The following is a 144,179-nucleotide window of genomic DNA, read 5'->3' as shown; positions in this document are numbered from 1 at the left end:
CGGTTGGAATTGGCTCGACAGCAAAGGAGCTTAGCTTATGAGTACTCCTTCAAGATTCTATCCCAAAGCTTTTTTGGTGGGTTCTAAGCTACAGTCTTGTCTACCCAGACCCACAACTCTGTCAAAAACTCTGCTAAACTTCTTAGCTTTTGGCTTTGTTGTTGTTGTTAGGTGCTGTCGAGTCGGTTCCGACTCATAGTGACCCTATGCACAACAGAACGAAACACTGCCCGGTCCTGCACCATCCTTACAATCGTTGTCATGCTTGAGCTCATTGTTGTAGCCACTGTGTCAATCCACCTCATTGAGGGTCTTTCTCTTTTCCACTGACCCTGTACTCTGCCAAGCACGATGTCCTTCTCCAGTGACTGATCCCTCCTGACGACATGTCCAAAGTATGTAAGACGCAGACTCGCCATCCTTGCCTCTAAGGGGCATTCTGGCCGCACTTCCTCCAAGACAGATTTGTTCATTCTTTTGGCAGTCCGTGGTATACTCAATATTCTTCGCCAACGCCACAATTCAAAGGGGTCGACTCTTCTTCGGTCTTCCTCATTCAGTGTCCAGCTTCCACATGCTTATGATGTGAATGAAAATACCATGGCTTGGGTCAGGCGCACCTTAGTCTTCAGGGTGACATCTTTGCTCTTCCACACTTTGAAGAGGTCCTTTGCAGCAAATTTGCCCAATGCAATGCATCTTTTGATTTCTTGACTGCTGCTTCCATGACTGTTGATTGTGGATCCAAGTAAAATGAAATCCTTGACAACTTCAATCTTTTCTCCATTTATCATGACGTTGCTTGTTGGTCCAGTTGTGAGGATTTTTATTTTCTTTACGTTGAGATGTAATCCATACTGAAGGCTGTGGTCTTTGATCTTCATTAGTAAGTGCTTCAAGTCCTCTTCACTTTCAGCAAGCAAGGTTGTGTCATCTGCATAATGCAGGTTGTTAATGAGTCTTCCTCCAATCCTGATGCCCCATTCTTCTTCTTATAGTCCAGCTTCTCGTATTATTTGCTCAGCCTACAGATTGAATAGGTATGGTGAAAGGACACAACCCTGACGCACACCTTTCTTGACTTTAAACCAATCAGTATCCCCTTGTTCTGTCTGAACAACTGCCTCTTTTTCTATGTAAAGGTTCCTCATGAACACAAGTAAGTGTTCTGGAATTCCCATTCTTCGCAGTGTTATCGATGGTTTGTTATGATCCACACAGTCGAATGCCTTTGCATAGTCAATAAAACACAGGTAAACATCCTTCTGGTATTCTCTGCTTTCAGCCAGGATCCATCTGACATCAGCAATGATATCCCTGGTTCCACGTCCTCTTCTGAAACCGGCCTGAATTCCTGGCAGTTCCCTGTTGATATACTGCTGCAGCCATTTTTGAATGATCTTCAGCAAAATTTCGCTTGTGTGTGATATTAATGATATTGTTCTGTGATTTCCATATTCAGTTGGATCACCTTGCTTGGGAATAGGCATAAATACAGATCTTTTCCAGTCAGTTGGCCAGGAAGCTGTCTTTCATATTTCTTGGCATAGACGAGTGAGCACGTCCAGCGCTGCCTCTGTCTGTTGAAACATCTCAACTGATATTCCATCAATTTCTGGAGCCTTGTTTTTTGCCAATGCCTTCAGAGCAGCTTGGACTTCTTCCTTCAGTACCATCGGTTCCTGATCATATGTCACCTCTTAAAATGGTTGAATATCAACTAATTCTTTTTGGTATAATGACTCTGTGTATTCCTTCCATCTTCTTTTGATGCTTCCTGCATCGTTTAATATTTTCCCCATGGAATCCTTCACTATTGCAACTTGAGGCTTGAATTTTTTCTTTAGTTCTTTCAGCTTGAGAAATGTCGAGCGTGTTCTTCCCTTTTGGTTTTCCATTTCCAACTCTTTGCACATGTCATTATAATACTTTACTTTGTCTTCTCTAGAGGCCCTTTGAAGTCTTCTGTTCAGTTCTTTTACTTCATCAATTCTTCCTTTGGCTTTAGTTGCTCGATGCTCAAGAGCAAGTTTCAGAGTCTCCTCTGACATCCATCTTGTTCTTTTCGTTCTTTCCTGTCTTTTCAATGACCTCTTGCTTTCTTCATAGATGATGTCCTTGATGTCATTCCACAACTCGTCTGGTCTGCGGTCACTAGTGTTCAATGCGTCAAATCTATTCTTGAGATGGTTTCTAAATTCAGGTGGGATATACGTAACTCAAAATACACTTAATGTTTTGGCTCTTGAGGACTTGCTCTGATTTTCTTCAGTGTCAGGCATAGGAGTAATTGATGGTCTGTTCCACAGTCAGCCCCTGGCCTTGTTCTGACTGATGATGTTGAGCTTTTCCATCGTCTCTTTCCACAGATGTAGTCAATTTTATTTCTCTGTGTTCCATCTGGCGAGGTCCATGTGTATAGCCGCTGTTTATGTTGGAGACAGAAGGTATTTGCAATGAAGAAGTCATTGGTCTTGCAAAATTCTATCATTCGATCTCCGGCATTGTTTCTATCACCAAGGCCGTATTTTCCAACTACTGATCCTTCTTTGTTTCCAACTTTCGCAATCCAATCACCAGTAATTATCAATGCATCTTGATTGCATGTTCGATCAATTTCAGACTGTAGCAGCTGAGAAAAATCTTCTAATTCTTCATCTTTAGCCCTAGTGGTTGGTGTGTAAATTTGAATAATAGTCATATTTACTGGTCTTCCTTGTAGGCGTATGGATATTATCCTATCACTGACAGCGTTGTACTTCAGGATAGATCTTGAAAAGTTCTTTTTGACGATGACTGCAACACCATTCCTCTTTGAGTTGTCATTCCCAGCATAGTAGACTATATGATTGTCCGATTCAAAATGGCCAATGCCAGTACGTTTCAGCTAACTAACGCCTATGATATCGATGTTTGTGCGTTCTATTTCATTTTTGACTATTTCCAATTTTCCTAGATTCATACATTTCAGGTTCCAATTATTAATGGATGTTTGCAGCTGTTTCTTCTCATTTTGAGTCGTGCCACATCAGCAAATGAAGGTCCCAAAAGCTTTACTCCATGCACGTCATTAAGGTCAACTCTACTTTGAGGAGGCAGCTCTTCCCCAGTCATCTTTTGAGTGCCTTCCAACCTGGGGGGCTCATCTTCCAGCACTATATCAGACAATGTTCTGCTGCTATTCATAAGGTTTTCACTGGCTAATGCTTTTCAGAAGTAGACTGCAGGGTCCTTCTTCCTAGTCTGTCTTAGTCTGGAAGCTCAGCTGAAACCTGTCCTCCGTGGGTGACCCTCCTGGCATCTGAATACCGGTGGCATAGCTTCCAGCATCACAGCAACACAGAAGCCCCCACAGTACGACAAACCGACAGACACGTGGGGGAGCTTTTCGCTACTTCTTCTGAATCTGCAAATACCTCTAGGGAAAAAGTAGTGCTAAATGCTGGATAACACTTTTGAGTTTCCTTTCTTTTCCAGTTCCTAGAGTCGGAATCGACTCCGCAGCAACGGGTGGTGTGGTGCTGGCCTAGCTCTGTAATTTTCACTGAAGCTTCGAAGTTTAGTTTTTTTGCTTTTTTTTCTTAAATATTTGCCCAGCTTTTCTAGTTGTGCTCAGTGTGAAGGTTTTTCTGAACCTAGAATGCCCTTCTTGCAGGCAGAACCCCCTAACATTGTGTGGTTTTTAAAAGTAGGCACGTATATTATTTTGATTTAAATCAACAACAAACAAAATTAAGGATAAGAATCCTTGTAGATGAAGATCTACAAATATACCTCTTCAAAGCAAATACCCGGAGCCCTGGTGGCACAGTGGTTAAACAGCTTGGGTGCTAACCATACGTTCAAACCCACCACCCGCTCTGTGGAAAAAAAAATGTGGCAGTCTGCTCCCGTAAAGATTTACAGCCTTGGAAGCTCTGTAGTGTCCCTATGAGTAGGAATCAACTCGACGGCAGTGGGTTTGGTTTTTTGGTTTTAAGCAAACATCCTAAGTGATCTGTGTATACAATAAAATTTGATGAGCACTGTCTTAAACCATCACTATCTGCCAATTGCTAAACACTGCATTTGTTTATCAGATAAATAAGGTGGGAGTAGAATTCCAAAAGAAGCCCTGTGGTGTAGTGGCTAAGTGCTCAGCTGCTAACTGAAAGGTCGGCAGTTTTGAACCTACCCAGAGGCTCCGTGGGAGAAAAGACCTGGCTATCTGCTCCCATAAAATTACAGCCTAGAAAACCTCATGAAGCATTTCTGCACTGTCATAGCAGGACACTATGAGTTGGGATCAACTCAACGGCACACAACAACAGGGTTCTGAAAGTGGCTCAGGTCACAGAGACAGTTTTTTGGGGGGGACACAGATTCTCCTCAGGAAAAATGGCTGTTAGAATGAGGGGTCACAGTGAAAGATTCTAGGCAGGAGGAAAGGCCTGAGTGGCAGGTGTGTGTGTGAACGTGCACAGAGGGATGGAAAGAGCCGCATTTCTGTGGAAATGCCCCCAAAAGATTCCAGTCACAGAATCACGTTGTCGTGGAATCTTGCCTTGTCCTGGATGAAAGAAAAATGAAATTTTCTCCCTGGCACACTTTGTACACAGTTTGTAGGGAGTTAGTTTGCATAAGAGTCTACTGAAAAGACAGATTAACCTTATCCAGTTAGCTGTGGTGCCCTCCCAGTATCCCATGTGTTTATGTTTATTAAGTGACTCCAATAAAAATGCTCAACGACTGGTGAACATAAAATATGTAAGTAACTCACCCTTCAGAAGGGACACTATAACAATGATATCTGATATGGAGTAGGAATGACCAAAAACAGAACAACCTGGAAAACCTAAGTCCTAAATAAGTTTGGAGACATAACAAAAAGCATGGAGGGGATTTATGCTGACAGTCCCCAGAACGAAGCCCATGGCTGAGGAGCTGGGAATGACTCTTCATTTACGGCTACCTGGGCCATGTTTTATATCAGGAGCCATCCGTTCTCCCTGCCTTTTCTTTAAAGGAATTAAAACTGTAAACTAGAAGCCTCGCTCTCTCCTACCTGAACCCTGTGCCGTCGAGTCGATTCCGACTGCATTCTTCTAGGTGTTGGTTTTGTTCTGCCCCGGTTTGAGATTGGCAAAGGTTGGCAGGGCATCGCAGATTGTCATTCACAAGCTCATTGTTGCTATGACTGGGTTCATATCTTACTAACTTGGGGTGGGGAGTGGAAGCAAGAATTGAAGAATTGGTTTAATATTACTATGAGCAAGAATTGGGTGCAATGACATTTGGCTTTCCAGTAAATGATCTTGTTCCTATTTTCACGTTGGCTACTAGAAAGTTTAGAGCTAAATCTGAAGTTGCACAGCACAGTGGATAAAAATAGGGACTTCTGAAGCTAGTCTGCAGAGTGAGAATTGTGGCTCCACCTCATATTGTTTGTGTGATTTTGGACCAATTACCTAAACACTCTGTAATATCTCTTCATCCATAAAATGGGAGTGATAATAAAACCAACCTCATACAGTCGTTATGAAGATTAAGTGGGTTAATCTTCCTAAAGGGCTTAGAACAGTGACTGGTACCTATTAATGTTTCTTAACAAAATAAACTCTTCAATATGCATTTTTGTATTAACTTCACTCCATAGCTCCATTTTATGTCCTTACCTTTGTTTTATCCTTTTTCTTCATCACCTACTTCACCATTTCAATGGCTAATATGCCATTCCATGGACATGCACAATGATTTTTAAAAATAATCCTTCTACGGTTAGATCTTTATGTTGGTAATAATGCTTTCCTGTTACGTATTTCATTGTAAATGGCATCTTTGTGCATAATACCTCTATTTTTCTTGTAATTTCCTTGGAATAGATGCTCGAAATTGAAATTGTTGCATCAGAGAGTACGAATACATTAAGATTTTGCTAAATATTGCCAAAATAATTTCCAAAAAGGTGCTGGTTCATACCCACATAGCAGCACTGCAGTAGAAACAGACCTGGGCATCTGCTTCTGTAAACACTGTTGTTGCTGTCGTTAGGTGCCCTCAAGTCGGTTGCAACTCACAGTGACCCTGTGTAGAACAGAATGGAACACTGCCTGATCCAGTGCCATCTTCATAATCATTGCTATGTTTGAGCCCATTGTTGCAGCCACTGTGTCAATCCATCTCATTGAGGGTATTCCTCTTTTTCGCTGACCCTCTACATTAGCAAGTGTGATGTTCTTTTCCGAAGACTGGTCCCTCCTGATAACATGTCCAAAGTATGTGAGACTAAGTCTAGCCATCCTCACTTTTAAGGAACATTCCGGCTGTACTTGTCCCAAGACAGATTTGTTCATTCTTCTGGCAGTCAATGGTATATCCAATATTCTTGCCAACACCATAATTCAAAGGTGTCAAGTCTTTTTCAGCCTTCCTTATTCATTGTTCAGGTTTTGCATGTTGTTGTTGTTGTTAGGTGCCATTGACTCAGTTCCAACTGGTAGCAACCTTATGTACAACAGAATGAAACACTGCCCGGTCTTGTGCCATCCTCACAATCATTGTTATGCTTGAGCCCACTGTTGCCAATTTCACTGAGGCTCTTCCTCTTTTTCACTGACCCTCCACTTTACCAAGCATGATGTCCTTCTATAGGGACTGGTCCCTCCTGATAACATGTCCAAAATATGTGAGACATAGTCTTGTCATTCTTACTTCTAAGGAGGTTTCTTGTTGTACTTCTTCCAAGACAGATTTTTTCATTCTTCTGGCAGTCAATGGTATATTCAATATTATTTGCCAGCACTATAATTCAAAGGTATCAATTCTTCTTTAGTCTTCATTATTCATTGCCTAGCTTTCACATGCATATGAGGAAATTGAAAATACCATGACTTGGGTCAGGAGCACCTTAGTCTTCAAGGTGGCAGCTTTGCTTTTTAATACTTCAAAGAGTTTTTTGCAGCAGATTTCTCAGATTATGTGCTCAGTATACAGATTGAATAAGTATGGTGAAAAAATACAACCCTGATGCGCACCTTTCCTGACTTTAATCCACTCAGTATCCCCTTGTTCTGTTTGAATGACTGCCTCTTGAGCTATGTACAGGTTCCTCATGAGAACAATTAAGTGCTCTGGAATTCCCATTCTTTGAAATGGTATCCATAATTTGTTATGATCCACACAGTTGAATGCCTTTGCGTAGTCAATAAAATACAGGTAAACATCTTTCTGTATTCTATGCTTTCAGCCAAAATCTATCTGACATCAGCAAAGATATCCCTAGCTCCACATCCTTTTCTGAATCTGGCTTGAATTTCTGGCAGTTCCCAGTCAATGTACTGTTACAACTTTTTTGAATTATTTTCAGCAAAATTTTACTTGAGTGTGAGATTAATGATAACAAAAAAACCAAACCCACACCTCTAGCCATCCAGCCAATTCTGACTCATAATGACCCTATGAGACAGAGCAGAGCTGTCCCATTGGGTTTCCAAGGAGCAGCTCGTGGATTCGAACTGCTGACCTTTTGTTTAGCAGCTGAGCTCTTAACTACTGGACCTCCAGGGATCTGATATTAATGGCATTGTTCAATAATTTCCACATTCTATTGGATCACCTTTCTTTGGAATGGGCACAAATATGGATCTCTTCCAGTAGGTTGGCCAGGTAGCTGTCTTCCAAATTTATTGGCAGAGACATGCGAGTGCTTCTAGTGTGGCATCAGTTTGTTGAAACATCTCAGATGGTATTCCATCAATTCCTGGAGGCTTATTTTTCACCAATGCCTTCATTGTAGCTTGGACTTCTTCCTTCAATATCATCATCTCTTCATCGTATGTTACCTCCTGAAATGGTTGAATATTGATCAATTATTTTTGATACATAAACTATGTATATTCCTTTTTTTTTTGCTTCCTGTGTAGTTCAATATTTTGCCCATAGAATCCTTCAATATTGCAACTAAAGGCTTAAATTTTTTCTTCAGTTCTTTTAGCTTAAGAAATGCCAAGCATGTTCTTGTCTTTTGATTTTCCAGCTCCAGCTCTTTGCACATTTCATCAAAATGCTTTACTTTGTCTTCTCAAGCCACCCTTTGAAATCCTCTGTTCAGCTCTTTGACTTCATCGTTTCTTCCATTTGTTTTAACTACTCTACGTTCAGGAGAAAGTTTCAGAGTCTCTTCTGACAGCCATTTTGATCTTTTCTTTTTTTTTCCTGTCTTTTTAATGACCTATTGTCTTCTTCATGTATGATGTCCTTGATGTCATCCCACAATTCATCTGGCCTTCAGTCATTAGTGTTCGGTCCATCTAATTTTGAGTTGGTCTCTAAATTCAGGTGGGATATACTCAAGGTTGTAATTTGCCTCTCATGGACTTGTTTATATTTTCTTCAGCTTCAACTTGAACTTGCATATGAGCAATTGCTGGTCTGTTCACAGGCAGTCCCTAACCTTGTTCCTACTGATGATATTGACCTTCTCCATCATCTCTTTCTACAGATGTAGTCGATTTGATTCCTGTATATTCCACCTGGTGAGGTCCACATGTATAGTCACCATTTATGTCGTTGAAAAAAGTTATTTTGTGTGAATAGGTCATTGGTCTTGCAAAAGTCTATCATGCAATCTCTGGCATCGTTTCTATAATGAAGGCCATATTTTCCAAATACTGATCCTCTTCTTTGTTTCCAACTTTGGAATTCCAATCACCAGTAATTATCAATGCATCTTGATTACATGCTTGATCTATTTCATACTGCAGAAGTTGGTAAAAATCTTCAGTTTCTTCGTCTTTGGCATTAGCGGTTGGTGTGTAAATTTGGATAATAGTCATATTAACTGGTCTTCCTCGTAAAAGTATAGGTATTTTCCTATCACTGATAAGAGTTGTGCTTTAGGATAGATCTTGAAATGTCATTTTTGACAAAGAATGTGACACCATTCCTCTTTAGTTTGTCATTCCCAGCATATTAGACAGTATGATTATCCAATTCAAAATGGCCAATACCAGTCCATTTCAGCTCACTAATGCCTAGGATATCTGTCATCAAGAGTTCCATTTCATTTTTGACAACTTCCAATTTTCCTAAGGTTATACTTCATACATCCCACATTCCAATTATTGATGGATGTTTGCAGCTCTTTCTTCTCATTTTGAGTTGCGCCACATCAGCAAATGAAGGTCCCGACAGCTTAACTCCATCCACACCTTTAAAGTCAACTCTTCTTTGAGGAGTTAGCTCTTCCTCAGTCATATTTTGAGTGCTTTCCAAGCTGAGCATCTCATCATCCAGCACTGTATCAGACAATGTTCTGCTGCTGTTTGTAAGGTTTTCACTGGCCAATGTCTTTAGAAGTAGATTGCCATGTCCTCCTTCCTAGTCTGTCTTATTCTGGAAGCTCTGCCGAAATCTATCTACCCTAGGTGACCCTGCTGGTATTTGAAATACTGGTGGCATGGCTTCCAGCATCACAGCAACACACAAGCCACCACAGTAGCACAAACTGACACAGGAATAGTGACCATAAAGTTTAGAGCCAAGAAAACCCTATGTAACAGTTCTACTCTGTAACAGAGGGTCTCTTAAGTCACAAATCAACCACAGAAAGAAAAAGTTGCATCCATTTGTTCTTGTATCAGCAATATATATAAGTACTGATTTCATCACAGCACAACATTGAGAATTATCTTTAAAAAATTAAATAAAATCAGAGGCTATTTTAAAATGAGGTTTTCTTCTAGTGAAGCCAGTGTTGGTTCTCAGTTTTGGAAACCCCAAAGGTCCAAGGGGTTCCAAACTTTCTTTGGCCCATCTAAGAAGACTATGTAATGAAAGAATACTTCCAAACGCTGGAAATTAAGGGAAAATGTTATCAATTGGTTGTTTATATAATTTTTGTGTGTTTTTTTCTGATAACATTAGCATATTAGTATTTTGCCAGATTATTATAAACCTATTTTTAAATCATTGGCACTAACTGTGTAATATTCTACAAGATGAAAACATATTTTACTTATTTATTTCCATATCGTTATTCATTAAAGTTTATCCAGTTTTTGACTATCATAACTAATGCTGCAACAGACATAATTGAGCACATAATCTAGACAGTTTTCTTAGACTAGATTGCCAAAAGTAAAATTACTGGGACAAAGTAGGAATATATTCAGGCTCTTGATACAAATTACGAAATTGTGCAATGATTTTTTTTTTAATTAACTTTTATTGAGCTTCAAGTGAACGTTTACAAATCAAGTCAAACCGTCACATATAAGTTTATATACACCTTACTCCGTACTCCCACTTGCTCTCCCCCTAATGAGTCAGCCCTTCCAGTCTCTCCTTTCATGACAATTTTGCCAGCTTCCAACTCTCTCTATCCTCCCATCCCCCCACCAGACAGGAGATGCCAACACAGTCTCAAGTGTACACCTGATACAAATAGCTCACTCTTCATCAGCATCTCTCTCCTACCCACTGTCCAGTCCCTTTCTTATCTAATGAGTTGTCTTCAGGAATGGTTCCTGTCCTGGGCCAACAGAAGGTTTGGGGACCATGACTGCCAGGATTCCTCTAGTCTCAGTCAGACCATTAAGTATGGTCTTTTTGTGAGAATTTGGGGTCTGCATCCCACTGATCTCCTGCTCCCTCAGGGGTTCTCCGTTGTACTCCCTGTCAGGGCAGTCATCGGTTGTGGCCGGGCACCATCTAGTTCTTTGGTCTCAGGATGATGTAAGTCTCTGGTTCATGTGGCCCTTTCTGTCTCTTGGGCTCTTAGTTGTCGTGTGACCTTGGTGTTCTTCATTCTCCTTTGCTCCAGGTGGGTTGAGACCAATTGATGCATCTTAGATGGCCGCTTGTTAGCATTTAAGACCCCAGACGCCACATTTCAAAGTGGGATGCAGAATGTTTTCATAATAGAGTTTATTATGCCAATTGACTTAGAAGTCCCCTTAAACCATGGTCCCCAAACCCCTGCCCTTGCTCCGCTGACCTTTGAAGCATTCAGCTTATCCCGGAAACTTCTTTGCTTTTGGTCCAGTCCATTTGAGCTGACCTTCCATGTATTGAGTATTGTCCTTCCCTTCACCTAAAGCAGTTCTTATCTACTAACTAATCAGTAAAAGCCCCTCTCCCACCCTCCCTCCCTCCCCCCCTCGTAACCACAAAAGTATGTGTTCTTCTCAGTTTATACTATTTCTCAAGATCTTATAATAGTGGTCTTATACAATATTTGTCCTTTTGCCTCTGACTCATTTCGCTCAGCAAAATGCCTTCCAGGTCCCTCCATGTTATGAAATGTTTCAGAGATTCGTCACTGTTCTTTATCGATGGGTAGTATTCCATTGTATGAATATACCACAATTTATTTACCTATTCATCCGTTGACGGACATCTTGGTTGCTTCCAGCTTTTTGCTATTGTAAACAGAGCTGCAATAAACATGGGTGTGCATATATCTGTTTGTGTGAAGGCTCTTGTTTCTCTAGGGTATATTCCGAGGAGTGGGATTTCTGGGTTGTATGGTAGTTCTATTTCTAACTGTTTAAGATAACGCCAGATAGATTTCGATTTTTTTTTTTTTAATAATTTGTAGAGGCATAAAGTAATGTGATTTGAGGGGAGGGAAGGAAGTGTATTCATTTTTTTAAGACGAGAACATTTCTACAGAGGCAGATCAACTAGTGAAGCATAAACTGCAGGGCCCCTCACTTGCACAAGCTGCTTCCAAGCCCTTGGCCAGTCCCCAGTAATGTGCTCACATGGTCATATTTTTTTTAAGTTGTGAAAGTAAGGCATTTTAACCCAATTTGCAAGACTGTCACTTCTTTCCACTCCCTCTTCTTCATCACATCTCCTCTCAGGTCAGTGATTTTAGAGGTTCATTGGCATTTTGGGAATAAGAGGAAGTCAAGTACCTAATTGTGTTTTTCTAATTTTATATTATTTTTCTTAAACAGCACCTCAACAAATTGTACAGACTTCAAGCCCCGACAAAACCTGCATCTGCCCCAGCATTTCCACTTAAGGAAGGAAAGTTGGAAAATGTCAGTATCCATGTACCAAAACCCTATGGAGCTCACATTCCCAGCCAAGCAGAGTTGGATTTGAGAAAAGCCAAGAACTCTGTTCTGGGCCAGCTCTTGGAAGCAAGGGCAGGATAAAAGCTCTTAAAAGCCTGTTTGTTGAAAGCTAGCTTTCCTGGACAGATAGAAAAGAAGTCTGGCAGAGACTGGGTCTTTGAGAGGAAGGCAAAAGGCTCTGCCAGAATCCTTGCTCAGATTCCAGGAACAAGTCCCAAGTTCCTTTCATCTGGGTGGCTGTTCTCATGGCCCTTGGCACCCTTCCAACGATCAGCCTGGAACCAGGGCTCCCAAAGGCACTATACTAGGAGCACAGCATCTAGTGGCACCAAGGGTGCCCAATAGAGATCAGAGACCTGAGCTGGAAGTGGCTGGGATGCTCGAGACCCCAAGATCTGCTTTACTGGACCCCAACAAATCCTTTAGGCCTCGACTAGGGGAAGGGAGTGAAGACTAGACAAAAACTGTATTCTCACAGACAACTCTATGCCCTGACCAAAGTTTCGTTTTGTTTGTTTTAATTCTCTTTGCTCTTCAAGGAGTCCCTGGGTGGTGCAAACGGTTAGCTCTCTCTACTGCTAACCAAAGGTTGGAGGCTTGAGCCCACCCAGAGGCACCTGGGAAAGAAGTCCTAGTGATCTACTGAAAAATTAGCCATTGAAACCCTACTCAGCATAGTTCTACTCCGACACACATGAGGTCACCATGAGCCAGAGTCTACTTGACAGCAACTGGTTTAACTGGTTTTGCTGTTAAAGAAAAGTAGGCATAGAATAAAGACAGATGGAGGAAGAAAAAGAGATGATAGGAGCATCCTTAGAAGTGGAGGGCAGGAGAAGAGTACTTGAAGCTTGCTAAAGTGCAAGAACATGTCCTCAATTTTTGTTAACAGCTTTTTTTTTTTTAATTGTACTTTAAGTGAAAGTTTCCAATTCAAGTCAGTTTCTCATACAAAAACTTATACACACATTTTTATGCAACCCTAGCTGCTCTCCTTACAATGCGACAGCACTCTCCTCTCTGCCCTGCATTTCCTGTGTCCATTCATCCAGCTCCTGTCCCCCTCTGCCTTCTCATCTCACCTCCAGACAGAAGCTGCCCACATAGTCTCATGTGCCTATTTGAGCTAAGAAGCTCACTCCTCACCAGTATCATTTTATATCTTATAGTACAGTCTAATCTTTGTCTGAAGAGTTGGCTTTGAGAATGGTTTTAGTTTTCGAATAACAGAGAGTCCGGGGCCATGACCTCTAGGGTCCTTCCAATCTCAGTCAGACCATTAAGTCTGGTCTTTTTACTAGAATTTGAGGCCTGCATCCCACTTTTCTCCTGCTCCATCAGGGATTCTCCATTGTGTTCCCTGTCAAGGCAGTCATCGGTGGTAGCCAGGTACCATCTAGTTCTTCCTGTCTCAGGCTGATGGAATCCCTGGTTTATGTGGCCCTTTCTTTCTCTTGGGCTTATATTTTTCTTGTGTCTTTGGTGTTTTTCATTCTCCTTTGCTCCAGGTGGGTTGAGATCAATTGATGCATTTTAGATGGCTGCTTGCTAGCTTTTAAGACCCCAGATGCCACTCACAAAAGTGGGATGCCGAATGTTTTCTAAATACTTTGTTACACCAGTTAACCTAGATGTCCCCTGAAACCATGGTTCCCAGACCCCTGGCCCACTATTATGTCCCTCAAAGTGTTTGGTTATATTCAGGAAACTTCTTAGCTTTTGGATTAGTCCAGTTGTAGCTGCTTCAGATCTTAATTTTCCATCCAGTTGCCTTGACTTTGGATTCTGAACTGATAGGAGAAGTTTCTCTCCTTCACAGAGCCTCATCTTTGCCATTGGAAAGAAAGACCAAAGATAATGTATGTACATGTCTGCACATCTGCATTGCACATGCAGACAGGCTGTGCCTCAAACTTCCAGGCAGCCATAAGACTGCTAGGAATGAGACACATACACCCACCGGCATCAGCCAGTCCATGGGTGCTATGTTCATCTGTGATCAAACTGGACACATGAGACACTTACACAGTGTTGGCAAAGTGAAAGCCAATTTTATTATTTACATAAAGCAAACAGTAAACCATAAAAAGATTCCCAAAGGGAAAATTACTCTCATCCATTCTTATGTTGCTGGGCAGGCACGCTGTGATTCAGGTCAGATGCTGTGTTCATGTCACCGCTCCCTCTGGCTACCACCACGCTGCTTAGGGGGCTCGCACAGCTCCTAAGGTTTCTGCTCCGCTGTTGGGCCTCACTGGGCCTTGCTGCTGGCTGTGAGGCTCTTGCACGGGATCTCCAGAGCCGCTGCCGCTGGGCCCTTCTAAGTTTCTGCTGCCTGTTTCCACCATGCTACCAGGGCCTGCGGGACTTTCTTACTTTCGTGCTATTTGGGCCTCCACTACCCAGGGGGAAGACATGCAACACCTACATGGGACATATGTAGGCCTTTCTTGCCCTGCTCAGGAAAGTGTTACAGCTCTTTCAGCTCCACCAGCAAGCCTCCTGCCCAAAGGCACTCAGCTCTCAGTCTGTGGGCCAGGCAGGCCCATCACCACTACCTCTCGCTGTCTTTAACTTTCACTGTTTCTTCTGGGTCTAGGAGGTTCTCAGTGCAGGGACCCGAGTCCTTGGTCCAAAGGATGTGCTCTGCTCCAGGCTTTTCTTTTTGATGGTAGTGAAGTTCCCCTAAATCCTTGTGGGATTGGCTCTTTTAAGCCCAGCAGGATGGAAAAATGAATCCCCTTGGTAGGCCAGTCTCTTTATTTGCACAGTAAACTGTCCATAACTACAGGAGTTTTATGCACCTTATTTGCATAGTCCCAATCAATCATTTTGTGGGAGTTACAAGACCATGGCTAGAAAGATCATATAAAAGCAATTCACAGATAATATAAGATTTGAGCTTCAGAGTAAAAAGTAGTGAAGGAGTATGAGAGGAGGGTAGAGGCTTGATAAGGAGTCCCTGGGTGGTGCAAAAAGTTAAAGCATTCGGCTGCTGACTGAAAGGTTGGAGATCCAAGCCTACCCAGATTCATCTTAGAAGAAAGGCCTGGCAGTCTACTTCAGAAAAATCAGCCATTGAAAAGCGTTTGGGGCACAGGTCTACTGGGACACATATGGGGTCGCCACGAGTCGGAACTGACTCAAAGGCAGCTGTCACTGGTGGGAGTCTGGGAGAGAAAAGAGCACTACTTTTAGAGTACACTGAGAAATTCACAACTTCTAATGCTCAAATTTTGATTCATACACTGAAACAAAAATAAACCTCAAGTCTTTCAAACCAGAACTTTGCAGAAGGCACAAAAAAACAAACCATAGCTTCCTGCAGACTGATTTTAAAACCCCATCAAATAGAAGTTTTCCCTTGTCACCCTCAACCCACCCCATCTGTGCCGCCAAATGCTGCATTACTGCGCTCCGATGCCACGTCAAAGGGAGTATTCTAACTCCCGACTTGAAGGAGAGGGTAAATCTCTCCTAGTCCTTGGAATGTAATTACCATTAAGGTTGAAAAACGAGGGCGATGAACAGTAGTGGCAGGTTTTTTCAAGTTTGCGTAAACACTGGCTGCAGGGAGACAGCTGGAACATTAGAATCAAAGCACCCTTGTCACACCGGTGCTTTAAATCTCTAAGCAACTCCTTGAAGATCATCTGGCCTCTGTGAACACAAGCAGCTGATAAAAGGCCCCTCTAAGCTCACTTCTTATCTGCTCCTGTAGCACAGACTGCCCCAAAGGTGCATCCTAGGAAACAGCCACCCAACAGTGCTTGGGAAGTGCCTTCAAGTTGCAAGACCGTGGCAAGCTTCTGAGACGGCTCCTTGCGGTGTACTGAGCTCGAGAAAGACTCTAGACTGTGGGGCTACCCCTGTTGGTCCCTTCCCAGGTAACATTTGTTATATTTGGCCTGACAAACTCCCAAAGCTACCAAAAAGAAGCAAGAGGGCTGTAGGCCATCTGTGGAGAGTGAGGAGAAGGAGGGAGGATGGGTCTGTTTATTTTGTCTTAAAGATCAAAAATCAGCAACTTAAGCATAAGAAAAAGTTGGGCCCAAGAGGTCTTCCTCAGGGTCTTGCCCAGCTGGGAAGCTCTGAAGTGCTTTCCTGTTTGAACAGTAAATATTGAAGTGAGTCCAACATCCCCTGGGGGCCTTGTTTACTGGCTTAGCTCTCTGTCACTGCTCTTGAGCACAATGGTAAACTATGACGACAAACATGCAAAGGGAGGAGCAGACCCTTAGCCTCCTCAGCAAGCAACCAATAACTATTAGCCACGGATATTGTTTAACTGTGTAATTTCAGCCAATTAATCCAACTTCCCTTCAATTTGAGACCTTTTAAGACAAAAAATAACCAGTGCAAATTGCCTAACACAGTGCCAAGCACATCATGTTCCATCAAAAAATGCTGGCTCCCATTCAACACCACTGCTGCGTTTCTTGAGTGTCGGTAGTTCTTGAATCACCTGTGCTCAAAGGAAGGCATGCCCGGTAGAGAAGCTGGGTCAAGATTCAAGGTTTCACTCTACCTGTCGAGACAGGCATTGTTAGATCAGTTACTAAAATTAATCTTGGGAGAATTTCTAAAAGTAAGAAAGAGTAAAAGTCAGGAACAAGTTCTTTAAAATGGCCTGAAATGAAAAAAATGTGAGAGAAGTTGCTGATGACACCAGCAAAGCAGAACGGAGAGAGCATTAGGTTTAGCTGTGAGTCTGACATGATGACTTGGTAGATTCCATTTTTGCAAAGTAATATCCACCACAGACTTTGGGGTGTTAAAACTGGAATCATGTAAGGAACCTCACTTGGGGCTTCTTCTTACAATCTTTGAGAAGGACACCGAAACCATAACTGTTGTGTAGACTTTGAACACATTTAAGCAGAGCAACCATTCTCATTTAACCTACCAAACTAATCAAAAACCAATAATGATGAAAATGGTTTTGAACTAACTTGCTAGTCAAAACAGGCAAGCATTGATTAATTTGTTAACTCACCGACTTACTCATTTAGTATGTTCCAGGCACTGGTTTAGCTCTTGAATACAGAGATAAATAAGACCCAGTCCTAACCCGTCACCCCCCATAACCATACACAAATACACAAACACATATGTACGATCTTATAGTCAATGGATAGAAGTTCATATAAATGAAGAATCATGATATTAATCTGGTAAATAGCTTGGCAAAGATCTGCCAAAGTGATCTGAGATCACAGAAGAAATGATTGTCAACACACACAATCGAAGAAGGCTTTACAGAAAAGCTGACCTTTCAGCTGGCCCTTAAAGCAGTCAATCTAGTGTGCATGCCAAAACACCCACCCAGGCAGCCAATCAAGCAGGCAAAGGCCTACACATCCAAAGGGACACTTACATTCTCCTTCATGAGAATGTGATAACAAAAGGAGAGGGGAAAAATTAAGGGAAGAGAAATGAAAGATGTATCGTCATTATTAAAACTCCTTTTAAAAAGTTATCTTTTAAAGCGCACTAATGTCTGCAACTTCCTTGGAAATACATCACAAAAAGAAAGAAGAATTTATAGATGGATGTTGTTGTTGTTACGAGCTGTTGGGATGTTTCTGACTCATGGTAACCCCAAGTACAACAGAAAGAAACGTTGCCCGGTCCTGCGCCAGCTTCTAAATCACTATGTTTGAGCCCACTGTTGCAGCCACTGTGTTAAGCCATCTCCTTGAGGGTCTTCCTCTTTTTTGCTGACCCTCTATCAAGTATAATGTCCTTCTCCAGGGATTGGTCCTTATGAAAACATGTCCAAAGTAAGTGAGACGACGTCTCGCCATCCTCACTTCTAAGGAGCATTCTGGCTATACTTCTTCCAAAACTGATTCGTTCATTCTTCTGGCAGTCCATGGTATAGTCAATATTCTTCATCAACACCATAATTCAAATGCATCAATTCTTCCTCAGTCTTTGCAGTGGTTAAGAGCTCAGTTGCTAACCAAAAGGTCAGCAGTTCAAATCTACCATTTGCTCCTTGGAAACCCTATGGGGCAATCCTACTCTCTCTTAAAGGGTCACTCTGAGTTGGAATCAACTTGTCCCCAGTGGGTTATGTTTTGTTTTTTTATAGACAAATCACTTTCAATTTTCATAGGGTTAACTGATCTCTAGGGATTCATGGACTTTGGGTAAAAACTCCTGCTTTAGAGATTTAAATAGACACCAGAAGTTAAAACCTGAAATTACATACTGCTGAAAACTTCCCTATGGTTAGAACCGTAACTGAGGATCAGAAGACAATGAAAACTTACAGTTCAATATGGCAGACCAAATGTACACATTTACTTCCCCTCTCCACCAAAATCTTTTTGAAATGATATAAAATATGTAATAAAAGAATAAATTTATAACAATCTGCAAACAGGAAAGGATACCACCAGCAGACCAGATAATCTGGAGAATTTCTAAAAGTTAGAAAACTAATAAATCAAATTTACAGAGAAATCATGGTAGAACAAACCACAACCCCAAAACAGAAATTTTAAAAAGAGCTGCTGCAGGAGAAGAGAATTGCTCTCCCCAAATGAGTTCTAATATCTCCAAACTCAGATATAACAAATGCAGGGAAATGGCATGGGGCAATCCTAAGGACAATTAAAGAGAGGATTGCCTGCAGAACAGCTGGGACTGTTGTCCCCCCAACTGTACACATAGGCAAAGAGGCTGGTCACTGTGTTTGCCTTCAGGACAAAGTCTTGAGAACAAGTCCCATGGTAGAAAGTCCATCTGTAGGGGACTCTTAGCATTTTTTGATGTTGAAAAGAGAGAGCAATAGGGAAGAGTTCCAGGAAATTCTAGCCCTACATAATGGTCATTTGGGTAGAGAAGTAGGGAAGAAAGACAGCCCTCCCAGGAACAAAAACACTAAAATATTTAAGTGGCGGAGTAAAGTCTTCCTTACTTTGGCAAACTTACGGGACCCCGACTTGCCTCCCTCTTCCACCCTAAAGATAAACAATTCTGTCAGCAAGCTCAGCCTACAGCCATCCCTTCCACTCAGGGGAGAAATCTATTGTGGACATAGTTATGCACAAAAAGGAAATTCATGCCAACCTTAAACACTCATGATGCCAGTCCTTCATTTGTGAATAAATAGGCTACTAAAGATCACCAGACATTTGACAAAGACCAAGAACAACAAATTTGAAAAACATGTTTGTGTTACTTTTATAATGTAAGTAATAAATACATTTTTGATGATATTTATAAGTTTTTAAAGAATATTTACTAGAATAATAAAAAATTGGACAAAATTTTCAACTAACCTAAAGAACAAGAAAATATGATAAAGGCAGTGAACACAGGAAGGTAGGGAAATGAGGTGAGAAGCATGGTACAGAGAATATAAATAATAGCTTGAAAAAATTAAGTCCAAATACATCAGTGACCAAAATAAATATGAATAGGTCAAATTCTTTCAGAAGACTGTCATACACTATGAATAAGACACAACTAAAATTAAATCACATCAAGAGATTGAAAATAAAGTAATAAACAAAGAGATGTCACGCAAATGTTAACAGAAAGAAAGCAGAGATGGCAATCTTAATAGTAGACAAAATAGGTTTAAAGGCAAATGACTTTAAACAAAAAAAAGGGGGGGTTTACAACACCAAAGGATAAAATTCATAACACAGATAAAATGGTTGCATATCAAAAGTATTGCACTGACATATATGAAGTTAAAACTGATGGCAGCATTAGGACTAAGTCACAAAATTACGATAGCAGTGGAAAGGCTTTTTTACAAAAATCTATAGGAAAGAAATTGACAATATTTTAAATAAAAAAAATGTTTTAGGTCACAAGAAATCTCTATAAATTTCTTTAAGTAGAAATCATTCAGGCTATATCTTTGACTGCAAAGCAATAAAACCATAAACTAAATTCTTTAAAAAGTGTAGGCAAAAGAAATCTACCCACTTGCAAATTAAAAAAAAATCCCAAATCATTCTTGAATTAAAAAATAAAACAAAATTGAAATTATAATATAAACTATTAAGACTATGTTACACTGCTATCCATAACGTTTTCACTTGCCAATTTTTTCCCAAATAGATAGCCAGGCCCTTCTTCCTCGTCTGTGTTAGTCTGGAAGCTCTGCTGAAACCTACTCACCATGGGTGACCCTGCTGGTATTTGAAATAGTGGTGGCATAGCTTCCAGCATCACAGGACAACAGTGGACAGGAAACTGCCAAAAACTCAAGCCGAGTTCAGAAGACGATATGGAATGAGGGATATCATTGCTGATGTCATATGGATCTTGGCTGAAAGCAGAGAATACCAGAAAGTCGTTGACCTGTGTTTTATTGACTATGCAAAGGCATTCAATTGTGTGGCTCATAACAAATTGTAGATAACACTGCTAAGAATGGGAATTCTAGAACACTTAATTGTGCTCATGTGGAATCTGTACATAGACCAAAAGGCATTTGTTCAAACAGAACAGAGGGATACCACATGGTTTAAAATCAGGAAAAGTGTGCATCATAGTTGTATCCTTTCACTATACTTATTTAATATGTATGCTGAGCAAATAATCCGAGAAACTGGACTATAAGAAGAAGAACACAGCATCTGGATTGCAGGAAGACTCATTAACAACCTGCCTTATGCAGATGATACAACCTTGCTTGCTGAAAGTGAGAACTTGAAGCACTTAACTGACGAAGATCAAATATGTAGTACTATGTACTACAGAATGAAACACTGCCTGGTCCTGCGCCATGCTCACAATCATTATTATGCATGAGACCCTAGTTGCATCCACTGTGTTGATCCATCTCGTTGAGGGTCTTCCTCTTCTTCACTGATCCTGTACTTTACCAAGCATGATGCCCTTCTTCAGGGACTGATCCCTCCTGACGACATGTCCAAAGTATGTAAGACATAGTCTCGCCATCCTTGCTTCTAAGGAGCATTCTGGTTGTCCTTCCTCCAAGACAGATTTGTTGGTTCTTTTGGGCGTCCATGGTATATTCCATATTCTTCGCCAACACCACAATTCGAAGACGTCAATTCTTCTTCAGTCTTCCTTATTCATTGTCCAGCTTTAACATGCACATGAAGAAAGTGAAAATACCATGGCTTGGGTCAGGTGTACCTTAGTCTTCAAGGTGACAACTTTGCTTTTCAACACTTTAAGGAGGTCTTTCGCAATAGATTTGCTCAATGCAGTATGTCTTTTGATTTCTTGACTGCTGCTTCCATGGCTGTTGATTGTGGATCCAAGTAAAATGAAATCCTCGACAACTTCAGTCTTTTTCTCCATTTATCATGACGTTGCTTATTGACCCAATTGTAAGGATTTTTGTTTTATTTATGTTAATGTTTAACCCATACCGAAGGCTGTGGTCTTTTGTCTTCATCAGTAAGTGCTTCAAGTCTTCTTTGCTTTCAGCAAGCAAGGTTGTGTCATCTGCATAACACAGGTTGTTAATGAATCTTCCTCCAATCCTGATACCCTTTCTTCTTCATACTGTCCAGGTTCTCGGATTATTTGCTCAGAATACAGATTGAATAAGTATGGTGAAAGGATACAACCCTGATGCACACCTTTCCTGACTTTAAACCATGCAGTATCCCCTTGTTCTGTCCAAACAACTGCCTTTTGATCTATCTACAGGTTCTTCATGAGCACAATTAAGAGTTCTGCTATTCCCATTCTAAAATTTATATGAAAATGCAAAGAGACTAAAATAGCTAAAAAGTTTTGAAAAAGAAGAAAAAAGTGAGAGAAACTCCACTTTATAGACTTAACTATATAGCTACAATAACAAGTAGTATCTCCCTCTTAAAAAAAGTAGTATCACCCTCTTAGGGTTATTTAAAAACTTGTTGCCATCAAGTTAATTCTAACTCATAGAGACCCTATAGGACCAAGTAGAACTGCCCCATAGGGTTTCCAAGGAGCACCCGGTGGATTCGAACTGCCAACCTTTTGGTTAGCAGCTGTAGCGCTTAACAACTATGCCACCAGTGTTTCCTTAGGGTTATTTAGAGGATTATAAAAAATAATATGTTAGGAACTCAGAAAGTGGATACATTGCACATAGTAATTGCTCAGTAAATGTTACCTATTAAATATTTTACAGCCTAGAAAGTGATATCTGGGACAGATTAAGTAAAATGTCCAGGGTCATAAGCTAATCAGTGTTGGAGCCAGAATATGAGCTAACTCCTTCTGATTTCAATCCCCAGCTGTTTACTACCATACTATAAACATTACCCAAAAGAAATCACCTTTCCTAAGGCCATTCCAAGCTGCCCATTCACTGAGTTTTACTTGCCTGTACATGATAGAACCCTGAAATCTCTTCAGAACATTCCAATTTAGAAATACTGGAAATATTTTTGACCTTAATAGGTCTGGCTATTCAAGGCAGTTCTGTACTTTTATTCTTATATTAGTATTTTTCTTGCCAGGGTGTCACCCTAATGGATTCTCTCTGTATCCTTCAATAATAGATTGTATGATCAGTATACATCTGGTACATAGTTAAGGATTCACATAAAACCTAAGATGGCTCGTTGCCTTCCTATAAAAGATTCATCACAAGTATTATTAACCCAACATGCCCATGATCGATAGCAACATCTTCATTATGTGCGTAAATGACGCCCGTCTTCTTGGGTCAGTGCTTTCTTCTCACTCCTACACCTGCAGAGACGAAAAGAGATTAAATGGGTCTCCTCAAAACATTCCATGAAATATTGATTAAAGGTCTAGTTGAAATAAGTGTATTAATGTAGACTTGAAGCACTCAAGTGAGTAAGAACACCCCAAGGGGAAACATTTCTACAGAGCAAGTGAGACAAAAATTGGATACTTTGGAAATGGTGAGAATGTTCCTGGGTACACAGATCCTTTTTGCAATGTCACACAGCAAAGCAGGACTTTTATCAAATGATCCCAGTGATAAAAGCTTGGCCACTGGAGGGAGGGCTAAGATGGGGATCGGGGAGGCGGGGAGGTTTAAAAATGAAACAAACAGGAGGCAAGCAATGACATTATAAATTATTTCTCATCAAGTTCACTTAAAATCATGAAACTTTTTTCTTCTTATTTGTTCTCCTTTCCATTCCCACCGAATAAAAGTAGAAATGGGCCATTGTTTTCTAGGGAGTAAAAAGAATTCTCCCCATCCCTGGAGAACTCGCCTTTTCTGTAATTCACTACTCGTGTTTAGCTTCTTTGAGGAAAATCATCTGAGACTCAGCTTTTTCCTATGGTGCACTTAGTCTCTTTTTTAGAATTCTGGGAGGTCATTTATATTTTTTTCACTTAGAAATTGTATCCAGGAGATTTAAGAGCTGAAGAGATTTTATAGAACTTCCAATGCTTTCAGTTTACAGATAAGGACACTAAGGTCTATATAGGTAAAAAATGACTTGTGTAGAGACCCACAGTATGTTAGTAGAACACGATTCTTGAGCATCTACCAATGGCCCTTGATGAGGACAGTATTGTCCTCCTGAAGAGCATTTAGAAATGGGTGGTGCAAATGGTTTGCACTCATCTACTAACCTAAAGGTCAGTGGTTCAAACCCACCCAACAGCACCACGGAAGAAAGACCTGGCGATCTGCTTCTGTAACGATAACAGCCAACAAAACTACTTAACCACTGTACCACCAGGGCTCCTTCCTAAAGACTAAAAACCCATTGCTGTCTAGTCAATTCCAACTCACAGCGACCCTACAGGACAGAGTAGAACTGCCTCATAGACTTTCCAAGGAGTACCTGGTGGATTTGAACTGCCGATCTTTTGGTTCGCAGCTGTATCTGTTAACCGCTATGCCCCAGGGTGTCCTCTTGAGGACTAAGCATGCTAAATGTCCCACATTGTTCAGGACACTCCTCCCAGGGAAAGATTGTCCTCTCAAAGATGCCAACAGGGTTCCTGTGGAGAAACTTGGCATTAGTAATCCTCCCTCCGCTACACCATGCTGATTTCTTGTGATCGTTTTTTCCCTGCTACATCCTTGGAAACCACTATTATCAGGAACTTTATCACCCTTTACTTCCACCTGCAGCATCTTTGTAATACTATTCTAACATTTCCCCTTTCTTCATCAACCTAAGATTGAATTCTCTTCCTATAAATGCCAGAAGAGGACTAATTCTGAAATAGTACCTGTGTCTGGAATAGCCTCAGATCCATGCCAGGGAGGAAGGCCTTGAGAGCACTCCCAACTTGGTCTTCTTTTCACTTTATTAAATACATGGCTGCATTTGTCCTGCTTCCCATGCTCTACACACCGTTAGGATATATAAGGGCACTCCAGATTTATTTCTGCTTCAATCACCAGGGTGAGACGTGAACATACATTACATTAGAACACAGTTCTCATCATCTACCACACCTCATTAACTCAAAACTTAGAGTGAGCCATTTTATATACTCAACACCCAAAGCATATTTTAAATGATCACCCAAAATCTCACAATTCAGAGGACATGAGTTAGAAACAGCTGCCTGTTGACCATTCTGTTCCTAGTAGTACTTTCCCTTTGCCAAGAATCTATCTTCTTCAGGGCAGAGTCCTCAAGGATTCTCTGATTATTTTGGTTAAGGGAGCACAAGCCCCACCTTAGAATGCAAATGGTTGGAGAAGGTGTTGAATTTTTTTCACATACACAGCAATGTTAGTTAATTGTTAGATAACATGCAGTGTTACTGTAGTGACATAATCTTGCTTTAAAGCAGCTCCTATCTTAGAAGACATTTTTATCTTCTACCTGGCAGGAAGAACTAAGTCCCAGAGGTTCAGGGTCCTTGGTAACACATCCTTCTGCTGAAGCCTGAACATTTAGAGAGAGAGTTAGATTCTAATAGATACAAACCAAGCAATTGACATATTGAATACTGATCACCCCCAGCTCCTCTCAGAAGAAACAAAAACATCGAGAATTGCTGGGGAGAAGTTAATGAAAAATAAGGATTTACATTATAAACTAGAGATGCAAAGAAGCCATCACTTTGAACTTGAAGTTACAAATAATCTTTCAACATGTCTGACCTCTTGATAGCAACAGACTCCCAAAGAAAGGCTTGCAAGTAGATGTGGAAAAAAAGCTTTTCTCTCATATCACTGAGTTTGTCTAACTCTTTTACAATCATCAATAAAAATAGATACCGTACAGATTATTCATTCAAGTTTCATTTCACAGTCATTTATTGGAACGCCTACGATGTTGCTGGATATAAGCGAGATCGAAGATGAACAAGAGGAATCTTATTCTTGGTGCTCATGGCCCATGTGGAGGAGACCCACAGATTAACAGGTATACTTTGATATAAATAGTATGGTCAGAACTACACAGGGAGCTCTACCAGCCCTAAGCATCAACAGGCTGCAGAGTGAATCACTGGAATCATGCCATCAGATTTTCCGATCTGGCATGCAGGGAAAAAAAATGTCGTTCTTCAGAAGGAAGTTCTCCTTTGATAAAGTCCAAAAGTAGAAATGCTCCTCTCCCTCATCACAGCCCCAGTTGTGCACAGAAGGTTGAGAATCCACACATGGCCACTTTGCTCAAGGAAGGGACAGAACACCCCTCGGGATATTCTGGATGTGAGGGCAATCTGGCCTGGCATTGCCATACGTGAGGAAGGAGCCTGGGTGGACTGGGCTGACTGGGCTGGCCAGACCGGTCTCCCCTTCCTCCCACCACTTGTGTGTCATCAGATAATATGACTGTCTCAGAAAAAAAAAAGGAATGTCTCAGAGGACCTTGCCTGTCTTATGACTTGTTTAGGTACCATCCAGAAGCACAGAGGGACTTTCCCAGCCAGCAGCTACAAACAAGTCTTACTGCCTACAACCACAAAGCTAAGCTCCTAAATTGGGTCTGAAGGAAAATTATGAATTTAGTTATATTACTCTATTATAATACCTACTGCTCCAATTAAAAGACTAAGATTGTCAGACTGGGTTTTAAAACACATACACACACACACACATGACTACATGTGGTTTATAAGATATACACCTAAAATATAAAGAACAAGAAAAGTAAGAAGTAAATATATTTATATGATATGATATAATTATAGCTGTAACATAGTTATATAGCTATAACATATAACATAAGTAACATGTATATGATACTTATATACATTCTATGAAAACAACAACCAAGAGAAAGTTAGTGTGGCTATTTTAATATTAAACTGGTCAACTTTAGGGCAGAAAATCTTGCTAGAGATTAAAAATACTCTATATAATGGTAAAAAGTTTATTTCACCAATGTGCATACATCTAAAACTATGGTCTCAAAATCTACGAAGATAAATTTTGAGAGATCTAAAAGGAGAGATAAACAAATCTACAATCATCTTGATTGAGAGGACACTGACAGTTATTTGTAATCGTGTTATTGAAATCTTTTGTATCATTACTGAGAGACAGGATATTGGTAAGAACATAGACGACATTAACAACGTGGTTATATACTTTCACCAATTGATCTAGGTAAGACACTGCCAAATACACATGACTTTCAAGTGCACAAAGAACGTGAAAACAAAACAAAAAAGGAACATATACTAGGTCATAAAGAAAGTTTCATCAGATTTCAAATGATTGAAATCATAGGGAAAATGATCTCTGATCACAATGAAATTAACCTAAATTAATAATAAAAAAGAGGAAATATTCTTATGTCTAGAAATTTAAAAATACACTCTTAAGTAGTCTGTAGGCCAAAGAAGAATTCACGATGGAATTAAAAATTGTCTCAATGTAATGTTAACAATAAAAAAAACTTCACATTTTAAAACTTATGAGCTACAGCTAAAGAAGTTTTTGAGAGAAAATTATAGCCTGTCTAACTTCATCAGTTTTGCCAACTGATTTCTTGGTCAATTTTACTAATTTTTTCCAAAACCAAACTTTTGGTTTTGCTGATCCTCTCTATTGTATGTATGTTTTCCCTTTTTAAAATTTCTCATCTCATCTTTATATTTATTTTTTTTCCACTTCATTTGTGCTTACTTTGCTGTTTTTTTAAATAACTTCTTAAAATCGATGTTGTTTTAGGCCAAACTGCTTCCTGATCTCCCTTGAAATTTATGCTGTAATCTCTGAAGGAAGCCAATTACAACTCATCCATTTGGCAGCTGAACAGCTGAACAACATGTCAATGGTCGTGTCAACTTAAGCTTGTTCATCAAGAATTTTATTTTTCCCAGGAAAGTTTTTATTTCTTCCAAAAAGTTTTATTTTTCCAAAACGTTCTATTTTTCTAAGGAAATAGTGTAAAATAAGTGATGTGAGAAGACTAAAAGTAAATTATCCTTTGTCCCAATCAGAAAATCCTTAAAATCAAGAAATAAATACAATAGTCCACCTTAACCATGGGGGATACGTTCCAGGACCCCCAGTGAATGCCTAAAACCACAGATAGTAAGTACCAAACTCTACGTATACTATGTTTTTCCTATACATAGGTATACATACATACCTATGATAAAATTTATAAATTAGACACAGTAGGAGATTCACAACAATAACTAATAATAAAATAGAGGCACTTTATGGCTCCTCTTTGGCATCTCAGAATTGGCAGCAACACTACTCTTGAGTTTTGGGGCTGTTGTTAAGTAAAATAAGGGATACTCCAACACTAGCACTGTGGACCCCAGTTAACCAAAGGTAACTGAAACCGCAGAAAGAAAAACCGTGGATAAAGGGGGACTACTGGAGCTGGAAAAAAAAAAAAAAATCACAAGATTCAAAGAAACATCATCAGAACGGTAAATATTTACAACTAAGCAACAGAACTTACTCTCCCTGGCTCAACGGGGTGTATCAATGAGTCCACTACATTGGCTCTCCACATGAAAATGAGATGATTTTTGAGCTCACTCATGAATTTATGGAGACAGGCCTTCCACAACATGCTATGAGTTCAACCTTCAATCAGGCCAGTGAGTCAAGTGGAATATTCCCCTCGTATGGCCTTCCTGAAGGATCCCTGGTGTCACAATGATTAAGCACTCCCATAAATGTTTCAGCCTAGGAAACCAAATGGAGCAGCTCTACTCTGTCCTATAGGTTGCTGAGTCAGAATCCACTACACGGTACACAACAGCAGCACGGCCTTCGTGGAGGTTTTTCAATAAGAAAAACATACTTCAGGTTCTGGGGGCAATAAATACTTTTTGCCTAAAGAGTGGTATGCCATTGAGAGCAAGGACAGGACATTTGGAGCCCTGGTTTCAGTTTTGTCACCACCAAATTATGGGACCGTTAGTGTACTAGGGTAATTTTGCTAGCTGTTGCAACAAATAACACCCTAAAATCTTAGCAACCTGACACTATAAAGGTGTAGTTCTCATTCACGTCAGCCCAATCAGGTGTCCAGTCTCCCGTGTGATATGTCAGAGACGCCAATTCGTTTCATCTTGCAGTGCTGCCCTGTTCCAGGATTTCCTCAGATCTGTTCACAGGATCCCCTGCATTCAGCCAACTATGAGCAAGAGAGAAAGACAGTGCTAGGCCTAAAATAGGCACACATCATTTTTCCCACATCTCATGGGCAGTCACATAATGCTGATCTATGCACGAGATTAAGAAATGCATTCTTCTTGGGTGCCCAGGACAAAGAAACGAGACAGAAGAGCACTTAAGCACTCTCTCTCCCCTAGGGAGGAGGCATATCAATTAACAACTCTGGCGCCCAGCTTCACTACATAAAACGAGCTAGTGGGACAATGCTATTGTTGTTTTTAGCTGCTGTGGAATCAGCCCCGACTCATGGCACCCCCAAGCACAGTGGAACAAAATGCTGCTCCATCCTATGCCATAGGTTGCAGATCAGTTCCACCACGATACATACAGTTTTTGTTGGTTGATTTTTGGAAGTAGATGGCCAGGCCTTTCTTCCTAGTCTCTTAGTCTGGAAGCTCCATTGAAATCTGTTCAGTATCACACAAGCGTCCAGTGACAGACGAGTGGTGGCTGCACATGAGGTGTATTGGCTGAGAGTCAAACCTGGGTTTCCTGCATGAATCCTACCATTGAACCACGACTGCCTCGGAGTAGAACACTAGGACCTCTAGCTCACGTGCAGCTCTGGCATTTTGTGATTCTCAAATAGGAGACTCTCCCTAGAGTGGCCTCACAGACATGGTCTGCACATAGAAGAAGTTGGATTACTCCTCTGCTATAAAAAAAAATTTTTTTTTTTTTATTATCTGAGACTTTTCTTTGACTTCTTAACCTGGGATTTGTCTTCAGTGGTCTCACCGATATCCAAGAAAGTAAGGGAACCAGCCAAGCTATCAATAGCAGATCAGGGTTCCTTCTAGCCCTAAGGTTCTATGATCCATTGAATGCTAATCCTCATTTAGCAGAAAAGTTATCCAAGAATTCCTGGGATTTGGAAAACCGTACACAGGCTTTTCTATCACCTCCATAGCAGTGCTTTTACTCAGGCCCAACTCTGTGGTTACTGCCGTGGTTGTAAACAGAAATTAAAAGGCTAATGATGTTATTGAACTTTCCATGTGTGTTTTCCTGAAGATCCCCCAAGCCTGATTATCTCTGTGTCTGAGAAACATTGCTGAGATTAGTGTAAATTAATAATCCATCATTGATGTGTATCTGAGCATTACTACGAAGATTTAAATGAACATGTAAATCAATAATAAATGTGAAATAAGCTGGTTAACTACCAAATAAATCAGCCCAATGCAATTTCTCTTGTTATTTTGTTTTATATTATTAAGATAAGAGATATAGAATATCAGTCTTAATGACTTTTTCCACTTTGCTTTATCTTAATAATTAGTCCAGCTCTATCATTTAAGCACATCTTCTAGAAGTCAATCTGAGAAAAAGTTTCGATAAGATGCCACGTATGTTGGCTAGGATAAAATGACAAGAAACAGGCAAGTGCATCTGTCAATAGATATCAGACCTGGTATTTCCACAAACAGAACTGTAACTACGTTTCAGAAAAAGAATTTTTATACATCAATATTTTACGAGAATGGGGCTAATAGAGGAGAATTTTCAAAACCTAAGTACTAATACGCCTTTTTTAAAAAATTCCTTTCATGGTATGATTTTACAATATGACTAAAAAAAAAGATTTGTTGTTCCTACAACAATGTGTGTAAACTGAGATTTGTCTGACAGAATTATTTTTAAAGATCCTCTCTGGAGATTTCCAACTATTGTCAAATTCTACACGTGTGTTACTGACAATTCCAATAGATTAACAGTGGACTGATATCACCTGGAACCACAACTGGGCAGCTTGCATATAGAATAAGAAACTGACGCACCCTGATATAATTTGGTGAGATTCTTTTTTGAGTATTTATTGTACTTTAACTGAAAGTTTACAAATCAAGTCAGTCTCTCATATAAAAATGTATATACACCTTGTTATATACTCCTAGTTGCTCTCCTCCTAATAAGACAGCACACTCCTTCTCCCCACCCTATATGTCAGTGTCCATTCAGCCAGCTTCTGTCCCCCCTCTGCCTTCTCATCTCCCCTCCAGGCACAAATGCCAAGAAGCTCACTCCTCACCAGTATTTTCTATCTTGTAATCTAGTCCAATCACTGTCTGAAGAGTTGGCTTTGGGAATGGTTCCAGTCTTGCACTAACAGAAGGTCTGGGGACCATGACATCCGGGGTCCTTCTAGTCTCAGTCAGACCATTAAGTCTGGTCTTTTTACGAGAATTTGAGGTCTACATCCCTCTGCTCTCCTGCTCCCTCAGGGGTTCTCTGTTGTGTTCCCTGTCAGGGCACTCATCGGTTGTAGCCGGGCACCATCTAGTTCTTCTGGTCTCAAGCTGATATAGTCTTTGATTTATGTGGCCCTTTTTTTTTTCTGTCTCTCGGGCTCATAATTACCTTGTGTCTTTGGTGTTCTACACTCTCCTTTGGTCCAGGTGGGTTGAGACCAATTGATGCATCTTAGATGGCCACTTGCTAGTGTTTAAGACCCCAGACATCCCTCTCTGAACTGGTATGCAGAGTGTTTTCTTAATAGATTTTATTAGGCCAGTTGACCTAGATGTCCCCTGAAACCATGTTCCCCAAAACCCCGTTTCGGTTTAGTTCAGTTGTGCTGACCTCTCCAGCACTGGGTGATGCCTTTCCCTTCACCTAAAATAGTTCTTATCTACTACCTAATTAGTAAATACCCCTCTCCCTCCCTCCTTCCCCACTCTCCTAGCCATCAAAGAATATTTTCTTCTATGTTTACATTATTTCTTGAGTTCTTATAATAGTGGTTTCATACAATATTTGTCCTTTTGCAACTGACTTATTTCATTCAACATAATGCCTCCCAGATTCCTCCATGTTATGAAACGCTTCACAGATCCATCATTGTTTTTTATCGGTGAGTAGTATTCCATTGTGTGACTATACTGTAATTTATTTATCCACTCATCCATTGATGGGCACCTTGGTTGCTTCCATCTCTTTGCTATTGTAAACAGTGCTGCAATGAACATGGGCGTGCATGTATCTGTTTGTGTAAAGGCTCTTATTTCTCTAGGATATATTCCAAGGAGTGGGATTGCTGGGTAGTATGTCCTTTTTATGGTAGTTCTACTTCTGATTTTTTAAGGAAGCGTCAAATCAATTTCCAAAGTGGTTTGTACCATTTTACATGCCCACCAGCAGTATATAAGTGTTCCAGTCTCTTGACAACCTCTAACATTTATTGTTTTGTGTTTTTTGGATTAATGCCAGCCTTGTTGGAGTGACATGGAATTTCATTGTAGTTTTTGATTTGCATTTCTGTAACGGCTAATGATTGTGAGCATTTCCTCAAGTATCTGTCTGCTACCTGCCCATTTTTTAATTGGATTATTTGTCTTTTTGTTGTTGAGTTTTTGCAGTATCACATAGATTTTAGAGATGAGACACATCGGAAACGTCATAGCTAAAAACTTTTTCCCAGTCTGTAAGTAATCTTTTTCCTCTTTTGGCGAAGTCTATGGATGAGCATGGATGTTCGATTTTTAGGAGCTCCCAGTTATCTAGTTTCTCTTCTGGTGTTTGCGAATTGTTAGTAATGTTTGTATACTGTTTATCCCATGTATTAGGGCTCCTAGTGTTGTTCCTCTTTTTTCTTCCATGATCTTTATCATTTTAGATTTTATATTTAGGTCTTTCATCCATTTTGAATTTGTTTTTGTGCATGGTGTGAGGTATGTGTCTTGTTTCATTTTTTTGCAGATTGATATCCAGTTATGCCAGCACCATTTGTTAGACTATCTTTTCCCCATTTAACTGACTTTGGGCCTATGTCCAATGTCAGCTGCTCATATGTGGATGGATTTATGTCTGGATTCTCAATTCTGTTCCACTGATCCATGTGTCTGTTGTTATACTAGTACTAGGCTGTTTTGACTACTGTGGCAGTATAATAGGTTCTAAAATCAGGTAGAGTGAGGCCTCCCACTTTGTTCTTCTTCTTCAGTACTGCTTAACTTATCTGAGGCCCCTTTCTCTTCCATATGAAGTTGGTAATTTGTTTCTCCACCTCATTAAAAAATGTCTTTGGAATTTGGATCAGAATTACATTGTACCTATAGATCACTTTTGGTAGAATAGACATTTTTACAATATTCAGTCTTCCTATCCACGAGCAAGGTATGTTTTTCCACTTATATAGGTCTCTTTTTGTTCCTTGCGGTAGTGTCTTGTAGTTTTCTTTGCATAAGTCTTTTACATCTCTGGTAAGATTTATTCCTAAGTATTTTATCTTCTTGGGGGCTACTGTAAATGGTATTGATTTGGTGATTTCCTCTTTGATGTTCTTTTTTTTTTTTTTTGGTCTAGAGGAATCCAACTGATTTATGTATATTTATCTTGTATACTGATATGCTGCTGAACTCTTCTATTGGTTTCAGTAGTTTTTGGGGGGATTTTTTAGGGTTTTCTTTGTATAAGATCACATGATCTGCACATAGAGATACTTTTACTTCTTCCTTACCAGTCTGAATGCCCTTTATTTCTTTATCTAGCCGAATTGCTCTGGCTAGGACCTCCAGCACAATGTTGAATAAGAGTGATGATAAAAGGCATCCTTGTCTGATTCCCAATCTCAAGGGGAATGCTTTCAGACTTTCTCCATTTAGGATGCTGTTGGCTTCTGGCTTTGTATACATGCCCTTTATTATGCTGAGGATTTTTCCATCTAGTCCTATTTTGCTAAGAGTTTTTATCATGAATGGGTGTTGGACTTTGTCAAATGCCTTTTCTGCATCAATTGATAAGATCACGTGGTTCTTGTGTTTTATTTTATTTATATGATGAATTAAATGTTTTTCTGATGTTGAACCATCCCTGCATACCTGGTATGAATCCCACTTGTTCATGGTGAATTTTATTTTTTTGATATGTTGTTGAATTCTATTGGCTAGAAGTTCGTTGAGGATTTTTCATCTAAGTTCTTGAGGGATATAAGTCTGTACTTTTCTTTTTTTGTAGTGTCTTTACCTGGTTTTGGTATCAGAGATATGCTGGCTGCATAGAATGAGCTTGGGAGTATTCTGTCCTTTTCTCTGTTCTGAAATACCTTTAGTATTAGTGGTGTTAACTCCTCTCTGAAAGTTTGGTAGAACTCTCCAGTGAAGTCGTCAGAGCCAGGGCTTTTTTTTTTGGAGGGGGGAGTTTTTTAATTACTTTTTCAGTCTCTTCTTTTGTTATGGGTTTATTTACTTGTTCTACCTCTGTTTGCGTTAGTTTAAGTAGGTAGTGTGTTTCTAGAAATTTGTCCATTTCTCCTAGGTTTTCAAATTTGTTAGAGTACAAATTTTCATAGTACTCTGATATGATTCTTTTAATTTCAGTTAGGTCTGTTGTGATATTGTCCGCCTCATTTCTTATTTGGGTTATTTGCTTCTTCTCCTGTTTTTCTTTTGTCGGTTTGGCCAATGGTTTATCAATTTTGTTAATTTTTTCAAAGAACCAGCTTTTGGTCTTGTTAACTCTTTGAATTATTTTTCTGTTCTCAATTTCATTTAATTCTGCTCTAATTTTTTATTATTTGCTTTCTTCTGGTGCCCAAGGGTTTCTCTTTTGTTGTTCTCTTTCTATTTGTTCAAGTTGTAGGGATAATTCTTTGATTTTGGCCTTTTCTTCTTTTTGTATGTGTATATTTATTGATATAAATTGACCTCTGAGCACTGCTTTAGCTGTGTCCCAAAGGTTCCGATAGGAAGTGTTTTTATTCTCATTGGATTCTAAGAATTTCTTTATTCCATCCTTAATGTCTTCTATAACCCAGTCATTTTTGAGCAGGGTGTTGTTCAGTTTCCAAGTGTTTGCTTTCTTTTCCCTGCTTTTTCTGTTATTTATTTCTACTTTTATGGCCTATGGTCCAAGAAGATGCTTTATAATATTTTGATGTTTTGGATTCTGTTAAGGCTTGTTTTATGACCTAATACGTGGTCTGTTCTAGAGAATGTTCCATGTGCCCTGGCAAAGAAAGTATACTTGGCTGCTGTTGAGTGTAGTGTTCTGTATATGTCTGTGAGATCAAATTGGTTGATTGTGGCATTTAGATCTTCGGTGTCTTTACTGAGCTTCTTTCAGGATGTTCTGTCCTTCACCAAAAGAAGTGTGTTGACGTCTCCTACTATTATTGTGGAGCTTTCTATCTCACTTTTCAATGCTGTTGGAGTTTATGTATCTTGAAGCTCTGTCATTAGTTGCATAAATATTTAACATGGTTATATCCTCCTGGTATATTGTCCCTTTAATCATTATATAGTGTCCTTCCTTATCCTTTGAGATGGATTTACCTTTAAAGTCTGTTTTGTCACAAATTAATATTGCCACTCCTGCTCTTTTTTGATTGTTGTTTGCTTGATATATTTTTTTCCATCCTTTGAGTTTTAGTTTGTTTGTGTCTCTAAGTTGAAGATGTATCTCTTGTAGGCAGCATATAGATGGGTCATTTTTTTAATCCATTTTGCCACTCGATAGCACTGTTTTTTTTTTTTCTGTCTCTTTATTGATTCATTTAGTCCATTTACATTTAGAGTAATTACGGATAGGTATGACTTTAGTGCTGTCATGTAGATGTCTTTTTTTGTGTGTTGTTGACATTTTCTTTTTCCCACCTAATTTTTGTGCTTATTAGTTTATCTTTATATATTGTCTTTTCTTCTTAAGCATTGTTGTTGATTTTGTTTTTGCTGAGTTTTTGTGTGTGTGTGTGTGTGTATCTTATTTTGATGAGTAGGATTGTTAGTCTCCTTTATGGTTACCTTAATATTTACCTCTATTTTTCTAAGTTTAAACCTAACTTTTAGTTCTTTATATCGCCTTGATTTCCTCTCCATATGAAAGACCTATGACTACATTTCTTTAAAAAAAAAAAAATACATTTCTTAGTCCCTCTTTATTGTTTTAATGTTCTCTTCTTTTACGTAATGACATTGCTGCTTCCCTATTTTGAGCTTTTTTTTTTTCTTACCTTGATTTATTTTCCTGATTTCCCTATCTGGGTTGAAATCCGGTTACTCTGTCCTGTGTTCTAATATTGGGTCGATATCGGATATTATTGATTTTCTAACCAGAGAACTCCCTGTAGCGTTTCTTGTAGTTTGGTTTGGTTTTTACAAATTCCCTAAACTTCTGTTTATCTGGAAGTTCCCTAATTTTTTTTTTATAATGTTTATTGTGCTTTAAGTGAAAGTTTACAAATCAAGTCAGTCTCTCACACAAAAACCCATACATACCTTGCAAAAAAAAAAAAAAGTGCCTTGCTACCCACTCCCAATTACTTTCCCCCTAATGAGACAGCCTGCTCTCTCCCTCCACTCTGTCTTTTCATGTCCATTTTGCCAGCTTCTAACCACCCCCCCACCCTCTCATCTCCCCTCCAGGCAGGAGATGCCAACATAGTCTCAAGTGTCCGCCTGATCCAAGAAGCTCACTCCTCACCAGCATCCCTCTCCAACCCATTGTCCAGTCCAATCCATGACTGAAGAGTTGGCTTCAGGAATGGTTCCTGTCCTGGGCCAACAGAAGGTCTGGAGGCTATGACCATGGGGGTCATTCCAGTCTCAGTCAAACCATTAAGTGTGGTCACATGAGAATTTGGGGTCTGCATCTCACTGCTCTTCTGCTCCCTCGGGGGTTCTCTGTTGTGTTCCCTGTCAGGGCAGTCATCAGTTGTAGCTGGGCACCATCTAGTTCTTCTGGTCTCAGGATGATGTAGTCTCTGGTTCATGTGGCCCTTTCTGTCTCTTGGTCTCATGATTGCCTTGTGTCCTTGGTGTTCTTCATTCTCCTTTGATCCAGGTGGGTTGAGACCAATTGATGCATCTTAGATGGCTGCTTGCTAGTGTTTAAGACCCCAGATGCCACTCTACAAAGTGGGATGCAGAATGTTTTCTTAATAGATTTTATTCTGCCAATTGACTTAGGTGTCCCCTGAAACCATGGTCCCCAGACCCCTGCCCCTGCTATGCTGGCCTTTGAGGGGAAATGCCCTAATTTTGCCTTCAAATTTGAGAGACAGTTTTGCTGGATATATGATTCTTGGCTGGCAATTTTTTCCTTCAATGCTTTATATAAGTCATCCCATTGCCTTCTTACCTGCATGGTTTCTGCCAAGTAGTCCAAGCTTATTCTTATTAACTCTCCTTTGTAGGTGACTTTTCGTTTATCCCTAGTTGCTCTTAAAATTCTCTCTTTATCTTTGGTTTTGGTAAGTTTGATTAGAATATGTTTTGGTGACTTTCTCTTGAGATCTACCTCACGTGGAGTTCAATGAGCATCTTGGTTAGATATCTTCTCATATTTCATGATATCATGGAAGTTTTCTGTCAACAAATCTTCAACACTTTTCTCTGTATTTTTTGTTATCCCTCCCTGTTCTGGTACTCCAATCACTTGTAGGTTATTTCTCTTGATAGAGTCCCACATGATTCTTAGGGTTTCTTCATTTTTTTAATTATTTTATCCGATTTTTCTTCAAATATATTGGGCCAAGCGTCTTATCTTCAGTCTCACTAATTCTGCCTTTCACTTCCTCAGTTTGCTCCTATGACTTTCTGTCAAGTTGTCTAATTCTGTAACTTTATTGCTAATCTTCTGAATTTCTGATTGCCATCTCTCTATGGATTCTTCAGCTTATTAAATTTTTTATTATGTTCTTGAATAACCTTTTTAATTTCTTCAGCTGCTTTATCTGTTTGTTCCTTGGCTTGTTCTGTGTATTGTCTGATCTCATTCCTGATGACTTGAAGAGTTCTGTATATTAATCTTTCATATTCTGCATCTGGTAATTCCAGAAATATCTCTTGATCTGGAAGATTCCTTGAATTTGAATCCTTGTTTTGAGAGTTTGTTGAAGCAATCATGGTCTGCTTCTTTATGTATTTTGATATTGACTATTTACTCAGAGCCATCTATAAGTTATCGTATTGGTTTATTTTATGTCTGCTTACTGTACCCTAGCTTCTTGCTTTGTTTTGTTTTGATATGCCCAAATAGGCTGCTTGAGTGAGAGAGCTTGATTATTTTTGCCTTTGAACCTCTAACATCCTGTCACCAGATGGCTAGAGTTGTAACCAGGTATATGAGCCTAGGAGTCTATTCACTTTTCTTGCATGGATTCAGCTCAGGTGTCCGGGTAGTTGGTCATCAAGTGTGTGGTACAGGCTCTGTCCTACAGTCCTAGAGGGGCAAGCATGATTGGTGTAAGTACAGGTATCTGTTTGCAGCAAAGTGTCACACCCTGAACAAGGCAGGCTCTGACAACCATCCCCTGAGTCTCTGTGAGGAAAGCGTGTCCCTGTTCCCTAGAGCACACAGGTGGGTGGGTTCTGTAGATGGACCATGGGTACTCTATACTTTTGGTTTTAAGGGCTTGGAGGTACCACTTCTCCTTGGACCCCTGTTGCAGGTGGCTAGGTGATGTGGGCAGAGCCACCAATCCTTAGGCCCCGATGTGAGTAGGTTAAGACCCTGTTTAATAGGCAGAGTGGTGTCAAACATCAAACACTCACCTCTCCACTGCACAGGTGAAACAGTTGCAGTCTGGCAACAAGGGCCTAGTCTCCTGAAATGGGCCCATATAGGCCCATGCAGGGATGAAAGGTATTCAGAGTCTGTGGACTGTTTGTTCCTGGTCAGGAGCCACTTCTCTCCCGAGCTCCCCAGCTTAGTGGAGCTGGCAGATTATCTTTTCCCCCAGTTGTGAATTTATTCCTCCTCCAAGGCCAGGAGAATGACTCAGTATGCACAGGAGGACCTATCTCAAGCCCAGGGAAATCAACAGCCACTGAAGCTGACTTGGGAGCTGGGGGTGCAGTAAAATATATGCAAGTACTTAGCTTTTGCTGAGAGCTCCATTCTTCTCTGGTTCTGGAGGTATGAGTAGGCTGTGCAGCTTCCCAAGGAAAGTGCTTCCAGAAAGCTACCACTAGCCCCACCACAGTCGCTCCAGGGAATGGTGCCTGAGGGTTTCTGGTGATTGAAGTCCAGCAACTCCTCACCGTTTCTGAACTGTCTCTCCCTCTCAGCCACTCATCTGTTTTCTAACTTTGCCTGTGATGTTCAGGGCTCCTAGCTTGTCATATATATAATCATTTCACTTGTTTTTTTCAGATCTTTGTTGTAAGAGGAATCACCGGAAGTGTCTGAGTACTCCGCCGTCTTGGCCTCACCTCCATGAGATTCTAATTAGCACAAATCTAACTTCTTTTAGGAGTTCCTGGGTGCTGCAAATGTTAACACGCTCAGTTGGTAACTGAAAGGTCATAGGTTCAAGTCCACCCAGAGTCACCTGGGAAGAAATGCCTCATGATCTACTTCTGAAAAGTCAGCCATTGAAAACCCTATGGAGAGAACTGTTCCACTGTGACACACACAGGGTCACCGTGAGTGGCGGGGGGGGGTCCTCCATGGCAACTGGTATGTGTGTATTTTCTTTTAAGTATTTTAGTAACATATACTCCTAATTGCAGTTCAACCAAGAATCAGAAACCATACTTAGCTGAAATTCTGAAACCAATTAATGCATCATACTACATCATGACCAAGTCAGCATTATCCTAAGAATGTAAGGGTGATATTATCAGTTAATATAACTTACTACTTTAATAGCTGAAAGGAAAAGACCACATGATTATCCCATAAAAGCCAAAAAGTCTTTTGTTGAAAGTCAACAACTCTTCCTGATAAAAACTCTTAGAAAACTAAAAATAAACAAATACCTCCTTAATGCAGTAAAGAACAGCCAACTTCATATCAATTAAAAAAAAAATCAAACCCGTTGCCGTTGAGTCAATTCTGACTCATAGCGACCCTATAGGTCAGAGTAGAGCTGCGCCATAGAGTTTCCAAGGAGCACCTGGTGGATTTGAACTGCTGACCTTTTGGTTAGCAACTGTAACACTTAACCACTATGGCACCAGGGTTTCCCTCAGATTAATAGCCAACATCAAATGCAATGAAGAAACACTACAATGTTTACATGAAAGGCACAAGCAAGACAAGGATTCCCACTATCACCACTATTAGTCGACATTGAACAGTAGCTTTTTGCTAAAGAAATAGAACAAGAAAAAAGATCTAGGTTTAGATATTAGAGATATAGAGATTATTATTAAGAAGGAGAACATAAACCTGATTAAGGCTGTCTCCTTTAAACATGTTTTTGGGGTTAGAGGTATTTCTCCAGATAAGTGATTTGTTTAATTCATGGATCTAGCCCCTAGTCTCTGAAAGGTTTTATACTTGGGATAAAAAATGTTGTTTGAATCATTGAATATTAGAGTTGGAAAATAAAGAGGTGAGGCACTTGGGCCCAGGTTTTCCAATATGTGTTCTTTGGAACACTAGTGTTAATGAGTGTGCTATGGCAACTGTGTTTCATGGCCAAAGACCCTGGATGAATTCTGCATAAAACAGGACTTTCTTTCCTGCAGGACCTCTCAGAACCTATAATGTATAATTCTGTGTCATGAATACCCAAGAAAGAGCGTAGCGTACAGTGTTCCCAAATGTATTTAAACCCAGAGACGCTCCCTTCCTTTTTTTGAGAAATATCACAAGGGATGAGTGCTCCATGAAACATATTTTGGGAAACACTCATCTACATAAATCTCCTCCTTTCACAGATAAGAAAATTGAGGTCCAGAGAGTGGTAGTGATTTACTGAAGGCAATTCAGTGGATCGATAGCCAGGCAGGCACTAATAGCCACGTTTCCTCCCCTCAGTCCCATGTTCTCTCTATGGCATCATGCTGCCAGTCTGTTTTATATGCTCTATGCTCCTATGACAGCTTCCCCTACCCTTGCTCAGTCTGGTTAGGTGCCATTTCTCAGTGGCTACAGTGCCCTGTGCTTCTCGCAGTCATAGCACGCATCTCACTGAGTATATACAAATACGTTATTTGTCTTGTCTATGAATCTGTGAGCAATCTGAGGCAGGAACTGTGCCTACATCACTATCAAATAGCACAGCTCCTAAAACACACTAGACGCTTAATAAATGTTTGCTAAATACATGAATTGTGACGTCAGAGGTCCTGACTCCATGTCTGTGCTCTCTCACCTACTAGCAGTGTGATCACTGAGACAAAGAGGAGATAATAAAATCTCCATGGTTTTGGTGAGAATTCAATACAATATGTCCCTGGCAAAGTGCCTAGCACATAAAAAGGTAGAAAGGGCCCAATAAATGTTATTTGAATCCAAGGTTGCATCTTCTTCTTAGCTCTCTATAAAAAAACCTAATTTATGAAGCAATTTAATTACTAAACATGATTGCAAATGCTGAGTAATTAAATTGCTTTATTAAAAAATAATAATGATGAGGCATGTCAATCTAGGCCATGTACATATGTAAAGGATTTGCCATCAACAATAATATTCCAGATATTTTTTCTCACAGGTTGAAGTCAATTTCAAATCTAGGTAATTGAAAGCTTCCTAGTCAAGTACTTTATGTTTTCTTTCGGCATCCTATGGAGGACAACATGAGACACCTTCTTAGGCAAAATAACGGTATGCCTTTATTTGTCCTCCAGAGGGGTGGAGTGTTGAGTACACTGAATTCCTGTCAGGACATTCTAGGTCTGTGTGCTGAAGTCAGCAAAGAATATTAAGAAACTCTGAAGTTACTCAAGAGAAAGATTATGCTCTAGTTTTAGTCAACGAGACATATTTAGGATGAAGAGAGGTCAAGTTCAGGCCACAACAAAATCTCTGGAACCTATATATTCAATGTATCAGTTATCTAACATCCCTGGGTGGTGTAAACAGTCTGCATTTGACTTCTAACCTGAAGGTTGACGATTTGAACCCACCCAGCCGCACCATGGAAAAAAGCCTGGCAATCTGCTTCTGTTAAGATTACAGCCAAGAAAACCCTATGGAGCAGTTGTAGTCTGTAACACATGAGGTTGCCATGAGTCAGAGTTGACTCCAAGACTCCATGGCCATAGGTTTTTTTTTTTTTTTCAGCTATTAATTGTCCCTGGGCTGCTCTCCTGCTAAGGAGAGTATAATTGACTGAGAGCCGCAGCTGATACCCTTCTGGACCCACCTCCACGTTCCTGGTGAGGCCATGCTTCCCCAGGCTGCTCTCAGACAATGACTGAGCACAGTGGGTATTAATGCAGACCCACTCCTGTGATGCTCAGGGCTCTTTAACAGGAGATTCTGACTAGAGGACTCCCTATGAGGCTGGAGGAACTTCCTCAGAACTGCAGTGTAGTGTGAGACCCTTCCTACCCAATCCTTCCTTCCCTCTTTCCTTCACAGAGTTCAGGCCCGTATCTCAGTCTGAAGGCTCTCCCGACCTTCTTGGCTCCCTCCCCTTTATCTTTCACAGGTGTGTCCTCCAAAAAAGCTTTTGCGCATCTAATTCCATCTTGGCATCTACTTCTCAGAGGACCTGAAGTAACACATGCCCCAAAGTTCAATCGCTTAAAACAATAAGCATTGATTTTTGCTCATAAGTCGGCAGGATGGCTAGGTAGTGCTTCTGGTCTGAATCAGGCTAGGTTGATCTTGGCTGGGCTTGTTCATGTATTGCAGTCAGCTGGCAGGTCAGCTGGGAGCTTAATGGTCCAGCATGGCCTCATCTGGGATGCTTCAGCATTGCTTCATGGGATCTCTCATCCTCTAGTTTGTTCACACAGCATTCTCTCAAGAGACAGAGTATAAGTATGCAGGCCTCTTGAGTTCTGGGATTGGAACTTACATAAAATCACTTCTACTGCAGTCAATTGGTCAAAGCAAGTAAAAATACCAGCCCATATTTAAGGGTGGAGAAATAGACTCTTCCTATTGTAGGAGGCCACCACCCGTCTTCCATCTCAACTGGTATTCTTTCATTCCCTGAAGCCTTGTTTTTCACCAATGCCTTCAGAGCAGCTTGAACTTCTTCCTTCAGTATCATCAGTTCTTGATCATGTACTACCTCCTGAAATGGTTGAATATAAACCAATTATTTTTAGTACAGTGACTCTGTATATTCCTTTCATGTTCTTTTGATGCTTCCTGCATCTTTCAATAATTTGCCCATAAAATCCTTCAGTATGCAACCCAAGGCATGATTTTTTTCTTCATTTCTTCCATCTTGAGAAATGCAAGCATGTTCTTCCCTTTTGGTTTTCTAACTCCAGGTCTTTGCACATTTCATCATAATACTTTACACTGTCTTCTCAAGCTGCCCTTTCAAATTTCCTTCTCAGCTCTTTTACTTCATCATTTCTTCCATTCAGTTTAGCTACTGTACATCAAGAGCAAGTTGCAGAGTCTCCTCTGACACCTATTTTGGGCTTTTCTTTCTTCCTTGTCTTTTTAATGACCTTTGTTTTCTTCATGTACGATGTTCTCGATGTCATCTCACAATTCCTCTGGTCTTTGGTCATTAATGTTCAATGCGTCAAGTCTATTCTTGAGACAGTCTCTAAATTCAGGTGGGATATACTCAAGGTTGGAAGATAGTACTGGTCAACTGACTGGAAAAGATCCATAGATGTACCCATTCCAAAGAAAGGTGATCCAACAGAATATGCAAATTATCAAATAATATCATTAATATCATCCATAAGTAAAATTTTACTGCAGATAGTTCAAAAACAGTTGCAGCAGTACTTTGACAGAAAACTGCCAGAAATTCAAGTCAGATTCAGAAGAGGACGTAGAACTAGGGATATCATTGCTGATGTCAGATGGATCTTGGCTGAAAGCAGAGAATACCAGAAAGCTGTTTACCTGTGTTTTATTGACTGCGCAAAGGCATTCGGCTATGTGGATTGTAACAAGCTTTGGATAACACTGCAAAAAATCGGAATTCCAGAACACTTAATTGTGCTCATGTGGAACCTGTACATAGATCAAGAGGCAGTTGTTCAAATAGAACAAGGGGTTAATGCATGAATTAGAATTGAAAAAAATTGTGTGTGAAGGTTGTATTCTTTCACCATACTTATTCGATCTGTACACTGAGCAAATAATCTGAGAAGCTGGACTATATGAAGAATAACACAGCTTCAGGATTGGAGGGAGACTAATTAACAACCTGCGATATGCAGGTGAAACAACCTACTTGCCAAAAGCAAAGAGGACTTGAAGCACTTACTGATGAAGATCAAACACTACAGCCTTCGGTATGGATTACACTTCAGCATAAAAAAATCCTCACAACCAGACCAACAAGCAACATTATGATAAACGGAGAAAAGATTGAAGTTGTCAAGGATTTCATTCTATTTGGATACACAATCAGTGCTCATGAAAGCAGCAGTCAGAAATCAGGGGACATATTGTATTGGGCAAATCTGCTGCAAAAGACCTCTTTAAAGTGTTCAAAAGCAAAGATGTCATTTTGAGGGCTAAGGTGTGCCTGACCAAACCATGGTGTTTTTAATCACCTCATATGCATGTGAAAGCTGGACAACGAATAAGGAAGACCGAAGAAGAATTGATGCCTTTGAATTGTGGTGTTGGTAAAGAATATTGAATACACCAAGAACGAAGAAATCTGTCTTGGAAGAAGTACAACCTGAATGCTCCTTAGAACCAAGGATGCCGAGACTACATCTCACATACTTTGGACATGTGATCAGGAGGGACCAGTCCCTGGATAAGGACATCATGATTGGTAAAGTAGAGGATCATTGAAAAAGAGGAAGACCCTCGACAAGATGGATTGACACAGTGGCTGAAATAATGAGCTCAAACATAGCAATGATTGTAAGACCAGGCAACATTTTATTCTGTTGTATATGGGGTCACTATGAGCTGGAACTGACTCGACAGCACCTAACAACAACAATCACCCATCTGTCAGTCTGTCATACCATAATGGCTTCCATGTTACTCTGATGCTGGAAGCTATGCCACTGGTATTTAAAATACTATCAGGGTCACCCCTAGTGAACAGGTTTCAGTGGAGCTTCCAGACTAAGACTAGAAAGGAAGGTCTGGTGATCTACTTCCAAAAATTAGCCAGTGAAAACCTTCTGAATCTCAGAAGAAAATGTCTTAATTCACTTGCTTTGGACATGTCATCAGGAAGGATCAATTACTGGAGGAAGACATCATGTCTGGTGAAGTAGAGGGCCAGTGAGGGTGAGGGAGACCCTCAGTGAAATGGATTGGTACAATAGTGGACTCAAACATGTGAGGGATCATGAGGTTGACACAGGACCAGGTAACATATCACTCTGTTGTACTTTAAGTTTGCCATGAGTCGGAGGCAACTTAACACCAGCCATCTATGTATCTATTGACAGGAGGAGCTGCAAAGCCACATTGCAAAGGGCAAGGCTACAGAAAGGGATGAAGAATTGCAGTCATTCTAACAATCAATCTCTCACCCTCCATTTCCAAGTGTTATCCCCAAACACACTGACCACATCTGTTGCTGTAACTGACTTTGCCCTTGGAGTACTGTTCAAGGCAGCTTGGTCAGTAAGCACCTATGTCTCTTCAGTTGGGCTCAGCCGCCCATCACACAGGCCAGCACTCCCCTGGGCAGAACTCCCAGCTGATGTTGGCCACACTAAGTGGTAAACACAGCCTTTGGAAGCTGCTGCTAGTCATCCAGTCTTGCTAGAGGGGAACTTGAAAAGGTTTGTTCTGAGTGCAAAGAGTCTCTTTCCCCGTCTGCTCCCTGTCACCCCACATCAGATTCAGGTCAGGAATGTGAAGAGAAAACAGGGCACATAAGCATTTGAACTCAACCTTACTTTCCCAAGGAGCAAACTGACAATTAGGAACAGGGCTTGCATCAAAAAAGAGCAACCCAGCATGAAGTCTGTCTAATTAGTCATATGAACTGAGCGCTTCCCCTCCGTTTCCTCAAGAACCGCACGCTTGTCAGATCTTATATGGAAGGCTTTGCTCCCTGACATGCTATTGAAAGGGGAGTGGAAGCAGGTAGTTTCACATTAATACCATAAGTGTCCTTTTTTGGGGAGCAAAATGTTTCTCTGAAAATCACTCTCAGCTTTCCCTTTTTGCCTCGGGAGTTGCAAATCAATTTGTGAGGTGATGCTCTTAATTATGCCTCTAAGATGGACTGCCTCTTGCTCAAAATCCCGACCTTTTTAAATCCTTGTTTCATGTTAATGGGAAACTGAGCAAGATGAAGGATTCAAGACGAAGGCTGGACATGGTCTGTTAATCCTGGGAACTGAGTTATTTGGGCTTCTGCACTTTACAATAATTTTATTCCCTGGAAAAGTCTGAGTGGCACTGAAGGTCACCAGGCTTGTCATCAGGAAAGATTGGAGAAGACATCCACGTAGCACCTTGCCAAGGCAACTCCAGGCGTTGGAGAAATGACTCTACCACTCTTCAGCGCTCATACAGACCCACCAAACAATGGTAGAGTTGATTCCGACTCATAGTAACCCTGTAGGACAGAGTAGAACTGTCCCGTAGAGTTTTCAAGGAGCGCCTGGTGGGTTCAAACTGCCAACCCTTTGGTCAGCAGCCATAGCTCTTAACCACTACGCCACCAGTGTTTCCTACAGACCCACAGTTCTCAGAAAACAAGCCCTGGATGGGTATGGTATCTTGTTACCACCTGGCTTTTCATTGTGTGCGCGTTTCATTCATTTCAAGTGTCAGCCCTTTGGGCAAGCCATATCTCCTTCCACAATGCAGTACCTGGCCCAAGTGCATTGGGACCTCATGACTATTAATGTGATTTTAGTTACTTCTCTTCTTGTTCAGAATTCATGTGCATCGTGCACAAAATGACTCCATTACCATCAACACAAGTGTTTTTACTTTCCCAATAAATTGCTAGGCAGAGATGCATAAGAGTGTCCAGTAGAATGAAGAAGGGACACAGAGAATAAGCACCACCTCCCTGAGTCTCTCTTCACATATTCTCAATGCTCTTCCCCAGGTGGAGAAGCACATCTTAGAAAGACTCTCACTTCCTCAATTCTAGCTGGCTTTGCGACTTAAGTGCTAAACTCCTAACTGCCCTTCCAGTCTCTCTCTGGGAAGCCCTCCCTGACCTTCCGAGGCAACATTTCCGCACCACCCCACCTAGGCCTCTACTGCACATTACCTTGCTGTGACCATGTGCTTTAATGTCCCACTCACCTGTGCGCCTGGAAGGCAGCGCCTCTGTCTATAAGCCATGCAGCCCAGGACACCCGGGAGTCATTCACTATCCATTTGTAGAAGGAAGGACAAGGGGCAAACATTGCTGCACATATATGAGACCTAATTATTGCTAAAAGAAATGGATATCATCTACCCTAAAGCTTTTCCATGGCTCTGCCTGATACTTAGTAAAAGATGGGCTGCCATGACCTGCTCACAGAGGTTTAGTTACCCAAGCTGAAAGGCTCTTATCATAGCTACCTAGCCTGGTAGCTAGGACCACTCAGTACAGCATGAAATTGGTTATAAGCCTGGCTTTCCACACTCCAGCCCTGATCCTTACCTGCTCCCAGAAAATGATCCATGCCTGGGATGAAAGTTCTCAAAGAAGTGCTTCACACCCGCTGCTTCCATTTGCTAGCTAGTCACTCACCCTCACACTCGCCCCAGACCCAACCACTCCCATACATTCTTCTCTCAGAGGTCAACAATTACACTTCTCATCTCCAAGCCCAATGACCCTTTGGAACATTTGCTAATGTTGGGCATCCTTTCCCAACTTGAAATGGTCTTATTCCATTAATGTCCTTCCCCCAGTAAACTTTCTCTCTCAGAGGTCTCGCCTACTCTTCAGTCTCAGATTTTATGGCACTGCCTCTCTGTGTGGTGCTTTAAGATATTTATGTATGTGATGTGTGTGTGTGTGTGTGTGTGCAAGTTAACACTAGTCTATACCCTTGAAGCTGATTAACTAGCAATTGAAGAGCCTTGTTATTGTTCAGGGCTTTCCAGGGAAACAGAATATGTATTTCTCTATAGATATCTATGGGAGTCCTTGGGTGGTACAAAGGGTTAATGTGCATGGTTGCTAACCAAAAGGTCAGAAGTTTGAGTCCACCCAGGGGTGACTCAGAAGAAAGGCCTGAAAATCTACTTCTAAAAAAAAATCAGCCATCGAAAACCCTATGAAGCATAGTTCTACCCTGACACACACAAGGTCACCACGAGTCAGGGTCAACTGGATGGCAATGGTTTTTTGTTGTTTGTTTTTTTTTTACTGGTAATATAGCTAGCTAGATAGATAGATGAGTGACAGATGGATAGAAAGACAGAGAGATAGAGAGATGTTGTTGTTGTTAGGTGCTGTCAAGTCAGTTCCAACTCATAGTGACCCCATGTACAACAGGACGAAACACTGCCCAGTCCTGTACTATCCTCACAATCTTCTTTATGCTTGAGCCCATTGTTGCAGCCACTGTGTCAGTCTATCTCGTTGAGGGTCTTCCTCTTTCTCGCTGACCCTCTAATTTACCAAGCATGATGTCCTTCTCCAGGGACTTATCCCTCCTGATAACATGTCCAAAGTATATGAGATGTAATCTTGCCGTTCTTGCTTCTAAGGAGCATTCTGGTTGTACCTCTTCCAAGACAGATTCACTTGTTCTTCTGGCAGTTCATGGTATATGCAATATTCTTCACCAACACCACAATTCAAAGGCGTCAATTCTTCTTCAGTCTTCTTTATGCATTACCCAGCTTTTGCATGCATATGAGGCAATTGAAAACACCACGGCTTCGTTCAGGCAGGCCTTGGTCTTCAAGGTGACAGCTTTTCTTTTTAACCCTTTAAAGAGGTCTCTTGCAGCTGATTTGCCCAATGCAATGCATCTTTTGATATCTTGACTGCTGCTTCCATGGGTGTTGATTGTGGATCCAAGTAAAATGAAATCCTTGACAATGTCAATGTTTTCTCCATTTATCATGATGTTGCTTATTGGCCCAGTTTTAAGGATTTTTGGTTTCTTTATATTGAGGTATAATCCATACTGAAAGCTGTGGTCTTTGATCTTCATCAGTAAGTCCTTCAAGTCCTCTTCACTTTCAGCAAGTAGGGATGTGTCATCTGCATAACACAGGTTGTTAATGAGTCTTCCTCCAATCCTGATGCCATATTCTTCTTCATATAGTCCAGCTTCTCAGGTTATTTGCTCACCATACAAATTGAATAAGTATTGTGAAAGGATCCAACCCAGACACACACCTTTCCTGACTTTAAACCACACAGTATCCCCTTATTCTCTTTGATCTCTTGATCCATGTACAGGTTCTTCATGAGCACAATCAACTGTTCTGGAATTCCCATTCTTCTCAATGTCATCCATAATTTGTTATAATCCACACAGTCGAATGCCTTTGCATAGTCAATAAAACACAGGTAAACATCTTTCTGGTATCCTCTGCTTTCAGCCAAGATCCACTCAACATCAGCAATGATATCCCTCATTCCACATCCTCTTCAGAATCCAGCTTGAATTTCTGGCAGTTCCCTGTTGATGTACTACTGTGGCTACTTTTGAGTGATCTTCAGCAAAATTTTACATGCGTGTGATAGTAATGATATTGTTCAATAATTTCTGTATTCGGTTGGATCATATTTCTTGGGAATAGGCATAAATATGGTTCTCTTCTACTCGGGTGGCCAGGTAGCTGTCTTCAAAATTTCTTAGCGAAGACCTGGAGACAGAAATCCAAAAGGGAAGAACACACTCAGTATTTCTCAAGCTGAAAGAAGTGAAGGAAAAATCCAAGCCTCCAGTTGCAATAGTGAAGGATTCTAGAGGGAAAATATTAAAGGATGCAGGAAGTATCAAAAGAAGATGGAAGTAATGCACAGAGTCATTATACCAAAAAGAGTTGGCCTCCACATTCAACCTTCAGAACCAATGGTACTGAAGGAAGAAGTCTAAGTTGCATTGAAGGCATTGGTGAAAAACAAGGCTCCAGGAATTGATGGAATACCAATTGAGATGTTTCAACAAACAGATGCAGTGCTGGAAGTGCTCTATCTATGTCTAGATAGATAGACTGATAGACTTATAGAGAGAGAGAGATTTATTTTAAGGAATTGGCTCACACAGTTGTGGGGGCTGGCAAGTCCAAATCCATAGACCAGGTGGCAGCCTGGAAACTCTGACAAGATAATTCTGTTATGGTCTTGAGGCGGAGTTCCATCATCTTCAGGAAACCACAATTTTTGCTCTTAAGGTCTTCAACTGATAAAATGAGGCCCACGAACATTATAAAGGGTAATCTGCTTTACTTATGTCAACTGATTATAAATGTTAATCACATGTAAATGTCTTCACAGTAACACCTAGGCTCATGTCTGACCAAACAGCTGGACGTCATAGCCTAGCCAAGCTGACACATAAAACTAACCATCACAAACCCTGATCAAGAATCCATATCCCAGGAGTGATTATGACAAGCATTTCTAATTTTGTTATTTAACTCGACATTAAAGGCAGTGTTATTTTGCACACACGTGCACACATGCACACAAGCCAGTTGCTGACAATGAGTCGACTATACTTCATGGTGATCCCATGTGTGTCAGAGTGGAAACGGAAATGCACTCCACAGAGTTTTCAAAGGCTGATTTTTTTTTTTTTTTTTTTTGGGAAGTAGATCACCAACCCTTTCTTCTGAGGCACCTCTGGGTGGACTCAAACTTACAACCTTTTCATTAGCAGACGACCAAGTTTAACATTTGCACCCCTCAGGGACTTTTTGGTTTTGTCTTTTTTTTTTCTTACATTTCTAAATCAGTGAAAAGAGTGGTTATTAGATTTTATGCACTCCACTGCCCTTACAGGAATGAGGTGTGGTGAACTCCCGGGCTGGCCCTCAGTTTAGCACTCTGCCTGCCTTGTACCCACTCTTACTCACACGTAGTGGGTGACTGTTGCCTGATATGACCAGGAGATTTGCTGCTCCTAGCATCAGAACATCATTGTATCCACCTTAGAAAGAATCGTTCAGGTTTAGATGCCTGTTTGAGTGCCTAAGGATAGCATAAAACTTCTCCAAGCCCGCAGGAAAGGGGGATATAACTGTTTTGCACCTGTTTGATATAAATGTTCACATGAGTGTGCCTGAGACTTACCTGTATTAAGACTGTAACATATCATCTGACAGAAGGTGGGGCAGAAGCTAGAGATTAATACTAAATCTCACAGAATACCCAGAAAAACCTGAGAATTATCTCTACTCCTATTTGCTCCATTTCCAGTCCTCTCTGTGGTTCATCAGGATGTGGATGTTCTGATAATCACAAACTCACAAACCAAATTCACCATCTTTTCCCCAACTGTCTTGCAATCCTGACTTTCATGCTTCTATACACAGTAAGGAGCCCTGGCGGCAAAGTGGTTAAGAGCTCAGCTACCCAAAATGTCCGCAGTTCAAATCCACCAACTGCTCCTTGGAAACCCTATGGGGCAGTTCTACTCTGTTCTACAGCGTCGCTATGAGTCGGAATGGACTCGACAGCAATGGGTTTGGGTTTGGTTTGGCATGCATCATAAATCATTCTTCCATTCAACAGGGTACAAAAACTGGGACTTGCCTGAGACTTCTACCTCTCCATCTCTCCTCTCCCTTTCAGATTGCACCCCACTCCCTACAAAGATACCTTTGCTTCCAAAAGTTACCAAGGTTATTTCACCCCTGTAGCCCCAGATGCTCACATCTAGACCATCAAACAACTACCATGTTCCCCATTCAGTGCCTTCTTTGCCCATTCCTCCTTTGACCACTGCTGGGTTGTCTTAAAACCCTGCAAAGTTTACAGCTCTCCATTCCTACAGAAAAAATCCTATAGCAAGACCCTTGTTCCTTGTTTTGTTCTCAACCTGACTTTTTAGTCTTTTAGTGCTTATGTCATTATCGTTGTCTCCCCTGGAATTGCTTTTTTTTTCTCTTCACCCATATAAATCCTATTCATCCATCATTTTCCAACTCAATCCTGCTTATGACCTCCCCAGATGCCTCCTAAGAACTCCTACAATTTAATCACATTCTATGTTTATATTGCTAAGTAATCAATCATGCATTCTCTAAGAGCATGAGCCAAGTTTTGCCTTTCTTTGCATCTACAGGTGTCAAGCACATTCATAACAGCTATTTATTGCTTACTCAGCAAACATACCATATGCTGGCACACAAGATGTAGCAGTCTGGGGTGGGGCTTGATTTCCATCAGATTGATATAATTCCTCAAATGATGTTGCTGTTAGGTGCCATCGAGTCGGTTCCAACTCATAACAACTCTGTACAACAGAATGAAACACTGCCTGGTCCTGCGCCATCCTCACAATCATTGCTATGTATGAGCCCATTTTTGCAGCCCCTGTGCCAATCCATCTAATTGAGGGTCTTCCTCTTTTTTGCTGACGCTCTACCTTACAAGCGTGATAAGTCTCCAGGGATTTGTCCCTCCTGATAACATATCCAAAGTATGTGAGACCAACTCTCACCATTCTCGCTTCCAAGGAGCACTCAGGCTGTACTTCTTGCAAGACAGATTTTGTTTGTTCTTCTGGCAGTCCGTGGTATATTCACTATTCTCTGCCAACACCGTAATTCAAAGGCACCAATTCTCCTTCGGTCTTTCTTATTCTTTGTCCAGTTTTCACGTGCATATGAGATGATTGAAAACATCGTGGTTTGGGTCATGCACACCTTAGTCCTCAAAACGACATCTTTGCTTTGCAATACTTTAAAGAAGTCTTTTGCAGCAGATTTGCACAATGCAATAATACATCATTTGATTTCTCTACTGCTGCTTCCATGGGCATTAATTGTGGATTCAAGTAAAATGAAATCCTTGACAACTTTGGTTTTTTCTCCATGTATCACGATGATGCTCATCGGTCCAGTTGTGTGGATTTTTGTTTTCTTTATGTTGAGGTGTAATCCATACGGAAGGCTGTATTCTTTGATCTTCATTAATAACTGCGTGAAGTCCTGTTCACTTGCAGCAAGCAAGGTTACATCATCTGGATAACAGGCTGTTAATGAGTCTTCCTGCAATCCCGACGCCATGTTCTTCTTCATATAGTCCAGTTTCTCAGACTATTTGCTCAGCATACAGACTGAATAAGTATGGTGAAAGGATACAACCCTGATGCACACCTTTCCTAACTTTAAACCACAAAACATCTGCTTGTTTTGTATGAATGACTGCCTCTTGTTCTTTGGACAGGGCTCCTCATGAGTACAATTAAGTGTTCTGGAATTCCCATTCTTCACAATGTTATCCATAATTTGTTATGACCCACACAGTCAAATGCCTTTCCATGGTCAATAAAACACAGGTAAGCATCTTTCTGATATTCTCTGCTTTCTGCCAAGATACATCTGACATCAGCAGTGATATCCCTGGTTCCAAGTCCTCTTCTAAATCTACCTTGAATTTCTGGCAGTTTCCTGTCAATGCACTGTTGCAAAAACTTTTGAATGATCCTCAGCAAAATTTTACTTGTGTGTGGTATTAATGATATTGTTTGATAACTTCTGCATTAGGTTGGATCACCTTCCTTTGGAATGAGCACAAATATGGATCCCTTCCAGTTGGTTGGCCAGGTAGCAGTCTTCCAAATTTCTTGTCATAGATGAGTGAGCGCTGTATAACTCTGGATTAGCTTGAGGACGTGCCTTTCATACTCTAAGGCTGCTATCATTTTCTTCATTTATTAAAAAAAAAAAAAAAAAAAAAAAGCCCATTGCCGGCAAGTCAATTCCAACTCATAGCAATGCTATAGGACAGAGTAGAACTGCCCCAAAGGGTTTGCAAGGAGCACCTGGTGGATTCAAACTGCCCACACTTTGGTTAGCAGCCATAGCTCTTAACCACTATGCCACCAGGGTTTCCCATTTATTAATAAGCCCTTGTTTATTCATCTTACAGAAAGGGATGAGACAGAGTCATCTTATGGTGACGGGTGTCTGGTGGTCAACTTGTCACCAGAAATGCAAGAGCCAAGCACATCCTGGACAACATCTTCTGGGCCACTTCTTTCTCAGCAGTTTTTGTGGCAGTACACTGACTGTCCTGAGAGAGCATTATCCTGGCAATGTTGAATAAAAGGAAGAGGAAAATCATGACATCAAAAATTTATTCTGAAGCATAGTTGGTCTGCCATATTATTAGATAGTGTCTACAAAGCCACAATGAAATATAATAAAACATTTGGACACTGGAAAAGAATTTTATGTACAATAAACCAATATAGCATACCGTAATTGTTTTATCAATGTTACAATTATTGTCATTATTAATGGTTACCATTTACTGAGTGTCTATTGGTTGTTAGATATCTTACATACGTTATCTAATTTTATTTATTACTACAACTTGATGAGATTAAATCTTACTATCCTTATTTTACAGGCAAGACAACTGAAGTTCAGAAGGATTAAATAACTTAGTAACAAAGATTCTACAGCTAGCAAGAGATGGAGCCAGGATTCAAAATCTACTGTTTCTGATTTCATGTTCCTTTGAATGTGCTCTATACAGCTGTTAATTATTGCATTTTATATTCTAGTATGAGGGTATACTGCATGTAAGAATGATCTATCTGTGCCGTGCTTGTGGCCTGCCTGGCTCCTCTGTGCAGACTGGCCAGGGTCTGCCCCGAAGGCCTCCAGGACTCTGACTTTCAGCAGCTGGTACAGCCCCGGCTTGTAGACTCCTTCTTACTCCACAGCGACATGGAGGAGAGTTTTGTGTAGCGAGTGTGGGAGAAGAAAGGCACATGACCCAGTTGTGATGCCTCCTCAGAGTACATACCTGTGAAACAGCCCTTACCTTTTTATTGATATTTAATTGATTTTTACATGGGATGGACAGAGGGCTGAATCTTATAGTAATATCATCGGACAGTCTGTGGTCCTTGGGAGTCTTGTGTTTATTTTTTGACTTCTGTGATTTTTCAGTTGCAGATGTTGAAATGCATAATGGCTAATATGACAGATTGTCATGGATGATTTCACTTCATCTGGCTTTCTGTACTCTCGCTATATAATCTTGCCTCATTTTTGTACTTTGAAACCACAGTATTTTAACTGCCTAACAGTTGGTTCTTTTTTTTTTTTTTGAGTTTGCTCTTTCCAAAAGTCTTATGTTTAAAATGAATTTTATAGTTGTACAGGATATACTGGAGGGAAAGTTTTTTTTTCTTTCATAAATGGAATTATGCAAAAAAAATGATCTATCTGGAGCATTTATTTTCCTATTTATCAATAGAGTTGATTCAAATAAGTAAATTTTGTCATCACATCGTACATTAGTGTTTTATAAAATATCTTTCCTTGACCACCATAAGAAAATTTTAAATGCTATATTTATGGAGCCCAGGTGGCTCAGTGGTTTAAGAGCTCAACTACTAACCAAAGGGTCATCAGTTTGAGTCCACCAGCTGTTCTTTGGAAACCCTACTCTGTCCTATAGGGTTGCTATGAGTTGTGAGTTGGAATCGACTCAACGACAATTCTTTTTTTTTTTTTTACCATTATCGTGATATTAAACAAAACATATCAATCTACCTTAGGCCAGTTTGCAAGTCATACCAGAAAACTGATGATTTATAATTGCATATCTTTTCAATTTATTAAATCTTATTATTGGTATTAGAAGGGAGTTTGAACCCAAACTGGCCGAACCACTATATTAGCAAGACTTGTCCTTGAATGATGTCTTTAAAAATGTTTAATTGAGATTCGATATACACATAATAAGGTGTATAAATCACATGTGTATAGTTCAATGAATTTTACATGTTTATACAACCATGTAATCATCGCCCAGATCAAGATATGGAACATTTCTAGAACCTCAGAAGTTTTCCTTGTGCCCTTTCCCAACCAATACACACCCACACACTGAGAGAATTCCTCCTCTGACTTTTGTCATCAGAAGAGCAACAACAAGACTTCTTTTTTTGCCTGGCTTTCATCAGAAACTATTGAAGCCAGAAGAAAACAAAATAACATCTTCAAAGTATTGAATGAAAAAAAAGTGCCAATTTAGAATTCTATACGTAGTGAAAATAACCTTCAAAAATAATGATGAAACTGTCTCAGTCAAGTGGAGCCTAATGAGAATGATAACTAAATGTAATATGGTACCCTAATGGGATCCTAGAAACCCTGATGGCGTAGTGGTTAAGTGCTACAGCTGCTAACCAAAGGGTTGGCAGTTCATATCTGCCAGGCACTTCTTGGAAACTCTATGGGGCAATTCTACTCTGTCCTGTAGGGTCGCTATGAGTCGGAATCGACTCAACAGCACTGGGTTTGGTTTTGTTTTGGTTTTAATGGGATCCTGGAACTGAAAAGGGACATTAGGTAAAAACTAAGAAAATCTAAATGAAGTATGGGCTTTAGTTCTAAATAATGCATTCATAACAATAACAATGTATCAATCCTGGCTAATTATTTGTAAGAAATGTACCATAATAATATGTTAATAATGGAAAAAACAGGGTATGCCATGTATTGGAACTCAGTACTATCTCTGCAATTTTTCTGTAAATATGAAACTGTCTTAGTCATCTAGTGGCGATAGAAATACATCAAGTGGGTGGTTTTAATAAAGAGAGGTTTATCATCTCATAGTCCAAATTCAGAAGTCCAAATTCAGTCACCACCTCCAGGGGAAGGCTTTCTCTCTCTGCTGGCTCTGGAGGAAGGTCCTTGTCATCAGTCTTTCCTTGGTCTGGGAGCATCTCAGTCCAGGAACCTCAGGTCCAAAGGATGTGCTCTGCTTCCTGCACTGCTTTCTTAGTGTTATGAGGTTCCCATGTCTCTCTGCTTGCTTCTCTCTTTTATATCTCAAAAGAGATTGGCTTAAAACACTACCTAATCTTGTAGACCTCATCAATATAACTGCTGCTAATCAGGGTTTTTTTTTTTTAAATCCATCTTATTACCTCATAGTGATAGGATTTACAACATATACGAAAATCACATAAAATGGTAGATGATCACATAAAATGGTGGACAATCACACAATACTGAGAATCATGGCCCAGCTAAGTTGAGAGATATTTTTTGGGGATGCAATTCAATCTATGACATTCCACCCTTTGGCCCCCCAAAATTCACGTCCTTGCCACGTGTTAAACATATTCACCCCATCATATCATAGCAAAAGTCTTAATTCAATTCTAAGTCCAAAATCCAAAAATTTCTCTTTATCTGTGAAATCTAGAATACAAGTTATCTGCTTCCAAAGTACAATGGCAGAACAAGCACAAGTCAGACATTTCCATTACCATAGGAAGAAACTGGAGGGAAAAAAAGGCATAACAGGCACCAAGCAAGTCAGCAGAACACATTATATTAGCCCTCGAGGCTTCGAAAATAATTGTCTGTTCTCTGAGATCATTTACACAACAGCCCTGCCCTCTAGACTCTAGGTTTGGCCACACTCTCCAGATTGTGAGTGGAGGCCTCTCGGCCCTGGGCTTTAGCGCCACCTTCCAGGCCTACTGGGAAAGCAACTCTGCTCCCTAGGCTTTAGGCACACGATCCTAGTCCATCTTAGTGGTGACTCCACCCTTAGAAACACCAGAGGCCATGGCTCCACCCTTTGAAACCTCAGAGGTACTGACCATACCTTTTGAGGCTGAGGCAGCTCGGCTCCCTGTGTTCCTTGTCTAGTCAGCTTCTGCTTCCTGTTTTCTTGGCCTCTCAGCTCCTCGGGCCTCACACCTGCATCTACCCTGCTGTGGCAAGTGTTCCAAAGCTCTGTAGCTCTACCGATAAGTGCCTGGAGGCACCCCATTCTGCCAGTAAACTTTGGCTGGAAGGCACTCAGCTCTCTGGCTCCTTGGGTTGGCAAGCCTAGCTCCACTGATAAGTGCCCAGAGGCACCCCACCTCACCAGGAAACTTCCTGAGCACAGGCACTCAGCTCCCTTTCTCCATGGGCTGGCTCCAGTGCTGTCTGGCACTGGTCTTCTAGTTCTGCTGCTGCCTGTTCTCTGCTCCTGCTGGTCCTCTGCTGCTGCCACTTCTCTACCTTTGCTGGTCTTTGCTGCAGCCAGTCCTCTATCTGTTCACAGTTTCAAAGCCACTTCCACATTTTAGGTATCTGTTAGGGCAGCACCCCACTCTCAGTACCAAATTCTGTCTTAGTCATCTAGTGCTGCAATAACAGAAATACCACAAGTGGATGGTTTTAACAAAGAGAAGTTTATTCTCTCACAGTCCAGTAGGCTAGAAGTCCAAATTCAGGCACCAGCTCTAGGGGAAGTTTTTCTCTTTCTGTTGGCTCTGGAGGACGGTCCTTGTCATCAGTCTTTCCTGTGAGCATCTCAGAGCAGGAACCTCAGGTCCAAAGGATGCACTCTGCTCCCTGCAGTGCTTTCTTGGTGGTATGAGGTTCCCATGTCTCTCTGCTAGCTTCTCTTTTTTATATCTCAGAAAAGACTGGCTTAAGACACTATCTAATCTTGTAGACCTCATCAATATAACTGCCACTAATCCATCTTATTACATCATAGTGATAGGATTTACAACATACAGAAAAATCACATAAAATGGTGGACAATCACACAATACTGAGAACCGTGAGACAGCTAAGTTGACAGATATTTTGGGGGACACAGTTCAATCCATGACACTGTTATAAAAAGTTTATTAAGATAAAATAAAGATTTTCAGACAAACAAAATCTGAGAAAAATTATTATCAGCAGATCTGAACTACAAAAAGTGCTAAAGGAAGTTATTAAGATTAGGATTCCAGGTAAAAGCATGGAACGTGAGGGAAGAATTTATTATTTCACACAGCATCTGGGGGTCAGAAATATTGGAGCAACTTGCCTGATAGTTCTGGCTCAGAATCTTTCATGAAGTTGCAATGAAGCTGTTGGACAAGGTTGCAATTATCATCTAAAGGCTTGACTTGGGCTAGATGATCTGCTTCCAAGCTCATCGCATGGTTGTTAGCAGGAGGCTTCAGTCCCTAGCCACAATGCCTGTGTATAGGGTTGCTCATAACAGGGCAACTTGTTTCCCTCACAGCATGAAATCCAAGAGAGACAGACACTGAGAGAAAGACATAAGCAGCAGGATTTCATAACCTAATCTCGAAAATGATATACCACCAATTCTGCTGTATTCTGTTGGACACACAGGTCAACCCTGGCACAATGTAAAGAGGACTATAGCACGGTGTGAATACCAGGAGATGGCGATCATTGGAGGCCATATTGGAAGGTGGCTACCACAGGACCTACAACCAATAATCAAGAAAGACCAGTCTCCTACCCTTTCTAACCAGGGCTTCAAACAGGTTCTTTCCTGTTTGAACCCCCACTGAGAATTTGCATTTCCATCAACTTCCCAGGAAGTTATACATAAGAATAACCCGGAGATCTTGTTAAAAGGTAGATTCTGGTTTGGTATATCTGCAGTGGAAATACAAATTCTCACCAGGGGCTTGAACTGGAACGAACCAGTTCAAAGACCTGTTTTGACATTACATATATAATATTTACCTCAAGAAAAGAGGCTAGAGGGCAGAACCAACATGGCACCCTAGAAAGACACAGCATGCTGACTCTCTGCAGCAAATATCTGAAACCTAAACATCAAATGAAAGGATAAAGACTCAATAACAAAACAAATCTAAATGACTTAAAACAAGGAAATAGAAACATCAATCTGTAAATGACAACAATGTCAAAAAAAACAAAAGGGAAATAAATGATGTAGGTATAGAACTTCAAATGGAGAGGAAGTCAAGGAAGTATCAAGTAATAAAAGTATGGTGCAGTCTTATGAAGATAAAGGTATATTTCAAGGTAACCACAAAGAAAGTTAACAAACCTACTCATCAGAAGAAAAATATACTCAGTAAATACAAAATATATAATAATGAAAGAGAAGAAAAGAAAGTCCACAAACAAAAGGAACTTAGCACAGGAAAGCAAAAGGAACAAAGACAACACCAGCACAACAACAAAACACACACACACACACAAACTATATGATAGCAATAAACTCATCTAAAAAAAAAAAAAAAGTTTTTTTTTATCAATAATTACACTGAATGTAAAAGGCTTAAAAGCACCCATAAGAGACAGAGAGGGATGGAATGGATTAAAAAAAAAAAAAAAAGACCCATCAATATGGTGTCTACAAAAGGCATACTTTAGACCCAAAGACATAAATATATTAAAAATCAAAGGATGGAAAAAAAATACATTAAGCAAATGGTAACCAAAAAAAAGGCAGGAATGTCAATACTAATCTCAGATGAAATAGGCTTTAAGGCAAAATCAGCCATAAAAGACAAGGAAGGACATTATATAATGATTAAATGGACAATCCACCAAGAAGACATAACCCTAATAAATATCTACACACCCAACAACAGGGCTCCAAAATACATAAAACAAACTCTAACAGCACTGAAAAGAGAAATTGACAGTTCCACAATAATGGTAGGAGACTTCAATGCACCACTCTTGGTAAAGGGCAGAACTTCTAGAAAGGAACTCAACAAAGATACAGAAGATCTAAAGGCCAAAATCAATCAACTTGATCTCACAGACATATTTATAACACTCCACCCAAAAGCAGCAAAATATACTTTCTTTTCCAATGCACATGGAACATTCTCCAGGATAGATCATACTTTAGGCCACAAAACAACCTTCAATAAAATCCAAAACAACAAAATAATACAAAGCATTCTCTCTGATCACTATATCATAAAAGCAGAAATCAATAACAGGAAGATCAAGGAAGAAAATACAAATACATAGAAACTGAGTAGCACTTTGCTTAAAAACAATTGGGTAATAGAAGAAATCAGAGATGGAATAAAAAATTCCTAGAATCAAATGAGAAGAAAACACATTATACCAAAACCCTTGGAACACAGCAAAGGCAGCGCTCAGAGGTCAATTTATAGCAATAAACACACACATCAAAAAAGAAGAATGGGTCAAAATCAAAACATTAACTATACAACTCAAACAAAGAAAGAATAGCAAAAGGAGCCCAGAGACACCAGAAGATAGGAAATAATAAAGATTACAGCAAAAAGAAACAAAATAGAGAACAGAAAAACAATAGAAAGAATCAACAAGACCAAAAGTTGGTTCTTTGAAAAGATTGACAAAATCAACAAGCCACTGGACAAATAGACAAAACAAAAACAGGAGAGAAAGCAAAAAACCAACATAAGAAGTGAGATGGGAGACATTACAACAGACCCAACTGAAAATAAAAAGGTTCATAACACAACACTGTGAAAGATTCTACTCCAACAAATTTGAGAACCTAGAGGAAACAGACAAATGTCTAGAAACACACTATCTACCTCAACTAATACAAACTGAGATAGAAAATTTGAACACACCCACACCCGTGACAAGAGATTGAAGAGGTAATTTAAAAAAAAAAACAAAAAACTCCCAACAAAAAAGAAGGTCTGGCCTGGATGGCTTCACTGGAGAATTCCATCAAACATTCCAAGAAGAGCTTACACTAGTACTACTCATACTATTTCAGAACTTAGAAAAGGAAGGGATATTCCAGAATTCACTCTATGAAGCAAGCATAACCCCGATACCAAAGCCAGGCAAAGACATCACACACACAAAAAAATTATAGGCCTATATATCTCATGAATATAGATTCAGAATCTCTCAGCAAAATTCTAGCCAACAGAATTCAGCAATATATCAAAAAAAAAAAAAAAAAAACAGCACAACTAAGTAGGATTCACAACAGGTTCAACATTAGAAAATCAATCAAGTATCCCACTATATAAACAGAACAGAAGAAAAGAATCACATGATCATCTCAGTTGATGCAAAAAAGACATTTGATAAGTCCAACATCCATTCCTGATAAAAACTCTCAATAAAATAGGAGTAGAAGGGAAATTCTTCAACATAATAAAGGGAATCTATACAAAATTAATACCCAACATTATTCTCTACAGAGAGAGGCTGAAAGCATTCCCCCTGAGAATGGGAACAAGACAAGGATGTCCTTTATCACTGCTCCTATTTAACATTGTGCTGTAAGTCCTAGCTAGAGCAATAAGGCAAGAAAAAGAAATAAAAGGCATCCAAATTGGAAAGGAAGATATGATCCTATACATAGATAACCCCAAAGATTCCACAAGAAAACTACTGGAACTTGAGGAAGAATTCAGCAGTACGACAGGATACATGATGAACACACAACAATCATTTGGATTCCTATACATCAACAAAAAGAAATTCAAAAAGGAAATTAGGAAAACGATACCATTTATAATAGCCCCTAAAAAGATAAAATACTTAGGAATAAATGTAACCAGCGATGTAAAAGGTCTATACAAAGAAAACTACAAAATACTACTGCAAGAAACCAAAAAAGACCTACATAAACGGAAAAATATACTGTATTCGTAGATAGGAAGACTCAACATAGTGAAAATATCAATTCTACCCAAAACGATCTACAGATATAATGCAACCATGATCCAAATACCAACAGTATTTTTTAATGAGATGGAAAAACTAATCACCAACTTTATATGGAAAGGAAAGGGGCCCTAGATTAGCAAAGCATTATTGAGAAGAAAGAACAAAGTAGGAGACCTCACATTACCTTATCTCAGAACCTACTATACAGCCATGGTAGTCAAAACAGCCTGTTACTGGTACAATGACAGACACACAGACCAATGGAACACTATCAAGAACCCAGAAGTAAATCCATCTACCTATGGTCAGCTGAAATTTGATAAAGTATCAAAGTCCATTAAATGGGGAAAAGACAGTCTTTTTAACAAACAGTACTAGCAAAACTGAATGTCCATCTGTAATAAAATGAAACAGGACCCATACCTCAAACCATACACAAAAACTGACTCAAAATGGATCAAAGACCTAAATACAAAACTTGTAACAATAAAGATCATAGAAGAAAAACTAGGGACAATGCCAGGGGCCCTAATAGATGGCATGAATAGAATACAAACCATAACTAACAAGGCACAAACTCCAGACGATAAACTAGATAACTGGGAGCTCCCCAAAATTAAACACTTGTGCTCATCAAAAGACTTCACCAAAAGAATAAAGAGAGAATCTACAGACTTGGAAAAAAATTTTGGCTAGGACATATCCAACAAGATTCTAAAATTTATAGAATACTTCAATACTTCAACAACAAAAAGACAAATAATCCAATTAAAAATTGGGCAAAGGATATGAACAGACACTTCACTGAAGAAGACATTCAGGCAGCTAACAGACACATAAGGAAATACTTTCAATCATTAGCCATTAGAGAAATGCAAAACAAAATTACAATGAGGTACCATCTCACCCTGACATTACTGACAAGAATTAAAAAACAAAACAAACTTTGGAGAGGTTGCAGGGAGAGTGGAACTCTTATGCACTGCTGGTGGGAATGTAAAACGGTACAACCACTAAGGAAAATGATATGGCGCCTCCTTAAAAATCTAGAAATAGAAATACCATATGATTTAGGAATCCCACTTTTAGGAATATATCCTAGAGAAATAAGAGCCGTCACACAAATAGACATAAGCACACCCATGTTCACTGCAGCATTATTCATAATATCAAAAAGATGGAAACAACCTAAGTGCCCATGAACAGAAAAATGGATAAACAAACTATGCAGTTGTTGTTAGGTGCCATGGAGTCAGTCCTGACTCATAGCAACCCCATGTACGATGGTCCTGCACCATCCTCACAATCGTTGTTATGCTTGACCCCATTGTTGCAGCCATTGTGTCAACATATATGTGTATATGTGGCACATATACACAGTGGAATACTATGTAATGATAAAGAACAATGAGGATAATCTGTGAAACATCTCACAACATGGATGAACCTGGAGGGCATTTTGCTGAATGAAATAAGTCAATCGCAAATGGACAAATATTATATGAGACAAATATTATAAAAACCCAAGGAAAGGTTTACACACAGAAAAAAACAATCTTTGATTGTTGTGAGAGGAGAGGTGAAGAGGGGAAATCGCTAACTAGAGAGTAGAGAAGTATTAACTTTAATGAAGGGAAAGACAATACACAACATAGGAGAAGTCAGTACAGCTTGACCAAGGTAAAGTCATAGAAGATTCCCAGACACATCCAAACACCTTGAATCACTGAGTTACTGGGGCTCAGGGCTGGGGACCATGGTCTAGGGAGACAACTAGGTCAAGTGGCGTGACATAGTTCATAAAAAAAAATTCTACGTCTTACCTTGCTGAGTAGCATCTGGGGTCTTAAAAGCCTAGGGGCAGCCATCTAAGATACATCTATTGGTCCTATACCATCCAGAGCAAAGGAGAACAAAGAAAATCAAAGACACAAGGAATTAGCTCAAATGACCTAACGGAACACTTGAATCACAGTCTCCTGAAGCCTGAGCTCAGAAGAACTAGATGGTGCCCGGCTACCACCACCAAATGTTCTGACAGAGATCACAACAGAGAGTCCTGGACAGAGCAGGAAAAAACTGTTGAACAAAATTCAAATTTACAAAAAAAGGACCAGACTCACTGATCTGACAGAGACTGGAGGAACCCCTGAGACTATGGTCCCCGGACACATGTTAACTCAGAACTGAGGCCACTCCTGAAGTCCACGTCTCAGCCAAAGATTAGACAGGCCTATAAAATAACACATGTGAGGAACTTGCTTCTTAGTTCAATCAAGTATAAGAGAACAAATGGGCAACACCTGTCCAAAGACAAAGAGGAAAGGGCAGGGAAGGAACAGGAACCTGGGGTGTAAAGGAAAAGGGAGAGAATGTTGACACATTGTGGGGATCGCAACCAATGTCACAAAACAATTTGAGTATAAATTTTTGAGTGAGAAACAAATTTGCACTGTAAACTTTCACCTAAAGCACAATAAAATTTAAAAGAAAGCAAACTCAGGCTAGAAAGAGGAAAAGTAGAACATAATTGGATATTAGTTGAATGTTCATTCAAGTTTCAATAAGCCTATCTCAAGCATTAAAAATATCTTTTGTTGCAATCTTCAAAGGGGAATTTCGTATCTATTATTTTATTTGTGCCTAAAAAAATACAATTGGACAGACATATTTCTCTACCTTTCACAAATGAAAAAGGCCAAGGCTTGCTCCCACACTCTCTTGAATACACTTTGCTACTTTATCTTTGAAATGTAAACAGATTCCAAAGTCGTTTGGGTTTTGTTTTAAAACAATACCCTGTGAAGGACCCAAGGTGGTTATTTTTACTGGTGTAAAATAAGACCTCCCTAATTGGCCTCATGGATTCTTTTTCCAAAGCAATAGTTAAAGTGGTTATCTCCCTTTTAAGATGGCCGGTTTGTGTACTTAGCAAATCCACATAATTTATTCTAAGAGGTCTAAGGGGATTTTCATTTTCAGGTTTCTTTTACTCTGCGGCCTTTTAAGCTAGGAGGCTAATCATTCTGCATTATGATAAGTATCCAGTCAAGAATGGGAGGCACTCTGTACCCACACTCCCCAGCCCCCACAAGCCTGTGGTTTTCTTGAGAAGAGTGTTTCTTTGCCCTATCACCGTGTGACTTGGTTAAATACAAGTTTAGCTATTTGAGGACATTCAAGACACCCCTCCCTTTCAAAACAGAAAACTAATATTATTAACTTTCACCTACATGATTTTCACTTTTCCTAAGAAATTCTGCTGAGTTAAATGAAAATTTTAAAAAATATATCCATCAAGGGTCCAATATGAAACAAGTAGAACCTAGTTTAAGCATTAACAGTTCCTCAAGATGCCCTAGAACTCTACCCAGTCTTTGAATTGAATGTTCTCTTTTACCCATGTCTTTATTCTTCTGTGTTCCATCCCTGACCCAACAAGAAGTCAACAGCAATGACAGTCCTGGTTTATATGAGCAAGTGTATAGATTGAATTAAAAGGCTGGCCTTGAGTCATAATCAAGTACGAAAAAGAAGAAAACAGGCAGTGCTTTTCTACACATGTGATCGTCAGTGTTGTGAACGCTGTTTGAACAATGTGCCCGGCATATCACATTCAATTCTTTACTCAATTAGGGACAAAAGTGTTCTATTTCCACAGTTGCTAAATTCCCGCCCTGTCAGGGTTCTCAGGTTGTCTGGTTCTTGTTGTGTCTGGACCCAGAGTTTCGATTTACATTCTGTAAGCCTCAAATCCTTTCCTCTTTTCCTTCTTTTGCTCTAATATAAAGGTTGCATCTCGGGAAAGGTTAATTCTTTAGTGTATGCATTGGTGGTTCAGTAGTAGAATTCTCACCTTCCATACGGGAGACCCGGGTTCAATTCCCAGCCAATGCACCTCATGTACGGCCACCAAACGTCTGTCAGTGGAGGCTTGCATGTTGCTATGATGCTGAACGAGTGCCAGCAAAGCTCCCGGACTAAGGACTAGGGGGAAAAGCCTGGCAATCCACTTTCCAAAACCAGCCAATGAAAATCCTATGGATCACAATGGTCCGAGCCCCACTCGATCATGAGGAACATCCTTCCGCTGTGCATGGAATCACCACGAGTAGGGAGCTGACTCAATGGCAGCTAACAATAATTCTTTAGAAATTTACTAAGGTTGGGAATAAAGACAAAAATTCAAGATGGATGGCCAGCAAGGAAAGGAAGGACTGGAGAGAGGGAGGGAGAACGGAAAGAAGAAGAAAAGAATGAAAGGGTTTAATGGGGGATTAGAAAGCGTTGGCTTTGCTACTACATGAAGAAAAGATACAACCCAATTCCAGCTCTTTAAACCAATCTGTACATTAATAGATCTGGCCAGTCATAAACACGTAACTGTTATGGGAAAGATGGATGAGGTACCGGTGTAGAGATCAATATGCCTAGCTCACTGCCTTCATGTGAAATCAAGCTACTATAAGCAGCATTCACTCCCCGGAGATTTACTAACAAATAAATAACCTTCTGCCATAAGGTTAAAGCAACTGACTTCTAACCAAAATGTGTTCATATGAGATTTCTGAATAAGCTATCTTGATGGGTAAAGGCATTCCTTCCTGACTACTCCACCTTCCTGCACATGCTGGTGAACATTTTCCCCATGACTATTGCCCTCTCTCTTGCCAGTACTATCCTATTTCCTCTCAAGGAATTCATCCTTTGCTGGGTTTAGCCACTTGGTTAAGAGGACTTCTTTCATCCCCAAATTCCAGGCGTGGCACCCTGATTTGATTAAACCAATCATTGTAACCCAATCTTCTGATCACCGTTCTTAGTTCAAGGTGGTTGTTGTTGTTAGGTGCCATCCAGTCAGTTCCAACTCATAGCAACTGTATGTACAACAGAATGAAACACTGCCCAGGTTTGCGCCATGCTTAGACCATTGCTGTGTTTGAGCCCATTGTTGCAGCCATTATATCAATCCATGTCATTGAGGGCCTTCCTCTTTTTCACTGACCCTCTACTTTACCAAGCATAATGTCCTTCTCCAGGGACTGATCACACCTGATAACATGTCCAAACTTTGGACTTCAAAGTCCGTGAGACTAAGTCCTACCATCCTCGCTTCTATGGAGCATTCTGGCTGTACTTCTTCCAAGATAGATTTGTTCATTGTTCTGGAAGTCCATAGTACATTCAATATTCTTCATCAACACCATAATTCAAAGGCATCAGTTCTTCTTCAGTCTTCCTGATTCATTGTTGAGCTTTTGCATGCATATGAGGAAACTGAAAATATCATGGCTTGGGTCAGGCTCACCTTTGTGCTCAAAGTGACATCTTTGCTTTTTTTTTTTTAACACTTTAAAGAGGTCTTTTGCAGTTTTGCCCAATGCAATAATACATCATTTGATTTCCAGACTGCTGCTTCCATGGGCATTGATTATGAATCCAAGTAAAATGAAATCCTTGACAACATCAATCTTTTCTCTGTTTATCATGATGTTGCTCATTGGTCCAGTTGTGAGGATTTTTTTTTTATGTTGAGGTGTAATCCATACTGATGGCTATAGTGTTTAATTTTCATCAGTAAGTGCTTCAAGTCCTCTTCACTTTCAACAAGCAAGGTTGTGTCATATGCATATGGAAGGTTGTTAATGTGTCTTCCTCCAATCCTGATGCTGTGTTCTTCATTTAGTTCAGCTTCCTGAACTATTTGCTCAGCATACAGACTTAATAAGTATGGTGAAAGGACACAGCCCTGACACACACCTTTCCTGATTTTAAACCATGCAGAATCCTCTTATTCTGTTCAAGTAACTGCCCCTTTGTCTATGTACAGTTTCTGCATGAGCACAATTAAGTGTTCTAGAATTCCCATTCTTCAAAATGTTATCCATAATTTGTTACAATCCACATACCCAAATGCCTTTGCATAGTCAATAAAACACAGGTAAACATATTTCTAGTATTCTCTGCTTTCAGCCAAGATCTGTGATATCAGCAATGCTATCCCTAGTTCCAAGTCCTCTTCTGAATCCAACTTGAATTTCTGGCAGTTCCTTTTCGATGTACTGCTGCAACTGTGTTTGTATATGACCCCAAATGAGGGGCAATGAGTCGTAAAGAGATACTTTCCAGGCTCCTTTCTCGAAAGGTGCTACTGAAGGAGAGAATCTATTTCCTAAAGGGTGCAAACAAAAAAGAATGTGTTCATGAGACCTACTGATAGCCATCTTGTGACCACAGGAGAAAGCCTGCCAAAAAACAGCACCAACACAAAGAAGGCAGAGATGAGAAATGGAAAGGGTTTCCTTTGTGCCTTGGATCACCGTTACGGATTTAATTGTGTCCCCCCTTCCTCCCCCTGCCCCCCACATATATGTTAGAATCCTAACCCCTATACCTGTGGAAGTAATCCTGTTTGGAAATAGGATTTTCTGTTATGTTAATTAGATCGTGCCCAGTAGGGTGAGTTCTTAATCTAATCATTTGAGTTATAAAAAAAGCAGATTAGACAAAGGCATACCCACATATGGGGGAAGACAGACGCCATGTAAGGATCAACTCAAGCCAAGGAATTACCTACAAGAAAAAACTACCTACAAGGAAGGTAGAGAACTACCTTGCAGCAACTACCTATAAGGAAAGAGTCAATGTGACTAAGACCCTAACTTGGACTTTTAGCCTCCAAAACTGTGAGAAAGTGACTTCCTGTCTTTAAAGCCCCCCTGCTTGTGGTATTTGTGTTACAGCAGCACTAGGAAAGTCAGACTTCATCTGAAGCTATCCCTAAACTATTTAAATGGGGGAGCTAACAAAGTCCCTTGTTTAAACCAGATTGAAAAGACTTCCCCATTATTCACAACATAGAATTCTAATGGTCCCTGACCTCTAGTGATCCAAGCTAGGGGCCCTGATACCAGCAGCACCCCAGATGTCATGTGTGGGGTATTATACTTTTCTTTTCTCCAGTTGCAAGGTCAGCCACATGCTCTTCCGGTATTCACCCTTTATGGGAACCACAGACATACCCAAGTCAGAAGTCACCCTTTGTGTTAAGCGCAATCCTGAGAGTTACAGGTTTCAAGTGTGGGACTTTTCAATTAACCTTTCAATTAACCACAGAAGGCTTCTCGGCGGAGGTGGGAAGTTCTTGTTTCCCTCTTTCTCTGGTCAAAAGCAAGCTAGCTGGGGCCAGTAGAGAAGACTGTAGGTTGATGGGGAGGGCTATGAGTTAGAGAGCCTCCTGAAACAGTGCTTCTCAAACTCAAATGTGCTTGGGGTGTTTGGTTCAAATGCAGCTCCCCTGGTCCTGCCCCAGGGGCACTGAATCAGCACCTCTGGGCCCTCAGTAGGACCAGGAAATACACAAAATATTTCAGGTGCTTTGAATTCAGGTGGACCTTGAACCATATATTAAAAATCATAGTCCTAAGAAATATTTTTGCAAAAATTTAAAAATTTAAACAAATTTATTTATTTTATTTTAATAAAGTATTACTTTTTAAATACTTCCAAACAGTGTGGCTCATTGGATTACCACAAAAATCCTTTGAAGTTGACAATATTATTAAATAAAATGGAATTTATTTTAAAATGAAATGATATGTGTAAAAGGACCTACCACTGACTTGGACATCCATCAGGTCTCACCAAGTGTCAGTCATGCAATATAACCAACATTTATACAATGCAAGGAGTATACAGTCATTTTGCTGAAGAGTAAACTGCTATTCAAACGTGAAATGACTGAAAAGAAGTTATCCTAACTAGTAAAGACCTTCAGGCCCTAAGGGGTATTATAGTCACCACAGTTGTCGTTGATAGTTGTCTTAGAGTCGATTCCGACTTACAACAACCCCATGTGTGTCACAGTAGAACTGTGCTCCATGGAGTTTTTATGTCTACGACCTTTCAGAAGTAGATCGCCAGGTCTGTTCCTGGAGGTGCCTCTGGGTGGATTTGAACTGCCAACCTTTCAGCTAGTGGTTGAGTGTTTAATCATCTGTGCCACTCAGGGACCCTTTGGTGCCTCTTTAGAAGTACAGAAACCTTCTGGGGATTTTTATTTGTTTTTCCTCGTGACTCATTGAGCTGCCATCAATTTCACAGTGTTTTTAAAGCTGCAGAAGAGTAGGTGTTAAACATGCTAGGGACTAGGGGAATAGGAGCCTTGAAGAAAGGCCGTCCTGGGCTCAAATTCATGTACCACCACCTACTAGATGTGCAGTTGATAGCAGGTTACACAGCCTCTCTGTGCTGTAGATTCTGCATCTGCAAAATGGGAAGTATTAAATGAGGTATCATAGGTGGTTCGGATATTCCCGGGCATGGCCCAAGCACTTGAAATATGTTAACCACTGTTATGGCCATTTGCTTTACATGCCGAAGGGAGAGAGTCAGTCCAGAGGCAGGACTACACTCTTGGGGAAGCTGGAGAGCTGGGGCCAATTCTGGCTGAAGCTGAGCTCAGAAAGAAAGAATCCCCATGCCGCCCACAAGGGTTGGGCTGTGTGCCCAGCACATCCCACTTAAGGACCATTCACAAATATTCACTACTTAGAAAGCCATCTTAATAATTAGCCCTGCTTCTCTAATTACACTTTAATGACTAGAAACTATGCTGGCAATACCGGGGTTGGTTTCTGTGAGTGGTAGTTTTTTTTAGCAGCATCTGAAAATAGAGATGACTGATTTTAACATCAGACTTTTATCTCCAAATGGAGCCTCAACGGGACATTGTGCTGGGAATCCAAAGGGGAAACTCTGGATGCCAGGAGATACTCTTGGGTGGCTCAAACCCCTTTTCCAGTTGGGTCCAGGCCTGTCAGCCCCAAATCTAAACCCCACCCACATCCCTTAGGATCAGGAGACAGCTGCCTGCTTCTAGGGAGATTAAAAAGTCTAAAACCCGTGGCTGTAAAAACATTTTGCTAACAGCAAATAACCTATGCTTAAGGGGGGCCTGGAAACCCTGGTGGCGTAGTGGTTAAGTGCTACGGCTGCTAACCAAGAGGTCGGCAGTTCAGATCCACCTAGGCGCTCCTTGGAAACTTTATGGGGTAGTTCTACTCTGTCCTGTAGGGTCACTATGAGTCGGAACCGACTCGATGGCTTTGGGTTTTTGGGTTTGGAAGGAGGGCCTACTCTGTGCTCAGCATTCTGAATGCATCATCTCATTTAATGCGCACAACAGTCCACTGTACAGGGCTAGTATTCTATCCATTTCAAAGCCAAGGCAAATGAGGCACAGAGGTGAAGTGAATTCACCAAAGTCACACAGGTCACAAGTGACAGAGGTGAAACTCGAACCCAGGCAGTCCTGAATAAAACCAGCAAGTTTTTGGCTGTTCTCAATCATTGTTTAAACACACACTTCTTTGCAACACTCAATCTTGGTCCTTCTCTTCCCTTTTTAATTAAAAATGAGGGCCTTAAAAAAAAAGTCGAGGAAATTCTAGTGTAATAATAGTAGCAACGCCATTTGCTAGGCACATTGTGCGTCCCAGGTTCTCTGTTTAACACTTAGGATCCACTGTGTTTTTTAATCTTCTCAACAACCTTAAGTATCTATCCAGACCCATTTTTCAGATGAGAAAACTGAGACTCAAGAGTTCAGTGATTTGTCCCAATGCCACAGCACTAATAAGGTATAGGTCAGGAGCTAGGAAATAAAGGTCTAATGAAATGTTGGAAACCCTGGTGGTGTAGTGGTTAAGTGCTACGGCTGCTAACCAAGAGGTCGGCAGTTCAAATCCGCCTAGGCGCTCCTTGGAAACTCTACGGGGCAGTTCTACTCTGTTCTGTAGGGTCGCTATGAGTCGGAATTGACTCGACGGCAGTAGGTTAATGAAATGTCAGCCTAAGAAGGGCTGGGTTGAGATCCGCGAATAGCTACCAGAGTACCCGCATCGGCCTTCCTCTTACCGCCGCGAGAAGCGCTGCAGCTGAGGCGGGGAAAGGCGGCGGGCTCCCTCCCAGCCCCCTCCCCTGCCCTGAGCTAATGGGGGTAAAGCTCCGCCGGCGCCATCCTGCAAACCGAGTCTGATAATAGCCCTGATTAAATGGCGGGGAAGCCAGGGAAGGCCCCCGCCGCCGCCATCGCCACTGTCACCGCGCCGACTAAACAGGGACCGGCAGTGGCTGAGTCTCCAACCCCGGCGTCTGCGTCCCAACCCCAGGGGACTGCGGCGGTCGGATCCCGGGGCACCATCTCCAGTCCCTGGTCCCAAGTGAGATGCCGCGCGGGTCCGAGACTCGTCCCAACGACGCGAGGGTATAAGGGAGTTTGCGTCTGCCTTTCCGTTAGATCGTTCGCCAGTGATCCCGACAGCGAGGGCCTGGAAGGGATCTTTAGCAGTCAGAGTCCACCTTGAGGGACCCTGGGTGGCAGACGCTAGTGGAGCATGGAGTGCGGCGCCGTCCTCCGCAGTGCCTGGCGGGTCTCCCTCCGAGCAGCCTCGACTTCTCCAAGATAAGGGACGACTGTCCCTAAGGACGGTGGAGAGGAGAAGGGAGAACCGGCGGGGCCCAGAGAGCGAGAACGTGCCTAGCAAGCGTCCGTGCCTCTCGGTTGTCAAAGGCATGTCTCCCGCCATCGCATCGTCCTAACTGGGAGCGCTCTGCGCCCGGCACTGTGCGAGATACGTCCCGCATTTCACACACTCCGCACAGCCTTTCGGTGAGGCCACTCCCTCCGCCTTCACAGCTAGAGAAAACTAAGGCACAAAGCAGTCCACACCGCCCAGGGGTCACATGGCCAGTAAAGAACGAAACTAACCTAGACCTCTGGAAGCCTGTCTCCAATCTTAAGAGTACGCGGAGACTGCAACAAGAAAGCCTGCACCGCGTGCCGTGTACCCGCACAGATCCGCGCGGCCTGACCCGGCCTCCATGCCCGCGCTCCCTCCTACGCGGCTGAAACCCCCAGTCCGCTAAGCCTGAGTATTTCCTAGTAATTAATCCCCAAAAGAAAAAAGTTGCAAAGGCCTCCTGGGCTCGCGATCCACGTGCCGCAGCAAAAGGCCTTTATTTGGCCCACCTGCGCTGCCGCGCTCGGTTTCTTCGCTTTGCCCGCGGGTTGGGTGGACAGGAGATTCCCATCTGCCCACGCTTTGCCAAGCAAAGTCCTCAGGCCCTGTGGGCAGACAACAAAGACATGCTCGTGTTTCCGGGCTGTGGAGCTGCTATTTACAAACAGACCAGAAAAATTCAGCCCCTTCCCCCCAGGCACCTCTTTTTCCAGATCAGGAAACAGACCAAGTTAGTGATAGAAATCGACAAGGGGAGATTAAGAGTAAGGAACGAACAGACTTTAGTCACCAAACCAGGGTAGCTTCCTGCTGCACTCGGAAGCTATCCATGTGCCCTTGAGCAAGTGAGTTATTTAGCCTACCGAGATTCATTTTTTAAAACTTTAAAATGCTTGATAATAATGCTAAAAAAAAATTAATAATGCTACCTGCCTTATATTGTTATCAACGTTAACTGTTTCATGGCAAGCTCCTAGTAGAGCTCCTGGCGCGTATTAAGTGCACCACAGATACTATTTGTAATGCATTTGAAAACCTAGCATCCAGTACTTGCAGAGTACGCAAAGCCCCTCCAAGCACAAAATTTAATGGCAGGAAATGGAGCGGTAAAAGCAGATTGTGGGCCTTCTGCCATTCTAGTGGGCGTTCGCCGCCGAGGCCGCAGGTCTGCGCATCTGCAGCTAGCCTCTCTGTTTCATGTGGCGGCACGCGCGTTTCTACCCCACTAAGGAGCCCCAGAGTGGAACCTAGAGCCTCTGCAGATTCCAGAGGAAAGGCTGTTTTGCAAACTCTTAGACGGCAGGGTTGAAAGTGCAGCTGTTGAACACACCTTCTATCATCCCTAAATCGAAAAGGAGGGTTTTTCCAAGTTCTAGCGTTAGTCAATAGTTTTGCAACTCACAGTCTAGTGAAGTTTTTTGCCTTTACACAGACATCGCTTTGTTTACTCCTCACAATAACCTCCTTGATGTGGGATTATCATAAATAACTACATTTTATAGATGAGGAAACTAGGCAGCACCGCCAGCCCCAAACCACTGTGTCTGGTGAGAACAACAAGGCCACCTTCTGCAAGGACTTTTTATTAAAGTTGCTTGTTATGTCTTATTTGCATCTCACATTAAGTCAATAAGCCCTACATCCTAAGAGTTCTATTAGCTAAATGTTGGGGGGGGGTGGGGTATAAGGGATGTAAGGTGCAGCCAAGTATATGTTTTTCAAATTGATTTTTTTTTTTTTATGTAATCTCCCCGGCTAGACTTTGAACTCTTGAAGGGCAGGGACCATATCCAAATCCTCCAAGCCACTCCCACCCACAACAAACCAGTGACTGGCTCAGAATGAATGAAGTCCACGTATAAGCTGAACTCTCTATTTCTGCACCTTCTTTCCTAAAGTCTTTATCACGATTTCTGTTTCTTGTATTTATGTGTTTATTATTTGTGTCTTTCACCAGACTGTTATTTGCAAGAGGTAGGAATTTTACAGTTCTATTTTTATAATCACTATTCTACTCCCACAGCCTAACACAATACCTAGCCCAGAGTAAGTAATATTTGACGAATGAACAAATGCACTCCATTTTTTGTCTTTTATTACAGTCATACATTCTGTTCTCTTCCATAATACATGCTTCAAGTCGCCTGGAGCACTTACATTTGGGAATAGACATCTAAGCCCTTCGGGGGATGTATTTTCCCATTGCAGAGACTAAGAAGGTCTTCAATCAACAGCTTCTGGGGTGACTTGCAATAGAAGCTAGCGGCAGCGATGTGGATGGCTACTTCCTGCCTGAGTTGTTCCCACCTTGATTCCCCAAACCTCCTGACAGGAACGTGGATAGGTTGTCAACAAGAACAGCTGGCTCTGGGTCCTGAAGAGCGGAAGGCGGGAAGTGGCTGGAGTTATGTGTGGAGAGTCTCCAGCAATCACCAGAGGAGGACTGAGTGCGAAGGTGGTTGGTGGGAGGCTGGATCGTCTTCCAAAATGCCGCAATTGCTATTAGTTTAATTGGGTGGCATTCCCCCAATTTTACTTTGTAAGAGGAAGGGCGCTAGCAAGACAACTGTGGTTGCTCCTCTACAGAAATAGCCTAATTTCCTTTTGTGTCGGTCGGGGGAGGGGGGTGCGCGCACGCGCCTGGGCCACCTGTCTGGCGGCGGCGTGCGTCATTTCCACAGGCACCCACACGTCCACCCCAGCGTGCCTGGGCACACGCCCACAGAACCTTCATCCAGAAGCAAGGAGCATGACCTCTGCCCACTTTCCTCCGCATCCTGGGGGGTTCCCGCTTCGTTAGTCCAGTGATCCCCTCAAGGCCCAGCAGGAGCCACGCTTTTGAAGCCAGAGAGTTGCGTTGGAATCCCGCTTTGCATTTATCATCAGCGTGATTTCGAAGCAAATAGTTAACATTCCTGGCAGGGCCTGGGCTAGCTAGGGTGAGAGCCCAAAGTTTAAGGAACGCCTTAAATTTTTTAATTATGAAAATAATATTTTAATGTAGCAATTTAAAAAAATAAAAATTCATGCAAAAAAAATCCATGATGTGCCAAAATATGTAAATTAGAAATAAAGACAGGATCCTTCTGAGGACGGGCGATTGGGAGAGGGTCGTGGGGAAGCAGCTGTAAAGCAGGGTTGGAGCGGAAAGGCACACACGAAGGAGGAAGGGGAAGAGAAGGAAAAGGAAGCGAGGAAGAAGAGAGAGTACAGGGGTGGGGGAATAGTAGTTTTGGGTTCTGTGCCATTCTTGGGATGAATCTGCGAATTCTGTACTCTACTGTAGTGAGCGGGTTCTTCGCCTGTCACAAGGAGGCCTGACCCGGTCCTGCAGTCTCCAGCTCGTGGAGGATGAACCGGGAAACGAGTGGCCGATGGGAGGAACGGGAGGGTCGCCGACATGAGAGCCGTACTGTGAGAAGTCTCTGAGGCCCCGCGACGCGCCTGACCTCTGCCCTGAGGCGAGAGGAGAAGCGTCTACGAGGACAGGCGGGTGCGGTTCAGTGAGTATGGGAGGAGGAGAAGGCCCGGGGGCCGCACACAGGGCGACCGCAGGGTTCCGCGCGGGCACCCGTAGGCGGGCCACGGAGCGGGAGCGCGCCCCGGCTGCCCGCAGCTAGGGGCCTAAGCCCTGGCTGTTTAAGTGGCGTTCACCGGGGGCTCCTGCCTGAGGGTCGTTTCCCTAAGCCCAGAAGACATTCTTTCCTTGGTCCCACAGCTGGGCGCGGGTGTAAAAGCCCAGGCCGCACGCGCAGACACGCCACCCCGGCACGTCAGATGAAGACCTCCGCCCGCGCCCTCCAGCAACTGGATCTTTGCCCTTAAAGCGGGAACTGGGCGAGGGCGCGTCGAACGGCCCGGACCCGACGCCTCCCGGGGCGGCCCAAGGCCTGGACTCCCAGGACGTTCTTGGGGCTGGCCTGGGAGGCGTCGCTTCTCTGGGATCACCTGGATTGGAAAAAACTTAACCCCGTCAGGATGTACTTCGCAGGGAGGCCTAGACTTCTCGGAGCAAAGACTCGGACCCGCCCTCTAGCCGCTTGGTGATCCGTGGCCGCGCCGCGCGCTCCCCTGCCCGGCGCAGGACCGCGCGCTGCTCTCGATGCGCCCCAGGGACGCGCCGCCCCGGCCTCCCAGGGGCTTTCGCCGCCCTCCCCACAGGGCTTTGGGCGCCTTTCTTGTTCGGTGAACAGAATTTAGGAATCTGAAGACACCGAGGCCCGTTGCTGTTACTTTTAAAACGTCTACCAAAAAGGGCGAAAGAGAGGATCGGGACGGAATTTTGAGCCGGGATTAGCAAGTACCCCAGGAAGTCTGGGGAGCCGTCCGTTGTGCTGAGAGGCTTGTCTTCTTTTTCCTCTTTGGTTGCCACCTCCTGTCGTCCGCGGACAGTGCGGGGCTGAAGGAAACGGATCCCGAGCCCCTGGTGTCTACAGAGGGGAACAGGTCCGGCTGCCCATAGCTTAAGGGTTCTGCGTTACCGTTCGTTAAGCAAGGGACCATTGACCAAAAGCAGGAAACCAATTGTTTCCCGGACAATTGTCAGGATCGACTAACTTTTAGGGAGACAAGATCTTCCAGTCCTCCGTATAATCAAACTCCGTATAACCAAATTTGGGCGTATAATCAAAATGTACATTTCTAAAGTCCACATTTTAACGGGATGGAAATAATGGTCCAATACCACCATGTGACCCCAATCCTTTGGTACGTTCCCAAATTATCTACGCAGTTAATTTTGCTTGAGCACCTGGGAGATATGTCTTTGCAATCCTGACACTACACTTCCATAATTAAATATAATAAAATTCTGTACTTATGTTTGTACCTATGATGGAATAATAACTACTATGTGCCAGGCCTTTAAGAACATCGCCTTAATCCACAGAGCCACCTTTCAGGTAGGAATGAATTATTGGCCCCATTTTAGTAGATGATGAAATTGAGGCTTTGAGAGGTTAGGCGATTTACACAAAATCTCCGGGCTGATGCGTGCTAAAGTCAGGATTCAAAGCCTTCTCCAAGTCCAATGCTCTATCCAGTACCCGAAAGCAGCCCCGCCCGCCGGCCGTGAGCCTGAGAAAGGCCTGGAGGGACGTGATCTCTTTGTTTCAACTACTCTGGTGCCTTTTCTTGCTAACCCGTGCTAACATTAGGGTTTTGAAGGGGCCTCAGAACTTGGCTCTCTCCGCATTGGGAGGCCTCTGGTTCGCGCTTTGACAACGCCTCTCCGCGAAAACACCCGTTCCCCGTTTTTATAGTACCATATTGATTGGCAAAGGCAATAAATCTAAGAGGAGGGACAGTGTGCCCCTGATAATGATGTTTTACTGCCGCGGTTTCAACACCAACAAGATGCATAGCTTGTTAGGGATTCCCAAACGGCTCACCTTTTGCGCCCGGCTTTGCTTAAAAGGGCCTTTCAGTTCCCCTGGTTTGCCGCTTGCCTCCGCCCGCGCTCGCTCAGATTTTCTGGCTTCCTATTTCACCCTTATTTCACCCTTAACAGGATGAATAGGTCTCCCTGCCCACAACAGACCCAGAGCTGGGCTAAGGACGCTTGGACACTTGGAAAAGAGGATGGAAACTGATTTGGGGCAATTCAGCCTTTCTCTTGCTTCCTCCAGTCGGCTTCCGCGAAGATTTACGGCCTTGGAAACCCTATGGGGCACTTCTACTCTGTCCTCTAGGGTAGCTCTGAGTCGGAATGGACTCCGAGGCAGTAGGTTTGGTTCTTGCTTTCTCACTTTTTCTGAAGATGTCCCTCTCATGGAATTATTCAAAATTTCAGTCTGAACCATTAAGATAATTAAGACAACGTCTTTTACTGTGTGGAAATGTCATGGCAAGGTTTTGTATTTTGTTTCTTAATTAAAGTATAATTCCATGGCAAATGTTAGAAAACTAAATCAGGAGAACAAGACCCGCAATACATTGCTGGACCATCTATCCAGGTGGAGCCTAACCAGGACTCCTGCCCTCCCCATAGCTCCCCGCCCGCCCAAAAACAAACAAACAAAAAAACCTCTTGACAGAAATCTTGCTTCAGGTCGAACCCTAACCATTTGAGACAGGAAAGAAACCAGTGTGTGCCATGCATTCAAGATAAGGAAATGTCATAGTTAAATTGACAAGGTGTGTTCCTATGTATGTTAGAGTGGAGGACTTTAAAAACTGAAGGACCTGGGTTGGCCAAAAACAACAGAGGATCAAAGATTCAAGAATAGAAGCTGATCCTGGAAGCATCTCTGTTCTTCCTGAGGTTTAATCTGGATGCCTTCTGCTCGAAGCCAGCATTACCTCTACTATCACTCTCGCATGAACAGTGGGAGCTGCAGGGCCAGGGTGTGACCAAGGACGTGGCCGGGAGTGCTTCTTCCAAGTTCCCTTTTGCCTCTTCCCGGCACTGTGGGTTGGAGGGAGGAGTGCCCCGCTTGGCCGTGAAGGACCCGGTTTTCTCTCTTTATAGCAAACGCAGATGAGTTGGGTGACAGCCTAAACTCCTTTCAGCACCAAAAAGTCTGTTTTACGAATTTTCCAAAACATTTACGCATGTGCACTTCTAGACTACGCACTTTGCACGTCGAGACTGATATCAAAATCTTCTTAGTCACCTCCACGCACCACCTTGTTAAAACTATTGACACACGATGACAAGACAGGCTTAAAGTCATGACTTTCCCAGACGTCAACATTTTGCTTACATAATCATTCTCTGCAGCGATTTTGACTTTTAGTTTTTTCCTATACGTTTATTTCAGGAATTGAGGGGAGAAAAGGGCTGGTGGGATATGGGGACTTTTTTTTTTTTTTTTTAAAGACCCACCAAGAGGCTTCTAATCGCCAGACCGACTGGCTGGAAAGGAGGGCAAATATTTACACGTACAGCTTGAGTGTGTGTGTCAGCCTGAGTTTACATGGCTCCAAGTGAAGTGGATTACCCTGCGAATTCAGAGAATTTGAGTTATTCAGGCTCATCCAGGCCAACGGGACGCCCCCCACAAAGTCTTGGGAAGTCCTGGTCCCAGCCGAGTTTGTGAAGGCAGAAGGGTTAAGCATCTGTGCGGGCACTGCGAGGCGCACACTCGCCTACTGCGCGTCGCGCGGTCACCTCCGAGTGCCGCGTCCCGGCACCGCGCCTCCTCCCTCTCCTTCCCTTATGCCACAGTCCCACTTTCCAGAGTCCCTCTCGGGAATAGGGACTTCAGATGAAAGTCTCTCTGGTGCGGAGCAGAAGCCATGGTTCCTGAGAGCAGCACCCTTGCCAAATGCTCGCAGCATTCCCTGTGCGTATCTTTTGCAGGGTGAGCCTTACCAGCCCCATACACAGTCAGATGGCTAGACAAATAGACTTTGGGGCCCAGAGAGCGCGGGGACCCAGTCCTAGGGGCGCCCCGAGTGTGAGACCAATCTGGAAGTTCAGGATCGGGAACGTTAGCGCCGGCTACGCGGCGCGGGATTCTGCTCTACCTAGCGCATCCCAACTTTCTTTTGGAACTTTGAGCAAGAGTAAGAAAAAGAATGGAGGAAGCATGAAATCCCGAGGCTTCCTCTGGCATAGCTTCCCTCACTGGGCCCACGCCCGGGATCCTGGGTCTTGGGCGGTGCCAAAGACGCCCTCTCGCGACAGCGCGCACCGCCCTGCGCCCCGGGACTACGACGCCAGGCAAGGGGCTTCTGCGACAGCTGTGCCCGTCCGGCGTGTGGCACCCCTTTCCCCGAACGGGTTCCAGGATGCCACACAGTCGCGGCGCGAGGCCACGCGGGCGCCTCGCCTCCTGCTCGCCCTCGCGGGCCGGACACGCGGCCCCGCCCCCGGCAGTGGAATCAGGAAGCGGTGACGTGGGACTGCTGTGACTGGCTGCGGTCCGCCGGCATTGCTGCGGCCAGCGAATTAAGGCTCAGGGCTGCGAGCGCCCCGGCACAGTGTCCTGGGCGCCGCGCCCCGCTCAGCACGCCCACTTGGAGGGGCGCTAGGCCGGCAACTACCTCCCTAAAGCTTAGGTGGCTCCGGCTGTCCCCAGCGAGGAAGGGTAGAAACACGCGGGAGGGGTGCTGCGGGATCCCTGGGCTTTGCGCTGCTGATGCTGGTCTCCGGCTTCGAGTGGTTCAGCCTCTCGTCTTGCGGAGCGCCCCAGTATTTGCGCGTCTGGTTGAGTCCCAGTTGTTTCTCTCACTTGTTCTCTGGCTAACTCCGAAGTCTCCGCGGCTCTGGGGCCTTGCGGTCGGGGAAAGGAGAGACCAGTGTGGAGCTTTGGGAGGTTGAAACTGACACGTCCGGAGTCCCTGGCTCCGCTGTGATCGCACTCAGGAACTTTGCGCTGTGTTTCGGGTCTTTGTCTCCCTTGGGAATCTGGAAGGCAACTCGGCAGGCCCAGTCCCTGGCCAGGACCCCACGCTGGGGGCCATGGAATTCACTGCGTCGCCCAAGCCTCAGCTCTCCTCCCGGGCCAACGCCTTCTCCATCGCCGCGCTTATGTCGAGCGGCGGCTCCAAGGAGAAGGAGGTCACGGAGAACACCATCAAACCGCTGGGTAAGTCGGACTGCCTGGCATGGGCGGTGTGTGTGTGTCTGTCGCCTGGCCACGGGAGGCACACGAGGGTGGTGGCTCGGGTGGCCACCTTCCCCCGCGCGGGGCAGCGACGGATCCTCGGGCCATAGGCCACAGGTCCAGGAGTGGGAGATTTTTCTCTTTTTGGCCCAAGTTTTCTTTGGGGTCCACTGTTTTTTCACAGCCTCTTATATATTACCAGTATTGCATCTCCTTTTGGGGGCTTTCCTTATCGATTTGTTCAGAATCCTCATAACAAGTCGGACATATGATATGTATGTATATGGAGCACTATTTACTTAGTCTAGGGATAAATAATAATGAAAACACCTTTTCAAACTCAACGAGATATACGGGACGTGTAACATCAGCATTTGAAACTAAGAAGATTCTAAGAGACTTCACACACACACACACAAAAATCAGTTTAAATTTATTTTCCCCTGGACTTCGATTCAACAGTCAACTCCTTCAAACCACTGTGAAGTGCCGTAGAATAAGCCAGTTTTTTCCCCTCTGAACCGTTTTCATCGCAGGAGCTCCAGGCTTACCAGTAAGACATCATTTTACAACTGCAATCATTTTCAGTGAAGGTTGGCAAAAACATTAACCAGTAACCATTTTCCAAATTCCTCAACTTTTAGTTACACTGTTTATTTAGCAACTTTTACCATTTATAGAAGAGTAAAAGGAGAATAGAGATTATGTTCCCCTCAGCACTAGTGAATTGTGTGGGAAAGAAACTGCCTAAGTGTCTTTAAAAAAAAAAATCCCTTTACAAATGAAAGAGAAAGAAGAATCTTTTAGAAAGAAATGTTTTCATCATTGCCTTTTGGGGCCCCAGGAAATTAGGACTACACATCCTGGTCATCTGGTAAACCTAAACCTCTGAAAAACAGCAACTTATAAACTTGGGGTATTTTTTTTTCTTTTTTAACCCTCACCAATTTTTTTCCTTCCTTCTCTCTATTCTACCCAACACATTAAAGATCTCAATAATAATAAGAAGAAGCAGCAGCAAATAAGGGGTCTGAGCAGAAAGGAAACAGAATTAAAATCTATGTAGCAAATTGAAACCAGGGAAAAGGAATCCGGAACATCTGGAAGCCTAATGGCAAAAAGATTCTCCAAGCTCGCCAGGTTTCCATCCCTTTGCCTGGTTCTTCCCACCTACCCCGTCTAAATCTAAACCTGCCAAAAAATTGAAATAATTAATAAAATTAACCTCAATTGTTTGGAAATAAATGAACTACCAATTTCAGAATTAAATTTGAGAGATTTCTCAACATTATCTATTCCTTCTTAGGAGCCCCTGAATTCTTTATAAACACCCCCATTTCAGTTTGGTACTTAACAGGAAAGGAATATCCTGGGTTAAAATTTGTGACAGAAATACAGACAGCAGACTGGAAAACAGTCCAGCTTCACTGTCATTTCAACATTGTTTCCTTCTCTGTTTATTTTCCTGAGAAAAGTCACTTTCTATTAAATTCTAAACCGTAAAGCAGTTGCCAGCTCACAGCAGACTTCCTCTACCCCCCATCATAGTTTGTAAAATGAGGGTCTCAGCCCTGGGCTTTTGGGAGGGGTTCTAGAAGAATAAGCAGGCATTCTTGTCCCTGACACTGTTCAACAGAGCACCATTAGTAACTGGCAACCAGACTCCAGCAAAAGAAGCACCTAAAGATCCCGATAAGAGAGAATGTAGTACCGAAAACGCGAGGGAGATGTTAAAGCGAACTGTAGGGTGAGGTCCACAGTGCCCCAGGAGTGCCCATTTAAGCATACTAATTCTTTTAAAAAAATAATTGCCTCAGACGCCTAGATCATTTCTAATCATTTTCTTCCTCCTCTGCTTCCCAACCCTGAGACCCTTAGGGAGCTTGCTTTTTCCAACAGCTGGAAAATAAGAAATCTTTTTAACACCACTTGATAATTCCCTATAAAGATATCATGCAAATATCTTTCTGAAACTATTACTAGAAAATAAGATGTTACCATGACCTGTTTCCCTTTTGATCAAAAAAAGAAGAAACTTAATTCAATTTATTTTTAAAACATGTCTGTGAGCTGGATTATCACTGTAAGAGAAGAAAAGGTAAAAATTCAACAGTTTCTCTATTTCTTGCTTGCCTGCCCCATGTCGAGGAGAAGTGTGGGATATAACAAAACATTTTATATGATATATACACGTTAGTTACATGTGTCTCTATACATCATACATATTATATGGACACACATACATTCAGAACTTTGAAGGTACTTAGAATTGTTTGGAGATCAGCTCCTCCTTGCAGATTCAAGTAGTTTCTTTTTTAAGGGATGGAAGATAATTGGGACAATTACAAAAGTTCCCCTGTATTCCATCAAAGTGACTGGTGTAGTCCCAGGCGCTTATCAGCTGTGGAGGAGAATGTGTGGTTCACAGGCAGCAGTGTTCCAGCTTGAGGGTGGAGGGTAAAGCAACCTTCCCATGTTATTAATACTGTGGTAGCCTGGGGTTGGGGCTGTTTTCCTCACTTACAGGAACTTTTTATGGGGGGAAAAATACACACATCACCCCCGAAGGAATTGTTCCAAGTCTATTCCAAAAAAATGGCCCAGAGAGCTTGTTCCTGTGATTCAGCAAGCTGAATATGCCATGGTCTTTCAGAGGATCTCAGGGTGGGAGGAATATTGTAAAAATAATCTAATCTAACTCTCTCCTCTAAATGCCTTGGAAACTAAGGGCCAGCCAGAGAGGTGATGTGACTGATGTTTTACTGCACCCCAGTTTCTTCCATTTCCCTGCCGCCCCCCTTCATTCTATCTTATGGAGAGAGGGCTTGAGGAAGGAAGGGAAAGTTCTTCTCAAAGTGAGGAAGGTGGTGCTCTATTCATTCCCTTGATCTCCGTGGAGAAAAGTCTCTGCTAGTTGTCAGAAAGGCAGAACTTCCTGCGAGCTGTGGAATCTAGAATCTGGGAGGGATAACAGAAGGGGGATCCTTACTCTTAATCCGTCCCCAATCGCCGTCTTTCTCTTTCTCCACCCCTCACATTTTGATTCCCCAAAGTGGGTTTCAGTACTGGCGGTAACAAGCCCAGGCTCCAGAATGCACTCCCTTGGTTCAGCAAGCATGCCTTGGGCGTGTCACTCCATGGACATTGCAGGCAAGTTCTGTATAATAATGGATCATCCCTGGTGTCCTTGAGTTTCTGACCTTAACTTTCTAAAGTCAAATCCAGCTGCCTGTTTTAGTTGTGCTGTTCTCCTTCCCAAATATTTCCTTGCTTGACAGTGTCAGCTGTCATTCTCCATTCTTCTTGCCACCAGAGCAATTTGTGGAGAAGTCATCCTGCGCCCAGCCCCTGGGTGAGCTGACCAGCCTGGACGCCCATGGGGAGTTCGGTGTAGGTGGCAGCGGTGGCAGCAGTAGCCCATCCTCCTCTCTGTGTACGGAGCCGCTGATCCCTACCACCCCCATCATGCCCAGCGAGGAAATGGCCAAAATTGCCTGCAGCCTGGAGACCAAGGAGCTTTGGGACAAATTCCACGAGCTGGGCACGGAGATGATCATCACCAAGTCGGGCAGGTAGCTGGGCAGGTCAGGAGTGGGGGACAGGGGTGGCGCCCTGGGTGGCTTAGTGCACCTCCAGAAACTGATGAAACTCGGTGATCCTGGAGCATAGAGAGGAAGTCTCGCCCTACGGACGGCTTCTTTCCTCCTACTTGCCTTTGGAAGGAGCTGCTGAGAGGGATGTCATCAGCATTCTCCGAGTCTGGCCCGGAGAGCCTACCCGGCTTTGAAGAGCAAGGCACTGGGTTAACACTCACAGCTGGGGTGGAGGGTGGGGACAGCCTCCGCTCCCTGTAGTCCGGAGGGTTTGGGGATGCCGGGTCTAAATCCGTAGGGAGGAGGGAACTGGAGCCGGTGGTACAGGGAAGGCCTTGAAGGCTGGGCGGGGTGCATCAAGGGGGTGTAGTTTCTCGTTTTATTTGCCTCAATTTTCAGAAGCCGACAGCTCCTATTGAATAGTAAAATAAAACGCTGGGCAGAAGAATGAAATTTGAAACAAGACTCCCCGTAGGAAGGGGCGCTTTCCCGGTGGGTTCCAGGGCGAGTGGATGGGGTGGGGCTGGCAGGAAGTCCCTGGGGGTGCAGGCGGCTCCCCTGGGCTGGGACAAGGCTCAGGAAGTCCGTGGCCGTAGACCCTTGTCCTCTCCAGCTGGGGACCCTGGGAAATACCCCGAGGGTCTTCTGAAATCCAACTGGTGAGCCTGGCTTCTGGGCCAAGAACTCTAGCTGGGGCGCTGGTGGGTTGCAGGACTCCGTCAACTACGCAGACCAATGGGCCTCAGGAGCCTGACCGGCTTGCTAATGAAAACGCGTAGGATTTTCGCTAAGCACAGACTTTAGGGTGTTTACAAAAACTTTTCACCAAGCAAAGAGGACTGGCACTTAAAATGACCTAGGTTTGGGAGAAAGTCGGCTCTCTCTGTACTCATAGCTTTGTGGCTTTAGAGGAACAAAGGGGGCTGGAAGGCTGGGGAGGGAGGAGAGTGGGACGCTTTTCACTCCTCCCCCCCCCAGTTCTGCTCACTAGGCAGCCTGAGCTTGGGCCAATTCTTTTTGTTTCCCTGTGTTAGGAGGATGTTTCCAACCATCCGGGTGTCGTTTTCGGGAGTGGATCCTGAGGCCAAGTACATAGTCCTGATGGACATCGTCCCCGTGGACAACAAGAGGTACCGCTACGCCTACCACCGGTCCTCCTGGCTGGTGGCCGGCAAGGCCGACCCTCCGCTGCCCGCCAGGTTCGTGCGGTTGGGTCGGGTTTTTGTCCCTAGCCGAAAAGTTAACCCTGTTGGCAGGATGTCTCCGCCCAGGCTGTTTGAGTTTTAAGTAGGTCTGTTTTTAAAGCCGCCGGCTCTGGTAAGAGAGCTTTACAAGCCTGAGCGCCCCAGGACTGACTGTATAAAATAAGCATTTATCTCTGAGAAAGGCAGTTTGCTCCCAGATGAAACACTGCCTTTATTTTTATCTTTTGTCATAATTTGTTTCAAAGTTTTCCTTAAATTGTAATGTAAATATCTGTTAGACATCAGGAGCCAGTTCACATGACTACCATCATTTCCAGTTGGCGACTTAAACCAGATTGAACAAACCCACTTACAGCCTGCTTCCCCCCAAATGGGTGGGTTATAAGTGGTTGCTTATACCAAGTATTTGCTAATAATGTGGGCTATATCTATACATAATAAACATCATTTTGAGTAAAGCTTGGTTGTTTTTGACTAGTAAAGGGTTCAGAGATTTTTAAGAAAAGTAAACTCTTTTTTTCCCTCCTTAATAAGTTTAGTGGATAACTGTAATTCAACTTCAGGTTAATATTCTTTTATGTGAAATATTACTTATTAAATGTATTAGGGATCATATATGTTTGTTTTTGTGGTATTCATGCCAGTGTTTTTCCAGGGGCACCCGTTTTAAAAAACCCCCTGCAAACCTTCATTGTTGCCGCTTTCTCCAAGTCAGCATTCTGAGGGGTGGAGTTGGGGAAGACCCTGTCTTTGCCTATCTGAAGGCCCCTATCTGAAGGCTACAGGACTCTAACTTCATACTTGAACACAAAACAAAGAATATTAGCTGACTTTAACTCTGGGTTTCTAAGACCAAGTCTCACAGATTTTAAGTTGTTTTATGACTACCTAATTTTTGCAACTGAAGGAAAGTTTATATCAGAGCTGAAAATTAAATGTGCAGATTTAGGAACTTGGAAGTTATGGCTGGTTCTTCTTAAGAGTCTCCTCTGGGGTCTTTGTCAAGGCACAGAGTCAACACAGACAATTAGACAGTTCAGGTGGGATATTAAGTTTAATTAGTAGTTGATCATATTATTGAGCTTACAGAATGCTAAGTGCTCTAGTGAAGAGATTAAAAGCAGGCGCTCAGCCTTTGTACCCTCACAGGAGACTAAGGTGAACATCTTCCGGTCCCCCCAAGCCAGTATGTTAACTGTCAGGAAAAAAAATTTTTTTTTTTAAATCGCTGCTTATTAAAAAAAAAAAGAACAAGATTCATCAGTGTACACTAGACATTAAATTGAATAGAATTTAGTGTTCTCTACTTCTTACTTTAAAACAGCCGATTTTTAAATTATTTTTGAGTTTCCTTGGCTGAGTGGATGTTTGCAATATTGTTTTAAACCAGAAAGAGAGGAAGAGAATTTGAGCAGATTCCTAATCATTCTTACAAGCACCTTCCCCTCCCTCCCCGTTTTTTTTCCTTTACCAAGTCTCTCCTCAAAGAAGTTAATCCCTCTTATTTAACATACGTTTTCTTCCTATCTGAAGGTATGGGGAACTGGTGCAGGCCAGCAGGACTTTGGAATATGACATGCCTTGTTTATGTTACTAATCTGTTCTGGTTGGAGAAGTAGACCTTGTACTAATACACTATCTCAACTGAAGCATGTTTAAGCTATTGCTGGAATTTTAAGTCCTGCAGACTTGAGACAGGAGGGGCTTCCCTTATGCTTTTTCATTCATCCTAGGTCAATTTATTTATATTGATATTAGATAGAAATGTTAGTACATTGTGGGATAGAAATAATGTAGATAATTTAAGCAACCACTCTTTTTATTATCATTAAAAGAAATAGTTTGCCATATTTTCTGGCTGCATAAGGGAAAGATGAGGAACTTGGGAGGTGATAATTTTTTGTTCTGATGGTGGAAATTCCTTGGGGTGCTAGGTCTTTGAAGTATTTTTATTTCAGACTAAAGTTCATTGGTCAGTTGGTACTAATCGAAAGAAATAATGCTTGACAACATCTTTTGATTGTAAAAATGGACAAGATATGCCTGATCTAAAATAATGGTGTATTTTCGTATGGGGCATTTGCTTTTAAGTAATAAATAATCTTTCTATTAATGTGACTAAATATGGTAAAGATCATATTTAAAGAGGGAATATTTCATCAACTTCTAGGACTTTTCAATATTTTGGGACCTTTTTGGGGGAAGTGGGGATGCAGTGCCAGTTAATAAAACAATTGCATCTATAAAGTTATAGCCTTGGAGGGATGACACTTGAAAAGCTATTATGATTGTGTTATCAAAGAATAATTGAAAGACGATTACTCACACTCCTCCTAAAAACAGTCAAACAGACAGCCAAACTCTTAAGCCTGTAAAGTTCTTTCGTGGGTCTGTTAAAAATTTTTAGCGCTGTCAGCCCTTTTTGTTCTTTGCTTCTGGTGGGCTTTGTGAATTCCAGCATATGCGTCCAGTTCTTCTGTTCTTAGGACACTGTGACAAACCACAGCACAGAGTTTTTGTTCTTTACATGAATATTGCAAGGAAAACATTTGAGATTTTTTTTTCTTGGTTTTTCCGGTTCCTCATAACTCGAACTAAAATATTTTGTCTAATTATCATTATAAGTATCTTATACAAAATTTAGATGTAAATAGCCTGTTACATAAAAAAAAAGACAAAAGAATTTTGTTTTCCCTCTCATTAGTTCCGTAATCGCTCACTGGCTTTGGAAAGGCTTATGTAGAGAGGATACCAGCATTGAACGCATTGTGCTTAGTGCGATGGTGGCCGGTAGAATAAATCTCCTGCATCTAACACTGAGTGAGGAAAAGATTGCCTTACACCTAGCAGCTGCTCAATAAATGATGAATAGATTTTTCCCATCAGAGCTTTTCTCTCTGTCTCTTTTTGCTTCGTTTCTTTACAAATAAATAAAATTAACTTGGAGGTTATCCAGCTGGTTTTCACTCTCATTCCATGAACACTTGAATAGATGATGATGAAAGAGGAGCATTTAAGGTACCAGGAGGAGCAACAGGCTCTGAACTTTGATCTGTAGACTATAAGCAGTTCCTATGTCACTGTGTGAAAATTATTCTGTCTTGTATTTATAAAGAACACAAACTTTAAACTAGTCACCTTTAAGTTTAAATAAATGGATTCTCTAAAATTGTTTCCTCTTTTATACTCTTTATGTCTTCATTGCTTTTTAGCAACGCTCAATAAGAAAAAAACAAAAAGCCAAACCCGTTGCCATCTAGTCGATTCTGACTCAGAGTGACCCTTATAAGACAGAGTAGAACTGCCCCATATGGTTTCTAAGGAGTGACTGGTGGATTTAAACTGCCAGCCTTTTGGTTAGCAGCCATAGCTCTTAACCATTATGCCACCAGGGTTTCCACACTTACTAACAGAAACTTATTAAGTAAGCAGTGTAACATAGTCTACAACAGTAAGCTTTTATATTTGACTAAAGTGGACCAGTAGCTGACTAGATAGATGGAAACAAAAACAAAGCTACTTTAAAAAAATGACAAAATGGCTTGCTCAGCAGATAATTCGAAAATTTATTTTAGACCATTTATTTATAGATCATTGTTACACAAAAAAATGCATTTAGAGTTATTTTAGCATTGCTGTAATTAATAAATTTGAAATATGTGGGGCAAATAAAATTAACCACTTACGGGAGGTTTGTGGGTCCCTCAAGAACCAGAATATTTTACATCCCCAGAGAACGGAGTTTTTACAAATGTCCTGATAAAATTCTCTCATGATTTTCTTAGGCTATATGTGCACCCAGATTCTCCTTTTACGGGTGAGCAGCTACTCAAGCAGATGGTATCTTTTGAAAAAGTGAAGCTCACCAACAATGAACTGGATCAACATGGCCACGTAAGTACAGTATTCTTGGACTACGCAAGTTCCCATGAGTGGAATGGACAGGTCCCACAAAATCCTCTCCCATGATTCCTTTCTTCCTTTCTCTCTCCATCCCCATGTGTTTGTCATTCTGTGAGAATGTTCATGTGTTTCTCAGGGGATCTTGACTGCTGTTGTCAGGAGGTAAGTTACAGGGATGCCTTGTACCATTGCTATGTGAGAGGTTTCTGGACCTTCAGTACTGTGGATTTCCTCAGAATTCTACCACTACCTTACCATCTACACCAACTAAATAAAGGGAGTTTGTATTTTGGAGGCTACTGCAGTCTGTTCTTGGGTTAAACATCTAATTTCTGTCAGTGGTATATCTGATAATACAACACAAAGGGAATGGGGCTAAGACCTTCTATGGGGGTTTCCCAAAGTTTCTTCTGTAGAATACGTTCATGTGAGACGCCTTTGATTAAAAGAACTTTATGTCCAGAGAATTTTGGGAAAGTGCTGTTTACCCATTATAGATTCCTTTTGTGGAGAAACTCGTGAATTTAAAGCATTGGGAAGTCCTGAAACTCAAAACAAATCAAAACAATTTGATTTTGTGTCAATAAGAAGTTCATCAAGGTGTGGAAAAAGAAATTAGGACCCTGAACTCATACCAGTAGTTAACAGAACCAAAAGCCGTTGACACAGGCTCTCACACATTGATAAGATTCTTTATTAAGGTGTTGTCTGTGATGTTATCCCAGGTTTTTAAACAGATTTGCATACAAATTGTTTTAGATTTTGTGCTACAAAAACTTTAGCCTCTCTGGACAAACTTGCATACTCATTATTATTTTTATTGTGATAAAAATATTTATAATGAAAAAATTTTCCATTTTAACCCTTTTTAAGTATACAATTTGGTGGCATCGATTATATTCGCAGTGTTGTGTAACCATTACCACTATTTTCTGTAAAACCTTTTCCTCGTGTAGTCTTCTTTTTGATGAGGAGAATGCTGCTTCTTTTTTACCCTGATTACTGGGATTGCCAGAAAGCACACGGGCATTTCCTAGCTGCTCTCTTTGGCCTAGGTATTCTGATATAATTATCCTCTCTCTTATTCCCTTTGTTATGACTCCTGTTACTGAAGATTTAGTTTTTATTGGATCTATGCAATCTAGAGGAAGTGTTTCAAAACCTTTCTCAAAGAAGAAGGTAATAAGTAGATAATAGATCAGTGAGTTCTAGATATGATTTCAAATTGTTGAATTGGACCTGGAACCAAATAAATCACTTCAGGCATTGCCACCATCTATTGCTCAAAGGAGACGTTTTTTTTTAGTCCAGGTAATCAGATTAACTCACGACTCTGCTGGTGGCAGTGTTGGGATCTTAGAAGTAGTTTAATAGGCTTCTGTTGTTTTATGTGCTAGAAAGGATAATTGACCTTGTCTTTAAGGATTTTGGCATAATTGTCCTGTTATTCATTTACTTTTAAAGATGTTTCCATTGACAGATTATTTTTTTTCAGGTCAAAATTTATGAAGTATCAGAGTGGTATTTTTTATAGGTCAATGATTATTCTTAATGTCTTTCATATTAAAATTTCTTGTGCTCCAGTGAAATCTTTGCAGGGAGAAAAGGAATTCTTAAATGATCCTGGTGTTTTCTATATGTGAAGTTTTAAAAGGAATTGTTTGGGCCATTCCAGAAAGATTTGAGAGTTTATTTTGAGGTCAGCTGTCCAGAATTGAAATGTTTTTCTTTTAAAATCAGCTTCATGGGTGGGAATAGCCCTAGACTGGATTTCAGGAGCTCTGGATTCCCGTCTGATTGTGCCAAGACTAGACTTTGACAAATTGTTTAGTCTTAGATGGTTGCTACTGTCCATTTTAGCTTCAAACTTTTATGATTTAATATAACCATTTCCCACTAGAATTAGTGTGTTCAAAAAATTGAAGGAAAATATTTTAAATCCTGTGCTATTTAATTTCTTTTCATCAGTCCTGAAGAAGCCCCTTGTAAAAAAGGTATTTTTAGTTTTGTAACACAAAAGTTTCATGTTTTGAGGAATTAATTTCTTAAATGAAGCAGAACCCACATTTATATCAATGTTCCTTGGCCCCATGAGGGCTTGAGCTAGTCAGGAGCCCTGGGGATCTAAGACTCAGTCTGGGGTCTTAGCCTGTCAGTGCCTGTTTTCTAAGGAAATTTATCTTGGGGGCGGTTGAAGGGGGGACTTATTTAAAGCTTAGTGCCCCACCATTTTGGTGTGTGTGTGCGTGTGTGTGTTTGTGAGAGAGAGAGATTTGAAAATTCTTTCTGCCTCCTCAGTGGACCATATAATGAATATTTAGATTTTTTTTCTCAAATCAGTATTAGGAGGCAAATGTTTGCTTTTGTCACTTCGAGTTTATGATTGAGCATAGATATCTAGTACTCCTTGAAATAAAGGCATTATACAAAGAGATGGGTTTTTTTTTTTTAAGTTTATTTCATTCACTTGAAGCTCTTATTTATTTCAGCTACTCCTGTTCGTGTTTGAGATCATAAAAAGGTGCCTTCTTTACAATGCAACTCCAGTTAATGGCCTGTAACTTTAAATTGGCTTGCACCTCAGCACAGAGAGAGGCTGATTATATATCAATTGCTCCACGGTAACTAGCATTTCACTTGCTAAAGTTGATCAGCAGAAACACTCATCCACCCCACCCATTTAGATGATAAAGCAAAAAAAAAAAAAGCAAAGGAGGGAACAATTGCAGTATTAGTGGCAGCAACAAACACTCAATGCAGGTGTTTACTGAATGCCTCCCTAGAGGAAGGCTCTCTGCTAGGTTCTTGGGGGTGAGCAGCATAAAATGTGAACCCTGCTATCCCAGGAAAGATTTAGATAGCTGCCTGGATGGCAAAGGAAAAAATATGGAAAGCCTTTTGTATTTGAAAATAAATTTTATTGCTTGGATTTCATAATGGCAAATAATCATATTTCATGTAAATGATACATGAAAACTGCTACCTCATGGTTGCCTTTTTAACCAGGGTATGTTTATGATTTCTAAATATTTGGAAACTTTTATTAGCAACAGAATTGAAGATGGCCATTGCTATTATTCAGATTTAGTTTTGTAACCGGAAATTAGAAATGAGTGAAGCTGTCGGAAATAATCATCACGATAACCGTAAAAATAAAATTCCAGCGAATATGCTGGAGCCCCTGGGTAGTACTAATGGTTAAGCACTCAAGTATTAACCAAAAGTTTGGCAGTTCAAACCCACCGAGAGGTGCCTTGGAAGAAAGTCTTGGTGAGCTGCTTCCAAAAGGTCACAGCCATTGAAACTCTGTGGAGCAAAGTTTTATCCTGCGACACATGAGTCAGAATCAACTTGACAGCAACTGGTGTTTTGGTTTTTAACTATTTGCTATGTGCTTCACAAAGATTGACTCTTGAATTGACTTGATGGCAATGGTACCCGGCCCCACCATGAAGGCTGCATCATCTGGTCCTCACCACAGCCCTACCAGGGTAAATAACCTTCCTAAATGAGGTTATTTCTCCCCCTACAAGCAATAATCTGCCTCCTACAATACATAATTTCCTGTTTTAGAAAATTTAGGCATGCATGCATCCTTCGTGCTAATCATACTAACAAATAAAAAACATTTTTAAAGACGTGATTAAAACAAATAAATAAAACTCTTCCTCCAGACAATTTTTTCCTCTATCATTTTGAAAATGGCACTCAAAGCAGCCTGCATTGTTTGCACTTGTGTTGGTAAATTGTGAGTCACAGGGATGAAACTGTAGTATCTTGTGAAAATGATTGGGCGTAAGAATGGAGAAAGTAGATCCCCATCTTAAAAGTGATTTTGAAACTAGATTTATGGTTCCTCCTTTGTCTCATTTTCGGCCTATTTAGTACTTATGTATAAGTATTTGAAATTCAGTACTTCCCACCTCTTTTTTTAGATAATTTTGAACTCAATGCATAAGTACCAGCCTCGGGTACATATCATTAAGAAGAAAGACCACACGGCCTCATTGCTCAATCTGAAGTCTGAAGAATTTAGAACATTCATCTTTCCAGAGACAGTTTTTACAGCAGTCACTGCCTACCAGAACCAACTGGTGAGTATACAGGAAGGATTTAGGAGGTTCTTGCATTTCCTTAAAGAGAAGGGATAACCCAGTACTCAGAGTGGAAGATCACTTGGGAGAAAGCTATTCAGTAGCAGCTCCAAGACCTCTAAGAGCGTGTTGAGTGAACATGGCTCAAGGTTATGAGGGTCTGTATTATACCATCTTTTCCAGAATCTTTACATTCCTGACCTGGTTGTTCACTGCCCACTCCTCCACCTCACCCCAACCCAACCCAATCTGCCTTCTAGGATTCTCTTCTCCAGAAAATTATCTGCTTTCTTTTCCTCTTCATGGTAGAGCTTCATGACATACATAATGATGCAGTCTTAGCATCATGACATTTAGAAGCTCAGTTTTCCTGCTAAATTAAATCACACATGCATTCTAGCCAACTGCCCCAACTACTGACACTTTAGATATCTTGTGATGCTTACTCAGCTGTAACGACGGGTGAGATAATTCTAGTAAAATGATTTTAAATGTCTCTGAAGGGTGATAAACTGCTGTATGTAAGCAGTGGAAACCCTGGTGGCGTAGTGGTTAAGTGCTACAGCTGGTAACCATAAGGGTCGGCAGTTTGAATCCACCAGGCGCTCCTTGGAAACTCTGTGGGGCAGTTCTACTCTCTCTTATAGGGTCGTTGTGACTCGGAACCGACTCGACGGCACTGGGTTTGGTTTGGTTTTGGTTTATGTAAACAGTTGTGCATTTAATTAACATCAAGATATCCAATTTATATTATTGAGTTACATATTTTCTACTCTTTCCCTATTGTACATCATAGTTAAAATGTATGTATTTCTTCACCCACAACGTTTAGCCCAACTCACTATGTATTTATTTTTAAGGGCCTAACAAGTGCTGGGTGCTGTTAGACACCCGTTCATACATTTTCTTTTTTCCTGATCAGCAATCCCATTGAACCATTGGTGGGTATATATAAATAAACTCAGATGCATGGAACTATTGATACCAACAATCTTATTTATTTGAAGGAACATGGAATGCAGATATCATGAGCTCAGATAAGATTCCTGAAACATGCATTTTATACTAACTGGATTTATAGCTTTTATACTATAAAACATTAGATACTAATATTCAAGAAACTCTGTTGGTAATTGGGAATAAAATAAAATCTTGTCATGTAGAAGCTTTACTGCTTTGATCAGAAGTCTTTGTAAAGAGAACCAAAGCCATGACTAGGTAAATTTTTTTATTATTATTGAAAATTACATAGAACAAAATTAAAGGAAGCATCTAAGTACAATCCCTTAGATTTGGTTTAATAGGTGAAAGAACAATCCTGAACAAATGTTGGCAGGGCCTCTCATATCACGGTACACAGGGATAGAAGGTTGTCATTCTCGTCACAATAGTAGTGCTTACTGTGTACGATGCAGCATTTGAAATATATTACCTTATTTAATCGATAATATTATGAGACTGGATAAACAGCATTATTATTACTATTTTTCTGCATTTTGCAGTTGGGAAAATTGAGACACACAGTCAGATAACACGCCTAGGTTATCATAGATTTGAATCTAAGCAGTTGGGTTTAGAGTGAGTTTCCTTAACACTAAGCTATGGCCGCCAAGAAGGCAGAGCATTACATCCTCTCAGCTTTTGACTCTGGTGTACTCTGCAACATTCTTCATAGAGGATTTCAACTCTTTATATTCATTTATTATCTGATAAATGGTATTGCTTACCTGCTGTGTGCAGATGCTGTTCACACCACACAGCACTAAGTGAGACGCAGTGGTGATCGTGCTGAGATGGAAGCCGGAATATCTGTGAACGCTACCTGTATCTAATATGAGCCTCATGCTTTAATTACATTGTCATTTACTTCTTTTTTTCCAATTCAACTTTTTATTTAGAAAAAGTTTAGATATACAATAAAGTTAAACAACTGGTAAATAAACTCCCATGTACCCTCCACCCGATTCAACAGTTGTCAACATTTTGCAATATTTGCTTTGCCTCTCTCTCTCTTTTTTCTTTCTCTCCCTTTCTCTTGCTCTTTCTCACTTTGTATATGTGCTTTTTCCCCCAGATCATTTTCAAATCCTAAAGTATATCCTAACAATAAGGACATTAATTATATAACCATAATACTATAATCACAGCTAAGAAATTAATAATAATTATTCCCAATATCATCTAATAAATTTCCAAGATGGATTAACAATGTCTTTTATAATATTTTCTCTCTTCTGAACTAGGATCCAATTAAAATTCATAGTTTGGATTTATTCGTTTTAATTTTTAGAAATTCCTCCATCTTTCTCTCAGTACCTCATTTATTTCTGACACTAATCATCTGAAGGAGGCCCACGGCGTCTTAGTATACAGATGAAGAACTTGAGTTTCAGAATGGTTAAGCCAACCACCCAAGGTCACAGCTGGTAACAGCCCATCATGAAGTTCTGCTCTTCTGGCTCTTTCTCCTACCTTTTTGGTGGTATCACCATAGATGGCAAGGTCAAAGAAATGCCCACTGACAGTCTCAAAAGGTTTGAAAACTAATTTGAAAAAGTTGCTAAATTAGAATAGGTTAAGATACTAATAAATATACCATCCAATCCTAATTGCTCCTCTTAAAATGTTTATTTCTGATTAAGAATATAAATAGGCTCAAAATCCAGCCAGCAGTGCCTATTCTTTGCTCCGTCATTAAGTGCAAAGATTAATATGATTAATATGTCATTTTACTGCTCAGTTATTCATAATGGAAGTGACTAAATTCAGAATTAATCTCTTCAATGGATCCTACTGTGTCTGAGTTTATTTATATACACACATTTTTAAAACTAGCACAGTGCCACACACCACACACACATTCATTAATAGCCAAACATTTGATTTGGTATACTAATAGATCAGTTTTGTGAATACTTATAAATCTCTTAAGACCAGTCAAAATTCATATAGCAGGTTCTCAAAATACATAATGAATAACTCAGCTTGGGAGTTAGGATTTACTAGTCCTATACCCTTTATGTGGTGCAGTGGTCAAGTGCTCGGCTGCTGATGGATAGGTCAGCGGTTTGAACCCACCAGCCACTTCACAGGAGAAATATGTGGCAGTTGGCTTCCATAAGATTTATAGCCTTGAAAAGTCTATGAAGCAGTTCTACTCTGTCTTATAGGGCGGCTATAAGTCAGAATCGACCAGACAGCGCCGGGTTTGTTTGTTTTAATACTCTTATGAGTCAAAATCGACTTGACAGCAATGGGTTTGGTTTATTTATTTATTTTTTGGTATCCCCTTTTCTAAGGAGCCCTGGTGGCACAATGGTTAAGCTCTCGGCTGCTTACCAAAAGTTTGGCAGTTTGAACCCACTAGCTGCTCTATGGGGAAAGTCCTGACAATCTGCTCCCGTAAAGATTACAGCCTAGAAAACCCTATGGGGCTGTTCTGTCTTTAGGGTCGCTCTGAGTTGAAATTGACTTGAGGGCACACAACAACACACCCTTTCTAAGGCTCTCCCCTACTCTTTCTAGGCCTCCCTACATCTACCGCTTCTTTATCATAACACCATGTTTGTACACTACTTTTTTTTTTTTTTTTTAAACCCATTGCTGTTGAGTCAATTCTGACTCATAGCGACCCTATAGGACAGAGTAGAACTGCCCCATAGATTTTCCAAGGAACCCCTGGTGGATTCAAACTGCCGACCTTTTGGTTAACAGTCATAACACTTAACCACTACACCATCAAGGTTTCCTTTTTTTTAAAAAGCAAACGAAATAAAACAAATAGTAAATAAGCAAAGTAAATATATAGTAAATAAAGCATTAGAATATTTTCATGCACACAGAACGAAGAGGGAAGAGAAAAGAGGAAGAAGATACAAGGGTTCTCACTTTGGGCCACTTTCATTTCTCTTAAACTCTGAGTAGGATGGTTATTTTTATGTATATTAAAAGCCAAATCAAAGTTTCCAATAGCATTTTTGAAAACGTTTCTCATTTATTGTGGCTGGGAGTTTTATTTATGAGCAATGAACATGGGGCCCTATTTTGCTATTTTTTTTCTCTGCTTTTTGCAAGGGAGTGATTGTATTTCTTTATATTATTAGGTAAAAGCTAAGTACATTACACTTTCAACAAACTCTTTCATAATTTAAGATTTAAAGGTCATACATTGTTTCTGAGCAGGCAAACCATTGCTGTAGAGTTGAAGTGTAGGTCAGGTTTCATTTTTAAATGCCTTTGGACAGACCTTTTCCTGATAATTGGAGAAATGGTCTCTGAGGGCCAATTTCGCCTTGTGGCTGGGAACCTCAGCTAGCTTCTGAGTCCAGTGATATCACAGTGAGTGATAACCATTGGAAAAGGTTCCCTGCTCTTTGCACAGCTGGCAGTGTCAAAGTGTGCCCTCCAGTTATCCATACATTTATCTAGAGATGATAGCAATGTTGAAAGAGTGAAATTTCTGCTCAGGAGATGTATCAAGTTCTATATTATTGAGATAATTCACACACACACAAAACAAAAACAGGTTGTGTTTTGTCTCGAATTAGTGCTTTAGCTACGTGTAGAGCTGAGCTGCTAACCGAAAGGCTGGAGATTTGAACCTACCCAGCAGTTCGACAGGAGAAAGATATAGTGATCTGCTCCCGTAAAGATTACAGCCTAAAAAAAACCCCTAAGGGACAGGTATACTCTGTCACACGGGGCCACTATGAGTCAAAATTGATTTGATGATACTTGACAGCCACAGACACACATTAACCAACAGGATTTCTTAAATTCGGGCTACTCTTACCTGTTAAAGCTTTTTCTTAAGAAAGTGAAAACACATTGCTGCTTTTTAAATTTATTTCTTAGTTACAAAGAAGCCGTACCTCTGGTTTCACATGGGTTTCTCTTCATCTGATGTTTGGTAGTTGGTTATTTTTTGATAATTCTTTTAATATTACCTTCGAAGCTTCAGACATGCTATGTCAGGGAGTTAATGAAATGCTTGACTGAAATCACTGCCTGTAATGCTACCACTTTCTTTCATCAATTCTCAATTGTGTATTTTTTTTTTTAGTTATCCCAGAGTTCATAAAGGGATATAAAACTTTACTCTCAGAAATGAATTTTTCTATATTATCACTGGTTTTTATTTAAATACCTGGAATACGTCTATCACTGATCTTTTAAAAATATTTGATTTATCTAGAATGTTAAAATTTTGCTATTTAAAAATTATCTTAAAATTAAAGAAAAAAACAAAATGCTTTTTATGTAAACTCAAAGAGTTTCACTTAGTATGTAACTGGTGAAAAGATCAAATCGTATTTCTGACTGTTCTTGAATTAAAACTTAACAAGTGTTTCTGGGGTGTTTACTGTGGATACCCCAATATATTCAGTCTGGTGCTATCACCATTGGCAGTGTGGGTTCACTAAGAAGTTTAACCCACGCTCCCTGTGCTGCTAATTAATACTCCCTAAAACCTGCTCAACCTGCTCAGAATAGCAGTGTCAATCCAGAGCCCCCATATAATTTTAGTAATAATAAATCCATTCAGCTTTTTTTTCTACCCCCCCCCAAATTCCAAAAACATTTCTTTTCCCTAGAATTAGGTAAAGTGGTCCATGAACCAAACCAAACCAAACAACAAAAAACCAAACCAGTTGCATCTGAGTCCGTTCCAACTCATGGTGACCCCACGTGTGTCAGAGTAGAACTGCGCTCCATAGGGCTTTCACTGGCTGACTTTTTTTGGAAGTAGATTGCAAGGCTTTTCTTCTGAGGTGCCTTTGGGTAGACTCCAACTGCCAGCTTTTTGGTTAGCAGCCAAATGCATTACCATTTGTGCCACCCAGAAGCATAGAGAAAGTAAATATCTGATTATTTTCTTGAGTTCTTTTTCTAATTCATGAATTATAATTAAATTGTTGCTGTAACCAATTGGTGAATCTGGGTATATGAGAAAGCACCTTGTATTATTCTTTTTTATTATGCTTTTAGGTGAAAGTTTATAGAGCAAATTCGTTTCTCATTAAACAATTATACACAAATTTTTTTGCAACATTGGTTGCCCACACTCTCTCCTTCTCCACCCCCGGCTCAGTGTTTCCATTCGTCAAGTTTTCTTGTCCCTTCCTGCCTTCTTGTCTTTGCTTCTGGGCTGGAGGTGTGCCCATTTATTCTCGTATACATGACTGAACTATGAAGCGTGCTCCTCAAGCGTGTTATTGTTTGCCCCATAGACTTGTTTAATCTTTGGCTGAAGGGTGAACCTCAGGAGTAACTTCAGTACTGAGTTAAAATGGTGTCTGGGGGCTAAACTCTTGGGGTTTCTCCAGTCTCTGTCAGACCAGCAAATTAGGTCTTTTAACACTTTGTATTATTATTGCAATTTTTCTGTAACTTGAAACTGTATCAAAATGAAAAGAAAAATGTTACCGTTGCCACTCCTGGGGATTATAAAAGATGGACTAAAAAGATATCGGAAGTAGATAATTTTAATAACGAAAGAAAATTCCAAAGAAATCTAAAAACTCATGTTGACCTTAATTCACTTCCTTGTTCTAAGTTATGGCAGTAATATTAGATGTGGTGATACATCGATTCAGTAACACACATGTTTTGAGAGTATATTTTTTCAATATGGTATCAGAACACTGACAGATTTAAGATAACTCCACCATCATCGTATTCTGAACCAATTCTTTTTATCTTTTTGCAGGGTTTCTTTAACTATCACAACACATAGATAATGATTTCCATCCTTGTTGTCTGTAAAGACATAAAGCTTGATAAGTTTCAGATATTTTAGAGGGATGGCTGTAAAAGAATTTCTTTCAAACCTTTTTTTCCATCAGGTAAATTGTCTGCCATTGTCTCTAGAAAATCTTATTCATTGGCTAATCCGCCCACTTTTCAATTTTATAAATATAAGGAAACCTTACTTTTATTGCTCTATCTGCACAGTCGCAGTTTGAATTTTTCATCTGGATTTGATTACATAACTCTTAATGTCACTAACCCCTTAGTGGATGTGGTGCCACTTTTTTACTCTTTTTAAGGGGGCACCTAAATCCCCTCAAGTTGTGGTCAGCTGTGCATCTCTCTGCCTGGTCATTGGAGTTTGGAGCTTCATTAGGGCAAAGACCATGTGTTCTTTAACTGCACCCTCCAGCATCTAGCACAGTGCCAGATGAGTAATCCATTCTCAGTAAATATTTGTTGAATGACTTATTATATTGTCAAAGTGTCTTCATTAACTATAGAGAGCCCTTTAGAAACAAGTCATTTTAACTTACAATCATTCAATAGAAAGAGACATAGTTCCTGTCTTTGAGGATTTTAATGTCTTCTTGATATTTTACAGAAACCCTGGTGGCGTAATGGTTAAGTGCTACAGCTGCTAACCAAGAGGTCGGCAGTTCAAATCCACCAGCTGCTCCTTGGAAACTCTATGGGGCAGTTCTACTCTGTCCTATAGGGTCGCTATGAGTCGGAATTAACTTGACAGCAATGCGTTTTGTTTGGTTTGGTTTTAGTACTGATATTTTATAATCTTAGAGCATGCTGATTGCCTGGGCTTTAGAAGATGTTTACAGTTTATTTCAAATACATTTTTTCTTTTTCTTGAAAATTGACCTTCAAAACTAAATCCTGGTCTGAATGAATGACTAAAACAGACTTCATCCTTGGGATATTCATGACTATTAAAGCAGTAGCCATGTGTAAGAGAAGATTCTCCTTGAACTCTGGATGACTTCCTGTTAGAAGCAACCTCAGAGGCTCCTGTGTATTTCTTTACATGCATGCTTAACATAAAATGATGCTATCCATTGAGGGCAGATTTCTTATTTATCTAGCTTATTTCCTTCCCTGTTTACCAGCGTTGATAACTAACCCAAAAAGAAAATTAGGTATTTTCTTTAGCTGCTCTAGAGTGAGTACCCATGGGCTAAAAATGAGCATTTCTGAGGCACTGTCAAGTGCTTTTAAAATTAATGTTATCAGCTAATCTTTTAGCTTGCCAGTGTTATTGACAGAGAAGAGCAGTCAGTTGAGATAGTGTGGGAGGCTCCATTTTAAGTGAGGGAAATAATTTTGTTGCAACTTGTACATTTGTTTAGTTCACTTTTCAGGAGAACATGAAAAGTAAAAAATCATACCTTTATCTTGTAATCCAAAAAGCATTTCATGAGTTTAAAATGAACTATAGATACACTCTGATCAGGGGAAAAGTTGCTTTTTGGCAAAACAGTATTTCAAGCCGTTTTGATTGTTTATTCCTTAATGTGAAGAAACAGTAAATGCCTCAGTCTATAGCTTTTTCCCCTCAGTTCAGAGTATTATGTGTGTGTCCTTCTCTAATTAATATAAGTTCTAATTTTAATACTAAGGAGCTCTGACCCCCTTGAAATGTTGCCTTAGTTCTAATCAAGTTATAAACCAGCTACATGCTGGCACTGATGCTGCTCTTCCTGCCCCAGTGTGCTCATCTGTCGGACGAGGGCACGCGCTCCATGGTCTCCGAGGTGGCTTTTGGCTCTAACATTCAGGGATTTTACATGTCAGGTATCTTTAATCAGTGTTTTGTTTGCTTTTCAGCCTAAAGTTTTGTTTTTTAATTTGAAGGAGCAGTGCCTATGATTCAATGGGTTCTTCTACGTTAATACTGTGGAAATTATGAATACCACAGCATAGACACTTAATATTTCATACTGTGATTCTTTTTTTATTAGAATTTTTTTTGTGTGCAAACAAGCATAACCAAAAAATAAAATGAAATAACACAAACCCAGAACCACTGCTGCTGAGTCAGTTCTGACTCCTGTAGGTGATGTTGTATGGAAAGATAATAGAATATGGATTAGTTTGATTCTAATTTAGTTGAATGGAAATAGGAACAGGGATAAATTTGTATTCTGAAAGCTTTATATCATGTGCTTATAGCATGTATGCCAGTATAAAACCAAACCAAACCTGTCGTCATCGAGTCAACTTTGACTCATAGCGACCCTATAGGATTGAAGATTAGGCTACTATTAGCCGTTTTATCTTTTTATCTATTGTGAGATGTATGTGTGCCCATAGTATTAACAAAGATATTGTCAAGTCAGAATGAAACATCATTCTTGATTTTATTCCCCATTGCCCAACAATACCAGCATTCTAGGCAGTTCTCCCATTTAGGCAGGAGTTCCTGGGTTGTGCAAATGGTTAAGCACTCAACTACTGGCTAAAAGGTTGGTGATTCAAACCCACCCAGAGGTGCCTTGGAAGACAGGCCTGGAGATTTGCTCTCAGAAGGTCACAGCCTGAGAGTCCTATGGAGCAGTTCTACTCTGCACACACAGGATCTCCATGAGTGGGAATCAACGCTGGGGCAACTCACAACAACTCCTATTTAGGCAACCCTCCTACTGCCCCACCACCCAGTCTAGCCACAACTTTCACTACTCTTTTAAATACTTCACACCCCAGCTACACGGTTCAGATCTACTCTTGCCTAAAAGGGCCCCATCCCTAATTGTCTCTATCAGTTGGCCTCCAGCCAGTTCGTTAGGGCCATCCTCAAATACCTCCTTCTCTCTGGGGCCTTCCATGACCATTGTCACTGGCACCAATCCGTCCTTCCTGTGAACTTCTTCTCACGGCACTAAGATACTTAAAGATATTCTTGGGGTGCTAAGGAAGATGTACCAACTCTTTATTCCTGATTTAACTTCCTTGCCCTCTGAAATGATACAGCTTTGTCACCCATTCTTTCCAGATCACCAAGCTGAAAATAGATAGCAACCCTTTTGCCAAAGGATTCCGGGACTCCTCCAGGCTCACTGACATTGAGAGGTAATGAGAATTTTCTGTTTACTTTCTTGCCCAGATAAGATAAAGAGAAGAGAGAGTTTGTAAGCACACTCTCCTTTTGGCTCTTAAAGTATCATAACTACTGCACACTGTCTCCAATTCTCTGCCCCCCACCCCTTCCAGATATAAACCCTATAGATATGCAGCTACTTAAGGCCTGACAGCTGCTGCAACTGGATCTATTTGTGCTCAGTTTCTGAGGTGGTTTTGTGAAGTGGTTCCTTTGCTCAGGGCATTTATTCAACTAAAAAAAATATGGATTTGTTGTTATCAAAGACTTAGTCCTGTCAATGATATGAATTAAACATAATCTCTGGAAGCATGGCAAGCTGCAGAAAAATGGACTCTTGGTAGCCTCTTGCCTTCCAAAGTGGTGGTGTTTGCTAACACGAAGAGTATGAGGGTCATTTGGAATTTTGAAAACAAAGGAAATAAGATTTAGTTCAAGGTCACATAATTGTATCTATAGGGTTGTTGTTGTTGTTAGCTGCCATTGAGTCGGCCCCTGACTCGTGGTGACCCCATGTGTTACAGAGTAGAACCGCCCCATAGAGTTTTCTTGGCTGTAATCTTTATGCAAGCAGTTTGCCAGGCCTTTCTTCTGCAGAGTTGCTGACTGGGTTTGAACCATCAACCCATAGGCTTCTTATATTTAATAAAAGAGGCATCGGGTCTCAGGATCTTTAAGAAGACAGGCAACATGCATGTGCCTGTAACTTACCTTATGTAGTTACTCAGTTAAAACTGAATCATACAGTGTAAGACTGTGTATGTGATAGGTAATAACTATATTGACACCCACAGTTTGCCCAATATTAATGTAATAAAAAGGTGTTTTTTCAAACAGGATTTTCCAACCAAACTGATTATATTTCTTAAACACCATATGTAACTTCCTATACTTTTTATGTGTCTGGAAGTCTTTATTGGCATGTGGGGTGCCCTAGCTACCAGGCCTCTGTTTTATCTCCACACTTTTGTATGAATTCCCTACCAACTGCTACACATTTCTTTCACATCTTTGTTACCTACCACTTTGTCACGTCTCCCGACCCCGATACTTCTGTACAACCTGTCTTAGAAACTCAAATTAAGGAATAAAATATTTGTGCAACATCTGTCAGTCAGATCCTTTCCTGGCCCACATGGCAGTGTGTAGGGTAGTGGTTTTGACTTGGGAAACAGATACAGAGGCTGTGGGGAAGTGGAGAAGCCACCCAGAGAGGCTGAATGTTGGGTAGGAGCTATGGAATTTAAGTAGAAAAGAAAGACTGATTTGTTGAAAAGCTTGATAAGTTGTTGGTGTTGTTGTGGTCCAGGAATGAAACCCGAGCTTGTGGTTGAGAATCCAATGCAAAATGCAGAGAGAAGGCAAGTGGATAAGTCTCCAAAGAGTTGGGACAGAGGAGGGCAAACAGCCCGTGAGACCTAAGTCAAGGAGACTGTCAGCAGCGAGTCCATTTATGAAGGTTGCTCTCATTTAGAAGTGCCTTTTTCATTTCCTATTTCCTGTCAGAGGAAATAGGAAATTTGGATTGGGTTCATGCAGCAGGGATTATAGTAAGTAAACTTTTCATCGGTTTTACTCACGTCAAATACAAATGAAGACACTGAGCCAGTGGGGCAATATTGACATGTTTTTATTGTGTGGGTCACATCTTCTGTCTTAGATCAAATGGTTGTTGTTGTTAGCTGCTGCCCGGTTGGCTGTGACTCATGGTGACCTTATGTGTAATTGAACACAGTGTTGCCCAGTCCTGCACTGTCTTCATATGTTTGGGCTCATCTTCCAGCACTATATTAGACAGTGTTCTGTTGTGATCCATAAGATTTTTATTGGCTGATTTTCAGAAATAGATTTTTAGGCCTTTTTTTCCTAGTCTATCTTAGTTTGCTAAGCTCTGACGAAACCTTTCCACCATGGGTGACTCCTGCTGGTATCTGAAATACCAGTGGAATAGCTTCCAGCATCACAGCAACATGCAAGCCACCACAGTATGACAAACTGACAGAGTGGTGATGGATATCAGAGGGTAGGTATGGCATACTGGGAGACAAAAGTCATGGGTTAGAGTCCCAGCTCTGCCTTTTACTGGCTGAGTGATTCTGGAGAAGTCACCTAGTCTCTGAGTCTGTTTCCTCGTCTAGAAAATGGAAATAATAACTCTGCTCGCTTCAAGGGTTTTTTATGCAAATCCAGCAAGATACTTAGGAAAGCGCTTTATAAATTCAAAAATGTAAAATAATTATAGTTCCTCATCTTATTAGATGACCATTTGATCTATCAGTTTTTGCCTCATCTAAGTCAACTTTTAGGTCTTAATAAGCCACTCCTAGGGTAAAAATAGCCTTTGAGTTGTTCACGTGCTCCTGAGATACGGGTGCCATTCTGACTGCCCTTTGGAACGACAGATTTGATAATGCATGCAGCCACATTTTCCACTTATTTAATAAGCATCATGATGTGGGGAGCGCCCACATGTACATGATGCTAAGTAGCTTTCAGTGGGCTGAGGGCTAAGAGAATATACTTATGCGACTAGCTGAAAGTTTGCACGATGACCTAAGTAGTGTGAAATTGGCCAAGGTTTCGGATTTCATTTCCAGGTATTTAAGTCTGAATTTTTCCTAAACAGCCTTTGGGGATGGGACAAATCAGATCAATTGATCTTCAGAGACCTAAAGAAATTAAATTAGTCTGGAGTCAGTTACTGCACTAAACCATCTAGTAATTGAATTGCTCCTTGTAACTGATTGAAAACAGCCCCTATCTGTAACAATATGGGGAGCTTTTCTTCATAAGAGATCTGAGAGGAAAACACATCTTTTTATGACATGATGACAGAAATTGCACTTTTCTGACCTAATTGAATATGATGTTATAAATATGTGACCTTAATGATTTCAAGTTTCCTGTTCCAGATTTACAACTTCTATGTGCAACACCCAAACAAAATGCCTTTGGGATTGGATCTGTTTGCCTTATACCTCTAAACTCACAGTGTATTCCTTCTATAATTACACAAGCTCTTGGGATACTCTGAAAGGCACTACGTTTTTTTTTTCCCTAGTCTAATTTTACTAGTTTCCATTGAGATACTTGAGTGTCTTACCTATTTCATGTATAGCTTCACTCTTCAAAGATAGCATCTCCCTCATCTGAAAAGGGAAACCCATCTCCTTAGCAAAAGCAGAAAGTATTTTCATTAGATGCTTTGCACATATGTCTACTATGGACAACCATGAAGCAAACCTAAAGTCCAAAGGGATTTTTTTAAGATAATCTATAGTTATTTAGGTCAGGAAAAGAATTATCTGCTGGTTCCATATAACAAATAAGCTACAGACAGTCTGTCAGTTGGCATTTAAAAAAAATTTTTTTTTTTCTTTTGGCACTTCGTACAACCTGACCAGTAGGTGAAGGTACAGTGTTAATTCTGAGAAGGGAAAATAAATAAATAAGTAGAAGGTTTTTTAAAAAAATGTTTTCTTCAAAATTAAGTTAAAGATTTTTTTGTTTGTTTTTATAAAAACAGTTCATGCTCATTGCAGGAAAATCAGAAAATACACAAGAAAAAGAGCATTAAAAAATAATGAAATAATATCCAGTCAGAGATAATCATTGGCAAAACCTTGTTCTCTATTCTTTTAGATAATTTCCTATGTGTGTGTCAACACTTTCTTCCTTTGACCATAGCGTACATACTAAACATTTTTCCCTTAACATCAATAGGTATATGTCTGCAATACACATTTTAATGGCTGCCTCATTTTCCATTATGTACCATAATTTATTTGTTAAATCGTATATGTGAGTTTTTTATGTTTCCTACTTTTTGCTCTTAGAAATAGTATCAGGAGGAAAATCTTAGTAACTGTATCTGTACACATATTCTTAATGATTTCCATAGGATCTCCCACACCCCCCAGAAAGAAACCCACTGCTGCTGAATCGATTCTGACTCATAGTGACCCCACAGGGTTTCCAAGGCTGTACATCTCTACAGAAGCAGACTGCTACGTCTTTCTCCCCAGGAGCCGCTGGTGGTTTCAAACTGCTGACCTTTCAGTTAGTAGTGGATCCTTTTAACCACTGTGCCACCAGGGTTCCTTTTCCATAGGACAAATTGCCACAAATGAAAAGGCTGGATCAAAAAATAAACATGTTTTTAAGGCTTTTTCCTTACTGCCACATTTCCCACAAAAAAAGATTGTCCATGTCATGGCCAAGAGTGTGCATTCCTTTCTCTGCAGCTTTGGCAATATGATTAGCATCTCTTCATCTTTGTTATTTTGATAGGTGAAAATTTGTAACATGTTTTCTTTTGCCAATTAGTCTGTTTATGTCCTTAGCCAGTTTTTTTTTTTTTTTGAATCATTCATCTCTTTCTTTTATTGATCTATGAAAAATGTGTTCGTTTCAGAGGTATTAGTGTTTTATTGTTCATATATGTTGGAATCAGTTTACTAGTTTGAAAATTAGGTTTTTATTTAGGTTGTATCTTAGTTTTTCAGTGCTGCTCATACAGAAATACCACAAGTGTGTGGCTTTAAAAAAAATTTTTTTTTCTTTTTTTTTAAAGAACAAATTTATTTTTTAGCTGTTTAGGGGCTGGAAGTCTGAATTCAGGGCACAAGGTCTAGGGGAAGCCTCTTTCTCTGTTGGCTCTGGGGGAAGAGCCTTGTCTCTTTCAACTTCTCTAGTCCCTTCTTGGTGATCCTTGGTGATCTACACGTGGCATCTATCTTTCCCTGTTTGTGCTTGCTTGTCTGTGTCTCAGCTGCTCCCTGTAACTCCAGAGTTATACACCCTACACTGATATTGCCCCATCAACATAATAAAGAAAACCCTATTCCCAAAATGGGATTACATCCACAGGTGTAGGGGATTAGGATTTCAGCACAGGTGTTAGAGGGACACAATTCAATCCATAACATGTTGTTTTTGATAAATGGTAGTTTTTAATCACCAAATGCATTGTTCTCTCTCTTTATGATTTCTACCTTAGAAAAACTTTTCCCGCTCCAAAATTATGTAAATATTCAACAAGAAATTTTCTATCATGCTACTGCTTTCTAGTTTTTAATTAATTTAAATTTTTAACTCGCATGGTATTTATTTTAGTTGAAGATACAAAATAGACACGTAACTTTATTTTTTAAGTGATCCCAATTCCATATATTTAATAACATATTCCCTTCTCATTTATTTATAATGCTACCTTTATCATCTACTGAACTCTTAAGTATTATAGTACTTAAAACTTACAGTCTATTGATCTGCCAGGATTGCTTTGTCATAATTTTTGTAAATTGATAGCATACAGAAATATCTGACGATACTTAAATATCTGATAAGGCAAACCCTAACCCTTTTTACTTGTCATTTTCCAAATTTCTGGATATTCTTTGGCATTTATGCTTCTAGACTCTGGAATCATTTTGTTAAGACCTCCAGAAAAAGTCATTGGGATTTCGATTGGGTTTCAGTTGAGTTGACATAAAAATCTGAGGGAGAAAATTGATATCTTACAGTATCAAGACCCCTTCTAGGAATATATTGTATGTTTGTCCTTGTAATAAGATTTCCTTTTATGTTCTTTAGAAATATTGTGGGGTTTTGAGTTTGTAAGTCCTGCACATACACTATTAGGCAATATCTAGGTCCACTAGAGCTGTGCTGTCCAGTATAGTAGCCCCTGGCCACAGGTGGAAACCCTGGTGGCATAGTGGTTAACTGCTAACCAAAAGGTTGGCAGTTTGAATCCACCAGACACTCCGTGGAGACGCCATGAGGCAGTTCTACTCTGTCCTATAGGGTCGCTATGAGTAGGAATCAGCTTGACGGCAATGGGAAATGGGACAGGCCACAGATGGCTAGTGAGGACTTGAAATGTGGCTATTCCTAATTGAGATGTACCCTGATTATAAAAATCACTGAATTTTGAAGACTTAGTATAAAAAAAGAATGTAAAGGTCTCATTAATAATTAAAAAATGTTGATTGGATATTAAAACAATATTTTGGACATACTAAAAAAAAAACCCATAGCCATCTAGCCGATTCCAACTCATAGCATCCCTATAGGACACACTAGAACTGCCCCATAGGGTTTCCAAGGAGCAGCTTGTGGATTCAAACTGCTGACCTTTTTGTTAGCAGCCAAGCTCTTAACCACTGTACCACCAAGGCTCCAATTTTGAAATATTGGGTTAAATAATATATATTATTAACATTAATTTTACCTTTTTATTTTTATTTTTTAAATGTGGTTTCTAATTTTTATTTTTTAAATGTGGTTTCTAGGGTATTTAAAATTATGTATGTGGGACACATTATATTTCTATGGCACAGTATTTAATAGAGGGATTTTTGGGCGCAGTTGCTTTTGTAAATAGGATTTTAAATTAGAATTCTGCTTAGCATAAAATGATTTCTATATGTTTTTGGCATCCTGACATTTTACTGGATTAGAAAAAAATAGTTCTAATAGTTGTTCCTTTTAGTCTCTTGAACTTTCCAGTTAGACAGCTATATCATTTGCAAAAATAATAATTGCATCTCTTCTTTTATAATAGTTATGCTTTTAAAATGGCCTTTTCTTGTTTTATTGCACAGACGGAAATTTTAAGGACTAAATCTTGAAAAATAATGATGATAGTTGGCATTTTTCTCTTGTTCTGAACTAGGAATGTCTCTAGTGTTTTGTCATTATTGTAGGTTGTTTTTTGGCTGTTGGTTTCAGGTGGATGTTCTTTGTCATATTAAGTTATATCCTTCTGTGCTTACCGTAAGAATTTTTCATCATGAGCAACTATTGAATTTATATTAAATGGTCTTTTAACTTCTACTGAGAAGATTTTAATTGCTTTTCTATTTTAACTAGCAATATCATTGTTGTTAAGCGTCGTTGAGTTGATTTCAACTCATAGCAACCCCACGTGACAGAGTAGAACTGCCCCATAGGCTTCCTAGGCTATAATCTTTTCTTTTTTTTTTTTTTTTTTAATTGTGCTTTAGGTGAAAGTTTACAGAGCGAATTAGTTCCTCATTAAACAATTAATACACAAATTGTTCTGTAACGTTGATTGGCAACCCCTCGATGTGTGAACACTCTCCCCTTCTCCACCTTGGGCTCCCCATTTCCGTTCATTCAGTTTTCCTGTCCCTTACTGCCTTCTCGCCTTTGCTTTTGGACTGGTGTGCCTGTTTAGTCTCGTGTACATGATTGGTTTCTAAGACCTCACAGCCTTCTGGTTTTGATTCTACTTCACTGGCCATTCTTTTTCCTCCTCCCTTGTTAGTTCCTCCTCATTTCTTCCAAATATAAACAGTGATGTGTTCCAGGCCTTCCTCCTTGAACATCTTCTCAGTCTGCACTTCCTCCCTGGGTGATCTGACCCAGAGTCATGACTTTGTTGTTAGTTGGAGTAGATTGTGACTCATGGCCTTTAAATACTCTTATATGCTGGCCATTATCAAATTTACTTCTCCAGTCCAGGACTCTCCAGATTCAGATATCCAGTTGGCTATTACCTTTACTTTTTCCTCTTCCCCTAGGGGCATCTCAAATTTAACATATCTGCAACTGAACACCTAACCACCCTCATCTACCCCTGCTCCTCTGTGTTCCCCTCTCAGCTGCTGACAACCGCATCCTTCCCATTGCTCCAGCAAAAAGCCTTAGAACCATCCTCGCTGCGTCTTTTTTTTTTTTCCCACTTCTCACATTCAACAGTCAACTAATCCTTCAAAATATATCCTGGGGGGACCAACCACTTCTTACCATCTCCACGGCTACCATACTGATCTAGGCTATGGTCTCCTTCCTCGGCCATTGCGATAATTTTCTAATTGATCTCCCTACCTCTTGAGATAACTGAAGCTTAGAGAGATTAATACTTTATCTAAATTGACATTATTTGTGAGATACCTGAGCCTCAAACCCAGTTTAGTTTGTCTGAAACCAAAGTCCTTTCTCTAATGTCCATTGCATTTCATTTCTTAGTAATTATTGCTTTTCAATTTTAAAAGAACATAATTGTAAAAATTGATGCATTTGTTTTTCTCTGTTACTGTCAGGAATGGTACTACTTTTTTCTTGACCTGTAAAGAGGAAATTTTTAGTATATGACTCTTCCTTGTGCTATCCCTTGCTCAACCCAGAAGTTTGGTTAAAATAATCTAAGATTTAAAATCTAGATGATTATTCATGTATCTTTATCTTTTTTTTTTCAGAATTGTTTCTTAATATTAGAATAAGGATCGCAACCACGTTAACTGCGTTCATTTAAACTGAATTGCAGTTGCACTCACTTCATTGTTCACTGCTCATTTCTTCTGTATTCTCTCAGGGTAGTGGAATTGTTTTCTGACTTTATCCTCAGGGGCTGGGAAACACTGAGTAATTGTTACGTGGGTCATCCTCTTGCTGAGTTCTTCTTAGAGGAGCTGTTGCTATTCTGCATGAACTTGACTGGGATGACAGTCTTCCCCCTCTGAGCTCTTTCAATCTTCCTCTGGTGTGTGGCTTTTAAATACTGTGGAATAAAAGCTTATGCCAAACTTGTCATCTTTCCTTTGTTAAAAACTTACCTTTTTTTTCCCTCTGTATGGATAAAATACTTATATTTTGCTTTATTTTTTGAAATTCAAAATCATACCACTATTTATTCACTTGTAGATTTTTTTTCAGTAGTATTTACAATATAATTGAACCCTTTAAATTGAAAAGTCAAGTCTATATTCAGATTAGGAAGATTTTCTCCTCCTCTTTTTCTTTTTCCTTCTTCCCCTTCTCTTTCTCCCCACTTGCTCTCTCTCTTTTTTTTGCTTCTAATTCAGACGTAAAACTCCTGCTGTACATATATTGCATTTCTCCAATCTGTTCTCCATATCTCTTATCTATTGTTTAGTAATTTTTTGTCTCTTTACCTTTTAACTCTGAATTTTAGGAAAATTTCTTATTTGAGTCTTCTAATTTATTGATTCTGTGTCCTATAAGGTCAGTATGAGTCGGAATCGACTCAAGAGCAATGCAGTTTTCTTCCCCTGCAACATCTAATATTTTGTTGACTTTCTTTATTGAGTTCTTTTAAAATGGCATTTCCAAGAACACTTTCATAATTTCAGATTGTTTCTTTTTTATGGCTACTAGTCCCTGTTTTATTAATACAAGACCTCCTTAAATATCTTTGAAAAATTGAAAGTACAAATGAGAGACTTAAAATCATTTTTCCTGTTTCTTGCAACAAATCTGGTTCAGAAAGGGACCATTTGTTCTACTTGATTATGTGAATTTTCTTCTTTTGAATTGCTGAATTTTTTCACAATGTTCTGGTATTTTTCTCTAGCTCACCTGTAGAATGGGATGTCTGTCTGCCTAGTGTTAGGAGCTGAGATTAATTCTGAATAAATGTATGTGGATCTTTGTCAAATCTTTCAGGTGCAGATTGAAAAAAAAAAAGAGGGTCATATTTACATTTACTGTAATTTTGGCAATGTGGAGCTACAGTAATTCTGTTTGGGTTATGAAGTGGTTGCCTCTGGAAATCCAGCTACCTTCTCTGTCTGCTGGGTGGCTAGGCAGCTAGGTATCAGTGAAATCAGCTGCGGAAATGATCCCCCACCCCATAGTAAACCAGCTTCGTGCCTTCTCTGAGGACAGTCATTCACGGCCCCACAGCCTTCAGGGTACCAAAAATACCATGTGCTACCTGAAGTGCTGCTGTGGGGTTTCTTCCTCCTAGCCTCCAACAGAGGCTTCCCATCACCAACTCAAAGATTTGCCTTCATCTTTTTTTTTTTTAGCCTCATAGGTCCAAGATGAGTTCAGGGAAGCTTCATTTTCTCCCTCCTTGGGTAGTTTTCTTGCCTTGTGTGTTGATGGACGGCATGCTGGTTAGTGCTTCCCTCACTTCTTTCCTGCTTCTGGCTGTAATATCTAAGTGCGTAGTTGGCACCCTCCTTAACATCTTGCTTCCCTTGTTTTCTTGGTCATGTCAGGAGGGGGAGAGAATTAAATACATAGGCTTGTATCACCATATTGGTTTGGAATTCATACTGAGTGTCTCTAAGAGTAGTTTAAAACCCCTTGCATTGAATAAAACCTTCAAGCTCACAAAATTTGGATACAAGCCCACTGTCGTTTAGGTATTTTTGCTCAGAGCTCAAGGGTACTCTATTAGCTTAGATGAGGAGGGAGACTTCAGAAAAGCAAGTTGCAAACCTAATATACTGGGAATTTACAGAAGCTTTGTCTACATATCGCAATGAAGCAGCAATCATTTGGCAAATTTGCTGTGAGGTTCCCACTTTATGGATAATTTCTAATAACGACTTATGGTGCTAGAAAGAGGGTAGCGATTGGTTCGAACACAGCTCTCATAGAGTTTCTGAGGCAGAAAAATTTTCATTAGGAGTTGTGTAGGGCCTGTGGGCCCATTTCTAATCAGTGAAATAGCTTAGAGCATGGGTTGGCAAACTACAGCCCACTGTCTACTTTTGTACACCATGCAAGCTAAAAATGGTTTTTATATTTTAAATGGTTGAAAAAAATGTTTTATGGATATTTCTTGACATGACAATTATACAAAATCCAAATTTCAGTGCCCATGAAGTTCTACTGGAACAGTGTCACGTTTTTTAGTCTGTGTATTGCCTGTGGCTGTTTTTGCGCTGTCATTGTTAGTTACCCATAAGTTGATTCCGACTCATGGTGACCTCATGTGTGCACAATAGAACTGTACTCCATAGGGTTTTCAAGGCTGTGACCTTCTGGAAGAGGATCACCAGGCCTATCTTCTGAGGTACCTCTGGGTGGGATCAAACCAGAATACTTTTGGTGACTCGTGGCTTAGATGTTTTAGAAGTTCTTTTAACACCTACTTTCCCCCAAAAATGGAAACCCTAGTGGCAAAGTGGTTAAGAGCTACGGCTGCTAACCAAAAGGCCAGAGTTCAAATCCACCAGCTGCTCCTTGGAAACCCTATGGGGTAGTTCTACCCTGTCCCTATAGGGTCGCTTTTAGTCAGAATCAACTCGACAGCAAAGGCTTTGGTTTTTTTGTTGTTGTTATGTTGATGCCAAGGAAACCTTCAACCTAGAAATTTTACCTCCTTAGAAGCTTTTTGTTTTTTTTTTCTATTTCTGTGTTAAAATCAAGAAACTTCAGAACTTCATTTTGAGCCTCGTGTGGTGACACTAGCTGTCCAACCTGGTAAGATCTGATCTCTGACAACAACTTATTCTTCCTGTCCTCATAGTGGTAGTTGAGACATGCTGTTAGGGTTATTTAACACTTGCAGCTCAATAAAGTCAGAGCCAGAATATTCAAGCCAAAAGAAAGATGACAGGGTAAGTTGAAAGTAGGTAATAATTTTTTTCTCTTTCGAAGCACTGAAAGTTGCAGTGCCTTTAGGGAACAGTATAAATGGCATTGGGGTGGGGGTGGGGGTGGAATCTGGTTGCCATCAAGTAGATTCCAACTCATAGCAACCCTATAGGACAGAGTAGAACTGTCCCACAGAGTTTCCAAGGAGCGCCTGGTGGATTCAAACTGTCAACCTTTTGGTTAGCAGCTGTAGCTCTTAACCACTTCGCCACTAGAGTTTCCATTTTTTCGGGAAAGTAGGTGTTAAAAGAACTTCTAAAACATCATCCGATTTATTGTTAAGGAATTATAAAATATTTCTAAGTATATATTTTGTAGATTTGCATTTTAAAATTGTAAAAGCATATGATATTTGAAATTTATAAGAATACCCAGACTTTAACTAAAGTGTGAATCTCCCCCCTTATCATTCCCCTCTCCAGAGGCACTCACTGCTCTCAGTATGAGGGGCATGCACCCACCCGTGTGTGTGTGTGTGTATGTGTGTTGTAAAGATAAAATCGAACGTGAGTTCATACTGACGCTTTCCATTTATATTCAGAACTCTAAGATTTCCCTCTTTTCTCTCACGTCGAGACACTGGTTTTCAACAATGTTAGTAATGAAAGAATTCCAACCCATAGCGATCCTATAGGACAGGATAGGTCAGGATAGAACTGCCACATACTGTTTCCAAGGAGCACCTGGTAGATTCGAACTCCCAACCTTTCGGTTAGTACCCATAGCTCTGAACCACTACGCCACCAGGGCTTCCAGTAATGAAAGAATTAGAACATCCCATCATTACTCATCTACTTTATCCCATAGTATACAAACACACACACACCAGTCTCAGTCTGTTCGTTTCAATATACCTTTCAACAATAGTTAAAAATATTTTTGTGGTTCTTTTTGTCCTTAGTGTATATCTTACCAGGGATATATAGTTAAATAACTGTGTTTTAAAGCCACTTGGAATCTCTTCTCGCTGTGCAGCTATACCACTAACCTGATGATACACATTTAAGTTCATTTGTTTTATTTTCTGTTTTTTGGATTTTTTTAAAAAGCTTAATTTTTTAATGTAATTATAAATGATTTACATGGTTTCAAGACAAATCTACAAAAGATGGGATATTTGAAGATGTCAAGATTCTATCCTTTTCTCCTTCACTACCCTGCTTCCCCTATGGGTAACTGTTTTTTATAAAATAAAAGTTTATTTTTCCATTGTGTTTTTTAATATGAGGAGATACATGTGTTTAGATTCTTTTTTCTCTTTTCTGAGATAAATTTTGACATACTCTACACATTTTTTCACCTTGCTTTTTTACACAAGAATGCACATTAACATTGCATTATTATGTATATGTCCACGTGTGATACATGAATGTATGTGTGTATATATATGTATGTATTTTTTTATGTATATATGTATGTATATATGACATACCTCTACTTTATAGGGACCAGGCTTGTTCTGATCCTAGTTCTTGTATATATATGTGTATATATACATATATTTTGCCTCAGTTCCCTCATATTTTATGTTCAAATAGATACACAAGCATTTTATTTATATAGTCCTTTACTATTTGGTCTATTTTATTGGCATCAATTTTGTTTTCTACTATTATTTTGATAACTAGCCAGGTTTGTTCTTTTGTTTTAATGTTTACATTTATAGTAACATCTTTTGTAAACTCTTACTCCCTCCTTTTAATACTCTATTTGTTCCATACTCTGAGTAATATTTAAATTAACTAGTAACTTCTTTTTTCTTTTCCTTTTTAAATATGTGGTTTGAAATAATGTCCTTTTATTTTCAATTACTAAACACAGATAATCAACAACCTTATTCTACTTATCATTTTCTCTCCCCACTGTCCCCCCATTTTTTGAAAATTATGCTTTATCTGCAATTCTTATATGGATCTTTTCCTAGGAAAGGCTCATAGAAACAATATTCCTTGACTATTGCATGTTTATGAAAGTTTGCCTATAGCCTTCACTCTTGAAAGTTAGTTTGACTTGGTATATAATATTTGACTCACATTTTCTTGCCTGTCGAACCTTACATGTGTTGTTATCTCATTGTCTCCTGTTACACAGTATTGCCGTCAAAGTCCAGTGACAATTTTTCTTTGCTCTGTTGCCCCTAATCAAAGGACAGATTTTCCAGAGGTGGTTCATCGGGATTTGTTGCCTGCAGTGCACTGGGCTTCTCTTACATACGGCCTTTCTGGCCTTGGGCTTATAATTCTCCAAAAATGATTGGTCGAGCCACAGCCTGCCCTGTGATTAGTGTGGTTTACACACCTTGCAGGGATTGGTTGATTCACTAAGCAAAGTGGGTGTGTAAAACCACCCAATAGGATGAGTGACCTGCGAGGACTGGTTGGTTTGTGGTCCTGCTGGGAGGGCCATGCCTTGAAACTGATAAGGAGCTTGCTTATCTAAGCAGGCAGCCCAACGGAGGTTTTCAGAGAGGGGTAAAGGGAGAGAAAGGGAACCTCCTAAAAGAGTCATGATATGGGTCAAGAGCTATAACACCGAAGATGGTACGAGCCTGTGAGATGGCATAGATGGTGTGAGACAGTGGCAGCTGTACGAGCAGTGGGCACCGTGGGACCAGCAGCTGGATATGGTGGGGTTGCTGGCCCACAGAAGGAGAGAGAGCTGAGTGCCTTCTGAGCACTTGTTGGCGGAACTAAAAGAGCTGTAACACTTGCTCAAGCAGGGCAGAGACCTGGGAAGGTCCAGTGGCAGAGGCAAGGTTCAGTAAGGCCCAGTGAGGCCCAGCAGTAGAGGCAAGGCTTGTTAAGAGAAGGGCCTGCCAAGAGCTCTCTTGGTTGGAAGTTATCCTGATTGATGAAGCTTATTCTGATCCCTAGCTGTAGCCTGTTAACCAATAATAATATCCATTGCTGTTGAGTCAATTCCAACTCATAGCGACCCTACATGGCAGAGTAGAACTGCCCCATAGGGTTTCCAAGGAGCAGTTGGTGAATTTGAACTGCTGACCTTTTGGTTAGTAGCTAAATGCTTAACCACTGTGCAACCAGGGCTCCTAATAAACCTCATAACTGTGAGTATTGTCTGTAAGTTTTGTGTGGCCATTGCAATGAATTATTGAACCCAGCAAAGAAGTAGAGTACTGGGGTGGCGGGGGCGGGGGCGGCAAGGAGGCATGGCTAGTGTCAGAAATGGTGAAAAAGTCAGAGAGTAGAGATACATCTGACATACCTCCACTTCATAGGGACCAGGTTTGTTCTGATCCTAGTTCTTCTGACCCCTCTGGAATTTAGACAAATTCAGATGCTGTACCCCATGATTTTTCACTCAGAGATGACGTGAAGGACAGAAAGAGGGTGAAATCTGTATTCCGAAGATGACTCTTTCTTCTTCTTGGACCTCATGCTTCCTTATAATGAGTAGTCCTTTGAACATGATCCTAGACTCTCCCTACACTGACTTCTTCAGAGCTTCCCAATGGAATCATTTTTAAATTGTCAAAAGCTCTCCTGACAAATATAGAGGTAGGGAGAAGGAGGTTCATGAACAAAATGTAGTTGGAGGATTATGTAGATTTCAGTTCTTCACATTCTGAGTCTCATCCAGACAACAGTCATGGGCATCATCCTTGTGGACCCAGTGGGGGAGCTGAATGAATGAGTCCTTGCTCAGTACTCTCTCCAAGTGTCCTACAGTTGAGGCATTTCCTTTAAAAATCTTCCTCTACCTTTGAAATTTGGACATATTAGTCATTTTTTGGGTAGTCATTTTTTCTTTAGGTGTGATCCAGAATGAGACTTTTCAGCAGTGAGTTTTTGTGCACTTAGTTCATCCCTCTCGTGTGTCTTCCCCTTTCCCTGCTTAGATGTCTACTCCTATCTGGGCTTTCTTCCCACATTCTGGCTAGCTTTACAAAGAGAAAACTTTGACATTCAGGGTTCCTTAAGAAGTCACGCATGTTGTGAACTGATGAGTCTACTCTTATAGTTGTTACTCAAACAACCATCAACATAACTTCTCATATCACTCTGATATCTTTAGGAGAAACCAGTAGAATCAATTTGAGTGAAGGACAAGATTCTTTCTGTTATAATTATTTTTGTGGGAGGGGAACTGTACAGGCTGAGAAAATAAATAGATTAAACTCAAGCCTAGTGAATAGTGAAATTGTTATGGCTCATAACTTAATTTGTTGATTCCCATAATATTTTATAAATTCAACTATATTTGAGTATTATGGAGACTTTTACAAAGTAGAATATGCGGTGACTGCAAAATAAAATTAAAATATAATTAAAAAAACAAACAAATTGGATGTCAACCACTAGGTGAGATGCGAGTTCCTTGAAAGTAAAAATACTCAGGATGGCAAATAGCAAAATTTGTCCCTGCCCCTTGGATCTGCCCTCTGCTCACACTGACGCAGTATTCCCCTGGGTCACACATTCTGTAACAGGAGACAAGGAGCAGACCAGAGCTTCTGAGAGAGGACAGGAAAGAAGATATCTGTATCTCCTCTGCTTGGAGGGCCAGGACCCAGGAGTACCATCTTGCTTGGATATCAGAACAAAGAGACAGAAGTCAAACTTTTATCTCTGGGACTATTGATCAACATATTATAATATTCCAACCTTGTGAAGACAAAAATAACTTATTTTTAATTACTAAGATGTAACTTATTCATTCTCAAATACAGAATAAAAAGAAAAAAACATATATTATGCATACTAAAGCGTGCCCTGGCATTTTACTTTTAAACTCCCAGAAGAAATTTAAACTTTGCCTTCTAGGAGTACTTATTTTGAGATGAGAATGAAATTTTGGAGTTACCTAGTTTATTCCTCTCATTATACTAATGAGGCAGCTAGGGCCCAGAGACCTGAAGTGATTTACCCAGGGTCACACAGTTAGTAGGAGATTTGGGGTTAGACCCCAGGGTTTTTTACAACCAATACTGGATATTTTCAAAATAGCTACTTTTGTTTATATATTTATAGATTTATAAATAGTCAGGACCATAATAGACTTAGAGAGCATCTAAACCAGCCCAGTAGTTCCCCACCATACCCTCATTTTATAGTAGAAGAAATTGAGGTTCAGATATTGGTAAGAAATGTGATTGCACAGAAAGAAACATTGTTTTTATTTCCAGTGAAGTCCTGCTTAGCATAATACCCGGCAAGTATAAAATGAGTGCAGTTCGGCTGGTGACCAGATTAAAATCTGCCTTTTAATAATATCTGAGGTAAAAAGTAATCTGACAATGACAATGAAATGGAAAGGATAGCTTTTGACAGAACTACTATTTTTTTTTCAAATTATAGGAGTCACCACAAAATTTCTTTAACTAGCAAACTGTGTTTCTACACTTAAAATGTTATTCATTTATCCACAGCTTCTAAGAGGAAGCACTTATTTCATAAAACAGTATAAACTGGAAGTGTCATAAAAGAAAGTGAGTCTGTTAGATCAGTGGAGTCCTTCACAACTGACTTACAGTTGAAGACTAGCCTGCTCCTTTCTTCCTTGTGACTGTCTCCCTACCTATAGCATGAAGGATATTTGCTCCCTACCTTGCGATTTACTGAAGTTTATTTAGAAGCTGATAATCCGAACTTTTCATAAGCCTTTCTTTTAGTTGTCACAGCCATAAAACTCAGAAAACTAAACTTAATAGTTTTTGCTTTCTTCCAGTGGTACAGTTTACTTATTTAAGTTGCTAATGATAACATAGAACCAGAAATGTGTATTACTACTGGAAAGAAAAATCAGTAGGATTGAGTCAGATAAATAAAAAATAAACTGAAGCCTGAACGCTTTTAAAAAGATTGATTTAGAGTTATTTTGTTTTTTCCCAAATGGAATGCACAATATATTTCAGTTCTTAAAATTAATGATTTATAATACATCTCAAATTGTATTATCTAAAGTTTTCATTTATTAAGTATCTGTGAAAGTTGCAAATATTGATTTATTGTCTTCCAGTAATTTATAACATTATCTACATAAATCTTAAGAAAAATATTGTGACAAGGAGTTATTTACAAGACCTAGTAAGACATAATATAAACATGAAAAAACTGATGAGCAAGTACGAGTTTAAATATTTTGTTTCCTATAAATTAGATTTTGTCTTAAGGGATTTGACAACTTCATGAATACAGTTTTTCCCAGGTCTGTATTTAGGAGATAGAGTTATAATTTAAATTGAAATAATATTTGATCGTTGTTTAATTGTCTGACATGTACAGTAAAGCCTGCAAAAGCCGAAACCTGTGTAAGGTGGAAACCTGTCAGAGAAGGAAAACTCAAGTATTTTCCACTAACAGAGAGTGATAGAAAAGTGGTAAAATTGCACCCTGTCAGTGGCGGAAAACTTGTGACACCCAGAAAAACAAGGCGGTTCCATCAAGTGCAGCTCTCACAGGTTTCACTGTATATTATAGGAATGTTTCAAGGAAGCATGGCAAATTATAGTGACTGGAAGTCTCAATTTCATCTAAAATGATTATGATTACTTAACCAGCCTTTGTAACACATGATCTTGACAAAAATAAAAATGTAATTTGATTTTGTTAATTATGTAAGTACTGGCTAAGCACTTATTGTGTGCCATCTACTTATATAAGTTCTTTATGTGTATGAATTAATTTAATATCAATACTAACCCTAAGAATTAGATCATATTATTATCCCCACTTTACAGATGAGAAAACAGAGGCCTCGAGGAGCGCAGTAGTTTGCCGAAAAGCATACAAATGGCACTTGGCCAAGCAAGGATTCAAGCTCAAGTGGATAGCTCCTGCTTCCATGCTCCTGACCACTATGCTAGAGCAGTGGTTCTCCAGGTGTGGTCTCCAGACCCACAGCATCAGCATCACCTGGGAACACACTGGAAATCACATTCCCAGGCCACACCCCAGACCTAGTGAATCAGAAACTCTGGGGTGGGGCCCCTTAATCTCTGGTTTAACTAGACCTCCTGGTGATTCTGATGCTCACTGAAGTCTGAGAACCACTGCCTGGAGAAAGAAAGCATTGTTCTTTCCCTTACCCAGGAGCTTGCAGTTGAGTAGCAGAGATGGTTGTGTAAACACATAATCACCATCGAGCTCAAAAATTCAGTAAAAGAAGGACATCATTTACAGCATTGTTGCAAAGGACAGTAGGAGAAGAAAATTAAGCTTTCGATTTTTGACTTTGAGAAAATTGTGCTTTTGTTTCAAAGACAGAGGAATGGCGGTGTTATGGATTGAAGTGTATCCCCCCAAAATACATGTTGTAAATCCTAGCCTCTATGACTGTGGGTATAATCCCATTTGGGAATGAGTTGTGTTATGTTAATGAGGCAGAGTTAGTGTAGGGTATGTCTTGAGTCAGTCTCTTTCAAGATATAAGAGGAGCAGATCAAGCAAGCCAAGAGGGGGGAAGATAGATGCCAAGCCACATGGAGATCTCCAGGGAACCAGGAAACAGAAGTTGAAGAGACAAGCAAAGACTTTCCCCCAGAGCTGACGGAGAGAAAAGTGGATCCCTAGAGCTGGTGCCGTGAATTTGGACTTCTAGCCTCCTAAACTGTAAGAAAATAAATTTCTATTTGTTAAAGCCATCCACTTGTGGTATTTCTCTTATAGCAGCACCGGATAACTAAGACAGGGAGTCGGTTCAAATACCGGTAGAATATTTTGATTTTGCTTGTCTAGAGCTTGAACAAATATTCCAAGTGACTTTCAATGGTTCTGAGCGTTCTGACAGAACAGTATAATCATTGTAGTTTTCCTCCATCTTGCCCATCTTCTGGCTGTGATTGTGCCTCTGACATGTATATTATTCCTGGAATTGAGATGGTTATAAATTCAGAAGTGATTTTTTTAAAGATTACTTAAGGCATGGTACTCTTTGTGCCTAGAAAAATGATTTAGTGTTTAAATGTTAGATGTTCAATAATGGTCCATTTCAGTTATCTATTAACTCCAAAGTAAGCCTGCTAAAACTACAGCTCTAGCTTTGGAATATAACAGAAATGAACATTACAAGATACTGTCACATCTGGTAATATCTAAATCACTGAACCCGTTAGTTGAGTCATCCCTCATTTTTCAAGGTACAATATTTTTTAGAAATGCTCACCAATAGGCTTCCAGCCTAAACAAATTTTTTGCACTTTTCATTTGTCTGGAAGAGGATTAGACTGAAAGTAAACAACATGGGCTGTCTATTCTTTGTAACATCTTCGAGGAGATGGCCCTGATATGCACCACTGTTTTCAATCACTTAAAAGGCAATAATTCGATTATGGCATCCTTTATGTAAGAACTGCCATTGCTTTCAGTTCACTTCCAGGCCTGACACAAGTAAATCACTTCGATAAAATCCCTTTTTTTCCCCTCCTAGAGACTAGCATAAGTAATGATACCAGTGCTATTCCAAGGACAAAGTGAATGTAATGGATGTCTTACAGAAAAGCAAAATGTTTCACAAGGCAATGATTCATTGTGTTATTTAGAAAATGATTTCTCTTGCGTGTATGTGAAAGATGTTTAAATGATCTTCCATCCCTTTTAAAGATGCAGATGCTACACTCTTATGTGAACTTAAATGCTTGAATTTAGCAACTTCTATGCATCTGTATGGGAAGAGGAAGGCCCTTTAGAAATGCACTATCCATAATCTGGGCCCACTGATGCCCATTCCTTTGTAACTATACAAGGAGAAAATATTTTCTATGGTATTAAAGCAAGTTCCTTCCTCACGTGAAAACTACCACGTAATTCTTTTCTTTTCTCAGTTCATTTTAAATAGTAACAATAGAACACTTGGCTTAAACTTAAAGGATATCAGCTTCAATGTGTGTTATAGTTGATATTTTATTAGGAGTTCTTCAGGTCATTGAACTATCTTATTAATGACCCAAATTGCCCCAAAAGGCAAAGTCACTCTCTAGTATTGTACCTAATTAAGTGCTTGATAAGTGACATCAGCAGTTAAAGCTGTTGGAGTTCTACATTACCAGAGTGTGGGTACATAAAGATTAAAATATATGGCAATTGATTAATTAGGATCTATGCCAAGCTCAGTTATCCTTTCACATATGCTTCCCGTTGGAATCACCTGGAGAGATTTAATGGTTACTGAAGCCTGTGTCCCATTCCTGGAACCATGGTGGTGCAGTGGTTAAGAGCTCAGCTGCTGACCAAAAGGTTGGCAGTTCAAAGCCACCAGCTGCTGCTTGGAAATCCTAAGGGGCAATTCTACTCTGTCCTGTAGGGTCCCATTGAGTTGTAATCTACTTGATGGCAATGGGTGCCCCACCCCCAGAGGCTGTGATTTAATTGGTCAGAGTTGTAGTGGGACTTAGGAATTTTTAGAAGTTTCTCAGGAGGGACTTTGCTTCAGGTAAATGTAAAGCAGCAAAACATTGCTGAGAGATATTAAAGAAGACCTAAAGAAGTGGAGGGATATACTGGGTTCATAGTTGAAAGACTCAACATTGTTAAGATGTCCAATCTCCCCAAATTCATCTAGAGGTTCAATATAATCTCAGTCAAAATTACAGTAGACATGTTTTTGTAGAAATTGACAAACTAATTCTAAATTTCATATATAGATGCAAAGGAACTAAAACTAATTCTAAATTTCTTATACAGATGCAAAGGAACTAGACTTCTCAAAAGACTTCTGAAAAAGAAAAAGATGGGGTACGAATACTACTTAATTTCAAAATTTTTTTTTATAGCGGCGGTAATCAAAACAATGTGGTATTGGTGTCAAGATCAACAAATAGATCAGTAAAACAGAAGAGAATGTCTAGAAATAGATCCACATATGGATAACTTATTTTTTATAAAGATGCTAAGATAATTCAGTGAAGAGAGGGTAATTGTTCATAATGGTACGTACATTGGGATATCCATAAGCAAAAAAATGACCATCAGTTTGTACCTTGCACCATGTATAAAAAATTAACTCAAGATGAATCATAGATCTAAATGTAAAACCTAAAACTATAAGACTTCTAGGAAAAAAATAGAAGAATACTTTTGTGGTCTTCTGTTAGGACAAAGATTTTTAGATGTGATGCCAAAGCATGATCCATAAAATTACAAATTGATAAATTGGACTTTATCAGAATTAAAACTTCTGCCTTTTAAAAGAGAATGAAAGGACAAGCCATCAACTGAGAGAAAATATTTGCAAATCATATATCCTACAAGGTCTAGTGTTCAGAATATATAAAGAAATCTCAAAACTGAAGGAAAAAAAAAACCTAATTAAAAAATTAAGCAAAAGATTCAGACAGTTCACCAAAGTAGGTATATGGATAGCAAATAAGAACATAAAAAGATGCTCAATATGTTAGTCACTAACAAAACCAAACCAAACCTGTTGCTGTCGAGTTGATTCCGACTCATAGCAATGCTATAGGACAGAGTAGAACTGCCCTATAGAGTTTCCAAGGAGTGCCTGGTGGAGTCGAACTGCCAACCTTTTTGTTAGCAGTTGTAGCTCTTAACCACTACGCCACCAGGGTTTCCTGTTAGTCATTAAAAAAAAAAAAAAATTTTTTTTTTTTTTTTTTAGGGAAGTACAAACTATAACTACAGTTAAAAAAGATTGACCATACCAAGTGGTGATATGAATGTGGAGGAACTGGGGCTCTCATATACTGCGGGTGGGAATGCTAAGTGGTACAACCACTTTGGAAAATAGTTTGGCAGTTTCTGTAAAAAATTAAGCATACACCTACCATACAATCCAGTCGTTCCACTTCTGAGTATTTGCCCAAGAGAAATAAAAGCATATAGCCATTAAAATGAAAAAAAAAAAAGTATACATGAATTTTTGGAGCAGCTTTATTTGTAACATTCCAAAACTGGAAACAATTCAAAAGCTCATCAATAGGTGAATGGATAAACAAACTATAATAGATCCATAAAATGGAATGCTACTCAGAATAAAAAGGAATAAGCTGTTGATAGATGTTCCAACATGGATGAATCTCAAAATAATCGTGCTGAATGAAGGTATCCAAATGAAAAAAGAATACATAAAGTATGATTCCATTTATATAAAATTGTGGCGAATGTAGACTGACCCATAGGGATGGAAATCATAGGAGTGGTTTCCTAGGGAAGAAGGTCAGTGTGGGGTCCCGGGAGGGATTACAGAGGAAAATGAGGTAACTTTTGGAGATGTTAAACATGTTTATTTTGCTTGTGGTAATGGTTTCACTGGTATATACATATATCAAACTTGCCATATTGTACACTTTAAATATGTGCTGGTTTTAAAATGTTAATTATTCCCCAATACAGTTTTTTATTTGTTTTTAAAAAACCCAGGTGGTTCGAATGTATAGACAAGCTTGAGAACCACTGCTCTACTCCTTCAGGTCCCTATTTCACTCCACAGAGGCAACCCATTGTATACATTTTCTTGTGCATCATTTTGGAAATATTATTGCTGGGAAAGCAATCTATTATGCCTGCTTCTGACTTCCACTTGGACTGCCTAATCAAAAGCCTTGGGCCCAGGGCATTCCCTGATAATGAAGGCTGGGAACTGAGTTTCTTCTCTTTTCCAATTTCTTCTCTTTGTCAGGAAACCTCCCTCCATGCTCTGGGTACACAGTAAACCTTCTGCTCTGTGGACATGTATGCCATATGGCACCTGGCCAACCCCATTTCTTTATGTGTTCCAGGTGGGGAGGAAACGGGGTCCTTCCCCTGTAGCATGAGAGGGGGGTGTGTGGAATACCAGCCCTGCATCGGCTGTGGGGAGTGACCCCACTGGCCTTAGGGGACCAATGCCACTATTGAAGCTGACCTTACTCTGTCTGTTCTCTATGTGTAAAGCATTGTTCCATCCAATGCCTGTGTGTAAGAAGTGCTTTTGCTGGATCCCAGACCTTAGCTCTACAGTCTGATGGAGCGAGCAGGGTCAAAAATTATGCATATACAGGCAAACAGGAACATACATAGTCCCTTTTTTTTTTCAATTCCCGGATGGAAACATACTCTACACACTGTTCTGTAGTTCACTTTTTCTACTTACTGTGTCTTGGAGATAATTCTATGCCAATAAATGTTGAATGGCCTCATTCTTTTTAACAGCAGTACATTAATCCATTGGATCTGCATTCTGCCTGATCCCAATCATCTTCACTACATGTGGTGGTACTCTGTGGTTATTTTCAAATCTTTTGGGAGCAAAGATGTAAATTGAAAGATGGTAGAATTAATTTTTCTTTTGGGCATACCCTTAAGCCCTCATACACGTGCTATATAATATGATGAAATGCTTTCATCTATGTGAATGTATAAGCTCTCTACAAGACTAAATTCACCATGATTTAGATTGTATTATTCTACAGATTGTTAGTTTATCTATATGAAATATTGACAGAAGTTGTATTTTGAGAAGTTATGACATTTTATTTGCTTTCCTTATCCCCGCAGTATGAAATTTAGTATTTGATTTTTCCTTCCTCATTCAACAGTTTTTTTGTTTGTTGGTTGGTGTTTTTTGTTTTGTCTTTTGGTGGTTTATTTGGCATTTTTCTTTAAGGCACAGCAATTCAGAAGAAAGGCCTGGTGATCTGCTTCTAAAAGGTCACAGCCTTGAAAACCCTAAGGAATGCAGTTCTACTCCGCAATACATGGAGCCACCAAGAGTCAGAATAGACTGGACAGCAACTTTTTTTTTTTTCTGGAAATACATACAATGCAAGCTAATTGATTATGAACTTGCATTTTTGGCAGATATTATTTGGCTAAAATCTTGCTGGCTTTTTTTAAAAAAAAACCTTTTTTTAACAGCAGCAGGTGAAACTGACCAATGCCAAAATAATTTGTTTTTTAAAGTTCACCTCACTTTTTGATTTATAGACTGTGCTGCTAGTGGAAGACCATCTACAAAGACAATGTACCAATTTATTTGGGGACCTAAATTCCTTAATGGCCATTTATGTTTCCTTCACAGGTTTTTATGTGAAATTTCCACTCATAAAGCAGTAAGGGTCTCAAATTCTCCACGATCCAAACTATCCATTTTGTTACAGCCTGTACGTATTTGCTATGTTTGTTAATGAGCTTTAGTTTTTTTTTTTTAATGACTAATGATATTTTGAACTTTTTGCCAGCATTTCTTCAGATACGGAATTGATGAAGTTTGTATCAGTTGATTATTTTGTATTCATTACCTGATGAAGTCAGTGAGAAAGAAGATTCATTGCAGCTTCTTGTAGCAAATTCATTCACCTACTGTTTTTTCCCCATCATTAAACTCCATATTCTTGTGGCCAGGTTTCATAGTTCTTTGTTCACCCCATTGCTCCCTTGTCTTGTGGGATTTCAGAGGCTTGTCTCTGCCCTTTGCAGTTGTTTGCTTGAGTTTGTCTTCTGAGCTCATGTTTCTGAGTAGCTTACAATAGGATAAATGGACATATTTTGAATGTCTTCTTTCCCTAGTTACCTCGTGTCTGGGAAAATGTTGTTACTGCATAGTAAATTATCCTTAAGACCCTCTCTCTCTGAGCGCTTAACTTTTTAGTCTACTCATGCTATGTCACTTTCTAACCTAGGGAAAGTGTGGAGAGCCTGATTCAAAAGCATTCCTACGCCCGCTCACCCATTCGTACCTACGGAGGAGAAGAGGATGTCCTGGGAGATGAGAGTCAGACCACACAAAATCGAGGTAAGATAGCTTTGGGGCTATGGGACTGCTGATAGCAAGAGCACCTAAGGAGAATGGAGGCAGGAAGTTGACAAGTATTTCAGAAGCCTCCTTAGGAAGGAATAGTCCTGATGCTGCTTCTCACAAATTTTATTATTTTGCCTTAGAGTGTTAAACGGTTATACTGCCCGAAGGTTACTTGTGGCTTAATTTTTCCAGTAAAAGGACATTGAGCCTTTGAGTTAGGAGTCAGTAGTTCCTTATCCATGATTTACTATCGAAGAGCCATTATATAATCTGAAAATTAGGGGATATATCTTTCTACATACATCAAGAATATCTTATTAGAATCAAACACTTTTAGAAAAAGGATTCTCCTTGTTGTTGTTAGGTGCCATCGAGGCAGTTCTGACTCATAGCGACCCTATGTACAACAGAACGAAACACTGCCTGGTCCTATGCCATCCTCACAATCATTGTTATGCTTGAGCCCACTGCTGCAGCCACTGTGTCAATCCATGTCATTGAGGGTCTTCCTCTTTTCTGCTGACCCTCTTCTTTACCAAGCATGATGTCCTTCTCCAGGGACTGATCCCTCCTGAGAACATGTTGAAAGTATGTGAGATAAAGTCTCGCCATCCCTGTTTCTGAGGAACATTCTGGCTATACTTCTTCCAAGTCAGTGTTTAGCCACTTTTGGGGAGTATGCAGGTTATCTAATGAGTTATACCTTTTTTCCATTTAGAGACTTTTCTCTTCAGTGTTGTTGTTAGCTGGCTGTCCATGCACAACAGAATAAAATGCTGCCCAGTCCTGTGCCATCCCCATGATTGGTTGAGGATTGGACCATTGTGATCAATAGGGTTTTCGTTGACTAATTTTCCAGAAATAGATCAACAGGCTGTTCCTAGTCCATCTGAGTTTGGAAGCTCTGCTGAAACCTGTTCAGCATCATAGCAATGTAAAACCCTCCACTGTCAGATGAGTGGTGGCTGTGCACGGGGTATATTGACAAGGAATTGAACCCAGGCCTCCTGCATGAAAGGCGAGAATTCTACCAACACCAATGCTGCATTTCCATACAGGATGTAAATGATACCTTCTTATCTGGAAACATAGATTTGCCTCCCGTTTGGCAAGTTTGTTTGTCTTTTTTAATTGAAGATGGGTTCAGTATTTTTTGAAAATTAAGCTATCTTCACAGATAACTTCATTCTTGACTTGTACATCGAAATCAAGTGTCCAAGCTAATGAGTTGTTTTTCCTTCTAGGGTCAGCCTTTACAACCTCCGATAATTTGTCTCTCAGCTCCTGGGTATCATCTTCATCTAGTTTTCCTGGATTTCAGCACCCACAGTCCCTGACTGCTCTTGGCACCAGCACAGCATCCATAGCAACACCCATTCCTCATCCCATTCAGGGTTCTCTGCCACCATATAGCCGACTCGGGATGCCTCTGACCCCATCGGCCATTGCCAGCTCCATGCAAGGGAGTGGCCCAACGTTCCCTTCGTTCCACATGCCCCGATACCATCACTACTTTCAGCAGGGGCCCTATGCTGCCATCCAAGGACTGCGCCATTCCTCTGCTGTGATGACACCATTCGTATGACTGTTCTAGAATTAGGGGGATCCAGCCCCAGAATGTGCAAACTGGGTGTGGAAATATGGGACAAGGTTGGGTGGTTGGGATGTGAGGTGTTGCAGCAGGGGCTCTCTAAGGACATGGGACCTATTAAAGAGGAGAGCTGAACTCAGAATAAACCTTCTGCAGAGGGAATGCACCATGAACCAGGGTTCATCTGTAGTTGGGGGGCAGCTGTTGGGTTCAGAAGAGATTCACTGTAAAGTTCTTAGCCAGCCAAGTCCTGCAACCAATAGGATGCCAACTTGCCCAGAAAGTTTCATAATGCAGGTCAGATGAATCTTAAGGTGCAATTATTCCTAGTGGTTAAAAAATGCTGTGTTAATGCAGTAATGTATAAAATCAATGTGTACAGGTTTTCTTTCTGCTTCCACACGTTAAGAGAATTTTCAAAGAGGCAATACTGTATCGCCTATTGACGTAATGATTAACTTAAGTCAATTTCTCCCTGTAGAAAACGGGAGCTAGTAGAGAAATATTTGTAGTGCTGTAGCTTAAGCATGTTTAGTTTTCCTTTGTGTTAGTTTGCTGGGAAAGCAGCTGAGATAATGCTAATGTATCCTGTTTTGTGGATGAATAGGTTGTAATTACCTCACAAAATTCTTTTGTAATATTGAAGAGCCAGTTCCTGACAAGCTTGGGTTTTCAGTCTTGTCTTCTTTCTTCCTAATTCTCTTTCATGCAAATATTTGCCGTTGATGTAGGAAATATCTTCCAAAGACAATTTTGACGCAAAAGGCTGTATGTGTTACATTGCAAAACTGAGGTTTTATTTTTCTGGGCTGGCATTCTAAATACACTGCGTATTCACTCACTGAGGAACACGATAGAGCCTATAGTGTGTGATGGTATGTGAGGCTTTCCTTCACTTACAAGCTGCAGTAAAAGGATGGTTGCCCTATTCTGGAAGGAATTTCTCTGCCATGGGTACCAAAGGCCCCTTCCTTTTCAGTTCAGCTCTGGAAGCGCTTATGGGTGTTAAAATGTACTGGGCCAGGTTCTCTTTTTCAGTAATCTGTTTTGTTGTTAGGTTAGCTGCTGCCACCGATTGACAAAGACTTGTGAATCCTTGTCATAAGGCTATTAGATCACAAATTACTAGATAACAAGGTCCTTTAAGGTTCGTATGCTCGTGAGGACCTGTGTCCCTACATTTGATTTGCCCCTTTTTCTTACTGTGTTACCTTCACTGACTCCTTTACCACCTTTCTTGGTCCGTAATATGAAATCGCGTGTTAATGGCTCCCTGAACATTGGCAGTTCTTCTAAGTAAATCTGAAGCATCTATCCATTTATTTTCAACTCCTGCTGTCTTCTCAGACCTTTCTCTAATGTTTATAACAGTAATTAATTGTATTTTAGGTATATATAACCTGTATATTTTTGAGTAACATGTATCTAAGCATTTACAGTCAGGGTAATACATTTGACATTTTGTTACCACAGTAACAGAGACTCAATCAAATTAATAGTCTTTCAACTTTAGATATAATGTGTTCCAGTTACAGGGTATAACCTGTCTTCTTAGGAAAGCCCCCCAAAGCTCTATTTTAATTATTGTATGTAATATTCATTCTACCCTGCTTTGACTGCAAAAGTATTGAATCTGTTAAAAGAGATGGGAAATACTGCTGCTGACAACAGATATGTATTTGGGGGTAAAGGCAATACACTTACCACATCAAACTCCAGTGGGACTGTATTCGATTGTTTTAGTGTTAGGCTTTTCCGTATCAAATGCCTTTCTGGGGCATTTCCAGCCTATGAAACAAGGCACAATAGCACAGACTGTCTATATGATGCCGCTGTTGGATTTTGCACTTCCCTTTCTCCAGTGTATCCCAGAGTTCATTTGTGGAGATGCATGGGCTGGTTAACAAAGCATCTGAGTCCCATGGCAGACCCTGTAGGCAACTTTTTAACTTCTTGCATGTTACACTGTCATAGCCACTGGTCATTTACTTTCAAACAAAGCACAGATGTGCATTTCTTTGAAAAAGCAGCCATGAGTAATATGTAAAATACATATCCATAGAGCTAGGGGTTTACTATTTAATAGTTGGCCTGTTGCCAGTAGTCCTTTTAATACAGAGTACTGCTGCTTAAAGCAGGAATAACAAAAGATGCTATTTTACATAATGCTACTCAAGACCCTAGTAAATTACTGGCCTACTGAAATGAAGCCATGTCTGAATTATCTTTTCAAAGAGAGCTAAAGGATATGGCAGTACTATTCTGACATTTCTCCCGATCTGTGTGTCTCCGAGTAGGTTTGTGTGCTTTTGTTAAGTACAATTTTCACAAGTATTTCCTGACTTCATAACTTTATTTTGTAGTTAAGCAATATATGATTAAAATAAGTAGAATGCTTAGAGAAAAGCATAGACTAAGATATCAAAGCATACTCTTGCAAAATCATACTTGAAATTATAAATTGGGTATTTTTTGGAAGTATTTAGTATTATTTCAAAAAGAGAGAAAAACCAAAAAAACAAAGAAACCCATTGCCTTAGAGTCGATTCCAACTCATAGCGACCCTATAGGACAGAGTAGAACTGCTCCGTAGGGTTTCCAAGGCTATAAATCTTTACAGAAGCAGACTGCCATGTCTTTCTCCCACAGAACGGCTGGTGGGTTCCAACTGCTGACCTTTCAGTTAGCAGTTGACTGCTTTAATCACTGTGCCACCAGGGCTCCTAAAGAGAAGAAGCACAAGTGATATGGAGTTTAACCTAGTCAGAGTCACTCTAGCCATGGGAGCAAGGGGGTAGATAGGAATCGACCCCACCTGGGCCTTTTTGGGAATCCCAGAGTGGTCTAAACAGTGAAAGCACTCACATTCGGCTGCTAACAGAAAAAGGCTGAAGGTTTGAGGCCACCCAGAGGTACCTCAAAAGAAAGTATTGGTGATCTACTTCCAAAAAATCAGCCATTGAAGACCCTGCGGAGCCCAGTCCTACTGTGCCACATGTGGGATCACCATGAACTAAAATTGATTGAATGGCAACTGGCTTTTTAATTGGGACTTTTTGAGCTGTTCGGCTGTGGCTTCTTACTTAACCCACTGGGAATTTAAGATTTCAAATTCCAAATCCTATTCTATGAAAAATAATTGCAAGAACTAGATAATCAGTTGTAAAGCCAATTAAGTAATAAAGAGCATGGGTTATAATATAGTTGGAGTAAATTCAGGGTTTTTCTCACAAGTATATTCCAGTATCAAAAAGGAACGGCCAATGTGCAGAGTGGTAGAAAGACATCCTGCCAGAGCTGCTTCGCCGGACCCTGAGGGATTAATTCACAGCTTAGCAGGTTCTGCACTGGTGATTTGAACAGGTAGAGGATGGGTCTTACACATTTCTATATTATTTTAGAATGTAAGGAGTTTTGTAAACAAGCAAAGGGAAGGGTACAAACTCTAAAAACATCAGAAAACCATACAATCTTTTCTTCACTACTATTCTGTGCCACTTATAAATATTCCAGTACTTATCTTTCTTCAGCATGCTTAAATATGCAAGGATTCATTTATAAATATTTATTAGGCAAATAATCCAAAAGTATTTTCTGGCCCTTTTTCCTCTGTTCCTCCCCCAAATAATTTCAATCCCTTCCCCATCCTAAGCGAAGTATCTCAGCAATAAGAAAATGAACGCATTTTGGTAAAATAACGTGTAATACATCTTGACAAAAAATACAGTTTGTTGTATTTTACTTCTGGTCCATTTACTGTATTTAGTTTTCTTTTTCTTTTCAAGAACCTAAAAGAAGTTCTTTTTTTTTCCCCCCTTAAAGGATAAAAATTGAATATAGCTTCTTTAGTAGATTGTATCACAGTTCTGTTGTTTGCTGTGTTCATTTTTTTAATGGATTGCGTGAGAACAGTCACTGTAATGAAGTGTGTGCTAGGGTAGGGGGAAGGGCATGGGAAATGTTTTATGAAAAAAGAAGTTATAAGCCTAATACTATGAAGTGACATCTAATGAAGTTTCTTTTTAAGTGCAATATATTTATTTCTGCTAGAAATGTATCCTCAACATTATGTTATATTTGAAGCATTACATGTTATTTGTAAACAGCTTAAAATTATATGTTACCCAAAATTGTACAGAAGTACAAATGTGTGGATATTGAATTCTTTCATTAAAAAATGGTGTGTTTTTTGATATCTATATCTACACACATTTATACTTTTAGTTATCTTACACATATTGCTTTGTGTCTTTTGGTACCTGTTTCCTCACCTGTAAAACGAGGAGGATGAGGTAAGACCAGGGATCACAACTGGCTTCTGGCAGGCCACACACAGCCCAGGGAAGACTTGGTTTGATTCACACGGTGTATTGGTTCTGTCTTTAATTGCCATTGATAGCCTTTAGAGAAGACATTGCTGTCTAGTTCAAGTCCCTATCATTGCTCATTTTCTTATACCCAGTCCCCTTCACTCACTTGGAGCCCTGGTAGAACCGTGGTTCAGAGCTTAGCTGCTAATCAAAAAGTTGGTAGTTCAAATCTACCAGCTGCCAGCCGCTCCTTGGAAACACTATGCGGCAGTTCTACTCTGTCCTATAGGGCCGCTGTGTACTGGAATCGACTTGACAGCAACAGGTTTTTTTTTTGGTTTTCACTCACTCTATCTGGCTAACCCTGAAGATCACATGACTTTTGCACCTCTCTGTACTGAGTGAAGGAGCTCTGGTGGCCCAGTGGTTAAGCATTGGGCTGCTAACCTAAATGTCAGCAGTTCAGGTCCACCAGCTGGTCTTCAGAGCCCTATGGGCAGTTTTACTCTGTCCTACGGCATCTCTGTGAGTTGGAGTCAACTCCATGGCAACGGGTTTAGTTTAGTTTCGGGTATTGAGTGAAAGGAGCCCTGGTGGTGCAGTGGCAAAGTGCTGGGCTACTAACCAAAATGTCATTGGTTCCAATCTACCAGCCCCACCGTGGGAGAAAGACTTGGCAGTTTGCTTCTTTAAAGATTTACAGCCTTGGAAACCCTATGAGACAGCTCTATTCTGTTATGTAGGGTTGCTATGAGTCGGAATCGGCTCCACAATAGTGGGCTCATTTTGGTTCGGTACTGAGTGGTGCTGAAGATTCCACACAGCTTAAAAAACTCCTGCCTCTCATTCAAGTCATGAACACTTGGATGTACTATGATGATGTTACAGAAAGCAGGCTGACACAAAATAAAATTAGCCACATTCAAAGTCTTAATTCTTCTGTGTGACAGCCTTTCAAAATATCTCATATCATACCTAAAACACTTTTAGAAGTTTTCTTGATTACCCTTAATTTTTTGTGTATGCCAAGCACCCAACTTTTAAAAAACCTGCGTACTCTTTACCCAGATTCACCATTGTCAACTTTTTGCCCCTACTGTTTGATCATTTACATTCTTACTGTGTAGGGCCTGGATACAGATGCATTGACACACAAACACATGTATTCAAGTTCTTTTTTGAAACATTTGAGAGTACCCCATCACTCCCAAATAATCCATAGCGTATTTCCTAAAAACACGAAGATTCTATTAAATAACCACAGTAGAGTTTGCATCTTTAGGAAATTTAACAATGATGTAATACCTACCATCTGTACTCCAGTTGTGTCAATGACCCAGTAATGTCCTTTGTAGCATTCTTTTCCCATTGGGCTCAGATGTAGTTTAGGATCATACATTGCATTTAGTGATCATGCTTCTTTAAATTCTTTTAATCTGGTACATTTCCTCAGTCTTTGTCTTTCATGACAAAAGGATTTCTATTTTCCAATGGTTTAGAATTATTATCCTTCATTATTTTGTTACTTAAATTGTCCCAGATTTGGTCATTGGAATCCCTGTCAAGCTGGTTCCTGTGTTCTTCTGACATGTCTTCATTTTCTTTCTTTTAAAGTAATTCCTAAACTTCTGGCATAAACAGATATTCTAGGGTCATCTTGAACTTCCCTGCCTTTCCTAACTCTGGAACCACCTATTTCTACAAGAAGCCAGCTTCCTTTTAGTGTGAAACAGTATTAGAAACCAAGATCTGGGTGCTAGATGTGTTCATTGGGGTATGTTTGCTTCTAGGTCCTTTCAGTAGACATAAATGTGTGTGTGTGCATAAAATGTATTAGAAATCATGAGTTTATACTGATATCTCCAATTTCAATCCATTCCCATAGGGTCCTATCTTCCTTGCTTTCCTCCGTTACATATTTGTATATTCCTTCTTCCACGGTAAGAACCCTGGGTCCCTACAACATCAACATATTTATTTACTCAATCTTACCATACACCTAAAATAATTTTATATTGCTTCGCTTATACAGCTATAAAACCGAAACTATGGAAACCCTGGTGGTCTAGCGGTTAAGAGCTACAGCTGCTGACTAAAAGGTTGGCAGTTTGAATCCATCAGGCACTCACTGGAAACCTTACGGGGCAGTTCTACTTTGTCCTATAGGGTTGCTATGAGGCGGAATCAACGGCAATAGGTTTTTTGGTTTTATACAAGTATAATAAACTTTTCAAAAAGATTCAGGATTTTTTTGTAGTTGCCTTCCCCCCTCCCCCATTAGACTGAGACTATGGAATCGAATGCTGTGTTCAAAAGTTACTTCAATTACGTAGTTTCTTTTTGCCCTCTAGGATGGTTCTGTTAGTCACTTGAAACACAATTAAATTTATTCAGTTTGCCTACAGTTTTAAGTTTCTTTCTTCCCATCCTTACTGATTTAAAAATAAAATAAAACATTTAAGTTCTTCCAAAAATAAAAGTTACAAAAAGGAATACTCAGATTCCCTCCATATGCTACGCCTTCTGCCCTGTTTCTCTCCACCGTTTTAGTAACCAACTTCATAGTTTTCTCAGTTATCTCTCCTGTGTTCTCTTTTTGGAAAGGAAAGTGGATATATGTATGTTTTCTTACTTCTCCCTCTTTCTTACACAAAAGTCAAACACTATTTCACAGTTTGCTTTTTTCACTTCCAAATAATACTCAGGAAATCCTTCCATATTGCTTTGTAGAATTCTTCCTCACTCATTTTACATTTGCACGTATTCTGTTGTGTGGATATACCCAACCACTCTCCTATGAGTTGGCGATGAATAATCTTGTGTGTATCCATTTTTCTATTATTGGAGGTGTATCTTTAGGATAAATTCCTAGAAGTGGGATTACTGGGTCAAGAGTCAAACACAAATGAAATTTGGTTGGTTATTGCTCCATTCTCTTCCCTAAGAGCTGTACCAATTAACATCCCACTAGCAATGTAACAAATGATGTACTGCACCAGGCAAATCTGCCCAATGTTAAAAAGCAAAGCTGTCACTTTGAGGACTAAAGTGTACCTGAGCCAAGCATGGTATTTTCAGTTGCCTCATATGCATGTGAAATCTGGAGAATGAATAATGAAGACCCAAGGAGAATTGATGCGTTTGAATTATGGTGTTGGTGAAGAATAGTGACTATACCATGGACTGTCAGAAGAATGAATAAATCTTGTCTTGGAAGAAGTACAGCCAGAATGCTCTTTAGAAGCGAGAATGGCAAGACTTCGTCTCATGTACTTTGGACATGTTATTGGAAGGGAATAGTTCCTGGTGAGGGACATCATGCTTGGTAGAGCAACTGGTCAGCAAAAAGAGGAAGACCCTCAATGAGATGAACCAGGCAGTGTTTTGTTCTGTTGTACTTAGGGTTGCTATGATTTGGAATCACCTTGATGGCGCTTAACAACAACAGCAATGTAATAAGGAGTCCCTGGGTAGAGCAAAAGTTTAAGTACTTGACTACTAACTAGGAGGTTGGTGGTTTGAACCCACCCAGGGGTACCTTAGAACAAAAGCCTGGAGATCTGCTTCCAAAGTCACAGACTTGAAAACCCTATGAAATATAGTTCTACTCCGTGTAAGTGGGATCACTATGAGTCTAAGTCGACTTGTCAGCAACTGGTTAATTTTTCTGGTTTGAGCAATGTAGCAAAAAATGTTTGTAGTCTCATCAATACAAAATTGTTATATTTTTAAATGTTTACCAGTCTGAGACATGAAAAATGGTATCACAGCAAAGGTTCAATTTCCATTTCTTTTCATGACTTTGAAGTGATGTCGAACTTAGTGAAGGTGAAGATCTTTTCATCTTTCAAACCCAAACCCAAACCCACTGCCGTCGAGTCGATTCTGACTCATAGCAACCCTATAGGACAGGGTAGAATTGCCTGATAGAGTTTCCAAGAAGCACCTGGCGGATTCGAACTGCTGACATAACAGAATTAAATGTTGCCTGGTTCTGTGTCATCTTAATAATTGTTGCTATGTTTAAATACGTTGTTGCAGCCACTGTGTCAATCCATCTTGTTGAGGGTCTTCCTCTTTTTTGCTGATCCTCTGCTTTACCAAGTATGATGTCCTTCTCCAGGGATTAGTCCCTTCTAACAACACGTACAAAGTATGAGAGATGAGGTCTCACCATCTTCACTTCTAAGGAGCATTCTGGCTGTACTTCCTCCAAGGCAGATTTGTTCCTTCTTTTGGCAGTTCATAATATACTCAATATTCTTCGTCGACGTCGTAATTCAAATGTGTCACTTCTTCAGTCCTCCTTATTCATTCTCCAGTTTTCTCATGCAAATAAGGAAATCAAAAATACAATGGCTTGGGTCAGGTGCACCTTAGTCAAGACAGTGACATGTTTGCTTTTTAAGATTTTGAAGTGGTTTTGCAGCAGATCTGCCCAGTGCAATACATGGTTTGATATCTCAAATATTGCTTCATGGGCCTCGATTATTGTGCCAATTACAATAAAATCCTTGACAACTTCAATGTTTTCTCCATAATGTTGGAGTCCTGGTGGCACAGTAGTTAAGAGCTTGGCTGCTAACCAAGAAATCAGCAGTTCTAATCCGCCAGCTCTCCTTGGAAAACTTATGGGACAGTTCTACTCCGCCCTATAGGGTCCCTATGAGTCAGAATCACCTCAGTGGTAACAGGTTTGGTTTTGTTTATCATGTTGGTGTGTATTGGTCCAGTAGTGAGGATTTTTTTTTGTTTAAGTTGAGGTATAATCTATACTGAAGGCTGTAACCTTTGATCTTCATCAGTAAGTGCTTCAAGTCCTCTTTGCTTTCAGCATGCAAAGTTGTGTCATCTGCATATTGCAGGTTGTTAATGAGTCTTCCTTCAATCCTGATGTCTCATTTTTCTTCATATGCTCCAGCTTCTTAGATTATTTGCTCAGCACACAGATGGAAGAAATGTGGTGAAAAGATACAACACTACCATGTACCTTTTCAACATATGTTTAAACTATGCAGTATTCCCTCGTTCTATTTGAAAGACTGCTTCTTGATCTATGTACAGGTTCCCCATGAGCACAATTAAGTGTTTTGGAATTCCCATTTGTCACAATATTACCTATAATTTGCTATGATCCACATAGTCGAATGCTTTTGCATAGTCAATAAAACACAAGGAAACATCTTTTTGGTATTCTCTGCTTTTGTCCAATATCCGTCTGACATCATCAATGATATCTCTTGTTCTACATCTTCTGAATTTGGCTTGAGTTTCTGGTAGTTCCCTGTCAATGTATGGCTACAGCCATATTTTAATTATCTTCTGTAAAATTTTGCTTGCATGTGGTATTAATGATACTGTTTGATAGTTTCTGCATTTCGTTGGATCACTTTTCTTTGGAATCGGTGTGAATATGGATCTCTTCCAGTTGGTTGGCCAGGGAGCTCTCTTCCAAATTACTTGTCATAGACAACTGAGTGCTTCCAGCATTTAAGCGGTTTGTTGAAGCATCTCAGTTGGTATTCCATCAATTCCTGGAGCCTTGTGTTTTACAAATATCTTCAGTGTGGCTTGGACTTCTTCCTTCTGCACCATCATTTCTTGATCATATGTTACCTCCTGAAGTGGTTGAACATTGACCAATTGTTTTTGGTACAGTGACTCTGTGTTTCTTCTGTCTTTTTTGATGCTTCTTACATCATTCAATATTTTGCCCATAGATTCCTTCAATATTGCAACTCAAAGCTTGGATTTTTTCTTCAGTTTTTCAGCTTGAGAAATGTCAAGCAAATTCTTCCCTTTTGGTTTTCTAACTCCAGATCTTTGCATATATCATTGTAATATTTTAGCTTGTCTTTCTGAGCTTTCCTTTGAAATCTGTCACCTCTTTTACTTCATATTTCTTCCATTCACTTTAGTTACTCTATGGATTTTTATGCTCAAGAGCAAGTTTCAGAGTTTCTTCTGATGTTCATTTTGGTATTTTCTTTCTATCCTGTCTTCTTAATGCCCTTTTGTTTTCTTCATGTATAATGACCTTGATGTCATCCCACAACTTGTCTAATCTTCGGTCATTAGTGTTTAACGAGTCAAATCTTTTCTTGAGATGGTCTCTAAATTCAGGCATGATATATTTAAGGTCGTACTTTGGCTCTCATGGGCTTGTTTTAATTTTCTTTAGTTTCAGCTGGAACTTGCATGTGAGCAATTGATGGTGTATTCTGCAGTGGCTCCTGGCCTTGTCCTGACTGATGATATCAAGCTTCTCCATCTTCTCTTTCCACATTAGTCAATTTGATTCCTGTGTATTCCATCTGACAAGGTCCACATGTATAGTTGTCATTTGTGTTGTTGAAAAAAGGTATTTTCAAAGATTAAGTTGTCAGCCTTGAAGAATCCTATCATGTGATCTCTGGCATTGTTCCTATCACCAAGACTGTATTTTCCACCTAATGATCCTTCTTCTTTGTTTCCACCTTTTGCATTCCAATTGCCACTAATTATCAATGCATTTTTTTTTTAATTGTGCTTTAGGTGAAAGTTCACAGCTCAAGTTAGTCTCTCTTACAAAAATTTATACACATATTGTTATATGACAGTAGATGAAGTCTCTGTAATGTGACAGCACACTCCCCCTTTCCACCCCGTTTCCTATGTCCATCCAACCAGCTCCTGTCCCTTCCTGCCTTCTCATCCTACCTCTGGACAGAAGCCACCCATTTGGTCTTGTGTATCTACTTGAATTAAGAAGTACACGCTTCGTGAGTATTATTTTATATTTTATAGTCCAGTCTAATCTTTGAAGAGTGGGCTTTGGGAATGATTTTAGTTCTGGGTTACCAGAGCATCCAGGGATCAAGGCTTTGGGAGCTCCTCCAGTCTCACTCAGGCCATTAAATCTGGTCTTTTTATGTGAATTTGAGTTCTGCTCCATACTTTTCTCTAGCTCTATCAGGGGCTTATCAATGCACCTTAATTGCATTTTTGGTCAATTCCAAACTGCAGCAGTTCATAAGAACCTTCAGCTTCTTCATTTTTGGCATTAGTGGTTAGTGCATAAATTTGAATAATGATCATCGTCTTATTTGTCTATTGCTGCTATAACAGAAATGCCACAAGTGGATGGCTGTAACAAATAGAAATTTATTGTCTCGCAGTTTACAACAACAAAACAACACAACCTGTTGTCTCACAGTCTAGGCAGCTAGATGTCCAAATTCAGGGGTTTCCCTCTGTTGGCTCAGGGGGGAAGCCCTAGTCATCAATCATCCCCTGGCCTAGGAGCTTCTCAGGGAAGGACCCTCGGCCCAAAGGACACGCTCTGCTTCTGGCTCCTGCTTGTTGGTAATTAGGTCCCTCTCCTTTCTGCTCAATTTTCTCTTTTATATCTCAAATGCAACTGACTCAAGATACAACCTAATCTTGTGGATTGAGTCCTGCCTCATTAACAAAACTGCCTCTAATCCTCCTCAATAACATCATAAAACCAAAACCGAACCTGTTGCTGTCGAGTTGATTCTGAGTGGTTAAGAGCTACGAGCTATGGCTGCTAACCAAAAGGTCAGCAGTTCAAATCCACCAGAAGCTCCTTGGAAACCAAATGGGCAGTTCTACTCTGTCCTATAGGGTTGCTATGAGTTGGAATTAACTCAGCAACAGGTTTGGTTTTTTTTTTTAATAGGACAGAGTAAGAACTGCCTAATAAGGTTTCTAAGGAGTGACTATGGGTTCGAACTGCCAACCTTTTGGTTAGCAGCTGAGCTCTTAACACTGTGCCACCAGGGCTCCCATTAACATCGTAGAGGTTAGGATTTACAACACATAGGATAATCACATCAGATCACAAAATGGTGGACAACCACACAATGCCGGGAATCATGGCCTAGCCCAAGTTGACACACATTTTTAGGGGACACATTTCAAACCATAACAATCATATTGACTGGTCTTCCTTGTAGGCATATGGATATTATTTTATCACTGACTGCATTGTATTTCAGGACAGATTTTGAGATGTTCTTTCTGATGATGAATGCAATGCCATTCCTCTTCAACAACAATGTTGTTGTTCTCGACATAGTGGACCACGTGATTATCTGATTCAAAATGGCCAATACCAGACCATTTTAGCTCACTAATTCCTAGGATATCAATCTTCAAGTGCTCTATTTTATGTTTGATGACTTCCAATTTTCCTTGATTTGAACTTCCTACATTCCACATTCTGACTACCAATGTATGTTTACAGCTGTTATTTCTCATTTTGAGTCATGCCACATCAACAAATGAAGGTCCTAAAAGCTTTACTCCATTCTTTTTATTAAGGTTGATCCTATTTTTAGGAGGCAGCTATACCCAGGCATATTTTGAGTGCCTTCCAAATTGAGGGGTTCATCTTCTAGCACAATATTGGATAATGTCCTGTTATTATCCATAAGTCTTTCTTTCTTTTTTTTTTTCTTTTAAAATTGGATTTAAAAATACTGGACTGGAACCAACATCGTGCTGTAGACAGATGCACCATTCTACCCTCTGCAGCAAAGACCCAAAAAACTAAGTAAAACATACAAACGTCAATCCCAGAACCCTAAACTTCAAATGAAGGGATAAAGAACTAGATCAAACACCAAATGGAAGAAGAAACTGATGGAAAACAGAGAACAAGGACAGATACAAGTGAAGGTCTCCTGCCAAATAAAACAATACAACATTGCCATCTTGGAACACAGTCAGCAAGGACCCTGGACAGGGAGTATGGGAAGACAACTTCATGGAGCTCCCAACAGGAGACAGAGCACCCAGTTACCAAAGAAACACTCTTTCCCATCCCTCACCCTCTGTCCCCTATGCTACCTCCAGCACTTCCCAAAGGGCCATGGTGCACTGCTCAGCTAGGGAACCACCGGGCCTCCAATACCCCAAGGCCACCCCACATCCACAGGTCAGCTCCTGCCATGTCATTTTTTCCCCCTTTTGTTCCTTTTCTTTCTCCCTCCCACATAGTCCCACCACTTCCTGATAGGCCACACTGTGCTATTCAGCTACAGAGCCACCGGTTAGCCACATCCCTGGGTGTGCCCTGCCCCACCCACCAGCTCCCACTGCACTATTTTTTTCCTTTCTTCCTTTTCTTTCTCCCTCCCTCCCATCCAGTTGGCCACCTCCACCCCTTTCAGACAGATTATGCCATGCAACCCAGCTAGAGAGCCACTGGCTGGCCCCCCACCTTAAATCTGCCCCACTCCCACTGGCTGGCTCCCACCATGCCGCTTTTATTTTCTTCCCTTTCTTCCTCCCTCTCACCTAATCCCGTATGCCATCTCACCCCTTCTTGATGGGCTGTGCTGCACCTCACAGCTAGAGGGCCACTGGCCCACAGCCACCGTGAGTCCGCTCATCCCCACTGGCTGGCTCCTGCTGCATTGATTTTTGTTGTCTTTTCTTTATCCCTCCCACCCGATCCTGTATGCTTCCTCCAACCCTTCCTGCCAAGTCACACACAATGCATCA

At 40.5% G+C, this 144,179-nt stretch overlaps 1 protein-coding gene across 1 annotated transcript; it reads left to right on the top strand.

The window, feature by feature from the left end:
- Nucleotides 1-80,414: 80,414 nt before the first annotated feature.
- Nucleotides 80,415-134,554, top strand: TBX20 (T-box transcription factor 20). Its single transcript, XM_003406956.4, has 8 exons — nucleotides 80,415-81,019; nucleotides 84,351-84,609; nucleotides 85,665-85,829; nucleotides 89,621-89,729; nucleotides 93,674-93,832; nucleotides 103,587-103,663; nucleotides 128,650-128,762; nucleotides 130,013-134,554. Exons 1-8 carry the CDS (start codon nucleotides 80,893-80,895, stop codon nucleotides 130,351-130,353), a joined length of 1,350 nt encoding a protein of 449 aa, XP_003407004.1. The 5' UTR covers nucleotides 80,415-80,892; the 3' UTR covers nucleotides 130,354-134,554.
- The last annotated feature ends 9,625 nt before the right edge of the window (nucleotides 134,555-144,179 follow it).

Source organism: Loxodonta africana, chromosome 8 (assembly GCF_030014295.1).
Source record: "Loxodonta africana isolate mLoxAfr1 chromosome 8, mLoxAfr1.hap2, whole genome shotgun sequence".
Taxonomy (NCBI): Eukaryota; Metazoa; Chordata; class Mammalia; order Proboscidea; family Elephantidae; genus Loxodonta; species Loxodonta africana.
The sequence above is the reverse complement of the archived record's forward strand: the minus strand, read 5'-3'. Positions and strand labels throughout refer to the sequence as shown.

Coding starts and splice junctions, on each gene's coding strand:
- TBX20 (XM_003406956.4), top strand. CDS start 80,893: ATGGAATTCACTGCGTCGCCCAAGCCTCAGCTCTCCTCCCGGGCCAAC. Junction 85,830..89,620: donor GACCCTCCGCTGCCCGCCAG/GTTCGTGCGGTT, acceptor TGATTTTCTTAG/GCTATATGTGCACCCAGATT. Junction 89,730..93,673: donor AACTGGATCAACATGGCCAC/GTAAGTACAGTA, acceptor CTCTTTTTTTAG/ATAATTTTGAACTCAATGCA.